Source organism: Xenopus laevis, chromosome 1L, assembly GCF_017654675.1.
Source record: "Xenopus laevis strain J_2021 chromosome 1L, Xenopus_laevis_v10.1, whole genome shotgun sequence".
NCBI lineage: Eukaryota > Metazoa > Chordata > Amphibia > Anura > Pipidae > Xenopus > Xenopus laevis.
Window position 1 is genome coordinate 9984922 of NC_054371.1, and position 144179 is coordinate 10129100.

General features: G+C 42.4%; 5 protein-coding genes across 6 annotated transcripts; 4 read left to right on the plus strand and 1 right to left on the minus strand.

The window, feature by feature from the left end:
- Positions 1-12797: 12797 nt before the first annotated feature.
- On the plus strand, positions 12798-15738 carry not.L (notochord homeobox L homeolog). Its single transcript, NM_001087722.1, is given in 4 exon segments — positions 12798-13849; positions 14398-14597; positions 14855-15022; positions 15025-15738. Coding segments are annotated over 3 exon segments (702 nt in total). The 5' UTR covers positions 12798-13515; the 3' UTR covers positions 15025-15738.
- Positions 15739-32815: 17077 nt separating this feature from the next.
- LOC108719446 lies at positions 32816-38162 on the plus strand. Its single transcript, XM_018268301.2, has 5 exons — positions 32816-32924; positions 34373-34468; positions 35462-36314; positions 36478-36652; positions 37722-38162. The coding sequence occupies exons 1-5, from the start codon at positions 32918-32920 to the stop codon at positions 37935-37937; spliced, it is 1347 nt and encodes a 448-aa protein (XP_018123790.1). The 5' UTR covers positions 32816-32917; the 3' UTR covers positions 37938-38162.
- Positions 38163-51375: 13213 nt separating this feature from the next.
- Positions 51376-55764, plus strand: MGC108497.L (uncharacterized protein mgc108497 L homeolog; the record flags this gene model as incomplete). The annotated part of the gene is given in 5 exon segments (NM_001114784.1): positions 51376-51463; positions 53362-53457; positions 53979-54831; positions 55065-55239; positions 55325-55764. Coding segments are annotated over 5 exon segments (1347 nt in total). The 3' UTR covers positions 55541-55764.
- Positions 55765-56393: 629 nt separating this feature from the next.
- alms1.L (ALMS1, centrosome and basal body associated protein L homeolog) lies at positions 56394-96815 on the minus strand. 2 transcript variants are annotated; one of them, XM_018227646.2, is made up of 19 exons: positions 96658-96815; positions 92304-92441; positions 87353-87536; positions 76723-76843; positions 73855-75856; positions 72810-72969; positions 70754-72589; positions 70270-70400; positions 63984-65289; positions 63049-63165; positions 62749-62919; positions 61226-62376; positions 60725-60833; positions 60102-60287; positions 59205-59455; positions 58658-58835; positions 57683-57746; positions 57325-57424; positions 56394-56746 (listed from the first exon to the last, which is right to left on the minus strand). In XM_018227646.2, the coding sequence occupies exons 1-19, from the start codon at positions 96712-96714 to the stop codon at positions 56702-56704; spliced, it is 8307 nt and encodes a 2768-aa protein (XP_018083135.1). In that variant the 5' UTR covers positions 96715-96815; the 3' UTR covers positions 56394-56701. The 2 variants fall into 2 exon arrangements, with proteins under 2 accessions (XP_018083135.1, XP_018083145.1); XM_018227656.2 differs by lacking the exons at positions 92304-92441; positions 96658-96815 and adding an exon at positions 91212-91485.
- Positions 96816-110730: 13915 nt separating this feature from the next.
- On the plus strand, positions 110731-113708 carry egr4.L (early growth response 4 L homeolog). The gene is made up of 2 exons (XM_018227634.2): positions 110731-111034; positions 111450-113708. The coding sequence occupies exons 1-2, from the start codon at positions 110887-110889 to the stop codon at positions 112760-112762; spliced, it is 1461 nt and encodes a 486-aa protein (XP_018083123.1). The 5' UTR covers positions 110731-110886; the 3' UTR covers positions 112763-113708.
- Positions 113709-144179: the final 30471 nt, after the last annotated feature.

Consider the following 144179-nt stretch of genomic DNA (forward strand, 5'->3'; position numbering starts at 1 on the left):
TCCGGGGAACACAAATCCAGCAGAACCATCCCCAAAGAGATCAGGCTTCCCCTTTGCCTGCAACTTGTGATCCCTTTGTGCATGCGTTGCCTGAGGGGAACAGAGTCTGGGAACCTGGGAGCGAAAGCTCTGTGCCTCATTAGCATCCCAATTAACTGGGCACAATACAGAGGCAGCAGCAGAGAGAGAGTAAAGGAAGCAGAGAAAGAAGGGAGAGATAATTAAAATGAACGGTAGGGATTATATCCCATCATGAATGTACTAATGCCAGATCAAGCAGGAGCGACCTTACATCTCCTAATTAATTTAACATTAAAGCTTTCGGTGCAATATCGCTTTATGGAATACCCAAAGTAAATAGCAGGGGAGCAGGGAGATGTCTCGGTGCAATTAGGAATAGTTTTAGGGCAGCATGTAATCAAGGGGTTAATCTACCAATGGGACCCCTTGCCAACCCAGTGTCATTGATATAAGTGAAGGGCTTTTTATATAACACTGAGCGGGGGAGTCTCAGCAACCTGAATCCTATATTAGTTTTCATGGTGACAGGTGGATTTTGTGCAGAAACCACTCACATCCATTGGCCAATTATTACATTTCACAGTTTTTTTCCATTAAATCCAAAGACATGGCACTAGGTTAGATTAGGGAGCTTCTCTGATGCCATGTCCCATGTGATATAAGCCTGACATGGGTAGAGTTGGTAAAATGATGCTTGATGCTACTCTTATTAATAGGGTAAAAAGCTAAAGATTTTAGAAGCCAGGTATTTCTTTCAAGAAAATGTTACATAGTTACATAGTTAGTTACATAGTTAAATTGGGTTGAAAAAAGACAAAGTCCATCAAGTTCAACCCCTCCAAATGAAAACCCAGCATCCATACACACACCCCTCCCTACTTTTAATTAAAATTCTATATACCCATACCTATATTAACTATAGAGTTTAGTATCACAATAGCCTTTAATATTATGTCTGTCCAAAAAATCATCCAAGCCATTCTTAAAGGCATTAACTGAATCAGCCATCACAACATCACCCGGCAGTGCATTCCCCAACCTCACTGTCCTCACTGTGATGAACCCTCTACGTTGCTTCAAATGAAAGTTCTTTTCTTCTAGTCTAAAGGGGAGGCCTCTGGTACGTGATTCTCTTTATGGGTAAAAAGGTCCCCTGCCATTTGTCTATAATGTCCTCTAATGTACTTGTAAAGTGTAATCATGTCCCCTCGCAAGCGCCTTTTTTCCAGAGAAAACAACCCCAACCTTGACAGTCTACCCTCATAATTTAAGTCTTCCGTCCCTCTAACCAGTTTAGTTGCACTTAGTCTCTGCACTCTCTCCAGCTCATTTATATCCCTCTTAAGGACTGGAGTCCAAAACTGCCCCCATACTCCAGATGAGGCCTCACCAGGGACCTATAAAGAGGCATAATTATGTTTTCATCCCTTGAGTTAATGCCCTTTTTTATGCAAGACAGAACTTTATTTGCTTTAGTAGCCACAGAATGACACTGCCCAGAATTAGACAACGTGTTATCTACAAAGACCCCTAGATCCTTTTCATTTAAGGAAACTCCCAACACATTGCCATTTAGTGTATAACTTGCATTTATATTATTTTTGCCAAAGTGCATAACCTTGCATTTATCAACATTGAACCTCATTTTCCAGTTTGCTGCCCAGTTTTCCAGTTTAGACAGATCACTTTGCAAAGTGGCAGCATCCTGCATGGAACCTATAGTTCTGCACAATTTAGTCTCATCTGCAAAAATAGAAACAGTACTTTCAATGCCCACCTCCAGGTCATTAATAAACAAGTTGAAAAGCAAGGGACCAAGTACAGAGCCCTGCGGTACTCCACTAACAACACTGGTCCAATTAGAAATGTTCCATTTACCACCACTCTTTGTAGTCTATCTTTTAGCCAGTTCGCTATCCAGGTACAAATACTATGTTCCAGGCCAACATTCCTTAATTTAACCAGTAACCTTTTGTGTGGCACTGTATCAAATGCTTTAGCAAAGTCTAAGTAAATCACATCCACTGCCATCCCAGAATCGAGGTCTCTACTTACATTCTCGTAAAAAGAAATTAAGTTAGTCTGGCAAGATCTATTACGCATAAAACCATGCTGGCACAAACTCATAGTATTATGATTTGCTATGAAGTCCAGTATCTTATCCTTTATTAACCCTTCGAAAAGCTTTCCTAATACTGACGTCAGACTAACTGGCCTATAGTTTTGAGGCTGAGAACGGGATCCTTTTTTGAATAGAGGCACCACATTAGCAATTCGCCAGTCTCTTGGCACAATACCAGATCTCAATGAATCCTGAAAAATTAAGTAAAGAGGTTTGGCAATCACAGAGCTAAGCTCGCTAATTACCCTGGGATGAATACCATCTGGCCCTGGACCTTTGTTAATCTTAACCTGTTCAAGTCTCTTTTGAATTTCTTCTTGTGTGAACCATGCATCATTAGTTGTATTACTAGAATTGGGAGTGTTAAGAAGGAAACCTTCACTTACTGGTTCTTCATTTGTGTAAACAGATGAAAAATACGAGTTCAGAATCTGCGCTTTTATTTTGTTTTCATCAACCAGCTGATCCCCCTCTGATAGTAAGGGTCCCACCCCTTCCTGCTTCATTTTTTTACTATTGACATATTTAAAAAATATGTCAATAGTAAACAACCCTACTAACATTCCTTTACTATTATTATCAGTTTATAGTGCTATCCCTTCCATTCTTCCACACAATCACTATGGCTGCAGGTAAAGCTATTGCCATACTGCCACTGACCCAATAATATTCAGCAACATACGAAAAGCGGGATACTGGGCACTCAGAAAAATTCCACAAGGGCCACCAAAAATAAAGTAAAAAATATAATGTTTAGTGTAGATTCATTAAAAAGGAACAATATCTTCATTGGCCCTATGCGTTTCATGCCCCCCCTCCCAGGGCACTTAATCATGGGGCCAATGCAGATATTGTTCCTTTTTTAATGAATTTACAATAAACATTATATTTTAACTTTATTTTTGGAGGAATTTTTCTGAGCTCCCGACACCCCTCTTTTTGTATGTTGCTGGTTTATCCGCTCCCTAAGCCGAGGGTCTGGGACTGGTGCACCTGGACCACCTATTCTACATGGTGACTGCTCAACATATTCTGTAAAATAATATTCAGGTCTCACAAAAAGAGCACTTTAACCTCCAAATGTCTAACATGACTAACCAAATATTTATATGATATTTATATGCTACAATCACATTATTCCTTTAGCTTCTCCTTTTCCCCAGACTGTAAAGCAATAATTAGGGATTTGGGAAAAGACCAGTGATCAAAACTGAGTTTGTGCAATGGAAATCTGAGGCTGGAAGGGGCAGACGGATATATATTTCCTTGTGCAAATATCTTCAAAGTTTAGGTTTTTAACGGACCCCTAAGATCACAGAGACACTGATGTTGCTTTAAGAGAAAAGTTTATTAGTGACATGTACAGTAAGTGGAGAAATGGAAGTCATTTCAAACCTGACCCTGGGGGAGTGCGGTTTTACACCCTTTTACTGGTGTGACATTGAGAATGGGGCCCCTACCCTGTGCCTAAGATTCTCCTAATAAAGACTTGAAATAGGTTTTGTTATTGCCTGGGCAGGATTTAAAGCTCCCTTCTGTAATATAATATAATGTAATAATGCTTCTTGTAATAAAAATAATCTCTTACAAGGTCAGTTTCAGAACTGAGGACAAAAAAGTTGTGTTTTTTAAGTTACTAGAGTTGGACTTTATAGGCACTACATGACTCAACAAACATAGAGGATTCTGGAGAATTCTTATCAAACTGCAAATAAATCCATTTTCTTTTTTTTTAATTTTTTATTTTAAATTTTCACAAAGAAAAACGGGGGAACAGAAAAAAAGATAGGGAACAGGGAAAGAAGTAGGTAAGTATTAGGGATGCACCGAATCCACTATTTTGGAATCTGCCAAACCCCCAAATCCTTTGCGAAAGATTTGGCCGAATACCGAACCGAATCAGAATCCTAATTTGCATATGCAAATTAGGGGTGGGAAGGGGAAAACATTTTTTACTTCCTTGTTTTTTTGGCAAAAAGTCATATGATTTCCCTCCCCGTCCTTAATTTGCATAAGCAAGTTTGGATTTGGTTCGGCTGGGCAGAAGGATTCGGCCGAATCCAAATCCTGCTGAAAAAGGCCAAATCCTGGCCGAATCCCTAACTGAATCCTGGATTCGGTGCATCGCTAGTAAGTATGCAACAATTAACAAAGACAATACAATTGGAGATATAAGATATAACCAACATCACATCTTAAGTATAAGTTAAATATCCCCTTTCGCTAGTCTCCCCAAATACAGTCAGTGTATTCAATATGATACGCCTACCAATTTATACTTAAGAAATTAAGAGTTTAATAATTCCATGAAATTTATCCAAGGGGACCATATTTCCCAAAATTGAATACTTTAATAATGCTTTATATAAGTAATTTCTTCCATTTGTTTAATATCCTCAACAGAGTAAAGCCACTCTACTATCGCTGGAGCCTCTGGTGACTTTTTGGACCATTGTTTTGGTATGAGCCATTTAGCCGCATTCATCATGTGCAAAGTAAGGGGATTGCAAATGACTTTGTCCTCCATAATTGAATAATTCAGTAGGATTTGCGCTTGATTATTAATATTGGTTTTTTTCTTTCCTTTACAGATGACAGTGACCCATGAAAATCAATGACTCCTCTCCTAATATTCCTCTAATTTGCTAAACATAACACTTGGTTTTTAGGCACAAACAACATTTATATTGATGACAGACCGGTTGAACAGGGCCCTGCTTATGAGAACAATAGGTGAGAAGATTCACATGTCTGTGTAATTCCCTATAGATCCGCACAGCCCGGCTCCTGCCCATCACTCTCCTTCCCAACACTCACACCAGGCAAAATATCATGAAATGATACAGAGAATATGCATTTGGGAGTGAAAGGCTTAGGCATGCAGTTCTTTATTTTCAGTTATTTCCCTTTAAACAGACAGTATTGTGCACAGTTTATTGTGTGGGAGCTGCCATACAGTTTTACTTTGAGTTAATGTCCCTTTTTTCAGGTTCCCTGGCACATTGTGAATAATCCATACAGTAATTCTGCCCACCTTATTGCATTGAAAGCCACTAAACACAGACCTCACTGTTCAAGCTGCAGATCTGAATGGGGCAAAGTGCGATGTGCAAAACATTTATTGCTTTGTGCCAATTTTTTGTAAATATGCCTTCCCTCTGTATTTGTACGAGTAGATGGAGCTACAATATTGTTATCTTCAAGGTAATGGCACACAGGATGACTTTGAAGCATTATGTTGCACAGAAATAGTTTAAATGAGAACCCGCTTCAAAGTCAAAGGGAATGAGACATCCGTCTAAAATAGAAAACAGGCTGTTGTGCTTGTCCAGAAATCCCCAAATCTATATCTGTCCTGTTGTACATTACATAGAAGAGTATTGATCCTGGGTCAGTGTATTGTGGTGACTCATCGCCTGGGTTTATTGGAGCAATCTCTATTTACTAACAACCTTTCATACAAATGAACCTGTTTTCCAAACACAGCACAAAGGGGCCCCTGAGCCCACTCCCCCGGGGCCATTGGCTCTCTATCAGGATACTGGGCCACTGCTCTCCCAAACCAATCACTGAATCCACACTTTACTGCACTCTCCAGACATTTAGGAGAAACCCTCCTCTTCTGCCATTGTCAGGCAAATATTGGGACCTGCCCTACTGGCTCTTTAACCCCCTGGGGTTCCCATTAGGTACAACCTGAAGGAAAGTCTCACCTGAGAAAGTGGCACAATGGGTGCAGGTACAAAGCCCCTGCTGGGAGGCACAAAGGCTCCGTATTGGGATGCATTTGTTTACTGCAGGGATAACATACAATAAATAACCTGGGCCTGGCGGAACACTGCCTCACATATTTATCCATAAACACTCACTCTGGGGGCTCTGGATTTACAAGCAAATTATATACGGAGAATGTTAGAAAGTAAACACTGCTAATGTCTGGGGCTGCGCTAATGGTTCCAGAGTTGGAAACTTACGTTGGCACATACCTGAGATATAAACAGTTGGAATTGTGGCCCAATATTGGTGGACACGTTTTGACCAATTTAAGGGCTCTTACTCATGAGCGTTTTTACCTGCACTCCCCTGCGTTCCGTTTTTCGGCGTTCAGCCGCAGGGGAGCGCAGGAATAGACGCATTTCATTATTTGAAATGGGGCTGTACTCACACAGGCACATGTAGGCGCCGAACGCAGGTTGAGACGCAACATGCTGCATTTTTCCTGCATTCAGCGCCCACATGCGCCTGTGTGAGTACAGCCCCATTGGAAAAAATCTAATGTGTCTATTCCTGCGCTCCCCTGCGGCTGAACGCCGAAAAACGGAACGCAGGGGAGCGCAGGTAAAAACGCTCATGAGTAAGAGCCCTTATGCTGCAGAATCTGTCTGAGACTGATGACATCCCCCAGCTGATTTGCTTATTAGGGTTCCACCCAATGGTCTGCTACTTCATTTGCATTGGACAGTATGGGGTGCAGGGATGTGTGACCTGAGAAGGTTGTTGTCAGGATGCAGGGAGTTGTAGTACAACAGCAGCCTCCACCAACTCTTGTTTAAGTTAAGCCTGAGGTGACTGGTAACTTTATTGGCCATCTTGACCCTCAGATTTGTGCTGTGATTTTCTCCCTCGCAGTAGGCTGATGTGATTGCTGTTCAGTTGCTATGGGCAACATCACTAGTGCAATTTAGCACCTATGTTAGTAAATGAGTCTTAAGCTGTGAAATCAATGGTAAATGTGCCAAAATATTCACATTGCCTATCTGCAGGCTCTAATTATAGGCAGATCTTCCACTGGTGTGATGCTCTCATGCACAGTGATATAGACACTCAGGGGCACATTTACTAAGGGTCAAATATCGAGAGTTTATAAACCCTCTAATTCGATTCAAATTAAAATCCTACGAATTCGAATATAAAATTCAAAAGGATTTACCGCAAATCCTACAATCGATCGATCGAACGATTCGAAAGATTTTAATGGATCGATCGAAGGGTTTTACGTCGATCAAAAAACCCTTAGAAAACTCACCTCGGTAGGTTTAAAGTGGCGAAGTATGTAGTCAAAGTTTTTTTTAAAGAGACAGTACTTCGACTATCGAATGGTCGAACGATTTTTACTTCAAATCGTTCCATTCGAAGTCGAAGGTCATAGTAGCCTATTCGATGGTCGAAGTACCCAAAACAATACTTTGAAATTCGAAGTTTTTTTACTTTGAATCCTTCACTTGAGCTTAGTAAATGTGCCCCTCAAACTCTGTTGCAGTTGGTCATTTTTTCATTTGTATTTCTGTTTGTAAAGCTGTATCTATTTAAGGGTGTAACTTGTCCTCCCAAGTCCCCACGTGTTCCTCTCCACAACTCCAGCAGCCTGGCGAGGGGTGGGAAGTGATTGTGGGTCCTTTCCTGCAAAAGTGGAGTTGCTTTGGTTGCTATGGTTTGTGATGCCTGGCAACTGAAAAGCAGATCCATTCTGAGACCGAATTGTTAGTGTTATAATTTAGTATTAATAGTAAATTAATATTCATATACATTTGTGAGCATCTTGGGAAATGATGGTAAACTCCCCCATCTGAAAGTTTGTGGGTACAGTCTCATTACAAGCAAGAACCAGGGGGGAAAAAAACATTCTCTGTATTATTTCATTTTACTTTTAGGGCTGGGACACACTGGGCGATTTGGGGAGATTTAGTCGCCTGGCGACTAATCACCGCGACTTTCCACGACCAATCTTCCCCGAATGCTTCCCCTCTCTCTGCGCCTGGCTAAAATGAAAAATCGCCTGCGCTAATCACACGCGGCGATTCGTTTTCCGAAGTCGCCCGAAGTTTCCTCGTGAGGCAACTTCGGGCGACTTCGGAAAACGAATCGCTGCGTGTGATTAGCGCAGGCGATTTTTCATTTTAGCCAGGCGCAGAGAGAGGGGAAGCATTCGGGGAGAAAAGTCGCTGCGATTAGTCGCCAGGCGACTAAATCTCCCCAAATCGCCCAGTGTGTCCCTACCCTTAAGGTGACTTCAAACACCTCAGTGATAACAGACAGAAAGGGTTAAATTAAGTTGAAATCCCCCTGTTGTTCCCCCCCAATCCCTGGCAGGACTGATATGTCTATGTGATTATTTGGGATTTAGTGGGACATCAAAGCCACAATAGACTCCTTGTCCTCTAAGCTCTTTACACAAACACTTACAAGGGGACAAGTTAAAAGGAAACGGATTTTTGTATTAATTGTGTCCCCTCTCATCTGCCAGAGCCAAAGACTGGCCCCCTACAGGCTGAACCCCCCCAGCTGAGAAAGGGTTAATCAGGATATATGTTGAGTCTAAGGGCTCTTACTGACGAGCGGTTGAAGCTGCGCTCCCTCCGTTTTTCTGCGTTCAGCCGCAGGGGAGCGCAGGAATAGACGCATTACGTTTTTTCCAATGGGGCTGTACTCACACAGGCGCGTGTAGGCGTCGAACGCAGGAAAAATGCAGCATGTTGTGTCTCAACCTGCGTTCGGCCCTTACACGCGCCTGTGTGAGTACAGCCCCATTGGGAAAAACGTAATGCGTCTATTCCTGCGCTCCCCTGCGGCTGAACACAGAAAAACGGAACGCAGGGGAGCGCAGCTTCAACCGTCATCAGTAAGAGCCCTAACGCTCATGGGGTATTTGTTGGGTGAAGTTCTTATTACCTGGATAGGATGGGGAACATTAGTATTAGGGCCCCCCTATCTCCTGTATCTGCTGACATGTACCCCCATCTGTCACTGAGCGTAATTATATGCATTTATTTATTTAGTGCCCCCCTGTGCACTGTTACTGTATTGTGCAATGGATTAATAAATATAGATATCGTTTTTCATCATTCGGATTTGCTTTTACGTATACAGGATCCACATGTTCTCTATCTGATTCCTGGGGCTGATGCTGAAATTGAGAAATGCAGAAATAAATACACAAAGCGCATCTGCCTCAGCTTTCATCTGTCTGACATTTAATTGTAAGCTGCGCTGGCCCTTTAACTGAGGATAATTATGGGAGAGATGAAGAAACAGAGGGTATTTGCCCCCCATCCCTGGATTTTCTGCTAATGAGAAGTGTTTGTGTTACATTGAGGGGCAACGGTGCAAGTGGGGGGGGGGATTCAGTTTCAGTTCAGTGACAAATGTTTATTCTTCTTTATGTGCAGCTGTGCCCCCACCTGAAACTGATTAACCCCCATTATTATCGTATCCTGCCCAGATGTGGCGACGACCATTTGCCCCTCTGTCACGTTCAACGTGGGATAATTACCCCCTAATCGGATACTCACAACTGATAGATCTTATATACATGAGCCCTGGGTCAGACTCACTTCCCCTTTAACAGGGACCCTAGAGTGACAATACAGCACGAGGGACACTGGGCACAGAGGATACAGGCAGGATTATTATTATTATTATTATATAGTGAATAAAGTACCCCCTCTTGTAAATTAAAAGGATATTATAAGTTACCAAGAAGTTTCAAAGGCCGAGAGTTTTTATACAGATCATGGAACTCCGAGGTAACTTCTAATATCCTCATATTTTACAACTGGGGGTACTTTATTTATTATAATACACACGTTTCAGTGAGTCATGTGACAGAAATGACATCAGAACTCACCGTTTATAACTGATGACATCAGAACTCACCGTTTATAACTGATGACATCAGAACTCACCGTTTATAAGGATATAAGATATTCATGGCTTTTGTGTATTATATATAGATGTATATTCCTATCTCAGGGACTGTATCATTCATCTTAGATACTGCCAATAAGCTCTGTCTCAATGAACACACAGACACATTGTATCAATCAGATTGGTGACAGCCATTTAGAGGAGTTACTTGGGGCAGATCCCTAAAGATTGAATAAAAAGGACAGTTATTGGGAGGGTCCATGTTTCAGATCCCCCTTCTCATCAGGGCCCCTGAATTAGCCCCGCCCCTCCCTGCTGCAAGTTTACTGAACCCTGCAGAGCCATTTCCTATGTCCCCCCTGTAACAAGGCAAATGTTAATGGGAGCCATTGATGGAGCCCTGCGAGTAGCTGTGAAATGTCTCAAGGCCCAAGAGAGAAAGAGAGAGAGAGAGGGGCACCCTGAGCCCAGTCCATAGAGGAGTCATTAACATCTATTAGATCTGTTTGAAGTGATTCCGCCCCATTGTATCCGGGGTCACACAATGACATCTGCTGGCTGGGGCCCCTCACTTTCATCTCCTTACAATGTGAATAAAGCAGCAAAGCTTTAATAAAGTCCCTCCCCTTCTCTTGGAGCCCCCCAATAACTCCTGACATTTATTGCCAACACCCATTGTAAAAGATTGGGGTCCCCTCTGATGTCACCTTCCTCATTTCCTATTTTTGTCTTGCTTCCAGGTGAGTTGGAGTTCTTAAAGGGCCAGTGTCTAATATGATAGGCTGGAGTTAATGTACCCCAAAACACAACATAGAATAATATTCCTAATCTATGGCAGCCCCCCAGACCACCCCCAGCTCCTATTAATGAGTAAGTTAATGGGTCACTTTGTATCCCATTAGTTGTGTGTACTTTGCTAATGTTTTCACTTAAAAAGCTGCAGAATTTCACTGGCTGGTAACCACTTGGCAAAACTCACACAGACCAGTGAGGGGACAGGGGGTCTCTGCGACAAGTGACACCCACCTGCAATGTTTTCTGTCCCCCCAGGCCCCGCCCACGTTTAACCCTTTAACAGCTGTGGTGTTGATCTGTTTGCAGGTGGACTGGGAAACCTTGAGCTGGAACTGCTGCTAAAATGCAAATAATAATAATACTTATAATAATAACAACAATAATATTAACAACAATAAAATAATACTTATTATAATAATATACTTATAATCATACATCTACTGTCCCAGCAAGGCATCTGCCCTTTAACATATCATTGTACTTACAGGATCCCTAGATATTACTCAAAGCAGTGACCATTTATACACTAAATAGATCAAGTTATTCCCCAACAGTGTTTGGTGATGAACCAGGAATAGACTAGAAAGATAAAATGAGAAGGTTGGTCATTGAAAATAACACCCAACATGTAATAAACAAAACATTGAATTGTCTACGAATATCAGTGTACAAAGCATCATTTGTGCTAATGCTAGGAACACTTTCCCTTTAACAGATATTTAACTCTTTGTACTTTCCACTGATTATGCCTAAGAACATATCATTACTTAATTAGACAGATTTGGATTTAAAAACGATTCATTTTTACAGATCCTGCTAAAAAAATAAAAATAAATGACAAACAATGGTATTTTGGCACAAGAGAAATCTGTAAATTAATCTCCATCAATGAAATAAATGTCATAAAGACAAGGAACCCCTTCCCACCAAAGAAATACATTATTTCCACGTGTTTTAAAAATAAACTGAGTGCCCATTAAATTATATTTGTTATACAACTGCAGCCAACGATTCGTCCAAAAAATACAATTTAAAGTTGATTTAATTTCGAAGAATTCGCTGCAAATGTTGATTGGGAGGTGGAATTGGGGGAATATTATATATTGTAATTAAAGGGTTACCCGAGAGGAGAAAGAGAGTGGCCATTGGTTAAATACAAATCCAATCTTCTTTTAACACTTTATATCCAATAATCCCTTTTTCTTGTTGGAGGATGAAAGATTTAGGGGAAGATTAAGAGTCAATTGTCTGGTGTGAAGTGGGGCCCAGTATCAGTGTGAAGCTTTTATTTAAATACACAATATATTTAATACACATTAAATATATTTCCATTAATTCGGGGCAGAGATGAAAATAAAGGGAACAAAGTTAATTGTAATTACATTGGCCTGAAACTTGGTTTCGATTCATCTTATGTTTAACACAATCACTGCCATTTATTGATAATCTACAGCCAAATAATATTATTACAGATGTAAAACACTTGAATCCTGTTGTGTCCAAAGCCTGTGAATAAAATGCAGATTTTTAGGTCGATATCCGCAGCCTTCGATTTATTTTAACGGGAAAAATGAAAATTGGAAGAATCAAATCCCCAAAAATCATCAGTTTCGTTTGAGTAAGTGATTAATAAAATTATGGTGGGTTTAAATGGCTACAAATCCAATTGGAGTCCAGGCCCTGAATTATTAATTCGTTTTGTTTGCTGGTGCTCCTAAAATGTCTATAAAATCCTATAAAATCAGTAAATAATCCAAATTATAGGCGGAAAATACGCAGTGAGTTGGATCGAAACAAACACTGAGTTTTTAGCTGGAATTACTGTGTATCGGGAGATTTAATTTATTAACTAATATTCCGTATTCTGTGAGTGTTTTGTATCTGACAAACGAACTAAAACCAACTTCCCAGTGGGAATGACGGAGCCCACAATTATCCAGACATTTATCATTAAAATAATTGCGTTTAATTGTTGGACAATTAGGAAACAAAGAAGCCGGGACATATGGTGGGGTCATTGGATTATCAGGGAAAGGATAATAATAATAATAATATCAGTGATCAGGTAAAAAAAACACATTTAATAATTACCTTCTGCCAAATATTGAATAATTACCCGTTTCCAAACAGAATTGGACACCGGCTCTGGATTTATATCACATTTATAGTAATTCTTCTATTAGCGGCGCAGGTTACATACGAGACAACGTGTGTTGGGAAAGTGCTGTCGACCCTAAAACTGGGTTGAAATGGCTGGAAATGAGAAATGGATTTGATTTCTAGTGGATCAGTTATTTGCTGGGTGTTGGATATTATTATTTATTACTATTGATATTATGTGGGTTAAGTGGGTGCCATAAGGTGATTGTTGTGTTTCTTTGATAACATTTGGGGGGTCTCATCTGTGGGTGCATAGTGATTGGGGTGCCTGTGTGGGTGCATAGTGATTGGGGTGCCTGTGTGGGTGCATAGTGATTGGGGTGCTTGTGTGGGTGCATAGTGATCAGGGTGCTTGTGTGGGTGCATAGTGATCAGGGTGCATAGTGATCAGGGTGCTGGTGTGGGTGCATAATGATCAGGGTGCTGGTGTGGGTGCATAGTGATCAGGGTGCTGGTGTGGGTGCATAGTGATCAGGGTGCCTGAATGGGTTACAGGAAGCCCTTCTGATTGGGAGGGGGGGTAACAACCATCATTTCCTCCCCCCCCCCTTGCAGGCAGAGTTCAGTTGTGTTTGCAGAGAGAGGGGAGGGGGCGTGGCCCAGCTCTGGGTTAATTTGCATACTAATAGGGGATTAGCATTTGTGAGCCCCCAGAGGCCCATATATATCCAGACTCCCAGCAAGAAGTCAGTCATTCTGCAGCCACAGGCAAAGCAACTCACCTGCTCCTTCCAGAGACACTTGGACTAATCTCCTGCACCCCCAGAGGAAACATGTTACACAGCCCTGTGTTCCCCGCATTTGGCCACCACCTGGCAGACTACCCAGCCATGCCCCTCGCCACGGACTTGCCCAGGACCCCAAAATCTTCCTTCAACATTGACTCCATCCTCTCCAGAACAGACAGACCTGCCTCCAAAGTCTCCATGGAGATGCCCAGCTGGCAGCCCCCTTCTCCCCCCTTCCACTACTCCTATGGCATGGTGCCCTACCCACCCATGTGGCTCATCAAACCCACAGTGGGCTACCCCAACATGGCACAAGCGCAGCCAATGAGGATGCCCAGGGGAGAATGTCTGTGCCCAGACCCTGCCTGTAAACACAGAGGTGAGTGATCCTATTCATTCTCTATATACTGATTCTCAGGTTATACCCGGACTAGAAATATCTATATCTGTAATTCTGTTATGAACTATGATTGTCAATAAAATAACAAAGTGCCTATAAGTAAGTGCCACAACAGGCACAAAATGCTTTAGGCCTTCACCTGTTTGTCCTAATAAATGGCTTGAATTTTTGACTATATTTTTGTTATCTAATTTTTTGGAGGAAAACTCACAACTTTGTTTGTCACTATGATTGTCAATATATTGGCTCCTGTAGTTCTCTCTCTATGGGGAATTCTAAATTTACATTTTTCTAAAATTTACAGTCTAAAAAAAGGCCCAAAAAGTGACAAATAAAGAATCTTAACAAATTCCCCAGCACTTCAGTTGAACTGAACAAGCCACTCGGGTGAAGAAAAACTCTAAGTGTCCAGTGCAATTCTACGAGATACTCTCTATTGAAAGTCTCAGCTTAGTTGTAAATAATATGCAATGAATAATGTTTGCTATTGCCCTGTACTTATACTGCCCCCTTGTGTCTCTCCCCAGGATTGTCCTACTCCCACTGCCCCAATGGTGCCTTGAACCCCCTCTCATGGAGGACAGGACCCTGCAAGTTAAAGAGGATCCGCACAGTGTTCACCCCAGAGCAGCTGGAGAGGCTGGAGAAGGAGTTTCTCAAACAGCAATACATGGTTGGCACTGAAAGGGTGGACCTGGCATCTACATTGAACCTCACAGAAACACAGGTGAGCGCAAGCTTCTGAGACAAACGTTACAATATATTGTGTGTAAGAAGTGGAATAGACGCTAATGTAGGAGAAATACTGGTCATGATTGGGTGCAGGGGCACAAAAAGTTGAATTTGTCCTGTAGCTGATGGCTCCTTCTGTGACCATTGGGGGGTTTCTGTGGGACAAACTAATAAGGGAAGACTTTAACCCATATTTGTGTGTTCTGGATCCTTTGAGCTGTAACTCAATCCCGTCTCCTTTATCTCCTGCAGGTGAAAGTCTGGTTCCAGAACCGACGCATCAAGTGGAGGAAGCAGAGTCTGGAGCAGAAGAAGGCCAAGTTGTCCCAATTTGGGGTGATCCTGGCCGACAGCTCAGATCACACTGATGACAGCAGAGAGACAGAGGAAGAGGAGGATGATGTAGATGTGGAACTGTAGGGTCTATTGAACATAGACTAGAACTTGCTAAGCATCATGGGTAGTTTCAGCAAAACCCCCCCAAAAAGAGCACTACAGTCAAGAAGATGGCATTGGACTAAGCCAAATACTTGGTGACTGAACATTCAAAAAAAACCTCTGACTTTCCATGGACAGTGAGGGTAGGGTTAATTCTTCATAAACGTCTCTTTAACCCATTACTGGGGCACCTTACACGGCACTGAGCCAGCACTTGGGTGTATTGGATTATGGACTGGAGAGATCAGGGAAGAGGATTGGGTGATGCTGCACGGACAATCCATAGGCGCTGTACCTTTAAACTGGGCTTTGGGAGAGTGGTGGCTATTGAGACTGGGGTGCCCCAGCCTGCCCTTGCAATCTCTTTGATCACATTTTGGGTGCTGCTGATAATCATCCAAGTTGAAAATCCAAATGTACTTTTTTTTTGCCTTAATATTTATAGTAACTGTGTTACTTCCACAGTCCTGATGCCTTGTACTGCGCCTCCCCCCCTGGCACTCAGTGGGCTAGTCCTCAGCCCTTCATGCTCCTGTGTGTATATACTATATATGTCATGCCATGGGGGTGTCTGCCAGCGCTCAGGATACTGATCATATGACTTTCTGTACATGAATGTATTATTTATACTGATGCTGTTTGTTACTTATTTATTGGATCTGATTTTTTATATAAAGATTTTTTTTTCTATTTTACATAAAATACACGTCTTGTGGTTTTTCTCACTTCTACTGTACACATGCACCCCCCCCCCCCCCACAATAACACTGGCTGTCCTGCTATACACACAAACAGCCCCCCAAAATCATTCCACTATTCTCATATCTCCCAGAATCCTTAGCCAGCCGGTGGCCAACAAAGAGGTCTGGGGCCCTAAACAAACGGCACTGGGCAAGTCACCAGGGTACAGCACAAAGCTGCCCAGCAGTGACCCCTAGTGGCCCAGACAGGCTATAAGAACACACGTTTAATTTAAGTTTACAGTTCTTAGTTTAAACTGGTTGTTAGGATAAGCAGTCAGTAGCAACCAGAAATACAGGCAAGGCTGAATGTTGTTATCATTTATATGGTGACAGGATAGATACACATGCCTATCATAGGGAGATGAAAGGGCCCAGATTCCTAGAGCTTACAATCTAAACAGTGAGCCAGATAAGATTAAAGGGGAATTTCATCCAAAAACTCCGCATTGCATAATGGACATGGTCGTATTAAGCAACTTTTTATAATTTAAGGGGTGGTTTACCTTTTAAGTTCCATTTTAGTATGTTCTAGAATGACGTTTCTAAGCAACTTCTTCATTATTTTTATACAATATTTTTTAATTATTTGCCTTTTTCTGACGCTTTCCACTCTTTCTAAAATAACAAATTCCATGTAAGGCTACAAATGTATTGTTATTGCTACTTTTTATTACTCATCTTTCTATTCAGGCCTCTCCTCCTCATATTCCAGTCTCTTATTCAAATCAGTGCATGGTTGCTAGGGAAATTTGGGCCCTAGCAACCAGATTGCTGAGATTGCAAACTGGAGAGCTGCTGAATAAAAAAGCTAAATAAATCAAAAATCACAAATAATAAAAACGAAAAACCAATTGCAAATTGTCTCAGCATGTCACTTTCTACATCATACTAACAGTTAATTTAAAGTGGAACAACCCCTTTAGCGTTATGTGTAAATGTAATTGCTACTGAAACCAGTGTCTGTCTGACTGTTAATATCCCCTGCACTGCTGCCTCTGACTCCTGAAACAGTGTTGTGGTTGCTAGGTGGAGAAGGGACTTCTGCTACATTGTTTCAGGAGTCAGAACCAGAGAGCAGAAATAGATAAACAGATTCTAAATTCAATATCAATAACATTTATAAATAAGTCTGAAATGGAATGAATGAATATATGGGGAAAGTTGCTGATCATTGTGCAAACAATGGTTTTTGGGTGGAGTTCCCCTTGCTCATTTAAATAACATCTAGGAATTGTCCCAATTTTTATTCAGCTCTGTTCCCTCTTTCTGTTTCTTCACCTTCATTTGGGCTTTAATGTCACTTGGGTTGGAACACTCAGAGGGAACTTTCAGATACATTTTACCTCTAGAGTTGGAACATCTCCAATGATCTAGTGCAGGGATCCCCAAACTTTTAAACCCATGAGCAACATTCACAAGTAAAAGGCGTTGGGGAGCAACACAAGCATGAAAAATGTTCTTGGGGTGCTAAATAAGGGCTGTGATTGGCCATTTAGTAGCATCTATGTGGATTGTCAACCTACATTGAGACTCTGTTTGGCAGTGCATTTGGTTTTTATACAGCCAAAACTTGCCTCCAAGCCTGGAATTCAAAAATAAGCACCTGCTTTGAGGCCACTGGGAGCAACATCCAAGGGGTTGGAGAGCAACATGTTACTCATGAGCTACCGGTTGGGGATCACTGCTCTAGTGTATTTCAGGCCAATAATGAGGTGCAATATGCGTGAATTCCCATGATGCTTTGGGCTGTCACTTCCCACCTCTGTCCTCTCTCAGGCCCCTCAGGTAGAGCTTTTGTTATTGAGAATGTTCCTCCCAGTGGGACCGAGGCCTAATTACTAACAATGAGAGTCATTAGCAAACCAATCAGCTTGTCATTCTCAATGTCTGGGGAGCTGGGACTTTGTGGATTCCATGTCTGGTTTGGATACACACATAGAGGCCTCAGTGCTTGAGTTATTGCTCCTCTCACTTACAAAAGGGACTCATGAAAACCCAGAGTAAACACCAAAACACTCATACGTAGCTCACAAACACCCTGAGGCGGGGAGAGAGAAGAGTATATATGTATATAAAAGCAACATATGCAGGCCCTGTGCATGGTGACAACTGTATAATAAATGTATAGTAACTGTATAATAAGTGTATAATAAGTGTATAATAAGTGTATAGTAACTGTATAATAACTGTATAATAAGTGTATAATAAGTGTATAGTAACTGTATAATAAGTGTATAATAAGTGTATAATAAGTGTATAATAGCTGTATAATAACTGTATAATAAGTGTATAATAACTGTATAATAGCTGTTTTGGCTGCAGTCACCCAGTGACCCACGGTGCCAAGTTTGGGAGCTCTGGCTTTATTACTGTGAGAATTACAGCTGTTTACATTTTCTCATTGAAGTCAATAGGGAAAATCTGATTGGTTGTTTGCGGCTCCGCTCACTTTTTTGGGTCCCCAAAATAGGACAGAAAAGTCACAACACCCCATTCCCGAATAAGCTGAACGGTTTGACACCTCATTCATGGGTCTGCGACAAACTAATTATTCGATAAATTCCCCATTATAAGTCAATGGGGCAAATTTGGGGACCTCTCCTGCCCCGGGGGTAAAACTTATACCCTCGTGTGGGGTATCATCTGACACAGGTCGCAAACCTCTTCAAATGTGGTAAATTTAACGTTTCTACAAGATTCCCTCTCTGCGCTAGAATCCGTCAAAAGTTGGCCTCAATGTTAATCTATGGGACTTTTCGGGGCGGTTAATTGCCCCCGCAAGGGGCAATTAACCACCCACCCCTTAGAAAAGTCATACCACCCCATTCCCGATTAAGCCGCACGATTTGACACCTCATTCATGGGTCTAGGACAAACGGTGCGGGACTAGTTACGCGCCAAACTTTCATACGGAAGAAGAATAAAAATACGTTTGCAAGATAACAGTAGTGATGCTTTGCTTCGCAAGCACCACTAATAAGTGTATAATAAGTGTATAATAAGTGTATAATAAGTGTATAATAAGTGTATAATAAGTGTATAATAAGTGTATAATACGTGTATAATAAGTGTATAATACGTGTATAATAAGTGTATGCTGTATAAAAAGCAAGTGCCATATCCACCTAGTGGCCAGGGAATTAACTGCACCCAGTCAATATAATTATCATTCTTTCAACACACACACCTTTATTCTGTATTTCCTATGTATTTTATATTTCCTACAGACACATCTGAACTGATATATTCTATATTCTATATTTCCTATATATCTTTTTTTTTCCTACAGACAGGTCTGAACTGATATATTCTATATTTGCCATGTATTTTATATTTCCTACAGACAGATCAGATCTAATATATTCTGTATTTCTTTTATCTTTTATATTTCCTCCCTACAGCCAGGTCTGAACTGATATATTCTGTATTTTGTATATACTTTAAATTTTCTTTCCTACAGACAGGTCTGAACTGGAATTAAAAATAGACCTGACATTTGAAGAACACAGAGAGGCCCAGACAGGCCCAATGAATAGTGAGTGTCTATGAGATGTTACAGCAGCATTTGGCTGAACCCACAGATTCTCAGTCTGGACCTGGATACAGACATCTGAATAGTCATGTGATACAAAGATATTTTGTTTCCTTTCTGAATATTAAACATGTGGTGGTTGTGTTTGCTCTGTCCTGACTCCTTATCCGCCCTGCTGCTCTATACAAATGTATGAAGCTCTCTCTATGCTGCACTCACACAATTACACACATAACGTTACACCAATAAGGATTCATCACTGGCTATTTCTTAATCAGCGACACTAATTTGCTAAAGGCGGCACATTGATTTCAGCAAGCAGTTTAATTAGATGAGAGAGTCTCTTGGAGGTCTATTGTAGAGCGTCGCTGCTTGTCTGAACAATTGGTGAGAGAAGTCACAGCTACTCACAATACACTATAGATATACACATATATTATATACACTATATACACACACTGTACTGCCCATAACAAGGGCCCATCCTGCCACACCCACACTGCTCACAGAGCTCCACCCCCTGCTGTGCAATATGACAGGACTGAGTATCAATAAATACCCCCCAGTCACTGTTATACCCCACGAAAAAAGCTCCGCTCATCTGCACTTTGTCACCCCCCCCAATAAAATCACTTCTTAATGTGAATGATAATTGCCCTTTAATATGTCACAATTCTGGGGGTCCTTCTGGAAGACTGTGGGGGGGAGAGACATAAATTCACTTCTCATATCTCCGCTTTGCTCTATAAATTGCACTGATCTGCCAGAGCTGTTGCCCAGGGCAAGAGCTTAATAAGTACAGACTTAGGGGCAGATGTATCAAGGGTTGAATTACGAGGGGTTAAATCCCTCGAAATTCGACATGGGGAATAGAATCGAATAGGGAATTCGGGTGAATTTACACGCTGGCGAATAGTCGAATGGGTGAATATTCGCCCGGCGAATAGTGGCACGATCAAATATTCGGTCGAAGGATTTTCATTCGATCGAATGATCGACCGAATGCCTTTTTATTCGATCAAAAACGTAGAAAACAAGCCTATGGGACTTTCCCGTAGGCTTTTAAAGCAATTCGGTAGGTTTAATCTAGTGAAGTAGGCAGTCGAATGATTTTTAAAAGAGACAGTACTTCGACTATCGAATGGGCGAATATTTGCCCTTGTTCTATTTGAATCATTCTACTCAGGCGAATTTATGCCAATTCGATAGTCGAGGAGCACAAAAAACGACTCGAAATTTGAGTTTTTTTCCGTCTATTCATTCACCCGAGCTTAGTGAATGTGCCCCATAGTGTCGGCAGATACAGAGAAGTGACGCGCACGTGGAGTGGGACTTCGGCCTTGAAGGGGTTGTTCACCTTTAAATTAACTGTTAGTATGATGAAGAGACTGATATTCTGAGACAATTAAATTTCAGTTATTTCGCTTTTTATGCAGCAGCTCTCCAGTTTATAATTTCAGCAATCATGTTGCCAGGGTTTAAATTCCCCTAGCAACCATGCATTGATTTGAATAAGAAATTGGAATATGAATAGGACAGCACCACAGGCTATGGAAAAAACCAAATGACAGAACCTAGAGCAATATTGTTAATATTTAGTGCAGTCAACAACGTGTTAGAACACTAATCTGTGTGTGTCTTGAACCATAGAGAGTCTATGCACAGACTTTTCATGGGTGTTTTAAAGTGCTGAAGTGATTTCTACAAGGTGCTATCTCCAAAATAAAATTATAATTAAGTCAAAGAAAGTGCTTTTAGTGCTGGATTCAACAGGTAAAAGGAATTATAATAAGGTGGAATGGTGTTTCAGTAAAACTCAGCATGTGGCTTCTCCGCTCTCTGGTGGGATTGGCAATTTACAAGATTCCTGATTTCAAAACAACATATCAGTATCAACTCCAGGGTATTCCTTTCTCTGTAAAGACATTTAAAATCAGCGACAGCGCCCCTAGTGTAATTTGCCTTTATTTTTTAAAAGGTTTTGAGCGCATATCAAACAATCCAGACTTATAGTAAAGATCATGGAGGTGAAACTGTGCAATACAAAGAGAAGGTCTCTGCCAGAGTCTCCCGTATGTTCCACCTTTATAGCCACTCACTGCTGAGACCACAAGTGATGTCACACCTGACGCGTTTCTCTGAGGTCAGCTTCTTCAGAGGTGATCTATTATTGTATATTGATCTGATGATTCAATGGAGGAACTGTGAAACAGATCGGCAAATTCTGAGGGTTTACTTTTCCTTTAAATCTTGCGAATATTTGTTGTTTTATGAATAGGAGAGGCCTGAATAAAAAGATGAGCAATAACAATGAATTTGAAGCCTTACAGGACATTTGTTTTTATGATGGGGTCAGTGACCCCCTTTTGAAAGCTGGAAAGAGTCAGAAGAAGAAGGCAAATCATTTAACATCTATAAAAACATGAAGACCGATTGCAAAGTTGCTTAGAATGAGCCATTCTATAACATACTGAAAGTTAACGTAAGGGTAAATCGCCCCTTTTAGTTGAACAGAAGCTGGATGACCTCTGTTGAAATAAGCCCAACTGGACACACACAGGCAGATGAAGACAATGTTTTGGGGTGCTTAGAGTTGTAGTACAACAACATCAGGAGGGGGCAAGTCAGACAAGTTTGAATTATATACAATGGAGTTTTCACAATCAGAATGTGCTGGGAGGTGTAGGATGTGCTTTTTTTCACTTGGTCTTTCCCTTTAGCTGCTGCCCCCTCCCTAATCTTACCTGCCCCTTTGCACTGGGGCACTAACGTCTTGTCATTGCCCTGCGCTCTAACGCCATTGTACCTTCTTTGGCCCCACAGTTTAATTGCTGGTGGAACTCAGGGACTGAGCGTAAAGCTAAGGGTGGCACCTATGGGCACAATAGTCTGTTGTACTGGGACAGGGCACAAGGCAATACATTATAATGGTAATAAATGGCACTGACGGGGCAGCCATAGTGGGGCAGAGGCAGTAAATCTATCAGACCCTGGTATTGGTGTAAAAAAACTTCTAACAATCCCACAGACATGCTGCTATAATTAAAACATATATTTTTATTTAAACATTATTAAAATATCAAACAATCCCTTCATGGAGCCTGACGCGCTTCACATAGGTGAGATTGCCTGACTAAGTGCCAGGTAAGCATGAAACGCATCAGCATGTCCGTGGGGTTGTTTAAAGGGATCCTGTCATCGGAAAACTTGTTTTTTTCAAAACACATCAGTTAATAGTGCTACTCCAGCAGAATTCTGCACTGAAATCCATTTCTTTTGTTTGGCTGCTGGGGGGGGGGGAAGGGAGGGGGCTGATATCACTCTATCTTACAGTACAGCAGTAAAGAGTGTTTGAAGTTTATCAGAGCACAAGTCACATGACTTGGGGCAGCTGGGAAATTGACAATATGTCTAGCCCCATGTCAGATTTCAAAATTGAATATAAAAAAATGTGTTTGCTCTTTTGAGAAATGGATTTCAGTGCAGAATTCTGCTGGAGTAGCACTATTAACTGATTCATTTTGGAAAAAAAAAAGTTCCCATGACAGTATCCCTTTAAAGGTTTTTCAGGCTATACCTCTATTTGGTCACTAATTATTTACTAATGTCTATTTTCAAGTAATTCAGTGATTGAATACATCCTGGTATTGGTGTAGCCCTGATCATGTACATTTTACACAGTCAGTATTTTATCCAGGCCTCACACGTTACTGTATTAAACGTACTGGGCCCAGAGGTAATAGTGAGTTTCTGACAGCAATTGTCCTGGTGAGAGAGCAAACACTCCACCTAGTGGAGGAGACAGGGCACTACAGGAGCAGTGTGTGTAGTAACTAAATGCACTTGGAGTTGTGCAGCCCCACATACACATCGTTGTGTTTGGCTACAGATTCCAACAACCTGCAGGGGGTACCAGCGACTGCACATCCCACCCTACTGCACCGGTTTCTGGCAGATTTGATGATACAGATTCCTTGTTAGTGAGCAGTTTATATAAGGGACATTGACTGTGGGACAGAACAGAGCTCCCTGCTCCTCTCTATTCTCTCTGCTTCTTGCTTTCTTCTACCAGTCATGTCTATGATACACAACACCGTTCTGCGAAGGGTTAAACTGAATATAGGGGTCTGACAATTTGATGAAAGGGAGTTGAGCATTTAGTAAAGGGTTACAGAAGAGGAGTGAGGACATGCCATTAAGGGAGAAGTTGAGGGGTGATCTAGATGATATGAGAGTGCGGTTATGAGATATCAGTACACAGGGACATTACACCACCCCCGCCATTGTTGTTTGCCAGTGCAGATAACAGATGGTTCCGTCTAAAAAGTATTTGGGGTTGTGATAAGCTCCTCTCTCCTGCCCCATCTCCGTTCCCCCCTCACTTCATTTACCCCCTAAATTGCCCCTATGTGTCCTGTACACCCCCTGCCCCTCTGCTACTGATATGTACCAATATGTACTTGTATATACTCCTATGTACTGATATATACTGATATATACTGATATGTACTCCTATGTACTGATATATACTCCTGTGTACTGATATATACTCCTATGTACTGATATATACTCCTATGTACTGATATATACTCCTATGTACTGATATATACTCCTATGTACTGATATATACTCCTATGTACTCATATATACTCATATGTACTCATATATACTCCTATGTACTGATATATACTCCTATGTACTGATATATACTCCTATGTACTGATATATACTCCTATGTACTGATATATACTCCTATGTACTGATATATAATCCTATGTACTGATATATACTCCTATGTACTCATATATACTCCTATGTACTGATATATACTGATATATACTCATATGTACTGATATATACTGATACTGTATGTACTCATATATACTCCTATGTACTGATATATACTGATATATACTGATATATACTCCTATGTACTGATATATACTGATATATACTGATATATACTCCTATGTACTGATATATACTGATATGTACTCATATATACTCCTATGTACTGATATATACTGATATATACTCCTATGTACCGATATATACTCCTATTTACTGATATATACTCACATATACTTATATGTACTCATATGTACTCATATATATGCCTATATACTGAAATATACTCATATATACTGATATATACTCACATATACTGATATGTACTCATATATACTCCTATGTACTCATATATACTCATATATACTCCTATGTACTGATATATACTCCTATGTACTGATATGTACTGATATATACTCATATATACTCATGAGTATATATATACTTATATGTACTCATATATACTCATATATACTCCTGTGTACTGATATATAATCATATTTACTGATATGTACTAATATATACTCATGTATACCGATATGTATCAATATGTACTCATATACACTCCTATATACTGATATATACTCATATATACAGCTATGTACTCATATATACTCATATATACTCCTATGTACTGATATATACTGATATATACTGATATGTACTGATATATACTGATATATACTCCTATGTACTGATATATACTCCTATGTACTGATATATACTCCTATGTACTGATATATACTCCTATGTACTGATATATACTCCTATGTACTGATATATAATCCTATGTACTGATATATACTCCTATGTACTGATATATACTCCTATGTACTGATATATAATCCTATGTACTGATATATACTCCTATGTACTCATATATACTCCTATGTACTGATATATACTGATATATACTCATATGTACTGATATATACTGATACTGTATGTACTCATATATACTCCTATGTACTGATATATACTCATATATACTCATATATACTCATATATACTCATATATACTGATGTACTGAGGACTCATAGAAAGAAGAGTCCCAGCCAGACTGGTGTATATGGTCACTAGGATTTGTTATATAAAGGGCCCATCAGATCCGGACTGACAATCTTTGGGTTCAGGCAAATGCCAAAGGGGCTGCTGTAAGTTGCCACAGACACTCACTATTTATTGGGCTGGGGGAGCTGTTTGCACCTCTGTGTACTTGAAAAGTCAGGGCCAATTTATACTCCCAGTCCAGACCTGAGGCCCATATCATTTCCGGTGCTTTATTCCCCCTTCTGGAGCCGTTTGGAACATTTCTCACTTCTGTGACTCACTGGAGTCTGATGGGGGGACATCAAGGACCCACCTGAGAACCTGATATCAAGGGCCCAACGACCGGAGTCCTAAGACCTTTGCTAAGCTCATGTTTGAGAAGTTCTTTGCTCAAATGAAACAGATGAATGTAGCCTGGGAGGCTTGAGACTATGGGAAACATTCAGTCCATAGAGACATCTCAGCAGTCTCAGTAGTGTATTCAGCTCTGCTGCTACTCTGGACACTGTACCTGCACCTGACTCCCGGGTGATGTCACAGCACGTGTATGATGTCACTTTTGCTGCACCAATCGATGGGCCGCTCACCTCTACTGCTGGATTCAGTTGGATCAGGGGTGCTGCACCAATGAGGTCAGTTAATAAACTGGTAACTTTAAGTGACAAATTTCTGTTTTTCAAACTAGGAACTTGGCTCCTCTAGGGCAGAGAGCACAATTGAGTAATCCCTCATAGACCTCCCTTTGGCTGGGATTTATCCTGAGTAGGAAAGCATCCGGCAGCAGGGGAATAGGTTTTGTCTCCCCCCATATAAGTGTCCATGGACTGTCCCCTTAAATCTGCTGCCCCAGGTACAGGCCCCTGAGAGAAAAGCTTGGACATGAGAAGGTGAGATTGCCCAGCAACTGTATAATGTCAGGCTTTGCTCAGTCCTTTCAGCCCAAGTTGTGTCCCTACCTGACCAGAGGAAAGAGAGCAGCCCAGGAGCTGTGTAATGTAAGTAGAGCAGACAAGTAGGGACAATTGAAGATCAGCTGGAAAATGTACAGAGGAGACTCAGGCAGGTTATATATAGACTTTAAAGGTTGAACTTGATCGATATGTGTCTTTTTTAAACTTAACTTACTATGTTACTGTGTTACTATGTTACTATGTTACTGTGTTACTATGTTACTATGTTACTATGTTACTATGCTACTATGCTACTATGCTTCTGTGTTACTGTGTTACTGTGTTACTATGTTACTATGTTACTATGCTACTATGCTTCTATGTTACTGTGTTACTATGTTACTGTGTTACTATGTTACTGTGTTACTATGTTACTATGTTACTATGTTACTATGTTACTGTGTTACTATGTTACTGTGTTACTATGCTACTATGCTACTATGCTACTGTGTTACTGTGTTACTATGTTACTATGTTACTATGCTACTATGCTTCTATGTTACTGTGTTACTATGGTACTGTGTTACTATCTTACTATGTTACTATGCTACTATGCTTCTATGTTACTGTGTTACTATGTTACTGTGTTACTATGGTACTGTGTTACTATCTTACTATGTTACTGTGTTACTATGCTACTATGTTACTATGCTACCATGTTACTATGTTACTATGTTACTGTGTTACTATGTTACTGTGTTACTATGTTACTGTGTTACTATGTTACTATGCTACTATGCTTCTATGTTACTGCGTTACTATGTTACTGTGTTATTATGGTACTGTGTTACTATCTTACTATGTTACCACGTTACTATGTTACGGTGTTACTATGCTGCTATGTTACTATGCTACCATGTTACTATGTTACTATGTTACTGTGTTACTATGTTACTGTGTTACTATGTTACTGTGTTACTATGCTACTATATTTCTATGTTAGTGTTACTATGTTACTGTGTTACTATGTTACTATCTTACCGTGTTACTGTGTTACTATGCTACTATGTTACTATGCTACTTGTTACTATGTTACTATGTTACTATGCTACTATGCTACTATGTTACTATGTTACTATGTTACCGTGTTATTATGTTACTCTGTTACTTTGTAATACTATGTTACTGTGGTACTCTGTTGCTATGCTACTATGTTACTATGTTACTGTGCTACTATGTAACTATGTTACTGTGTTACTATGTTACTGTATTACTATTTTACTATGTTACTATGTTACTCTACTACTATGTTACTATGCTACTATGTTACTATGTTACTATGTTACCGTGTTTACTTTTGCTGCACCAATCGATGGGCCCGCTCACCTCTACTGCTGGATTCAGTTGGATCAGGGGTGCTGCACCAATGAGGTGAGTTAATAAACTGGTAACTTTAAGTGACAAATTTCTGTTTTTCAAACTAGGAACTTGGCTCCTCTAGGGCAGAGAGCACAATTGAGTAATCCCTCATAGACCTCCCTTTGGCTGGGATTTATCCTGAGTAGGAAAGCATCCGGCAGCAGGGGAATAGGTTTTGTCTCCCCCAATATAAGTGTCCATGGACTGTCCCCTTAAATCTGCTGCCCCAGGTACAGGCCCTTGAGAGAAAAGCTTGGACATGAGACTATGTTACTATGTTACTGTGTTACTATGTTACTGTGTTACTATGCTACTATATTTCTATGTTAGTGTTACTATGTTACTGTGTTACTATGTTACTATCTTACCGTGTTACTGTGTTACTATGCTACTATGTTACTATGCTACTTGTTACTATGTTACTATGTTACTATGTTACTATGTTACTATGTTACCGTGTTATTATGTTACTCTGTTACTTTGTAATACTATGTTACTATGTTACTGTGGTACTCTGTTGCTATGCTACTATGTTACTATGTTACTGTGCTACTATGTTACTATGTTACTGTGTTACTATGTTACTGTATTACTATTTTACTGTTACTATGTTACTCTACTACTATGTTACTATGCTACTATGTTACTATGCTACTATGTTACTATGTTACTATGTTACCGTGTTATTATGTTACTCTGTTACTTTGTACTACTATGTTACTATGTTACTGTGGTACTCTGTTGCTATGTTACTGTGTTACTATGTTACTGTAGTACTATGTTACTGTATTACTATGTTACCATGTTACTATGATACTATATTACTCTGTTACTGTGTTACTATGTTACTATGTTACTGTGTTACTGTGTTACTCTGTTACTGTGTTAATATGTTACTATTTTACTATGTTACTGTGTTACTATGTTACTATGTTACTGGGTTACTATGTTACTGTATTACTATGTTACTGTGTTACTGTATTACTATGTTACTGTATTACTCTGTTACTATGTTACTGTACTACTATGTTACTATGTTACTGTATTACTATGTTATTATATTAATATGTTACTATGTTACTATGTTACTCTGTTACTATGTTACTATGTTACTATATTGATATGTTACTATCATACTATGTTACTCTGTTACTCTGTTAATGTGCTATTATGTTACTGTATAACTATGTTACTGTATTACTCTGTTACTATGTTACTGTACTACTATGTTACTATGCTACTATGTTACTATGTTACTGTATTACTATGTTATTATATTAATATGTTACTATGTTACTCTGTTACTATGTTACTATGTTACTATATAGATATGTTACTATATTGATATTTTACTATGATACTATGTTACTCTGTTACTCTGTTAATGTGTTATTATGTTACTGTGTTACTATGTTACTATGTTACTTTGTCCCTAGCACACACAGCACCCTCTATAGCATTTAGGTGCGACATTAACCATTTATTGCCTGCAAGTAGCTGACATATACAGGAGCGCAGTACAGTAAAAAGAGAATAAGTGAGAGGAGGGTGACATTGTGCAGGGGAGTCATTATTGCACCCAGCGCTCGTTATCTAATCAAGTCAAAGCATCTCTAGCAGCGCAGAGATAATGATATTGCTACAGCTCTGGCAGGGAAATATACACCATATAGAGAATAAATCTGACCACAAACAATAAACAAAACATGCAGATAATTCAGTTTATACCTGACAGGGACCATTTGGGCACTTTAGAGAATGGGGGTCGTTAGGTATAGTATAGTATAGTAACATACTGACAGTTTGGGCAAAGAAAAAGGGGCAGGAGTCTCAGGCGGGGGGTACATGTGAGTATATGGGATAATTTAAACACAATAGGGCAAAGGTTAGTAGATATCTTGTCTCTTGTATTGCCCATATAAAACAGCAACTAGTTGCAAAGTAGGAACCAAAATATATGTAAATAAGAGATATCAAGCAGCAACAATTAATGTATAATATAAAGTGCAATGAAATGTACAAAACAACCCAGAACTGCTTTTTAGGGGGTAGAAATAGGGGTATTGCCCCAGGCCCCATGCATTTTGAGGCCTTTATGGGTAGCAGGTAGGAAGAGTGCAGGACAGAAGGTATTGTAGGGCAAGACAGGGACAGTATGGGTAGATAGAGTCCATAGGGCATGATGGGGACAGTATGGGTAGATACAGTCAGTAAGACAATATGGGGACAGTATGGCTAGATAGAGTCAGTAGGGCAGATGGGGACAGTATGAGTAGATAGAGTCAGTAGGGAAAGATGGGGACAGTATGGGTACGTAGATAGAGTCAGTAAGGCAAGGTGGGAACAGTGTGGATAGGTAGAGCCAGTATGCCAAGATGGGGACAGTATGAGTAGAGAGAGGTATTAAGGCAAGACGGGGACAGTGTGCATAGATATTGGGCAAGATGGAGAAAGTATAGGTAGATACAGTCAGTAGGGCAAGATGGGGACAGTATATGCTGTCATATTGATTTTTCTTGTTTATGAGAAAATCAAATAAATATTTGGAAACACAAAAGATGGGGACAGTATGGGTAGACAGAGTCAGTAAGGCAAGACGGGGACAGTATTAGAGGGGAATTGTGGAAGCACTCAAGGCTAAATCAAAATATATTCAAATATAATGGAAGTGCTACTTACAATGCACTTCCCTGGGCCCCTGTCTCATAAATAATTCAGTATAAATGCAAGTGCATATGTTTACAAAACAGGGGTTTTTAGTTACCAAAGTTATGATCATAAAATTGAAAAGCCACCATACCACGTCAAGGTAAACCCCATATGGCGGTCCCTAACTTGCTTACTTTAAAAAGAGATACTTCTCTGCATAATAGCATTACCTGTGTTCAGTGTGTGTTGAGCATTGGTTTCAATTTGAAGGCTGAATCCTCCCCCGCCAGTGAAGGCTTTTAAGAGAGAGAGATTGCCCAAACCAACGCCCATATTAGACGGGGACAGTATGGGTAGATAGAGTCCATAGGGCATGATGGGGACAGTATGGGTAGATAGAGTCAGTAATGCAAGATGGAGACAGTATGGGTAGAAAGAGTCAGTAGGGCAAGATGGGGACAGTATGAGTAGATAGAGAACAAGAAAGTGATGAATTTCAGTCCAACGCAGTGGGTTGGACTGAAATTCATCACTGCGTTGGACTGAAATTCATCACTTTCTTGTTCTATTTGATTTTGGCTTCATTGGACGGAGGCTTAGTGATTGAACAGTCTGGTCGAATCCACTCTATTCTGAGTATGAGTAGATAGAGTCAGTAAGGCAAGGCAAGTAAGGGGACAGTATGGGTAGATAGAGAAATTAGGGCAAGACGGGAACAGTATGCATAAATAGAGGGCAAAACGGGGACAGTGTGACTAGATAGAGTCAGTAGGGTAAGATAGGGACAGTATGTGTAGATAGAGAATTTAGGGCAAGACGGGGACAGTATGACTAGATTAAGTCAGTAGGGCAAGATGAGGACAGTGTGACTAGATAGAGTCAGTAAGCCAAGATGGGGACAGTAGGGGTAGATAGAGGAATTAGGGCAAGACGGGGACAGTATGTGTAGTTACAGGGAAAGACGGGGAGTCGGGGACAGTATGGGTAGATAGAGACAGTAGGGCAAGATGGGGAAAGTATGGGTAGATAGAGTCAGTAGGGCAAGATTAGGACAGTATGGGTAGATAGAGATTTTAGCGCAAGATGGAGATGATGGAGACAGTAGTGACAGTTTGATTAAAGACAGTAAGGCAAAATGGTGACATTATGGTAAGATTTTGATAGAATGACAACATGGAGACAGCAGGAAAAATAGGACAAGGATGTACCAGTTGAGCTAGACGGTTGATTGTAGTAGAACAAGATAGAAACGTTAGGAGATACAAAGGCAGTAGACCAAGGTACTATTTCAGTTTTACCCAAAATTGGCACCAAGTTTCAATATTTGCCCTTTCTAAAAATTGCCATTACTTTATTATACCAGGAGCCTTCAGCTTTTGTCATATGTTCTGCTTGTTGTTCTGCTGGGGAGCAGGGCTGGAGAAATGGCCCCATTATGGAAATTATTGCTCCAGGTCTAGTTACTTATAGCAACCATTCAGCAGGCAGTGTTTCCTGGTCTACTCTGTGCTGTGCCTGTATTTTCCTGCTGTACAGAGCTGGGTACTTTCCCCCAAATCCTTTGCTCTCTATTGTCCTTATCTAGAACAAGGCACCATTCATGACTGTCTTTGCTGTGCCATGTGAAGGCCACCAGGGGGCCACAGACTGACACAGCACATACACTTCTCCCCTGATTTCTCACCTTCCAGGTTTTACACTTCATATTAGTGTTTTGAAGTCACAGGGCCCAACATTGTAGATTCCTGGGGTCCTGGAAAGCAGCATTTATTACTGTTCATGATGGAACTGGGAGCCCTAATGTTCTACTTGAAATGTACAAGTGTCTTCAGGCTGGTCTTTCCATGGACATCCAGAACAATTGCTGCTAAGATTCTGTCCATAGGAATGTAGTGATAAGACTGCTGAGAGGTTTGACTTTCAATGGCTTTGCAGCAATGTCATCTTTCGAGGATGCCAGTAGAGCGTTTTCTATGCTGTTTTTTCTCCTACCTGCTCCACCTAGTGGCAGAATGCAGTATTTGAGCTTTTCATAAATAAACTAATGGTAACACTAAAAGGTAAAGTCATGTGTAGGAGCCTTACAGCCCTGTACAGTATAATTCTCGGATCATTGTACAACAATGACAGCTGTGGAAATGAGTAATTGGCAGTTACTACAGATGCCCTGAACTACAACTCCCAGTATGGCTGTACAGTCTGAGGATTTAATTTGGTCATTCCTGTTCCTCTGCAGTTCAGCTGAACCCCTCAACCCAGGGCCCTGCCCAGATGAGCCCCTTGAACTGACTGCTAGGTGCCTTATCATGGGCAGATATACAGAGAGTGTAGCCAAAATGATGGCCACCTCATGCTGAAAGTCTCCCTGTTCCCCCCCGAGGAGAAGGTCAAAAGACAAGTTGGCTCTCAGGTATAAAAGAAAGTGAGGGGCTTTTAAGGGCCACATTGACCACATTGCCTTGGACACTCAGTGGCTGGGAAGGTGCCAATATAATGGAAACTATGGGGTAGTAATGCAAGTTTTGGGCACTTGTGTCCTTACATAGTTCTACTGTTCCTCATCATCATAATTGGTCAATCCCTTCCTGTGAATAGCAGATAAAGAGAAAGGGTAAGCAGATAAAAGGGCCCCCAGGACAGGGCTTTGTACTCAGTGGAAGGAAGAAGTCAAGGTGCCCCCCCCCCGAGCATCACTGTAAGAATCCCCTGCACAGGAGACTGAGGTGATTGGCTGCTCGCTTCACCATGGCAGGTAATGAAACATCAGTTGCTATTTCCGCACAGAGGTGTGTATGGGGGATACGTTGCTACATAAATGACTTATCTGGTATACAGTATATACAGTAACTGTTATATGTCTATGTATTTTAAAGGGGAAATTTACCTTAAAATTAACTTCCCGTATGATGCAGGTATTCTTAATTCATGGCAATTTGCCATTGGTCTAAACTTCTGGTTGCTAAGGCACCCATTACTGTACCCAGAAGACAGTGGGTTGAATGACAGATGATAGATCAGAGTTACTGATCAATAGAAAGATAAGTAATAACAATACACACCTAAGAGTTCACTAAAAATTATACATATGTATATTGTGTTAGGGCAGTACCATGATCATATCAACTGAGATACTTCTAGGTAATGATGTCCCTTCAGCTGTTCAGGGACAACCTCCAACTACTCGGCTGCTGGTGGATAAAAGGGATGTTGTTTGTTGAAGATTGGGCTTTTTATATAAATTGTAACTACTGTCACCATCTAGCCCTACTGTCTTTCTCTTGCCTTACTGCCTCCATCTTGTTCTACTGTCTCCATCTTTCCCTACTGTCTCCATCCTGTCCTACTGTCCTAATCTTGTCCTTCTGTCTCAATCTTGCCCTACTGTCTCTATCCCCTCCTATTGCCTTCATCTTGCCTTATTGCCTCCATCTTTCCCTACTGTCTCCACCCTGTCCTGCTGCCTCCATCTTGTCCTACTGTCTCAATCTTGATCTACTGTCTCCATCTTGCTCCACTGTCACCATTTCACCCTACCCTGTTGATCTTGTTCTGTTGTCTTACTTACCCACTTCATTAGCCATACTGTTTGTTTCTTTCTTGCCCTACTATCTCTATCCTGTCTTACTGTCTCCTTAATCTTGCTCTACTAGCTTCATCTTACTGTACTGTCTTTATCCTTCCCAACTATCTTCATCTTGCTCTATATCTCTCAATCTGTCCTACTGTCTCTATCTTGCCCTAATGTCACCATCTTGCCATACTTTCTCCATCTTCCCCTACAGTCTCAATTTTGTTCTACTGTCTCCATCTTGCCCTACAGTCTACATTTTGTCCTACTGTCTCCATCTTGTCACCCTTTTATCTTACTTATCATACCTTACTATTTTTTTACCCTGCCATAACATCGTATTGTATTTTGTCCTTCCTGCCCTCTCTCCATCATCTTCATTCTGTATTTTACCTTACTCTAACCATGCTTTACTGTATTCTTGTTCTCCTGTCATCTCATCCCACAGTCCCCATTCCCCCCTCCCCATTACTATCTTACCTCACCATCAGTCTTCTTATCTATCATCTCCATTTTGTCCTGCAGTAATATTACCTGGTTATTTGTGTGATTCCAACTCAATGACACAGGGTGACCTGAACCCGATAACAAACCCTCTAACAGTAAAGCTTTCTTCTACTTTGTTCCTCCAGGGAGCGCTCCTGCTATCCTAGGGTTCTGCTTTATTCTGTGCCTTGTGGGATCATGTTCTAGCAATGAAGAACTAGAGCAACGTTCAGACACATGCGGTAAGTCCAGTTACTTTTGGGGTTCTCTTTGCTCCTCCCATCTGTACTGCCAGTGACAACAAACTGCTCATTAGTAGTTATGAGAAACAACCACTGCAGCTCTTTGTTTATAGGTCAGTTCAGATGCCGACTGATTATAAACACCATGGGATCTTTTCTTAGCCTAATTCTGTCTCTACAAAACCCATAATGCTACTCAGAAGGAATCACTTTCATCTGGTACCTCAGAAATGGAGAAAGTGCTGATTATCTATTCTTCCTGCTCCAGGGCTGCTCTCCTTCCCATGATCAACCCCCCAATAAGAGAAACCAATTGCCTTTAACTGATTGTCTGTACCTTCTGCTCATGAGTTGTTCTCTGAATAGGGTCAGGGCCCTGGTGTAATTTTTATTATGGCAAATATCTTCTTGACGTTTTGGGGGATTTTGTTGTGGGGCTCAGTTACATCTGCTTACACTGGTCATCAGGAAGCAGAGAAATACCCAGTTATACTGCTCAGGTTGATCAAGAGGATTTACAAAAGAAATTATGTGAACATCTTTCTGGCCATGTCCCCATCCTCGAAAAACCCAACCTGTGTTGAGTTGACCGCCCTCCCACCCCCCAGATGGTTTCGCTGATGGTCAGCAGATGTGATGGTGTGGCTCAGGTATATTGATCAGTAAAAGGGAGTGTGGGGCGCTGTTCTAATTTACCTTGCTTATGAGAAGAACTTGACCCCACCCTTCCACATACTCATCAGTATCAGTAGGCTTCATCCTCATACCTACTTATTAACATAACTAGTCTCCACCCCCTCTAATTATTCTTCTTGGGCTTCCCTGTATATCCTAAGTACTTGGAGGGTGCTGGCTAGTTATATTGATAAGAGAGAGCAGTGACCATTTGGATTGAGGCTTGAGGTCCAGTAAGTCTGTCCAGAGGGGGGAAGGACAGTAGGAAAAAGTATGGGGCCCAGTGTTTAATGCCCAAATTGTGTGTTTGTTTTTCAGGGACCATTTTGTTTGCTGTGGGAAAACATTTCACTGCCAGAGCTGGGGCCCCACCCAGGTGTCGCTGGGATAGCTACGAATCAAGGGCCCGACGCCTCGGGAAACTGTACAACGTCAGGCTCATTGCGTTCAGTCCTAATAGAAGACTCTATGCTGTCCGGCGCGGACAACTCTATGTGGGCAACATGCGGTCTCGTAGAAACCAGAACTGGTTTAGATGTTCCAGACGGATTGGGAGACGTGGTTGGAACCAATTCAAATTTTTGTTCTTCCACCCCAATAGGCTCCTCTATGCAGTCACCTATAGCGGGCAGCTATATAGGGGCCGACCACCAACCAATCAGTGTCAGCCCTGGAGAAGGAGAATTGCTAGAAAAATCGGAAATCGTGGCTGGAACTATTTTGAAGCTCTGTTTTTTGACCCAAAGGGCATTCTGTACGCGGTTACCAGAGACGACCGCCTTGTCAAGAGATATCCACCCTCAGGGGCGAATGACAGATGGCTTTCCTCCAGTACCACAATTGGGAGAGGTGGTTGGCGCGTCCTTACCCACTTCATTGGCTTTAGCCCAGACGGATACCTGTGGGCCGTCAATAAGAGAAATGGGTATATATACAGAGGGAGGGCCCCACGGAGCCCATGTGAGAAATATATGAGGAAAGCTCGATGGCTGGGCAGGAGCTATAATATGTATAGATTACTGGCCTTCACCAGAGGTTACATTGTACAAAATGTCCAGAATTTCCAGTTCTTCCCAGAATCAGGGCAGATAGTGGAGCAGAGCACGGAACTGCTGAAGAAAGAAATCTATGACAACCAGAAGGGCATCGACCAGCTAAACCGCACATTCACGTGAGTAGCGTGCCAAGTCTATAGAAATGGTTTATCAGTGTGTTTCACCAACCCAAACATAGGCACTGCCAATCAGAGCAGAGATATCAGTCTGTGACCAATGGCATGAGTGTGTTGGGTAGATGGGCTCCAATAAACTCAGCCTGATCTCTTTCTATATTAGATTGGACCAAATCATGGAAGAGAAGAGCGAATTTCAGCTCAGTACTGAATTAGAACTTGGAGGAGACGCCACGTTTGCAGATGGGATCCCGTATATCCCAGCAGGAGGGAAGAAGGTTTCCATCAATAGGAGCTCCCCCCATTACTGGAACTTCACAGACACCAACGAGAGACAGGTACAGAGTTAATTAATGTGCATATAAAAGCTGCCGGGCCAGCTTGCTAAGGATGCTGGGGGTTGTACTTAAAGGGAAAAGACTCCTTATTAACATGAACTCATTCAGTTGGGCTTATGTAGAAAAGGTGCCGGAACAATGTCTGAATGTCCAGAAAGTCCAGAAATAATTATCTTTATTTTAGAGACCGAAAGGAAATCATGATGCTCATTAGAACTATTTCCCCACCTCCCCCTTAGGCTCATAGTGTCATGCAACCAGGGCAACCATCAGGGGGGGACAGGGGGGAGAGTTGTAGGGGGCCCTGAGGGTAAGGGGGGCCCAGTCACGCCACACTTACTTGATTAGCCAGGCCCCCCATCTTTCTGAGAGCTGCTGACTTCGGGAAGGCATGGACATTTAAGGGGCCCTGGCCTCCAATTTTCTCATATTTTCTAAATTTTCTCATAATGTGGGGCCCTGGCCATCAATTTTGGCCACCAATTTTTTTTTCTCATAATATTTTTTAATGGGGGGCCCTGGCCACAAATGTTTTTTATGGGGGGGCCTGACCACCAATATCTTTTTATTTTTTATTAACATGTGGGAACCCTAGCCACCAATATTTTTTTGTTTTTTTACTGTGTGGTGGGGGGCGGACCTGTGGGGTGGGGAGGGTGGACCTGTAAGTGGGGCCTGCGGTGGGTGCAGCCCAGGGGGCCCAGGAAATGTTGTCGTATGGGGCCCCTGCGATTTCTAATGGCGGTCCTGCATGCAACCCTGCCCCTGCCTTGTTCCAATGTGAAGTGGTGGATTCTGGGAACTCCCTTTCCTTTCCAAAGTGGGTGGAATCCATCACTATACTTTGCCTACAGTCCCCATACGAACCTACTGCCCCATGTTGCCCCACATCACATTTTTGCCATAATGTAAACTAGGGAATTGAGGTCTGTGCCTCCATTTCCCCCAAGATTCATTGTCAGCCCTTTTATTTAAAAAAAAACTGATTTAAATGTTTGTGACACCTATAAATGTGATTGGTCAACATTCAAGGTGCATATATAATTCCACACGTGCCTGTTTTTCCCAGATCACATTCTCCCTGCACAAAAGCTTCCCAATAAAAGCCGGAAAACAATTACAAGTTGTGGCCTCCGTCCAAAAAGCCACCGTAGAGGTGCCGTATCGCGCAGAAGTCATCAGCGACTGTGGCTCCGTGGCTACCATCGAGGGCACCTGGCAAGGTGTTACCTATTATAATCTGATGGTGGATCAGGAGGAGTACGACGGAGGATCCCACATGTGATTTCCAGGGTCCTGGGGTGAATTGGGGATCCCACAGGGGCGCCACTTTGTGTCCGTATCACATGCTGTTGATGGGATAAAGGGTCAGTCCAGTAGAAGCTGTGCAGCTATACACACTGGCAGCAGTCAGAGCAGATAATGTCTGAGCAATTGATTTCCAGCAGATAACGCTGACGCTATTCATTCTAAAGCAATATACACAATAAATAAATGCTTTGTTCTTCTGCAACGACTCAACGAGTGAAATGATTTGTGCCGTAATGAGACCTATAATAATCCATCTACTGGACCGGGTGCATGTCTGGTACTGGAGCTCCATTCAAGCTCTACATGGTCTCAATCAAGTCGTCAGCCCCAAATACTGGGGGGTTTGCAGCAGCAGCAATACAAAGGGACTTGGGGCAGAGGAAATTTAAAGCGATGAATTAGTTTGGGCCTTTCTTATGAGCTATGCTTTGTTTTATATTGGGTTGTCCCTTAAGCACATGCTTTATGATGGTCATTCCTACAAAACTGAGATTCTAAACCCCATTTAAATGTGCCCTATAGCTCATGATAATGGGTTGGATTTCAGTAATTTCACCCCAAATTACTAGAAAAGGAGAATCCTTTCTGTAGATCCCCCTCCCCCTGTGAGCTGCCACCAGTGTTCTAGTCCCGCCCACTGCATGAGTGACAGACCATCATTCCCTCCCCCTGTGAGCTGACACCCCTCTAAAAAATCTGACTCACTAATCTGACTCATTTATTGTGAGTATTATATTTCTGTATTACAACTGCGTATCAGCACAAGTACAGGTATGAACCATATTCACAGTAAATGTATTATTTAAAGGAGAACTAAATGGGGCTCATTTATAAACACTGGGAAAATTTGCTCCTGAGCAGTAACCCATAGCAACCAATGAGTGATTAGCTTTTTTTCAATCTGCTGCAGGGTGAACACTGAAAGCAATTATCTGATTGGTTGCTATGGGTTACTGCCTAGGAGCAAATTTGTCCAGTTTTACAAATGAGCCCCATTGTGTGCCAATGGCACCACTGAATCTTGAGTTGTCACTTTTGCATCATGGATATTACAATATAAATATATTTGTATATTATTGTGAGTGGGTCCCTAAGCTCAGTAAGTGACAGCAGCACAGAGCATGTGCAGTGAATCAGCAGAAAAGAAGATGGGGAGCTACTGGGGCATCTTTGGAGACACAGATCTTTACTGCTAAAGTGCTAAAGGGCTGTGGTTGCCTTGGGCTGCCAGGCAATTGTTGCATTTCTAATCTAATTTAGCTTTAGTTCTCCTTTACAGCAGAATCATTTACCATTTTTACACAAGAGAAGTGAACTAGAGTTTATGCAGGTGAGTATGTGTTAGTACAACATATCTCTACCATGGGCTCTGCTCTCAGCGTTATCCCTATATTATTGGGGGCGCACGAGCAAACTGAGCCTTCAGCCTTTAGGACTGATACTCCGTCTCCTCTTCTTCCTCTCACCTTTTCTTCACTTCTGGGAGCTGCTCATAAATCCCAGGAATAAACAGAAAATAAATACCAGACTGGTTCTCTCCCACTGCATGGACTCCATTATGGCTTCTCTTTAGAGCTCAGTATAATACAATTATTAACACTTGGTCCTTATGAGTTTAATGAATACTTAGATGTTCTTATGGCTGAACACAATGCAGGACACTGAGCAGAGAAGAAGGACAGGCAGGTGTGAGGGTGGGACAGCAGAGAGGCAGGAGAAAAGCAAATTAACATCAATTTTAAAATGTAGTTACACCCCCAACGCTCAGGAAAGCAACAGGGAAATATCTTTGCTCCAACCAAAACAAAATCCCAGCAACTGAATCCTCTGAGCAGCCAATTTTTTTCTATTCTGCCCTACAGGGACAATGGCTGTTTGGGAGGGGAAGAATTTCCATTTGCTGAACCAGTAGGGACAGACGTTCCCATGTAGCAATACCAACATAACATGTACAAGGCCTATGGGTTGGTTTAAAGAGAAGAGGAATATCACAGAGAGATAATGGGAGCTATACAGGCCAAAATCTGCCTCGATTAGGCTGGAGCTGGAGTTAATTGTATGTGCTGAAAATGATGATATAAATGGCATCGCTGAGACCTGGTGGCAGGGCCGCCATCAGAAATCATGAGGCCCTGTACCACAAAATACTATGGGGCTCCACCCACCCACCCTGGATCCACCCAGACCCCACTCAGCCACCACAGGCTCTGCCCAGGCCCCACCCACCACTGGATCCACCCATACCCAACCCAGCCCAGCTTCACGCAGACCCCAACCACCCACCACAGGCTCTGCCCAGGCCCCACCCACCCCTGGATCCACCCTAACCCCACCCACTCCAGCTCCACCCAGACCCCCAACCACCCACCACAGGCTCTGCCCAGGCGGCAGGCCCCACCCATCCCTAGATCCACCCTAACCCCACCCACCCCAGCTCCACCCAGACCCCCAACCACCCACCCACCACAGGTTCTACCCAGGCCCTACCCACCACTGGATCCACCCAGACCAGCTTCACGCAGACCCCAACCACCCCAGCTCCACCTAGACCCCAACCACCCACCACAAGCTCTGCCCAGGCCCCACCCACCACTGGATTCACCCAGACCCCACCCACCAACCACAGGCTATGGCCACACCCCGCCTACTGAAGCCTCTGGTTAGACCCCACCCACAGCACAGTAAAAAGGCTACACAGACAAGAAAACAGTAAAAACATTTTTGACCAAAGGATTATTAAACCTGTCAGCACATCTAGGTAGACTGAGCAGGTTCCTATTCTAACCTAAATTGCACTTAGTTGTAGAATTTGTCTGCATTTCTAACATACAAATAAGAGCCATTTAGTTCCATTCCTTAGTCAAAAAAAATCCACTGGTGACCATGGTCCCCTACATAAGTAATAAAACATTGGTATAGTTAGAAATGATATGTACCACATCCCTGCACTCTAGAGGGGCACTATCTCACCTATACCACTGACTTATATTCTCCAACAAGAAGAGAAAAGAGCCTGGGAAAGAGACCTGGATAGACCCCTAGACAAGCAGGAATGGCAAAAAATATGGGACTCCGTAGTTTATGCCTCAATCAACACCTCCCTAATTGAAGTGGGGTATAAGGTTTATTATGGTGGTACCTAGTACAAGTCAGGTTACACAAAATAAACATCTACTACAATCCTCAATGCTTCAGAGGCTGCGGAGACGAGGGACGGTGTATCACATATAGGGGCAATGTCCCAAAGTAAAAAGGTTTTGGACCAGGGTCTACAAAATAATATTTTTAGTCACTGGTATTAAGCTATGCAAATCACCAAACCAGGCCCTATTGAGGAGTAAAATCCTGAATACAAGTAAACATACCAGGACCCTTATCATCCGTATCTTTAGAGAAACTGAACTGATCATCACTAGTTCATGGGAATCCCCACTATTACCTATACAGCTACTTATTAACAAGCTAAACTGGAAGCATCTTAACTGATAAGCAAACAATATTTTAAAAAAATGGTCTCCAACTAAATAAATGGATTTGGGAAATGGCTAAGGGCCTGTGGGCAAACAGGAGCCAAATAGGATTTCTACCTGAGATCCCCACTCAATACAGTTTACAGAATGGGCAATATTTTTTGAACATGCTCCCCAACGGAGATAACCATAAATATGACTGCATAAAAGACTCTTCCCTTTCAAGGGATCCCTGTGACCTGGAGAAGAATTAAAGGAGGCACCATATTGTATTGAATTGTTTGATGGCTCAGATGTTTATGATTATTACGTTTGACTGTAAACTGGGGACTGGGGTAATGGGGTAATGGGGTTGCCAAGACAGAAAAAGCTAGTAGGTTTGTAAATATGCTGAATGACAACTTTTTATTCCAGCTCGTTCAAGAACCTACTAGGAATAACTCTCTTTTGGACCTTGTAATAACTAACAATACTGAACTCATCTCTAGCATTTGTGTGGATGAGGGGCATTTAGGGAATAGTGATCATAACATGGTCTCCTTTGAGAATCTGTTGCAGAAGCAATTCTATAAGGGACGAACTAAAACACAAAATTTCAGACGTGCCAACTGTGACAGTATAAGGGCATCTCATGTAAATGTTTTTATTGAGTTTTAACACCAAAACAAGTAGGAATTTAACAAAAATGCAAAGTTGTAAAATGAGGCATCTCCAAACTGGTTATGGAAACTCGAGATATAGAACAGGAATATAATAATGATAACAATTGGAGTGAAAAAGGGCATCTCTGCAACATATTAAGTGGGAAATGCTTTTCACAGGGTTAAACACAGAACAAAAATGGGAAGTCTTTAAAATGCTGCTTAATAAATATACTTGTCAGTATATTCCATAACCTTTTTGGTTAAGTGTTGGTGTTGAGGTGGGTGAGAAAAGACCTGCTTTTAAGGCTTTCAAGTTAGCTGGGACAGCCGAAACATATATAAGGTACAAGGAGGCCAATAAATCATGCAAAAAAGCTAAAATTAAGATGGAAACTGATATTGCAGCAAGGAGTAAACTTAATCCCAAATTATTTTTATATATGTAAAAAAATGAAGCAGGAAGGGGTGGGACCGTTAATAGTGTCAGTTGTTCGATGAGAACAGAGAAAAAGCAGAGATTCTGAACTGTTACTTTTCCTCTGTTTATCCAAATGAGGAATTAGGTAATAAAGGTTTCCTCATTAATAGTTCCAGTTCTAGTAATTGAACGGCTTATGCATTGGTCAAGCAAGAGGAAATTGTTTATCTTTACATGTTCTAGTCTCTTTTCAAAGGCCTGGGAACCAGATGGACTTTACAGAATTCATTGAGGTCTGGCATGGTGCTGAGAGACTGGAGAACTGCTAATGTGGTGCCGCTATTCAAAAAGGAATCTCAGACTCAAAACTATAGACCAATTAGTCTGATGTCAGTGGTAGGAAAGCTTTTCGAATGGCTATTAAGGGATAAGATACTGGACTTCATTGCACATCATAATACTATGAGTGTGTGCCAGCATGGTTTTATGTGTAATAGATCTCGCCAGACAAATTGAATTGCCTTTTGAGCAGGAACCTCGACTCTGGGATGGCAGTGGATATGATCTACGTGTACTTAGACTTTACTAAAGCATTTGCCACACAGATGGTTACTGGTTAAGTGTGGTAAATGGACCAGTGTTGTTAGTGGAGTACCGCAGGGCTCTGTACTAGGTCCCTTGCTTTTCAACTTGTTAATTAATGACCTGGAGGTGGCCATTAAAAGAACCATTTGTATTTTTGCTGATGAGACTAAATTGTGCAGAACTATAGGTTCCATGCAGGATGCTGCCACTTTGAGTCATTTGACTACATTGGGAAAACTGGGCTGCAAACTGGAAAATAATTCAATACCAAAAATTGTTCAACTGCACCTCCCACACCTAGCTGTACATTTTAGTGAAACAACATTTGGTATGCATAAGGGTTCAATCTTAAACTGAAAGAATGCCAACAAAAGAGAGCCCCATTTATTGGTGCACCCCCCATCATTTCTCAGGCTAAGGAATCAATTTATATTGATCTGCAAGAGATAACTTTGAGGAAACAAATTTTGTCAGTTGAACAGTGTTACCTTTTATTGTTGCTGCTTAAAAACTTATAAAGCCAGGTCTCTTGAGAGTAAGAGATAACCAGAGAAACGTTGTCGTAAGACATTTGCGATTGTAACGAATGACTTCCTTTAACCAACATCTGATAATTGTACATAGTCTGAGATATTTTGTAAACTGCAAAACCTGTATCTTATTCTAAGAAAATATCTTCTACATTGTCCACCTTAACTGGTTTGTTGAATCCTGTAGAGAAAAGGAAAGACATTTGTAAATGTTCTCCTTCCCGTCCCTGATTTGCATATGCAAATTCATTTTTGGTTTGGTATTCAGCTGAAACTTTCACAAAGGATTCAGGGGTTCGGCCAAATCCCAAATAGAGGATTTGGTGCATCCCTATTTAAAACCACTGGTCAACTTGTGAGGGTGGGATGGGTCAGGGTGCTGTTACTAGGTGGCTCTAGCATTTGAAATTGAGTCTGTCCTGTTCTGTAGATCTCCAACAGTATCTAGAAAAAGTCCTCTGAGAAGACCACCTCACTGCCCTGAGTATAATGGATAGTGATACACACTTTGATGCTGCCTTCGTGTTTGTGGATGATCTTAGGGAGTGTCTTTTGAGTATGGCAGTCAACTATCAACTATGCTCATAGCATACAGGATCCACCCTCCAATTGTGTTGACTTTAGCAGAATGAAAGGGGATTTCTTGTTGTTATGAGTAGTTGCAACATATCACCTCTCACTTCTCTAGATTTTTCTAAATAGGCGGATAAAGCTGATTCAGTGTATAAGGATAGATCTCCCTCATGTCCTCAGTCAATTTCAACTGGATCTGACTCATCAATTAAGATTTTTTGTTCTACCCTTAAGGAGAATGTGGAAACCACCTGGGGTTGAAGATGGGTCTGTTATGTGATCATTCTGATCATCTATTTGTCACAGAGGTTCTGTAAACTAAGCATCATCATATTTAGGACAAACTGATCTTGATAAACCAGCCCCTCTGATTAGTCTTAAGTTTATTGCCTTTAGCGCTGAACCGTATGATTTTAGAGTATTAGTAGCTGTTCCTTGTTCAAACTCATATGCTAAGACATCTAGTGCTGAGTGCAGTGAAATCTGTTTGAGTTATGTAAATGAGAGTATGTCTAAGTCTTACATTTTGCAATAAGAGAACTATATATAGTCAGGATATGATTCATAAAGCTTTAATAAAAATTAATGTAAGTCTCCCTAAGCTCCCGCTGTCTTCTTAGCGTTGCTCGTGGCACAGGTAATAGCTCTATGAAAGTCCTCGCCTTCAACTTTACTTCTAGTTTTTTAAAATGTGTTCTTGAGGACTTCACACCTCCTCTATCTTTATCATTGGTACCTATGTGTACCCCATAGGGGTACCCCTCCCAATAATCTGTCCACTAATTCCACCACATGCAGAACCCTAGCACCAGGCAAGCAGCAGACTGTTCTACCACATGCAGAACCCTAGCACCAGGCAAGCAGCAGACTGTTCCACCACATGCAGAACCCTAGCACCAGGCAAGCAGCAGACTGTTCCACCACATGCAGAACCCTAGCACCAGGCAAGCTGCAGACTGTTCCACCTCATGCAGAACCCTAGCGCCAGGCAAGCAGCAGACTGTTCTACCACATGCAGAACCCTAGCACCAGGCAAGCAGCAGACTGTTCCACCACATGCAGAACCCTAGCACCAGGCAAGCAGCAGACTGTTCTACCACATGCAGAACCCTAGCACCAGGCAAGCAGCAGACTGTTCTACCACATGCAGAACCCTAGCACCAGGCAAGCAGCAGACTGTTCCACCTCATGCAGAACCCTAGCACCAGGCAAGCAGCAGACTGTTACACCTCATGCAGAACCCTAGCACCAGGGAAGCAGCAGACTGTTCCACCACATGCAGAACCCTAGCACCAGGCAAGCAGCAGACTGTTCTACCACATGCAGAACCATAGCACCAGGCAAGCAGCAGACTGTTCAGCATGAAGGGTCCTTACAGCAGATTACCCTATTCACCTTTTTAATAATTGAATCCCCTATAACTAGAACCTGCCTTTCCCTTCTTGCACTCCCCCCCCCCCCCAACACCCACATTAGAGAGACACTGCCCCCAGGTGCTCTGAGAGTCAGTCTGCTCCATACATTCCAGGTCAGAGTTTTCCTCCCCAGTATCTTCAGCCATAATGGCAAATCTGTTGTTTTGGACAATCGTCCAGCCCCCCTACCCTTCTCTCCCCTACTTCCGATCGTAACTGTAACAAACCTTCCTCCCTCATTAGCCTCCATTGCCCCTTCTCCTCCCCCCACTACACTAGCCCCTGCCAGTCATTGCTCTGTGAGTCTCCTTTCCTCCCCCACGTTTGCCTCTGCAAGTTCCCCCCTTAGAGTCTGCAGTTCAGATTCCAAGATAAAAACCCATCTCTCACATGTAAATACTGCCTGGAACTGCTGCTCCAACACCACATACATGTGCCACACACTGAGTGATACCAGCAAACCCACTTGTACTCATATTTACACTGCTACTTACACTCTCCCAAATGCAATTCCTCACAAACACCTTTTTAGTTTTAAATGCCTTAACGCTGCGTAACACTTAATTCACGTGCAACACTAGATCACATGCAAAACTTGCTTTGTGGTCACAGACATTAGTTGGCAGTTTCCTCAGCCTCTCCTGTGTATCCTGAAAACAGTTCTGTGTGAACTCCAAAGGAACTTTCCTGCCTCAAATTAGGGGTTGGATTAGTCAGAACCTTTGACTCCCTCCCTTTGAATTTTTTTGGAGAGCATTTGGGAGAATAGATGGAGGGGAAAAGGCATAAAGGTTTGTTAAAGGGATACTGTCATGGGAAAACATGTTTTTTTCAAATTACATCAGTTAATAGTGCTGCTCCAGCAGAATTCTGCACTGAAATCCATTTCTCAAAAGAGCAAACAATTTTTTTTATATTCAATTTAGAAATCTGACACGGGGCTAGACATATTGTCAATTTCCCAGCTGCCTCCAGACATGTGACTTGTGCTCTGATAAACTTCAGTCACTCTTTACTGCTGTACTGCAAGTTGGAGTGAAATCACCCCCTCCCCCCCAACAGCCTAACAACAGAAGAATGGGAAGGTAACCAGATAGCAGCTCCCTAACACAAGATAACAGCTGCCTGGTAGATCTAAGAACAGCACTCAATAGTAAAATCCAGGTCCCACTGAGACATATTCAGTTACATTAAGTAGGAGAAATAACAGCCTGCCAGAAAGTAATTCCATCCTAAAGTGCAGGCACAAGTCACATGACTGGGGCAGCTGGGAAATTGACAAAATGTCTAGCCCCATGTCAGATTTCAAAATTGAATATAAAAAAATCTGTTTGCTCTTTTGAGAAATGGATTTCAGTGCAGAATTCTGCTGGAGCAGCACTATTAACTGATGTGTTTTGTAAAAAACATGTTTTTCCATGACAGGATCCCTTTAAGCCTGTCCATGGGAAGGAAAGTTCCAGGCTCGGTTGCTTTTAAGTATTAAGGGGGGCCTGGCCAATGCCACAAAGGGAGCAGAAGGCAACAGAAGCCACCAAAAGGAAATGAAACAACAAAAGAGAGACAAAGCCACTGAAAGAAGTGGAAAAGGAAAAGGAGCCAGAACAGCCTGAGAGCTGAAGCCACTGAAAAGAGCTGTGAATTAGTCTTCAGAGGATGAAGATTTAAAAGATCCTGTTCCAGTTCCTGTGACCTTTTCCTGATCTTTTCAGCCTTCAGAGGTTTCCAGGTATCTATTTGGGAGGCTCCTCCAGATGAACAAAGTATGTATATACTGATATATATGTGCAGATATGTTTGGAGGGGGTTAAACTTGAAGGAAGTTGATCTTTTTTCAACCCAAATTAACTGTGTAACTGCTGTTCAGTTGGATCCTAAAGACATGAAAGAGGAAGATGCCAATAACTGGTGGCACAGAACCTTGAACATGATACTGAAAGGCAATGGATGTCTCTAAGGCTGCAAGGGAGGTTTCTTAAATTCAGAGAGAGATGCGGTTGAAGGTGCACTAACACCATATTCAGAGGCAGAATGGGGAAGATGGAGCTGCTCAGCTGGATGGAGCTAGTTAATAGTAGTCCTAGAGTGATACATTTCCTGGGTCAATTACTACAGATGGTACCAATGTGAGAGATCATGGTGTAGACAACTGAGGCTTCTAAGCTGTACCAAAAAGCTTTGGCACAAATTGAACTGCTCCTCCTCTACTGACAGGACCAGCAGAAACTTCTGGACAATAAGAGCATTAAGTAAGGATCCCAGCTGTGGGCAGGATAAGATGGATGGATAACATGGAAGAGGACAGAAGATGGAGAAGGCTTGGACAGGCGAAAGTTCTTCATAGACTGTATCTGAATGTTGCTTGGAATAAAAATAAATAGATTAAATAACACAGAACTGGGTGGAATTCCCTTTTAAGATGATAACAAAGGGTAACAATGAGCAACAGGGGAAGAAAGAAGATTTATAGCAAAGGGCAATGGGTGAGTTACACTCATGGAGAGAGATTGGAAAGAGGCCTACTGGAGGATTTGTGAGGCTGCTTTTAAAGGTGAAAAATGTTGTGGCTTGAAAGTGGAGGGTGGAAAAAGTCACCAACAGCACATGCCATGGCTCACAGGGCATCATATTAGGCATCATACAGGGGCCCCCATGTGCTCAAAAGCCTCTCAACTGACCCATAGTGCCCACCCATCACATGGCACTGAGGATCCCCACAATTACAGATTCTGCAGAATTCACTACAATCTTGCACAAACCTACTGAACAACATGTGGCAGTGCTGGGACCCCCACTCACTCTTAGCTATAGGAACCATAATATGATTAATGTTAAATGTACAGGGGGTACACACGCACACCATGTGCACACCTCACAAAATAACATCAACATCACAATGGTCATGTTTGTGGCTTTGGCCCAGGCACACACAGCACCCTCTGTGGCTATTATGTGCGATTTTGTCTAACAGAACCCCCCAGTCACACATCCACTCAATTAGTGCAAGTAGCCAGCATATACGGGAGTGTAGTACAGTAAATAGAGAACGAGTGAGAGAAGGGTAGGATGCTGCAGGGGAATCGTTATTGCACCCAGCGCTCGTTATCTAATCAAGTCAAAGCATCACTAGCAGCGCAGAGAGACGGGCTGATAATGATATTGCTACAGCTCTGGCAGGGAAATATACACAATATAGAGAATAAATATCTGACCACAAACAATAAACAGAACATGCAGATCATTTTGGTTTGTACCTGACATCAGGCAATGATCTTTGGGGCACTGAATAAAAAGGGAACATTTAAATAAAAGGTACGTAGCCTATAGAATGGTACAAACCACTTGTATAATAAAGTTCTGGAAAACATGTGAGCACATGCGGTGATTCAAATGTAATGGAGCAAAAGTTATTAGATATCTTGTCCCTTGTTTTGCCCAATATAAGGCAGAAAGTAGGAACCAACATATTTGCAAATCTTTGCTGTATTGAAACCCCCATTCCTCACTCCACGGATAAAGCAGATATCAAGCAGCCACCATGAATATATAGATAAGGCACAATGGAATGCATCACACAATCTAGTCCTGCTTTTAGGGGGATACAAAAAGGGGCCCATGCACTGTGAGGCCTTTCAGAGTAGCAGATGTAGGTAGAAAGAGTGCAGGATAGAAGGTAGAGTAGGGCAAAAGGTGGACAGGGTAGATAGAGTCAGTAGAGCAAGATGAGGACAGTATGTGTAGATAGAGGTATTAAGGCAAGATGGGGACAGAATGGATAGATAGAGTCAGTGGGCAATGGGGACAGAATGGGTAGATCTAGGCCAAGAGACGAGAGGCAATAAAGGGCAGTACAAGGACAGTATGGTCAGATAGATGTATTAAGGAAATATGGGGACAGTATGGGTTGATAGAGTCAGTAGGGCAATATGGTGACAGTATGGGTAGATGGAGTCAGTAGGGCAAGACGGGGACAGTATGGGTAGATAGAGGTATTAGGGCAAGACATGGACAGTAATGATAGAAATAGGGATAAATGTGGACAGTAGGGGTAGATTGAGGTATTAGGACTAGATGGCGGTAGTATGTGTAGAGAGTCAGTCAACCTGGGCACAGTATGGGTAGATGTCAGTAGGGCAACGGGGACAGTATAGGTAGATAGCGGTATTAGGGCAAGACAGGGACAGTATGGGTAGATATAGGGCAAGTCTGGGACAGTATGGGTAGGTAAGGGTAATATGGCAAGATGGGGACAGTATAGGTAGAGGTATTAGGGCAAGATTGGGGCAGCATGGGTAGATAAAGGTATTAGGGCATGACAGGGACAATATGAAAAAAGTAGATACAGTAGGGCAAGATGAAGGCAGTGGAGACAATGGTGACAGTATGGTGAGATGCACACAGTAGGGAAGATGGAGACAATAAGAAAAGATAATGGCAGTAGGACAAGGAGGTGAAAGTTGGGCAAGATATTAACTGTATGGAAAGATGACAAAGCATGACTTGTGACAGTAGGAGAGACTGAGACGATAGGGAAGATATTGGTACTATTTCAATGTTGCCTAACCTGGGGCCCTCTAATACCGGAAACTCAAGGAACCCTGGTCTCTCGAACTTGAGTTGGTCCGGTGTGCAGTCTCAGGGATCAGCACCCTCAATTATTAGTGATAAAAAGATGAACCAGTACTCTGGACTCCATGCAAGCGGGATAAGCCCTGCTCGTTTATTCAAAGTAACATTTCGGGGTCGTGCCCCTTCGTCAGGGCTTGTCCCGCTTGCATGGAGTCCACAGTGCCGGTTCATCTTCTTTTTAGCCCTCTAATACCTGCAACACCCAATGCTCAGCAAGAGCTGCTATAGAAGTGATACATGTATATGATGTCCAAAATTTGCCCTTTCCCAGAATTGCTAATACTGCACTTTATAATTCCAGGGGCTTTACAGTCTTTGTTATCTGGGTCTCCTGGATATTTTAACATTGCATTGCTTTGCAGGGGCACAAGATTGGAGAAGCAGCCCCATTAGGGAAAGTTTGTTCCGTGTCTAGTAACCTATAGCAACCATTCAGCAGGCAGCGTTCCCTGGTCTACTGTTTGAAGAGAAACATCTGACTGGTTGCAATGGGTTATGATGACATCTGGAGTAAATTTGGTCTGATTATTACTTTCCTCCTTCCCCCAAGTCTGTTGGACTCTATTGGCCTTATTAAGGCACCAGACCCTACAATGTGAAGGCCACCAGGGGGGCACAGACCAAATTGTAATTACAAGGGTTTTGGAGCCCATACACTGCTCCCCTGATCTCTTACCTTCCAGGCAGGACAATAGCAATCTTCATCCCAGGGGAGGCAGGAGCTGCTAAGGTAAAGGTCTAGACTCACATTTGGGGTTTGAATCCAGAGAGCCACACAATGTACATTCCTGGGGCCCTGTACAAATCAAAGTTTAATACTGTGACATTTAATAATGTTCCCCGTGAATAGGGTCCATGTACTTGGCCTCCAGTTGCCCCCCAAGGAGAAGTTCAGGAGACAAGTTCACTCTGGGGTAAACCCTCTGTGAGGGACTTTTAAGACCATATTGTCTTGGACACTCAGTGGCTGGGAAAGTGCCATTATAACGGAACTTTAGGGGTAGTAATGCAATAATTTCAGGTTCTCACACAATTTTACTGTTACTCGCCCTGAGATTGGTCAATCCCTTCCTGTGAATAGCAGATAAAGAGAAAGTGTGAGCAGATAAAAGGCCCCCCAGGACAGGGTTTTGTACTTAGTGGAAGGAAGAAGTCAAGGTGTCACCCCTGAGCATCACTGTAAGAATCCCCAGCACAGGAGACTGAGGTGATTGGCTGCTCGCTTCACCATGCCTGGTAATGACATCACTTATTTGCCTTTGCTCTGTAACTAAGTTCCCTGGGGGATGGGGTGGTGGTATACAATTATATGTGTCTTAGAATTGTAAAGGGAAGTTCACCTTAAAATGAACTTCCAGCATAATGTAGATAATGTTTGTCCATGCCAATTTACCATTGGTTCTTAACTGTTTTTCTAATACCCTTTCTCTCAAATCAGAGATTTAACCCATTATCTGGTTTCTAGGGTGCCATTTACCTTATCAACCAGGCAGTAGGCTGAATAACAGAAAGGCGAATGGATAGAAAGATAATTAATAGCGTTATACTACTGAGTGCTCATGCACAGAGCAATTTCTGCGGAGTTTCTACGGAGTTTTTCCAAGACCAATTTATTTAGATTGTAAGCTAAGAGCTGTTCTACATTTCAAGATGAAAAGAGAAATAATTCATAACACAAAAAAAGAACAGCAGTAGCAAATTTACACAGTTATACTAAAGGAGTACTAAACAATCACTCAAAATTAAATGTACACATATACTCTGTTAGGGCACTCACATCCTCATTCAACTGAGATGATTGTAGGTATTGATGGACTCTCTGGTGTTCTTCAAAGCTCTCCTGTCCTAATGTCTTCTCTACATTCTTGATCCTGTTCTGCTGTCTCCACTTTGCCTTATGGTCTCAATCTTGCCCTACTGTTGCCATCTTGCCCTACTGTCTCCATTTTGTCCTACAATCATGGTCTCCATGTTGCACTACTGTCTCTATATTGCCCTACTCTCCATCCTGTCCTACTGTCTCCATCTTCACCTACTGTCTCCACCTTTCCTTACTCTCACCATCTTGCACTACAATCATCTTATCCTACTGTCACCACTGGGTCCACGGTTTCCAACTTACCAACTGTCTCGAACTTGCCCTACTGTCTCCATCTTGTCCTACTGTCTGTCTTTTTTTTCTCTATTTTGGCTTACTGTCTCCATCTTACCTTATTGTTTCCATCCTGTTAAAACTTTAACTTATGTGAATAATGCCTTACTGTCTTCAGGCTACTCTCTCAAAACTACTTTCTTCATCTTGTCTTACTACCTCCATCTTGCTTTACTCTCTACATCACAATTTTGCATAACTGTTTCCATCTTGTCCTACTTGCCTTACTGTGTCCTCCTTGCTAGTGTTCTAATCTTGCCTCACACTTGCCATCTTGAGGTACTGTCTCTATGTATGCTCCTCTCTCCTTGGTTTACTGTCTTCTCTTGTCTCCATCTTGTCACCGAGTTGTAATTTTACCCTACTTTTGTCATCTTTCTGTACCGTCACCATTTTACCTTACTTTTATTATGCTTGTCTTTAACTTGTCTTACTGTCTTCTCATTTAACCTTACTTTAACCACCCTTTCCCGTAATCTTGTTCTACTGTCATCTTCTCATTTAACCTTACTTTAATCATCCTTTCCCGTATTCATCTTGTTCTACTGTTGTCTTCTCATTTAACCTTACTTTAACCATCCTTTCCTGTATTCATCTTGTTCTACTGTCATCTTCTCATTTAACCTTACTTTAATCATCCTTTCCCGTATTCATCTTGTTCTACTGTTGTCTTCTCATTTAACCTTACTTTAACCATCCTTTCCTGTATTCATCTTGTTCTACTGTTGTCTTCTCATTTAACCTTACTTTAACCATCCTTTCCTGTATTCATCTTGTTCTACTGTTGTCTTCTCATTCCAATCTACAATTTGCCCTCCTGTCACATCTTACTCTACTGCCACCCTTCTTTTCCTATTATCTCCATCTTATCTTGCTTTTAGCTGTCTTGCCCTGATATACCTGCTGACCCCCCTGCCACCTACACCTGTTATTTCAACACTTAAAAGGGCACAAAAAGTAAATATTTAATTTTTTCCCCTAGGGAGCGCTCCGGTTATCATAGGGTTCTTCTTCGCTCTGTGCTTTGCGGGTTCGTGTTCTAGCAATGCAGAACTAGAGCAACGTTCAGAAACATGCGGTGAGTCTAGTTACTTTGGGGGTTCCCCCCCCATCTGCACTGCCAGTGACAGCAAACTGCTCATTAGTTGCTATAAGAGAGTAGACAAAGACTGCAACTCTTATTATATTGGTTGGTTCAGACCCAAGTTCATACTGTTTACAGTCTGATTTTAAACACCATTGGATCTACTCATGCCCCCCAATTCTGTCTAAACAAAACCTCAAAAATCCTTTAATACTAATTTCATCTGGGCTGTTGTCTTTCCTATTGTCAGACAGGAACTTTTCCCTGGGAAATTCAATATCCAGCTGTACTTACCCAGGCAGTGAGCTCTGATTCTCTGTACTGATTCTGGTATTTCTAGGAGGGTGCTGCTCAGTTTTATTGATAAGAGAGAGAGCAGGGCCTAGTCGGACTGAGGCCTGAGATCCATTAAGTGTGACCAGAGGGAGGAGGGACAGGATAAGACTGATAAAGTTGGAAAGAGTATGGAGCTCACGATTTGATGCTCAGACTTAAAAACTGTGTTTGCATTTCAGGTACCATTCTGTTTGCAGTGAAAAATGATTTCACTGCCATAGCTGGGGCCCCACCCAGATCCATCTCGGATAACTACCAGTGCAGGGCACGACAACTCGGCAAACTGTTCAAGGTCAGACTTATTGGGTTCAGTCCTAACAGGAGACTCTATGCTGTCCGAGGAGGACAACTCTACGTGGGCAACATGCGGTCTTGTGCAAACCATGACTGGTTTAGATCTTCCAAACGAATTGGGAGATGTGGTTGGAACCGATTCAAATTTTTGTTCTTCCACCCCAATGGGCTTCTCTATGCAGTCACCTATAGCGGGCAGCTATATAGGGGCCCACCACCGACCAATCAGTGTCAGCCCTGGAGGAGGAGAATTGCTAGAAAAATTGGAAATAGTGGCTGGAACTATTTTGAAGCTCTGTTTTTTGGCCCAAGGGGCATTCTGTACGCGGTTACCAGAGACGACCGCCTTGTTAGGAGACATCCACCGTCAGGGGCAAATGACAGATGGCTTGCCTCCAGTACCACAATTGGGAGAGGTGGTTGGCGCGTCCTTACCCACTTCATTGGCTTTAGCCCAGATGGAAACCTGTGGGCCGTCAATAAGAGAAATGGGTATATATACAGAGGGAGGGCCCCACAGAACCCATGTGTCAGTTATCTGGGTAATGCCAAACGGATGGGCAGCAGCTATAACAGGTACAGGCTGCTAGCCTTCACTAGAGGCTATATCATACAAAAAATCCAGAGTTTCCAGTTCTTCCCAGAATCAGGGCAAATAACGGTGCAGACCACGGAACTGTTGAAGAAAGAAATCTATGACAACCGGAAGGGCAGCGACCAGCTAAACAGCACATTCACGTGAGTAGCGTGCCAGATATTTAGTGTCCTTCCGTAATGACGATTAAGACCTGGCAGCCCATGTGCCTCTGGTGTTGTACCTATGCATTAAAATGACTATTTTTCTCATTTAGCTTTATTACTGTGCTTCCTCAGTATTACATGATTTTCTACAGCAAATGAGCCAACCATGATGAGTGTCAGTAGTGCACATGCTGTAATGTGTAGTTCAACCTGCTTTCTTTCTTTGTTAGATTGGATCAAACCATGGAAGAGAAGAGCGCGTTTAGGCTCAGCGATGGAGCAGAATTTGGGGGCGAAGCCGGGTTTACAGATGGAATCCCATATATCGCTACAGGAGGGGAGAAGGTATTCATCGATAACAAAGCCCCACATAACTGGAACTTCACAGACACCAATGAGAGACAGGTAAATGGTTAACAATGACATCTATAAACGTGATTGGTCAACATTCAAGGTGCTTGATAATTCCACACGTGCCTGTTTTTCCCAGATCACATTCTCCCTGCACAAAAGCTTCCCAATAAAAGCCGGAAAACAATTACAAGTTGTGGCCTCTGTCCAAAAAGCCACCGTAGAGGTGCCGTATCGCGCAGAAGTCATCAGCGACTGTGGCTCCGTGGCTACCATCGAGGGCACCTGGCAAGGTGTTACCTATTATAATCTGATGGTGGATCAGGAGGAGTACGACGGAGGATCCCACATGTGATTTCCAGGGTCCTGGGGTGAATTGGGGATCCCACAGGGGCGCAACTTTGTGTCCGTATCACATGCTGTTGATGGGATAAAGGGTCAGTCCAGTAGAAGCTGTGCAGCTATACACACTGGCAGCAGTCAGAGCAGATAATGTCTGAGCAATTGATTTCCAGCAGATAACGCTGACGCTATTCATTCTAAAGCAATATACACAATAAATAAATGCTTTGTTCTTCTGCAACGACTCAACGAGTGAAATGATTTGTGCCGTAATGAGACCTATAATAATCCATCTACTGGACCGGGTGCATGTCTGGTACTGGAGCTCCATTCAAGCTCTACATGGTCTCAATCAAGTCGTCAGCCCCAAATACTGGGGGGTTTGCAGCAGCAGCAGCAATACAAAGGGACTTGGGGCAGAGGAAATTTATAGAGATTAATTAGTTTGGGCCTTTCTTATGAGCTAGGCTTTGTTTTATATTGGGTTATCCTGCCACCAGTGTTCTAGTCCCACCCGCTGCATGAGTCACAGACTATCATTCACTCCCGTGAGCTGCTAGTGTTTTAGTCCCGCCCACTGCATGAGTCACAGACTCATTTCCTCCCCTGTGAGCTGCCATCAGTGTTTTAGTCTCGCCCACTGCATGAGTCACAGACTCATTCCCTGTCCCTGTGAGCTGCCACTAGAGTGTTCTAATCTCGCCCACTTCATGAGTGACAGACTATCATTCCCTCCCCCTGTGAGCTGCCATCAGAGTGTTCTAGTCCCGCCCACTGCATGAGTGACAGTCTATCATTCCCTCCCCGTGAGCTGCCATGAGATTGTTGCTAGTGTAACTGTAAGACAAAATGACTGAAAACAGGCAGAACCCATTAGAATTTATTGAGCAAATTACATTAATATTATTATATTAGCCGCGTTCAGTTGCTGTAGGTAGAAAACTAAAAAATAAATTACTTCTCCTCTTATAAATATATAGAAAATAAAGCTTATCACATCTATTTACACACAAAGTGAGTACAAACACAATTATAAACAGGGTGGAAAGTACATCCCATAAAATGTCAGGAACCAAGAGAAACACAACAGAGACAACACAACAGTGGGAGGAGTTTGTGATTTTTACTGGCCATAAGGGGAAGACAAAGGTCATTTGTAAGGCAGGTGCTTCCATCAGTTCCAGGGGGTTTTCCTTCCCAGCACATGGTTTGTGACTTTCTGTAAATGTAAAAAATGGATAAGGTGCCAACAATCAATCTGCTTTACACCAAACTCGCGGTGAAATTATTAGTATAGAGGAGTGCGGGCATGTTAATGCTGGGTGCCAGGCCTAGTACCCAGTGAGGGTATGATATCTATCCCATGAGCATGTTAATGCTGGGTGCCAGGCCTAGTACCCAGTGAGGGTATGATATCTATCCCATGAGCATTCTAATGCTGGGTGCCAGGCCTAGTACCCAGTGAGGATATGATATCTATCCCATGAGCATTCTAATGCTGGGTGCCAGGCCTAGTACCCAGTGAGGATATGATATCTATCCCATGAGCATTCTAATGCTGGGTGCCAGGCCTAGTACCCAGTGAGGATATGATATCTATCCCATGAGCATGTTAATGCTGGGTGCCAGGCCAGGAACCCAGTGAGGGTATGATATCTATCCCATGAGCATTCTAATGCTGGGTGCCAGGCCAGGCACCAGTGAGAGTACTGTATCTATGCTGCAGCAGTAGGATATCAATAAGAAGAAAGAGAATAAATACTGCAGAGTTAGGCATGAGGGATTCACAGAACAAACCTTCTGGAAGAGCTGAGCCTTCAGCCTATAGGACTGATACTCCCGTCTCCTCTTCTCTTCCTCTCGCCTTTTCTTCACTTCTGGGAGCTGCTCATAAATCCTGGGAATAAACACAGAGAATAAATACCAGACTCTCTCCCACTGCATGGACTCCATTATAGCTTCTCTTTAGAGCTCAGTATAATACAATTATTAACACTTGGTCCTTATGAGTTTAATGAATACTTAGATGTTCTTACGGCTGAACACAATGCAGGACACTGAGCAGAGAAAAAGTGTGGGACAGCAGAGAGACAGAGGATAAGAGCAGTAAGCAAATTAAAGGCAAAAATAAAATGTAATTAGGGAATGAGCTGACCTTTTGGCGTGCTGGACCATTTCCTTCTTAGGGATCATTCGGTTTTTCTGGTTTAATCTGTAGTCTACAGAGAATATTCATACTGAGCAGCCATAGAGTGTAACATAACAATAAAACAAATACAAACATACAAAACCTAAAGAACCCAAAAAAGCTAAACTTGTAATGTGCCATCTATTCAGTGTCTGTGCAGGTGAGAATTGAAGGCCCCTCAACACCCATAAAATCAACAGGTCCTATAAAGGGAGATATTCCAGCAACTGGATCCTCGGAGCAGCCATTTTTTTCTATTCTGCCCTACAGGGACAATGGCTGTTTGCAAGGGGAAGAATTTCCATTTGCTGAACCAGTAGGGACAGACGTTCCCATGTAGCAATACCAACATAACATGTACAAGGCCTATGGGTTGATTTAAAGAGAAGAGGAATATCACAAGAGAAGCTCCTGTATACAAACCATGAAATAAAGCTGAATGGAGGTGCAAAGTAGGGGCGGCTGTACCCCCAATACACTGAAAGGTGTAGTACATTAACAGTTGAAAAGTCATTAATTTATCAGACCTATTTTGTCTGGGACCCCATGCCACAGAATAATTATTCCTGAACAATGAATGTATTTTACAAAGGGAAAAAAAAACAGGCAGCTGTAAAGAAGCAAACACCAGCCCATTACTTAATGTACAGAGCACTAATTAGCTGTATTCGTTTCTTCAAAGTCAGGAAGAATAAGTTACAGAGCATGGAATCTCTGTACATTCAGCTCCTGGACTGTTCTCTTTCCCATGGTCAGAAAGGGGAATATGGATAGACTTGCTGGGGCTGCTCTATTTACCTTGGCACTAACTGGGGTGATAGGTTATTTAGAAATAAAGAGGCCACTAGTGAAACACACTGTACAAATGTGCCGTGACTTCTCCTATGAAATCGAATGACCCATTAGGATGAGGTTGATGTGTGACCCAACACTAAATCTCACCTTGCAGCTGCTGCTGCTGCGTCTCCCACTCCCCGGCTTTTGCTGGTTGGTTGAAAAGTTTCTCTCTTTCACTATGGAACACCGTCTGCAGTTTGCGCTCCTCCGAAAGAAGGTGCAAGCGCTTCACCCGCTCTCCGGAGCGGAATATGAAATCGGGTCGGTGAGTCTCCAGAGATTCCTGAATGGGACATTTGCAGTGAGCACTGTATCAATGAGTTAGTCATTTACATTGCACGTGTCTGTGTATAGAATGCAGAGCTTAATGCACGTTGTGACTAACCAATGTCACTACAATACCCAAGCCCAGAGAAAGGGTCCCCATCTCCCTATAACGCTAAACAGAATGAACCTGTATCAGTAACAGAACACACCAGGTTTCCCTTTGCTTTGCAATCATCTCAGGATGTGGGAAGCCACAAATCATCTGTAATAAACAATTTCATGTCCTATTTATTCTGGTGCTATTAACACAGCAGGGGGAGAGATCAGCATCCTGCAGTGAATCTCAATAAACAGAGACTGGGTTATTCCCGGTGCGAATTCTCACCTGCAGAGTAACTTTGGCAAATGGCCTTAGTGCCTTGTTCTCAGGGGGATCCAAGCGGGATCCATTCAGCTGACCGCCGACTCTTTTCAGGAACCGTTCCTCCGTGTTCTTCTCTCGCAGGGGTTCCCTCCAGGGTTTTGCATCGGTCACAGGCTCGTACCATCTTACACTGGGGGCTTTCTTGATGTCAGACCTATTTTCCTTTCTTGGGTCAGATTTCAAGTTCTCAGCTGGAACAAACCAACTCAGCCCTGCAGGAAAGTAGCAATCAAATACCCCGTGTTTACAAAGAAAAGGCTACAGAATTAAATGTAGGACTAAAAATAACCCAACAAATCCTCTGCCCTAACAAACTTGGTCAATATTTCTATTACAGAGACCATGTTAATATAACAGCAGCACTGTATCTTATGGGGGGTTGTTAATGTAACAGCGGATGAATAGTACAGTTTTCTGTGCCATGTGTAAAATTTATGTAAGAATGATTCCTAGTATAATAAATACAAGAAGCACTATATAAAGAGACATATCCTACAATATTGTGATTTCTTATATTTCCTTCTACCATTGCTTATTATGCTGCCACCAGAGGGCACTGTTTTACTAAAATTATATTACTAATAACACAGTTCCACCTACAGAGCAACATGAATGCAAACTGAATAAATATGGAATGTCTTCCTCTTTCTGGCTGTGGAATTGAACCCCAAGGCTGCCTGCCTTCAAGCAACTTTTTATACCAGCAAGAAGTAAAGCTCCTTAGTGACGAGGATGGGTGGAGATAAAACACATTAAGGGGAGATGCGTGCAGACATATTGGCTGTACAATAATCTATCATGAAAAGTAAAGCCATGATATTATAATCATATTAGGATGATCCTGAGTCAATAACAAACCTTGTGCTGTGCCCTGCCTGGTGCTCCCAACCCGCTTAGTAAAGACGTTGCTGCCCCAGGAACGCTCTTCCTTCTCGATGTGCCCCTGGGAGCGAGGTTCATGGGGATCCCATCTCGGCGATGGAAAAACTGTGCCAACATCCCTTGTCTTTCTCTTTGTAGCACTAGTCACAATTTCCAGATTTCCTGCAGGAAAGGAAAATGAGCCATACAGAAACACAAACACATAAAAGTGAATTACCGTATATACTCGAGTATAAGCCGAGTTTCCAGCCCCCAAAATATTCTGAAAAACTCTACCTCGGCTTATACTTGGGTCAAGGCAAAAACGGTCGCCGGCATCTAAGAATAGTTGCCAGCGTCCAAGAATAGTCTCCAAGATTATTCGCCGGCGTTCAAGAATGGTCGCCGGCATCCAAAAATGAGATGCCAGTACCTCCAATGGGAGCAGAAACCCTCAATTTTTTGATTGAAACTTGCCAGAAGCTGCTGCATTTCTCACCCTAGGCTTATACTCGAGTCAATAAGCTTTCCCAATTTTTGGAGGTAAAATTAGGTACCTCGGCTTATACTCGGGACGGCTTATACTCGAGTATATACGGTAGTGAGGAAAGAGAACTCACCTGCCTGGACACCTTTGTTCACGTATTTGTTGTTCCTTTTGTTTTTGAGGACTGGTCTTGGCTGCCAAGAGTTGTCAGAGGTGGAGACAGAAGATGCAGAGTCTGGGGTCTTAATAATAAAAAAAAAGCAAGCATAATGAGTAATCACCATTTTGCCAGGACAACAACAAGGCTCTGGTTCAGCATAACAGGGGCATGTGTGGAGAGGGGGTATTGAAAGGCTAGGAAACATAATTGACTGGAAGATAATGTTCTTTAAACAGATTTAGGTTGTACGAGAGGTGATATCCCATACAGTATTTCAGCATAAATATTCTGTGTCTCATCAGTGACCTGTACTTGGGAAGTTCTTACAGAATAATGAAACCCCAATAAATCCCAATACCATGTTTTATGACTATTAGTACCCTCCCCTTTTGTTTTCTGTATCTCCCTTGTTTATTTCAAAACTGAAAATAAAGAATATACAAAATACCAAATATTAGACAATGGAGCCTTTACCTTGTATACGTTTCTGTGAAGCTCCCCCGTGTCTGTTCTGGTGGCAGAATTCCTGCTGTGCTTGCCTGTGCTTTCTTCCGAGCGTCTCTTCTGATGGTCGATGGCGTTATACAAGCGTGAGAGCCGGGATGATGGAACGACTCTCTCAGGACCAAAGGCGTTTATAAGGCGCACAGTGTCTATGGTAGATACAGAGCTGGATACTGTGTTGAGAGTGGCTACAGAGCTGGATTCTGATGTCTGTGAAGTCACCTCGCTGCCTGTTTGTGTAGCTGTTTCTGTTTGGTAAGAAGCGCTGTCTGATTTGGCGCTTCGTAGCAGTGGGTAGAAGCCTGAGCCTACAGACGTCTCATCAGCTGAATTCGAATCCTCCATCTCATTCAGTGAATATCCTTCCCTTACACGGGGGTCCGTTCCTGAGAGCTTCATGTCATACCATCTTTCTCCTTTTTTGCCACTGCCCTCCCAGCTTCTCTCTTTCACACGGTTCTTGTTTTGCTCTAGGTCAGCAAGTGGTTCATCCTTTGCCGAGAGTAGAGAGTGGGAAGAGGAATTGTGAATGAGCCTGGCCAGGCGATCCAGCCTCTCCACCAGTGAAAGTTCGTGATTGCTCTTGGTTTCTGACTGCTCAAGCTTTTTCCTGTTTGTGTAACGAGCCCAGAGATCATCCAGGCTCTGCTCGGAGTCATCGCTCTGATTCACATTCGGCTGGGATTTGTGCAAGTGTTTATGGTCATAAGACTCTTGGGTCACAGACATGTAGCGGGCTCTAGTAAGGGAATGCTCACCATTATCAGTGACAGAACTGCCGTCCAGTGAATATAAAGAGACCTGCCCACGCTGTGGTCTCCGGCCAGTGACTTCTGGACTCTGAAAACTCTTGGTAAAAGGAGCAGAAATACTTTTAGCTTTTCTCAGCATAGAACTTTCAGCTGGACTGTTCATATCATATCGCTGTTCTCTGCTGAGATCTATTTCTGGCTTTAAGCTGAAGAATTCATTTTCCTCAGTCTGGCTTTCCCTCTGATGATCTAACCTGGAATTCAGTTCAAAACTCAAGTCTCTTTGTGTAAGAGCAGTAAAGGAATCCGTCTGATGCTCTGGATCTTGCTCCAGAGCATGTCGCATAGTCGGCCTTGTCGGTGAAGTCTCTATAAAATATAAGCAGCTGTTAGGAGCACTAAGCAATTAATGATTTGTTTCAACAATATGTTTAATTCAACAGTTGGGAATAAAACCTGGGCCCCAGGATTAGGGCAGCCTGTCTCTTCCATGTCGTTACCCAGGTACAGAGCCAGGTTAAGTATCAATATGGAGGTCCATGTACTCTGGGCAATGAATGATAAGCTAAATGCTGGGTAGCCACTGACTGTATCTGTATCCTACACAAGACACACTTAATTTGAGCAAAAGCCAGAAATTATAGTTGGTATTTTATAGGTACACACCATGCACAGATCTAATGGCACATAGAGGTACTGGACCCCAGAAATAATATAAGCTTTGTAAGAAGGTTTGCTCACCCAAAGCATTTGCCGTATGTGATGCTGTTCTTTGTTTCCAAGCCAGCTTGGGACTGGAGCCTTTGCTGTAGATGCCTTCTCTATGCAGCACCATTGCTGAATCTGACAGGCTGTCTGTGCCTGAGCCCAGCACTTCCGCTGGAAATTTGGGTGAAACTGCATCATTGGAGCCTAAAGGTAAACACAAAGTGAGCACTGCTTGAGAAATACAGACAGTATGGAAGCACGCAAAAAGCTTGCTTAAACATTCATTTCATATTGTCTCATGAGCTAAATAACAGGCAAAAAGCCTTGTTGTACCTGTGTGGGAGCTCTCTATGGTGCTGACAGGAGAGATCCTGGATAATCCATCAGTATAGGGAACATAGAACAACTCAGGGCTCCCGTGAGGTCTATACGGCACGAGCAAAGGTTGATCTACAGCAAAAAGAAAATAAGGCGTGATCATTCCAAAACCCTTAAATTCGAACAATATGATGGGAAAGAACAGAAAACAAACGTAAAGAGTAAAACACAGAGAAGGAATGTTCCACGCAAGTACTAATCTGTATCCTCCTACTGTACTGTCCACAGTTCAAAGGGATTCTATCGTGATTTTTATGATGTAGTTTTTATTTATAAATTACACTGCAAATAACTCTGCCATATAAAATTTAATTCCCAAACCCCAAAAGTGTATTTTAGTTGTAATATTGGTGTGTAGGTGCATCTCAGGTCATTTTTCCTGGTCATGTGCTTTCAGAAAGAGCCAGCACTTTAGGATGGAACTGCTTTCTGGCAGGCTGTTGTTGCTCCTACTCAATGTAACTGAATGTGTCTCAGTGGGACCTGGATTTTACTATTGAGTGTTGTTCTTAGATCTACCAGGCAGTTGTTATCTTGTGTTAGGGAGCTGCTATCTGGTTATCTTCCCATTGTACTGTTAGGCTGCTGGGGGGGGGTGATATCACTCCAACTTGCAGTACATCAGTAAAGAGTGACTGAAGTTTATCAGAGCAGAGTCACATGACTGGGGGCAGTTGGGAAACAAAATATGTCTAGCCCCATGTCAGATTTCAAAATTAAATATAAAAAAATCTGTTTGCTCTTTCGAGAAATGGATTTCAGTAGAGAATTCTGCTGGAGCAGCGCTAATAACTAATAACTGATGCTTTTCGCATGACAGTATCCCTTTAATTTTACAGAGTCTGTGGATTGCAAGAAATGTCTGTAACTGCACAGTGAGCCACACTTACCAGTCGCTGGGGAGAGCCGGGCAGAGTATGGCGGTTGCCTCTCTGGAGTCGTGCTGGCAGTTGCATCCGAAGACCTGGATATTATCTCCTTCTCTCTACTGTCAATAAAGATCTCTGCAGAGAAGGTTGTTTTAGCTGGGCTCTCTGTGGTTATCTGCGTTGTTGCATCATGTAAGGGAATGCGGCTGAACTGCACAGGTGCTGCACTCTCTGGTGTAGTGAGGGTGCTCGCAATCGGCCGAGTAGTGCAACTGCCGCCTGGCTTTGGGTGAAACTGTGGGGAAGAGAATTTTAGTTCTTCATCAGCATGTTCTTGTTTAATTAATGTCCCCTCCTTCCCTTGCAAGTTTGTAGCACATGATGCAGAGAGATCAGGTTCCTCTGCCTGGAGCTTGTCATTAGCCAAATCATTAACACACGCAGAGCTAGTGAGGAGCTTTGGCCCAAAGTGCAGTTCCTTGTAGTTCTCCCGTTTGGGGGAGATTTGAACGTGAACACAAGATATGGCTTTTTTAGCTGGGCTGGAAGCGGCTGAAATAAACGGCTCTGCAGAGGAACGGACTCTCTCTTCATTCCCCTCAGTATCTGATCTTTGTCCATCCGCTTGGACTGAATGGGAGCTCTGATCTATGGAAACAACCAGAGGAACATCATGGAGTCTTGGAGTGCTTGGAAGTGCAGGGCTGCTCTCATTATCAGTGCTTTGTCCATGATGAGCGCATTGTGATGAGTCAGGAGTGTGTTGATAATGTCTATGTTGCAGCTGGGGGACTGCTGTATTTTGTGCATCCAGCACAGGTGTGCAATTGTCTGGTACACAAAGAGACTTAGCTGCTGCACTGGGGATCAGTTTCTGAGGGTCAGTCCCAACGGGGGGTATTTCTGTGGGATACCCCCTTTCGGAACTGGAGGAAAGGGAAAGAGGGGAGCTACGTTTGCGTGAGGAAAATGTAATGGATGTTACAGGCTTGGAGAATTCCCAACTTGACTGTGGAGCCCCCTGCTGGCTCAATTCCCTCTGTGCAGCAGCCGCTTCTCTGGGACCCAAATCTGACAACTGCAGTAGCGGGGGAACACAGGGCTCTCCCAACCGCTGACACTCCTCATTCCCAGAGGTTTCACCATTCACTTTGTACAATGTTCCAGGCGTTGTAAGCGGCGCCAACGATTCAGGAGCTCCCTCCATCACTTCAGGCTGTGTTCTCTGATTGGACTGACTGAGGTCAGGTGATGGAGTCAGGTGTAAAAGAAAAGGTTCCGACTTCAGCCAGTGATCAGATGCCATCCCGTCAGCATGGAATGCATTCTGCAAGTACAAACAGTATTCACTCACATGGGGATAAAACTGCAAATACAGTAATGGTCAGTACAGTGTTTCTAGCCAGGACAATGGAACAACAACTATAACGTTTGCTGCAGTCTAACAACCAACAGCAAGAGGTTTGATTTAAAAAAACAGAGCAGTAATTGTTAATTGGTTGCTGTAGCCATGGGTTACTAGACCAGGAGCAAACTTAGCGCCTTATTACACAGACACCTTCATTTTTGAGTGTGTGTTTATTTAATCTCCTATGAGGACTATACCGGAAGCTAGAGAAATTGGATATTTCCCATATATATATGGGGGGGGGTATATTTAGAGTGTAAGGAGCTGAATGATTGTGGAGTGGTTCTGAGTACAAGGCAAGGTGTGAAAGTTTCCCCAGTAATGAGCCCTGCACATCGTACTTAGCAGCCTGAATAGCTGTTTAGTCTCCGCTGGTTTATCTTTAGACTCATACGGAAGCACAATTGTCTTGTTATTGTCGCTCCAGGCATTTCAGGGAAGCTTTGTGCTTCATGGAGGTTTCAGGTGCTATAAAAATACTCGGTTTTCAAGCCGCAGCATGATATGTGAATGCAAAAAAAAAAAAAAATCAATAAAGATAAGGATAAAAATAAAACTTCCGGCTCACAGTGCCAAGGCCAAGTATGTGCTGCTCTGTAGCTGAAGCTGCTGCTGCCTGAAATAGCCCATTGTTACTGAAATGCCATACCCTTAGCATGGAAACAACTAACTTTTACTGGTTACGCACCTCAGCACAGGAACGGCTGCCCTTGATTGGCTATTTACACACCACTGCTCAGGAACGGCTGCTCTTCATTGGTTATACAAACCCGCCACCTACTCAGGAAATTCTGCCCTTGATTTTACACTAGGGCTGATATTCATTGGTTATACACTTTCCCCTGCCCAGGAAAGGCTGCCCTTGATTGGTTATATACACACCCACTGCCCAAGAAAGGCTGCCCTTAAATAGTTATACACATTCCCCTGCCCAGGAAAGGCTGCCCTTGATTGGTTATACACATTCCCCTGCCCAGGAAAGGCTGCCCTTGATTGGTTTTACACATTCCCCTGCCCAGGAAAGGCTGCCCTTGATTGGTTATACACATTGCCCTAACCAGGAAAGACTGCCCTTGATTGGTTATATACACACCCACTGCCCAAGAAAGACTGCCCTTGATTAGTTATACACATTCCCCTGCCCAGGAAAGTCTGCCCTTGATTGGTTATACATATTGCCCTAACCAGGAAAGACTGCCCTTGATTGGTTATATACACACCCACTGCCCAGGAAAGACTGCCCTTGATTAGTTATACACATTCCCCAGCCCAGGAAAGTCTGCCCTTGATTGGTTATACATATTGCCCTAACCAGGAAAGACTGCCCTTGATTGGTTATATACACACCCACTGCCCAGGAAAGACTGCCCTTGATTAGTTATACACATTCCCCAGCCCAGGAAAGTCTGCCCTTGATTGGTTATACATATTGCCCTAACCAGGAAAGACTGCCCTTGATTGGTTATATACACACCCACTGCCCAGGAAAGACTGCCCTTGATTAGTTATACACATTGCCCTGCCCAGAAAAGACTGCCCTTGATTGGTTATACACAATCCCCTGCCCAGGAAAGACTGCCCTTGATTGGTTATACAAATTGCCCTGCCCAGGAAAGGCTGCCCTTGATTGGTTATACACATCCCCCTGCCCAGGAAAGGCTGCCTTAAAGTGGTTGTTCAATTTTAAATTAACTTTTAAGTATGCTGTAAACAGTGATATTCTGGGACAATTTGCAAATGGTTTTTATTTTTTATTATTTGTGGTTTTTGAGTTATTTAGCTTTTTATTCATTAGCTCTCCAGTTTGCAATTGGTTGCAAAATATGGTTGCTAGGGTCCATATTACCCAAGCAACCACGCACTGATCTGAATAAGAGACTGGAATATGAATAGGAGAGGCCTGGAAAGATGAGTAATAAAAAGTAGCAATAACAATACATTTGTAGCCTTACACAGCATTTGTTTTTCATTTGGGGTCAGTGACCCCCATTTGAAAGCTGGAAAGGGTCAGAAGAAGAAGGCAAATAATTAAAAAACTAAATAATGAAGACCAATGGCAAAGATACTTAGAATTGGCCATTCTATAATATACTGATAGTAAACTCAAAAGTGAAACACCTCTTTAATTGATTACTACACACATGCCCTGCCCATACACATCCACTGCCTATAAAAGACTGCTCTTGATTGGTTATACACATCCACTGCTCATAAAAGACTGCCCTTGATTGGTTATACACATCCACTGCTTATAAAAGACTGCCCTTGATTGGTTATACACATCCACTGCTTATAAAAGACTGCCCTTGATTGGTTATACACATCCATTGTCACTCACTCATTGCACACACACACACACGCTGCCTACAAAGATGACAGTTCACTACATCCCAGTGCTCAGCAAAGTAAATAACAATCCAGACATGGGCACATCACTGAAAACCACGGCTCTGCATGCAAGAAGTAAAGTGAAGGAGATTGCAGAGCAGGTTTAAGGCTTGAGGTACAAGGAGTTATAGTCTAACATCAAAAACGTAAGTCTCAGTGTTTGCCCCGGTCTAGTAACCCATAGCAACCAATCAGATGCCGGCTTTAAACCAGTAATGCTGATGCTAGTTTGTGACTAGACCTGTTTTCACACACAAGGAAGATGAAGAACACATCAAATACATGCAGAATAAAATGGGGCAGTTTTTAGGTTTAATATGAGCAGATTTTATTTGTTCATATATTTAAACCCTAACTGATAAATGAGGAACACTGTGCGAGATTCTGCAGCATCTCATTGTGATTCAATAAAAGATATTACAGGTATGGGATTGGTTATCCGGAAACCCGTTATACAAATTACGGAAATGCCGGCTCCCATAGACTCCATTATAATGAAAGAATCTGAATGTTTAAAAACGATTTCCTTTTTCTGTGTAATAATAAAACAGTCGCTTGTACTTGATCCCAACTAAGATATAATTAATCCTTATTGGAAGCAAAACCAGCCTATCGGGTTTATTTCATGTTTATATGATTTAATAGTAGATTTAAGGTATGAAGATCCAAATTATGGAAAGATCCGTAATTCAGAAAGCTCCAGGTATTTGCCTATTTTAATATAAAATCCCTGTTGCTTCGCACGGCTGCCCTTGGCTCTCACCAACTTACTGTGTAATAAGAAGGGTAAAAGGGACATTGTTGGTAACGAGCACATTCCTTAGATTATCCCAGTACAAGAGGGCCGGTCCCTGTGACATGTCCAGGCAGGAAAGTTTATCACATTAGAGTCAACTCCATTGTACTGAATTTTATTGAGCACAACACCATGCCAACAGCTCAGAAGGTAAACTCACCTCTCTTTGGCCCTTTGACAGCAGACTGTATTGGAGGAATGATAATACTGTTACCAGGATCAGCACACAAAGTAACATTTCCTTATTTAGAGGCTTAAGGTGACCATACACTATAAAGGTAAGGGCACACGCTAAGATTCGGGGAGATTTAGTCGCCTGGCGATAGCACTCGGAACGCTTCGTTTTCCGAAGTCGCCTCTAAACGTAACTTTAGGCGACTTTGGAATAACGAAGTGAATCGATTACCATCCCACGGGCAATTTACATTCTAGCCAACGGGAGGCACTTGTGGGAGATTAGTCGCCGGGCTGCTAATTTCCCCGAATCTGAGCGTGTGTCTCTGCCCTAAGCTCCACTCTATTGTCAAGGTCAACAAACAAGCAGATCATTCCCCGATATGCCCAGCAAAGCAGAGCAATAACGGGCCAAGCGATTGTATTACAACAATTGCAATGGGTGACAACAGGACAAATACCTTATTATCGAACGGATGCGTTCCTTGACCGCAAGGGACTCCCTATACACGGGCAGATAAGATGCCAATATCGGAAGCTTTAATCTGCCCATGTATGGCCAGCTTTGGGGGGGGCACAGCAATGGATGGAATGGATACAAATAATTACTACATGGCAGCACAGAAACCAGTGCAATTAGCATCAGAATTGAATAATCAGCAAACCTGTAGCATCAGCTTATATTACAGCCAGGGAAGCTCATTTTCTGCTGGATAATTAGTGACGAGCCCTAAGCTTAGCTTCTCAACAGCCAATCAGAGCCCACTGAGCATGTGAGTGTCACAGACACTTTCCAAGATGGTGACCCCCTGTGACAAGTTTGAAGTCCTGGATCATTGCTGCTATTGACAAGCTGAAACTTTAGCCTCGTGCAATAAGTTCACTATATAAAATAGGACATTTTTAGCGATATTAATTTTTAGGGTTTAGTTCTGCTTTAAGACTGGTCTCCAGCTACAGCACCCAGTATTACTTTTATACAAGATCTAAGCATTTCAGGTCAGTAACAGGGTTAAACACATATGCTACTAGAAATACAATTCATATAATGATATAGGTGGTGCGTGTAATCAATAGGAGCAAATTGACCCACTACCAGCGAGCTGCACCATGGTATAATCCAACCACAGAATATATTGCGGCATAACGACTTCGACTAAGGGAACAAGGGATGCCTGCTCTGGCCTGAAAGTGGTCAAGATGGCATATTGACTAAACGCCAAACGATACAAATTATCATTGTGCCCAATCAAATGAAATACTTATCCCTTCCTAAAAAACATAGTTAAGACGATCTCTGTTACTATAATCATTTTTTATAATCAAATTTTTGTATGGCTAGCTTTAGGGAGCACATGGAAATAATTCTTTTATTACCCTAAGAATATGGTAGCCCACTGCCTGCTGGAACATCAGGAGACCAAGGTAGAAGGTTCTCCAATATAAACACTGTTCCAGTTACAACAATCAATATCAAAGACAACATTCCCATCCCAATATGGTAACAGAGGAACAAATCTTGAAGGATTATCAACACTCACCTGCCCCAGCTGCGATTCCTTTGCCCCCTCCATTAACTCTCTCTTGATCTCTTCTATACGCCTCCTGTCCTCCTCATTCAGAATTGTCTCCGCAATGGAGGAACGATTGGCCAGTTTCAACTGCACAGAAGCTTTGGACATAAGAGAAACATTCTGATAAGGACACATGAAATGCACATAATCCAAAAGGCCAGTCATTTTCTGAATCCTTCCCTAACATTGTGGCCCAACACCAGTTGAAAATGGCCACCTGAATAGGGTTTTGCAAGACAGAATGTAGTTATTATGATATTTTTTTATATTCCCTGGTCAGCCTCATCCCACACACGATTATGGGGATTATGGGGAAGAGCAGCAAAGAAACAAAAGTACAGAAATACTAGATTCATGCTGGGCTAGTGCTTTAATCAATAAAAATAAGATAAAAGCCGTGTATCACAAGGGAACTATATTAGATCACTATATATGAATACGCAGCACTTACCGCGTGTTCTTGTCTCATTCCCATCAGTTCTGGTCCCTGTCCGTGTTTTGTTCATCAATGATGAATCTTTCTTTAGCAGACTTTTCACTCGCCCGGCCAGAGAGTCAGCGCTGCTGTCATCACTTTCTGTCACCTCCTCTTTTGCTCGTCCATAGGACAGAGCAGTCTTGGCTAAGGCTTTTTCCAAACCTCCTACGACACTTGTAACGTTTCGGAGAAGGCCTGAGGTGCCCTCAGTGGCTCCAGAACTGCCATTGTGTAAGGGAGGATACAATTGGCCCTTATTAACATTCATCACTTCACTAAAGCCTTCAGGCTCAGATCTCTCAAACAGTCTTTCTTGTTTTAACTGTGCAATGGGTTGGTTTTGGCCTTCTAATTTGTTTTCCAAATCTATGCTATCTTTAAATTGGTCAATGCTGGCTAGAGAATCATCCCAACCCACATTTACTGGGGAATCTTTGTCAGACTTAAGGCTGCTTCTTAGAGAGGTATCCCATGATATCTCTGGCACTCGACCATGTCCCAGGCTTGTAAACCTTGTATCCACTTCAGAGGGAGCTATGGAGTCATCTGATTTCAGCCACATTGATGAAGAAGAGCCAGGAATACCTTTAACCTGAGAAGACAGTGAGTAGCTATGACCCAACTCATCCAGACCAACAGTGTCAGCTTCTGCCAGCAGTTTCCGTATCTCCTTCAGAGTCTTTGCACCAACAAATGAATCATTTACACAATCCAAAGCTGGCTTCTGCACAGGAAAACCAGATATTGACTCAAAGTTGAATGAAACTGCAGACGCAGCCTTCTGCAAGGGAATCTGTGATACTGAGCAGAAAGAATCTGCTGAGGTTAGCTTCTGCAAAGGGATCCCAGATACAGACACCGATTCATACGAATCATCCAAGGCTAGCTTCTGCAAGGGAAACCCTGATACTGATGCTGAGCTGAAAGAATCTGCTGAGGCTGGCTTCTGCAACAGGATCCCCGATACGGACAAGGAGCCATATGCATCAGCCAAGGCTAGCTTCTGCAAAGGGATCCCAGATACAGACGCCATGCCAAATGAATCTTCCAAAGCTGACTTCTGCAATGGGTTACCAGATACTGAGCCAAATGAATCTGCTGAGGTTGGCTTCTGCAAAGGGATCCCAGTTATGGACACCGTGCCAAATGAATCTTCCAAAGCTGGCTTCTGCAAGGGGATCCCCGATACTGAGCCGATTGAATCTGCCGAGGTCGGCTTCTGCAAAGGGATCCCAGATACTGCCACCAAGCCATATGAATCATCCAAGGCTGGAATCTGCAAGGGGATTCCAGATACAGACGCTGAGCCAAATGAATCTGCAGAGGCTGGCTTCTGCAGCGGAGTCACAGATACTGGTGCCATGCCAAAGAAATCTGCAGCTTCAATGTCGGATGTATTGGAGACATGCCGATCTGGACTAATAGTTTTACATTCAAAGTGACCGATGAGCTGTTTAACCCTATTTAATGCCTCAGGGTTTTCCATGTCACCTTGGAGCTCCATGGATAAAGGTGGAGCTGCAGGGATTTCCACAGACTGAAACTCACTGGCCACTATTCCTGTTGCTACGTCCTTGGATTTCAGACCACACTGAAGAGTCTCATTGTCTTCTCCAAAGCGTGTGGTCATATCACACTGGCTAACTGGTCTATCCCCAGTTGATCTTGAGCTAAACTGGGAGAACATTTCCACGAAGAGAAGAGGGGAATCCTGGCCAGTATCTGAAGCCATGGGTATTGACACACTTGTTGTAGATGCAGTCGAATAGACACTGGATTGAGAGATGTCAGCTGCACTCTGAGAGCCTCCTAAACCAAACAAGTGCATTACAAATTATACTTTATAAAAACAAAAATAAACGTGAGTATCAAGCTCAGACAAAAGATGTAATAGAGTGAACAGACATTTAAGTTGTTGGGAAGTAAACACATGATTGGGCCTCAGCATTACAAGGCAGTATTGATAATCACTTCATGTCACCCACATGCCTAAAAAAACATTCAGGGACCGTAAGGGAGAGCAAATTACCTTCAGAAAAACGCATGCTTCTGTTCGGGGTGGCAGTCGACCCTTTTATTGTCCTCAGGTCAGAAGGTGAAAACTCGGGTTCCCTAATTGGTCCTTTTAGAGCAAAGGGCGTTAGTATGGTAGAGGGCGACTGGTCTATGCCAAGGTTGCGGAGATAAGTCTGTGAGATTCAGAAAACACACCATAAACAACTAACTTTTCAGCATAATTGACAGCCCTGGAGCAGAACTGATCATAACCTTTTTAAAAGAAGTTTTCATTTCAGGAATCACTGTATACCTCCCTGAAAAAGTAACTGCTTTGCTATGACAATGAAGGAGTATGTAGAATAGGAGCTAAACTCACAACAAAAACACTAGACTTTACATCATAAAAAATATTAGAGCACCATTTCTGGGTTAAAGGGATACTGTCATGGGAAAAAAAGCTGTTTTTTTTCTTCCAAAAAACATCAGTTAATAGTGCTGCTCCAGCAGAATTCTACACTGAAATCAGTTTCTCAAAAGAGCAAAGTTTTTCTATATTTAATTTGGAAATCTGACATGAGGCTAGACATACTGTCAGTTTCCCAGCTGCCCCCAGTCATGTGACGTGTGCTCTGATAAACTACAGTAACTCTTTACTGCTGTACTGCAAGTTGGAGTGATTTCACCCCCCTCCCTTCCCCCCCAGCAGCCTAACAACAGAACAATGGGAAGGTAACCAGATAGCAGCTCCCTAACACAAGATAACAACTGCCTGGTAGATATAAGAAAAACACTCTATTGTAAAATCCAGGTCCCACTGAGACACATTCAGTTACATTGAATAGAAGAAACAACAGCCTGCCAGAAAGCAGTTCCATCTTAAAGTGCTGACTACTTCTGAAAGCACATGACCAGGCAAAACGACCTGAGATGCACCTACACACCAATATTACAACTAAATACACTTGCTGGTTCAGGAATGAAATTTTATATTGTAGAGTTAATTATTTGCAGTGTAAACAGTGTCATTTAGAAATAGCAGAATCCCTTCAATTTCTTCAACAAGGAACAGTACCTACCGGTATCCTTTCTTCAATGTTGATCTCTTTCACTTCCTCTGGTGTTTTAACAGGCGGCGGCCAAAGAGGGACAAAATTGTCCAATTCTAAACTTGTCAGCGAATGCATCTGGTTTGTGCGACCACTTGAACCTGAGCTGGTTAAGAATTCATTATTGGAAGAAACATCACTGAAGCGATCCATTGCCACGAGGCTGCCGCCAACATCTCCTTTCGGCTGCTGTGTTTGAGAGGTGCTTTTTTGACCACTGCTTGCCTTTTCTGTAGCCTCTTTATAATCAACGGGCTGCTCCGGAGATGTGTAATCCAGAGGAACTACTTCATCAGAATGTGAACCAACTGTCTGCGCATCATGTGATTCAGCCAGCCTGTCGCTGCCCTCTGTCACTGGTGTGACCGATTTATCTTGTATATCAGTGTCTGCTCTTCCCATTGGAACAGAAGTACAAGACTGGGACCTAATAAGCTGAGGGTTGCCAGAAGCCTCAGTCTCTGTGGCGGTCAAATTATTCATAGACCCAGTTGCCCTAGACAAGGCAGAAAGCCGACTCTTTGGCAAAGCACTACCTGACTGCTTGGACAGAATGTGGTTTAAAGAGTCTGCCACTGCATTAAAGGCTTTCTTTTTAGGGGATATACCTGTCAAGCCACGGAGAACTAAGGCATCAAAGGACTGGTTGGTGTTCCAAGCCCCAACTTTTTCAATGTAGTTAAGACTTGGGAGTGACTGAATCCTGCGTCTGTCTGGGGAAAGGGATGTTTGAGAATCACTGCTCTCAGCATAACCACGGCTACTCTGCAAAGATTGTGGCTTTGTTGATACAGGTGCTGTAGGGGTGTTACTAGGGGGCTCCTCATTTAAAGACATGTTAGAGCCTGTAAGTTTGGCTTTAATTTGCATCAGTCTGCCAGTGAGCTGGTTTCTGCCAGTTTTCCCTGTAAATGTTCCGGGAGTGGACTGAGAGATGGGATAAGCCAGTCGCCCAATGAAGGAGCTGTCCACTGCTGTTGGGTTTACAATTGGTGAAATCTCCGAATCTTTGTGCCCCCTCTCAATGCTACAGCGTGAGGAAATAGTCATCTCATTCCTAGCGACGCTTGACAGCACTTCCACTACAGTGTCGTCTCTCCCGCTGTTTGGATCTGTGGAGGCTTCCGTCACAGAAGATATATCATGTGTGGCCCCCTTCTCATTCAGACCCTCACTTGATTTCAACAACATTCTCTCTTTGTACCGTTGCTGGATTTCAGTGCACAGTTGTTTGTGAAGATCTTTCCCCAGCACAGGTGGCGGCCCATTAGACAGGCGTACAGTTATTCCAGAAGGATGGGACCTATTCGTATTCGGATGTAGGCTTTCACCATCTTTTAAGGTTTCCATATTAAAATCTATTTCACTGGAATCTTGAAAGGTTTCACCTTCGAGTAGATATTGTTCTGATATTTTCCCTGAGCCGGCCAACCTTTGGGGCTGAGAATCACTGTAAATTTGCTCCCCTAAATGTAGATCCTGATGAGTATAACGAAATCCTGCCATTTTGTTTGAGATGTTCTCAGTAGAGCTACTTGTAGAAGATACCTCGCTGCTTCCCGATACTCCAACTTCCTTCTCTAGGAGCTCCAGCAACACAGGAGCTGGCACACTACTATCCAGAAAAGAACCATCTTCTTGGCTGAAAACCATGTCCAGATTCTGTAAGGGAGGAGCAGTTTGCTTATTATAGGCAGCTGCTTGCAAGCCTTCAGATTTTGTGCTCTCAGAAATAGTGTGAGACCACTGAACAAAATCGACATCCTCCAGGGAAGAAGGTAATGGGTGCTGCGATAGGTAGTGCAGGCTTGTGGAGTCATGGTCTCCCTCAGTGCTAAAAGGGAGAGGATTCTGGGTCTGTGTGACATCAGCGACATCCTCTGAAACCTCCTTGGCTGCCAGAGTTAGTGCATCGCTTATCAGCAGGAGCTTTGATGTTTGCCCAGGAAATTCAGATATATCAAGGGAACCACTGCAAACACAGGTAATATATATATTCAGCCACACAAGCAAAGCAATGATATATTCAGTACAAATCTACTTCCTACATTAACCATTAGTGCCAGTCAGCATAGATAAGTCCCTGACTTAACCACCAGTCTTTAGTTGATAAAGTAATAAGGTGGCCATACACAGAGAGATCCGTTTTCGAGTGTCACACTCTCTCTCTCCCCTTGAGGTGGGCAATATCGGCCGATCTGATCATCAGCCCTAGGGCCCATGACTGGATCATAATGAGCGGTCTGTGATCCAACGGGATTTTTACCCCTGCCCAATCGACATCTGCCTGACATCGGTCTGTCGGGAGCTTTTATCGGCCCCTGTCTGGCCACCTATATACTAGCTGGTAGTAGAGTCAGTTTAGAACTAAAGCTTTAACCAACTAGGGGTAGCAGGATACATAAGTGCAAAGGCACATGAGCATATAAAAGGGATAAGGCATAAAAACCTAAACTCCAACTAGGGGTAGTATTGGGAAAGTATTGGGAAAGCTTTAACTAACTAGGGGTAGTATTGGGAAATCTAAAGGGATAATATATATTTTTCGTATTGTTAAACTAATAATAAAGCTGCCAGAGACGCATTACTGTTAAAAGTCAAATATTAACCCATAGGACATGGTTTTTATTTAGTTTTTATATAGTGCAGAGAAATTTGAGCTCTTTAAATTGATATGAAAACAGGATACACAAGTGCAAGGGACACATGAGCATCTAAAAGGGATAAGGCATAAAAAAACTAAACTCTACATCTGTGTAACAAAGGGCAATCTATGTGTTAAGTTTTGACAATGATAACCGTTTCCTAAAAGGTTTATCTGCCGACACTGCTCCATACCTGAGAGGTGCAAATTCCAGTTCACTCTGCTGGTACAGGGTTTCATCAAAAAGCTTGTGCCCCTGAGTGGAGGTGGAAATCAGAAGTGGGAGACAAGGAGAAAGTTGGCTGTCCTGGGTCTCTGAGAACAGAAACATAAAATGGAAGAAGTTAACAACAGAATTCCTTTCCCTTCAAAACATATTATATTACTGTAAGAAATAATTCACGGGGGCGTGGCTATGTAGGGCGAGCGGGAAGACGTGTTCGGCTAGAGCTCTGTGTGGAACCCATCCTGATTGCATACCCTGCCACATCCTAGAGCTGCATCTCACCCTCCAGACCCTGGGGGATACTATCAGGACAGTCATATGAGTGCCCGCAGCCGCAACCGACGCTCAAGGTCCCTCCATACTGCCCCTAAACAACACCGCCGGGGCGAGGGCGACGCCATCTTGTCGAGGCCCGCGGCCTGCACCAGCACAGACACGCGCACAGGTATGTCTGATCCCTCCGGCACTGACCCGGAACGGCCGGCCGATATCTCCCCTGAATCCAGCATGCTGCTGGGGGCCATTAAAGAGTCCCAGACAGCGATATCGGCCAAGATGGATGATCTGCGTGTTGAGATCCAAACGGAGATCGCTCTGTTCCGGGCCGACTTGGCGAAAATTCGCAGCCGGGTGACGGAGACGGAACATCGCATCAGCGAGGCGGAGGACACGCTGCGCCAACAACAGCCGGCTATAGCGGAGCTGCAGCGCCAAGTCAAGCTTTTATCGCAGAGAGCAGAGGACGCTGAAAACAGAACGCGTCGCAACAACGTGCGCATCATAGGCCTGCCAGAAGGCTCCGAAGGCCTAAGCCCGGCTGACTTTATTGAACAACTGATTAAAGACCTCCTGGCACCGCTTGCCCTGTCTACGGCCTACACGGTGGAACGGGCCCATAGGATCCCAACGAGGCAAGTTCCAGGGGCTCCACCTAGGCCTTTCATCCTCCGTCTACTGAATTACCGCGACAGAGACGCCATCCTGCTGGCAGCGCGGAAGAAAGGGGAAGTTAAATACCTCAACGCTACTCTACAATTTTATCCCGACTTCTCTGCAGAAGTCCAACGGCAACGCCGCACGTTCCAGGATGTCAAGAAGCGGCTCCGTGACAAAGGCATCAAATACGGTATGCTGTACCCTAGCAGGCTCCGGGTCGTTGATGGCCAGCAGGTCCGATTTTTCACAGACCCTGAAGAAGTGGGGCTGTGGCTTGACAAGCGCTGAGACAGTTATCATGGTGGGGCACGGCAAAGTCCCTGGATGCAGGCATCGGCCTGGGCGGCCCTCGCCAGGCAATCCAAGCGCCTACGACACTTCTTTCCAGAAGGGTAAAATTGCTTATTTGGCTCTAGCCGTTCACTGTTATTAAGTTACGAACTACCTTTCCAGATAGTTACGGGGTGCCTCCCGCTTAGGCAGTCAGTTTAGGGTATCGGGACTCTTCGTGTTCCAGAAGGGTCAGGGTGGGGGGATTCTTGGTAGCAGCCAAGAACATTGGGACTCACAGGACACGGGATAATCTCGACTGTTTCGATACGTGTACCTGTAATATTTTATGTGCTTTGAAATGTCTATCACTGTCACTACATGTTTCTTCTTCTACTCTTTTCCCTTTCTTTTTCAATTCTCTTCTTTCTATGCTCTCTTGAGGGGGGACCGAACTCCAGGCAGGGGAATGGCACTGTGCGGCTCCAACCATATATTCATCACACACATGGCGGACCTACGGATCATTAGCTGGAACGTTAGGGGGTTAGGTGACAAATTGAAACGTACCCTTGTTTTTGATTTTGTCAAGAGGTATAAACCTGACGTACTCCTCTTGCAGGAGACCCACTTAACTGGGCAGAAAATTTTGGCACTAAAACGGGCATGGGTAGGCAGAACCTTTCAGTCCACATACTCGTCCTACTCAAGGGGGGTGGCTATCCTAGTGCACAAAAAACTTAACTTCCAGGTAAGGCAAGTCAAACAGGACCCCAACGGACGCTATGTCATAGTGCAAGCACAGATTAATGGGCTCCTCCTTACGTTAGCCTCCATTTATCTTCCCCCTGCAGCTGATGACCAGCTACTGACACTAATCACTACTTCCTTAGCGAGTTTCACCCCTGCTCCAACTCTGCTCTTTGGGGACTTCAATGCGGTGCTGCAACCGGCAACCGATACACTGACGGGTACTCACTATAGCAAGCTTCCCTTGGGCACCTGGGCCTGCACTAACAGCCTCACGGAGCTTTGGAGGTGGAAACACCCCCTAAAAAGAGAGTTTTCATGTTACTCGGCCTCTCATAAAACCCACTCCCGCATTGATTTGGTCTTTGCCCTACCTGAGTCCTTGCCGCTCATACAAGAGATAGAATACCTGCCGAGAGGCATATCGGACCATGCCCCGCTTACGCTAACACTTAGATTGCACCCTGATCCGCCCGATAGGATATGGAGGCTTCCCCCTCACTGGGTGGGACACACAACAGTGGAAGCCATAGTACACCCCGCAGTCTCTCACTACTGGCAAATAAACCCCCACACAGCAGATCTTTTCACTGTATGGGATGCCTTCAAGGCCACAACACGGGGAGCCTATATTTCGGGGATTAGCAAGGCCAAACAATCTCTTGCTCAAAAGATTGATTCACTAGAGGCAGAGACCGCCGAAAAAGAACAGGCTTACCTAGGGGACCCCACGGACGAGATGAGGAATGAGTGGCTCCAGGCAGCCCGTCTCCTTTCATTAGCCTCCATAGAACGTGCACAGGCACACATACTCAGACAGCAATACACGATTTTTGAGTCTGGGGACAAGGCGGGGAAACTCCTAGCAATGTTAGCCAGGGAAGACAGACCCACGGCCACGATCCCCCTTATCAGAGATGCCACTGACACCCTGGTCACGCACCCCCGCCGTGTCTTAGATGCCTTCAAACAGTTTTACCAGGATTTATATTCTGCCAAATCAGTGCAAACTGATGAGGACATTCTCACATATTTGGGAGCCGCTCAGCTGCCATACCTCTCTGACAACAGCCAGATACTCTTGGAAGCGCCCATAACACTTGAGGAGGTGGAAGAGGCAGTGAAAGCTTCCCCCACAGGCAAGGCCCCGGGCCCAGACGGGCTCCCAGCCGAGTTCTACAAACACCACTTACAATTGCTGGGACCCCACCTAACTGGTCTAATGAACGAAATAGCCAGCAGGGGTACCACACCTCTGTCCATGTCGCAGGCCTTCATATCCTTAATACCCAAAAAAGGGAAGGACGCACTTCAGTGCTCCGCTTATCGCCCGATATCCCTTATAAATTTTGACGCCAAATTGCTAGCTAAGATCCTGGCGAACAGGCTCAAGCCTTTTATGAAAGATCTAGTACACTCTGATCAGACTGGGTTCATACCCACTAGAGCTACTGATGTGAACATCAGGAGGCTCTTTACTCACCTCCAACTGCAACATGATAACATGGGTACTCGGGCGATAGCGGCTCTGGATGCGGAGAAGGCCTTCGACTCGGTCGAATGGCCCTTCCTCTGGCAGACCCTAAAGCGCTTCGGCTTTGGTCCCCGGTACCTCTGCTGGCTTCAGGCACTGTATAATTCTCCCACGGCCCAAATTAGAGCGAATAATATGCTATCCCCCACCTTTGCACTACAGAGGGGCACCAGGCAAGGCTGCCCGCTTTCACCCTTCCTGTTTTGCCTAGCTATGGAACCCTTGGCCGAGATAATCAGAAATAAGCCGGACATTGGCGGTTTAATTAGGGGTAACCTAGTGGAAAAAATTGCCCTTTACGCAGACGATTTACTTCTATTCCTAGACAGCCCCAACCGCTCCTTGACCAATCTCCTTAGTGTTATTGATGAGAACGGTAAGTTCTCGGGCTTGAAAGTGAACTGGGGAAAATCCACCCTATTCGCGATAGATGTTGAGGCCAAAAACCACCTACCCCCCGACTCCCCACTCCAATGGGTGGACAAATTCACATATCTTGGGATCCAGGTTACACGAGATGTCACTCAGTATAGGAAACTCAATATTGACCCCATCCTCACTGACATGAAAACTAAATTTTCACTTTGGGCTTCGCTTCCTCTTTCGCTGTATGGCAGACTCAACCTGGTCAAAATGAAATTTCTCCCTAAATTTTTGTATGTTTTCAGAAATACACCGATCTGCTTGCCTAAATGTTTTTTTTCTCATGTGGACTCACAACTCCGCTCTTTCATTTGGGACAACAAAAACCCGAGGATAAGCTTCTCCACTTTACAACGCTCAACTCAGGCAGGTGGCCTGGCATTGCCCAACCTATACCACTATTACTTGGCGGCAATTCTGGTGACAAGTAGATGGTGGTTTGAGTCAGACTGCTCGAACTCGGCAGTGACCCTGGAAGCTGCCGTTTTGGGGTCAAGGGAGGCCCTGCGGCTCTTGGTATACAGGGGAAGGGAGGCACACCCAATGGTCACCAGGTCCATGATCACCACTATCACAGCCTGGAAAGTCACACAATCTATTTTCACCCCCAAGGGCCTGACTGTGTACTCCCCTCATGCTCCACTATGGCGCAATGTGAATCTCCCTCTTATGCTGGACATCCCCGACTATCATATTTGGGCAACAGCCGGCCTGAGATTTGTGAAAGATTTGTTCCCCCAGGACCAATTCCTCAGTAGAGACCAACTGCAAACCTCGTTTCCAGTTACCCAGGCGGCATATTTTCGGAGCTGCCTACTCCATCATGCAGCAAAAAAGCAACTCGTTGGTCCTCTGACACTTATCCAAGCTTCCGAATTGGAAACCAAACTACAACTGCAGGATGTACCCAAACCTCTCTCCACTATCTACCAAACCATTCAATCATGGCAAGACAGACAGCAGCTCCGCACTTATGACAAATGGCTTTTAGACATAGTGGACTTAGATCCCGATAAGTGGTCGGAAATTCTCCGGTTACTGACTCAACCCTTGATTGCCAGCAGAGACAAGCTGATTCAGGTGAAATTCCTACATCGCTCCTACTTAACTCCTGAGCGCCTCCACCACATTACTCCCACCAGAGACGCCAATTGTACTCGAGGGTGTGGCCACCCGGGGACTTGGCTACATATGATATGGGCTTGCCCCAAACTAGTGACCTACTGGACACAATTAACCGCCTTTATATCTAAAATAATGGTCCTCGAGTTACCTCTGGACCCAGCACTGGCGCTCTTGGGTTTGACGAAGGGATTTGTTGACAAGGGTTCCGACAGAATATTGCTTCAATTGTTAATGTACTATGCACGTAAACAGATAATTTTGAAATGGAACAGGCCTGATCCTCCAACACTTGCTACCTGGAAAGAATTAGTTAATAAGGCACTGCCATGCTACAAAGCTGCCTATTTTGCTAGAGGCTGTATGGACAAGTTCATAGACATTTGGATGATCTGGGTGCTTAACCCTGCAACTAACAGCCCACATGTTTTTTGAGGTCTAGAATGTTGGCATTGTGTTATTGTGTATGATTACTCTGTACGTTCGACCCCCCCCTCCGCCCTCCTCTACTTTACTTTCCTTTTCTTCTACCTTTCCTTTCTCTTTTTCTTTTTTCCTTTTTTTTTTTTTTTTTTTTTTTTTTTTTTTCTGTGATTTGTATCTCTTCGTGTGGATGCATTGTTGTTAAAATCAATAAAAAGAAGTTTAAAAAAAAAAAAAGAAATAATTCACATATAATGATGCTTGGAATGAACTACTATGTGTGGCTGCAGCCAGTCAGCATGCTTGGGGCCAAATATTGCCCATAGAACTGTGGACAATAACACACACACTGGAACCGCACCCACACAACTGTGCACAATTACACACACACACTGGAAATGCACCCACAGAACTGTGCACAATTACACACACACTGGAACTGCACCCAATTACACACACACTGGAACTGCACCCACAGAACTGTGCACAATTACACACACACTGGAACTGCACCCACAGAACTGTGCACAATTACACACACACTGGAACTGCACCCAATTACACACACACTGGAACTGCACCCACAGAACTGTGCACAATTACACACACACTGGAACTGCACCCACAGAACTGTGCACAATTACACACACACTGGAACTGCACCCACAGAACTGTGCACAATAACACACACACTGGAACTGCACCCACAGACCTGTGCACAATTACACACACACTGGAACTGCACCCACAGACCTGTGCACAATTACACACACACTGGAACTGCACCCACAGACCTGTGCACAATTACACACACACTGGAACTGCACCCACAGAACTGTGCACAATTACACACACACTGGAACTGCACCCACAGAACTGTGCACAATTACACACACACTGGAACTGCACCCACAGACCTGTGCACAATTACACACACACTGGAACTGCACCCACAGACCTGTGCACAATTACACACACACTGGAGCTGCACCAACAGAACTGTGCACAATTACACACACACACTGGAACTGAACCCACAGTACTGTGCACAATTACACACACACACTGCAACTGCACCCATAGAACTGTGCACAATAACACACACACTGGAACTGCACCCATAGAACTGTGCACAATTACACACACACACTGGAACTGAACCCACAGTACTGTGCACAATTACACACACACACTGCAACTGCACCCATAGAACTGTGCACAATAACACACACACTGGAACTGCACCCATAGAACTGTGCACAATTACACACACACACTGCAACTGCACCCATAGAACTGTGCACAATAACACACACACTGGAACTGCACCCACAGAACTGTGCACAATTACACACACACACTGGAACTGAACCCACAGTACTGTGCACAATTACACACACACACTGCAACTGCACCCATAGAACTGTGCACAATAACACACACACTGGAACTGCACCCATAGAACTGTGCACAATAACACACACACTGGAACTGCACCCACAGAACTGTGCACAATAACACACACACTGGAACTGCACCCACAGAACTGTGCACAATTACACACACACTGGAACTGCACCCACAGAACTGTGCACAATTACACACACACTGGAACTGCACCCACAGAACTGTGCACAATTACACACACACACTGGAACTGAACCCACAGTACTGTGCACAATTACACACACACTGGAACTGCACCAACAGAACTGTGCACAATAACACACACACTGGAACTGCACCCATAGAACTGTGCACAATAACACACACACACTGGAACTGCACCCACAGAACTGTGCACAATAACACACACACACTGGAACTGCACCCACAGAACTGTGCTCAATTACACACACACTGGAACTGAACCCACAGTACTGTGCACAATAACACACACACACTCTCTCTCTCTAACTGCACACAGCTGTGATTAGTGTCTTACCTTGCTCCATACTTGCAATGGAGGTCAGTGGTGTTAAAATAAACATATATGAACTGGAAAAGAGGTCATGTAAACCCTCAAAATAAACAAATATAAAATTGCTCTGAAAAAAAAAAAACTCTACTGACGACTTTTGCAGTTTACATTATTATTTGTTCTCAATATTTTAGGCGTTTTCAACTGCCAGTGCAAGGAATTTCTAAAAACAGCATTACCTACTGGCTATTTTAGCTGTCTATAATTGGGAAATAAATTAAAGGGATGGTTTATCGTTCATTTAACTTTTAGTATGTTATAGATGGCCAATTCTAAGCAACTTTTCAATTCGTCGTCATTATTTATATTTTTTTACAGTTTTTGAATTATTTGTAGCATTCGTCTGACTCTTTCCAACTTTCAAATGAGGGTCGCTGACCTCATCTAAAAAAACAAATGCTCTGTAAGGCTACAAATGTATTGTTTTTGCTACTTTTTATTACTCATCTTTCTATGCAATCCCTCTCCTGTTTATATTCCAGTCTCTTATTCAAATCAGTGCATGGTTGCTAGGGTCATTTGTACCCTGGAAACCGGATTTTTGAAATTTCTCACTGCAGAGCTGCTGAATAAAAACCCACAAATGATAAATAATGAAAACTAACTGCATCATACTAAAAGTGAACTCAAAGGTGAACAACCCCTTTAGGTCTGGAAAAAGAAACCTATTTTGATGGGTAACTGCAAAAAAACGGAGGAGACTGAGTAAATGCATATAAACAAGGATGAGACTGGATAATTAGACTAAGTTAGTGAGGATGCTGGTTAACTAAATAAAAGCATTGAAAGAGACTGGGTAACAGGATAAAAGACTTGGAAGAGACTGGATACCCCACCCCACAGGGGCCTCCTGGGTGATGGACACTACCAAAAAATAAAATGTAGCCACAGTAAAAAAAGAAAAAAAAAACAGTGGGATTCATTTATCAACACTGGGCAAATTTGCCCATGGGCAGTAACCCATGACAACCAATCAAACGGCAGCATTCATTGTTCTACTTGCAGCTGGCTTTAAAAAGCTAATCACTGATTGGTTGCTATAGGTAACTGCCCATGGGCAAATTTGCCCAGTGTTGATAAATGAGCCCCAATGTCTTGTAGAAAGAACCAGTCCAATAATCTGCCTAATTACGCCAATCTCCACCCCTAAATTACCTGAGCTCACGCCCTACAAGCCCCGCCTCTTTCAACAGTGGGTCCCCTGCCCAGAGTACTCACAGTACCCCCTAATGGAAGCCCAGAGCATGACAGTTTCCTATAAGTGCCGGTTTATTGGAGTGACACGGCAAGTCTAATATGTACATTTCTACTGTATAACCCCACTGTAACATGAAATGTATATACAAAAAAAGATTATATAGGTAAATACTGCTGGATAACCGCTTTAGCTAGCATTGACACATATATACATAAATAATACATTTTACGTGGGAAGCTTTTTAGAGCATACTATGTTGTGTTAAAGTGACTTTCACAATGAAAACATCTATAATCTGGGCCTACTAGCATTAGCCTCATTTGACTCTCTCTATAGTACAGGTATGGGACCTGTTATCCAGGGGTTTCCATAATTTGGATCTTCATACCTTAAGTCTACTAGAAAATCATGTAAACATTAAATAAACCCAATAATCTGGTTTTGCTTCCAATAAGGATTAATTATATCTTAGTTGGGATCAAGTACAAGCTACTGTTTTATTATTACACAGAAAAAGGAAATCATTTTTTAGCATTTGGATTATTTCATTATAATGGAGTCGCTAATTCAGAGCTTTCTGGATAACGGATCCCATACTTGTATTTACCCATGAAGTTTTTGCTCTTGGGCTGCTCCCTTTCCAGTGGTCAGGGCATAGGTAGAGCTTTCTCCCAGCTGAAACAACGGACTGCTGTTTTCGAAGGAAAGAAGCCAATGACAAGCTGGGAATCCCCTATTTAAATGGGCTGCTGGAAATGGTAATATTATAAAAGATAATTTTCAGCATATATTGCCTTTGGAATGTTGCCTTATTCTTCAAGAGGTGTGATGCAAATTCCCCAGCCATTGGGCTACGTGAGGCACCCAGCAGCCATTCCTGGATCACACACAACCTTCACTTTATTAAAGGGATACTGTCATGGGAAAAAAATTTTTTTTCAAAATGAATCAGTTAATAGTGCTGCTCCAGCAGAATTCTGCACTGAAATCCATTTCTCTAAAGAGCAAACAGATTTTTTTATATTCAATTTTGAAATCTGACATGGGGCTAGACATATTGTCAATTTCCCAGCTGCCCCAAGTCATGTGACTTGTGCTCTAATAAACTTCAATCACTCTTTACTGCTGTACTGCAAGTTGGAGTGATATCACCCCCCCTCCCTTCCCCCGCCCCAGCAGCCAAACAAAAGAACAATGGGAAGTTAACCAGATAACAGCTCCCTAACACAAGATGACAGCTGTCTGTTAAGGTGGCCATAGACGCACAGATAATATCGTACAAAACGAATTTTCATCCGATATTCGTTGCGTGTATGGTGGAAAAAGAGCCGACCCATATCAGCAGAAGACTTGGATATCGGTCGGCTCGTCGATCGGGCTGGACGGAAAATTTTGATCGGGTGCCTTTGAAGGGACCCAAACATCGCCCATTGTTAGTGCTCAATCGTCAGATACAGGTAGAATTCTAATGTTTCTTCCCGTATATCTACCTGTATATCTGACGATTCAGCTCTACACATGTGTATTGAAACGAACGATCTTTCTTGGAAAGATCTTTTCCAAGAAAGATCGAAATTGTTACATCTATGGCCACCTTTCGATCTAAGAACAGCAGTCAATAGTAAAATCCCATGTCCCACTGAGACACATTCAGTTCCATTGAGAAGGAAAAACAGCAGCCTGCCAGAAAGCATTTCTCTCCTAAAGTGCAGGCACAAGTCACATGACTGGGGGCAGCTGGGAAATTGACAAAATGTCTAGCCCCATGTCTGATTTCAAAATTGAATATAAAAAAACCTGTTTGCTCTTTTGAGAAATGGATTTCAGTGCAGAATTCTGCTGGAGCAGCACTATTAACTGATCCATTTTGGAAAAATTTTTCCCATGACAGTATCCCTTTAATAAACAGAATCTGTTACAGTTCCGCAATGATGAACGGATTCCTGCTTTAGTTTCCTTACCAAACTGTAGTGAGTGCATGAGGCCCAGAGCTTGCCCCTTTGTCTCATCTGGTTCTGAATGTAATGTTCCTTCCTCTACCGTAGGGAACTCCGTCTGATTGGCGAAAGCCCCGGTCTCACTAAATGGCGGCATAAAGTTACTGGCATCCTCCTCAGCTGGCAGCTGGTACCAGGACTCCATACCCTGTAATTACACAAATGCCGCACTGTGAGTTGAATAAACAGATTTAGAGTGTGTTGTATAGTATAAAGCAAAGACATAATGCACACAATACAAAGTCTACAGTTATAATCGGACTGGCCAAAAGCTTACAATACATTTGCACATCATTAAAACCCTATATTTAATTGCAAACAGTACAAAGGCATCAAATGTTGAAATGTTATTAACCATTGCTCTGTGATGATAATAAGTATTGCTATTCTTACTTTTTATTGTTAGGGATTCTATGCAGGCCCTCAACTATTCATATTTCTCTTGTTCAAACCACTGCCTGGTTGCTAGGATAGATAAGACCCTAACAACCGGATAACTGCTGAACTAGCACACTGGAAATCTGCTGAACCAAAAGCTAAATAACCAACAAAACATGAAAATAAAGATAAAAAAATTGTCTTAACGTATCATGAGGAAAAAAAATCAATATCAGTATCAATACATATGTATCATATTAAAAGTTCATTTAAAGGTGAGCACCCCCTTTAACAAGTCTCTGTAACTGTTTGGGAGTGCAACAGCTGTAGGTGTGAAATACAGTCCCATTCTTGCCTGACATGCAGAGATTATGTTCTGTTGATGATGAAATCCCCAAATTATCTGCAATTTTACATTGAGGAACTTTGTTCTTAAAGGAGACTATACACTAAAACAATGCAGGTCTCTATAAAAAGATATTGCATAAAACAGCTCATATGTAAAACCCTGCTTCATGTTAAAAAACATTTTCATGATAATATACTTTTCTAGTAGTATGTGCCATTGGGTAATCATAAATAGAGAATCACCATTTTAAAAAATAAGGGCCGTCCCCTGAGATTTTAGGATTGATGGTACACACAAACAATCCATACATGTTAGGTCACATTAACAGACAGCGTTGTGTCTTTTGCTTCCACACTTCTTCCTGTTACAGTTAGAGCTGTAGTATTTCTGGTCAGGTGATCTCTTCCTGTTACAGTTAGAGCTGCAGTATTTCTGGTCAGGTGATCTCTTCCTGTTACAGTTAGAGCTGTAGTATTTCTGGTCAGGTGATCTCTTCCTGTTACAGTTAGAGCTGTAGTATTTCTGGTCAGGTGATCTCTTCCTGTTACAGTTAGAGCTGCAGTATTTCTGGTCAGGTGATCTCTTCCTATTACAGTTAGAGCTGCAGTATTTCTGGTCAGGTGATCTCTTCCTATTACAGTTAGAGCTGCAGTATTTCTGGTCAGGTGATCTCTTCCTGTTACAGTTAGAGCTGCAGTATTTCTGGTCAGCTGATCTCTTCCTGTTACAGTTAGAGCTGCAGTATTTCTGGTCAGGTGATCTCTTCCTATTACAGTTAGAGCTGCAGTATTTCTGGTCAGGTGATCTCTTCCTCCTGTTACAGTTAGAGCTACAGTATTTCTGGTCAGGTGATCTCTTCCTGTTACAGTTAGAGCTGCAGTATTTCTGGTCAGGGGATCTCTGAGGCAGCACAAAGACCATCACAAAATGGTGGTTCAAGGCAAGAGATGTAAAACAATATTTACTTAAATATAGATTCCAGTTTGGTAAGATTCTTTAATATGCCACTTAGTTGCTCGAGTATTCATTTTGGGGTTATAGTTTTCCTTTAAACTGTTGAATATTTGCCCCCCACCCTCCCAATCAGAGACCCTGCCTCTCCGGGATTCACTCGTTAGCTTTTTTTTTCTTTGCCCTTTCTCAACTTTTTTCAGATGTGTTGCTGGCATCAAATTCAAAACAAGCAGATATTTTTCAGAAGCCAATAAGAATTTTCAACTTTGACATCGGATATGCTGATTGTTGTACTTGCAAAGCTTCCTAAGCTATTTGGAAGTGGGGTTGTAGCTGCAGGCTGGTGGAGCAGCACTAAGAATAAAGAGGGAGCTTTATTGTTCCTTGGTGCAATGTCCCTGGCATGAGGGAAGCCATATTGCTAAGAGCTAGGCTGGGATGTTACTTGCCATGTTTGCGAAGATATAGTAAGGATCAGTGATTGAAGAGGGGTGGATAATAAACCTCTTTCTTACTATATTTTGGCAGATGCAGTAAACCTGCCCATACATAGGGAAATGGAGCTGTTGGACCTTGCCATCCCTTCTCATTGTAGTCGGACAGGGCAGAAAATCCAACCTGTCCAACAATACATTTCACTTGCCTCCCTCCTGCACCCAGAGCTGCCATCAGGGGGGGCACAACTGTACCAGGCCCGGTGCTTTAAGGGGAGCCAAACCACGCTGCACTTCCTGGATTAGCTGGGCCCCCCTTGAGTCGCCGAAAGCCGCTGATTGGATCCGAAGAAGAGTAAAAGCTGCTGAAAGTCGGCAAATAGACCCAAAGAAGAGGAGAATGAAAAAGACCTTTAAAGGTAAGTTCCACTGAACACCAATGGTCTTTTTTTAAATTGTTTTTAACTTTTATAGGGGACCCTTGAGACAATATTTATAGGGGTCCCTGGCCACCAATGTTTTTTTTTTTTTTAACTTGTAGGGCAAGGGTCCCCAACCTTTTTAACCCATGAGCCTCATTCATATGTAAAAAGAGTTGGTAAGCAACACAATTATTTAAAAAGTTCCTGTGTGCGCCAAATAAAGGATATGATTGGCTATTTGGTAGTCCTATGGCGATTGGCAGCCTACGGGACGTCCTGTTTGGCCAAAAATCTGTTTTTTTATGGAACAAAAACCTGGATTCAAAAATAAACACCTACTTTGGAGCCGCCAAGAGTAACATCCAAGGGGTTGGTGAAAAACATGTTGCTCGAGAGCCACTGGTTGGGGATCACTTTTGTAAGGCTCTTTATAACGTGTGGGGGAGTTTTCCATTTTTAGCGCTGATGTTTGTGTGGCCTTTTTACGGCCGTGTGGGTTAGGCGAGATCTGGTGTGGGGCTTGGGGGTTAGGGACCGAGAAAATTTTATTGTACGGGGACCTGTGATTTCTTATTGAGGCCCCTTGAAATCTGTTTATTCTGTCCACTGAGGAAAGAAGCAATCAGATCAACCAATCCAATTGCCCATCATCTGCTTGTGTGGGGCTAAGGACTGGACTCCTGAAGCCACTTATTTACACATACAGATACTATGTGTAATACAAGGGACAGACACACACATACCTGAGCAGAGGCCACGAACAAAAGAAGCCTACAGACACACGTTCAATCAGAGGGAAGTGAAAAAGAACAGAAATATCACAGAACCATGAACACTTGGAGTAAATGACTGCTGCCAGTGAAGTACAGTAAATCCCCAAATGTAAACGAGTAGTACGTCAGTGGGACCGACAGGCTACATAAGTAACGGCGGCTTCGGCGAAACGAACGCACGTCAGCCAGTCACAATTAAATTAATGACATTTTGCAAAACTAAAGAAACTTGGAGTGCTTTAACTCCTACATAAATACCTGCGCTGGGCAAAGAGAAACTGGAGGAAAAGTAGACAAATAAAAGTGTGTGGGGCCACAGTAATAGGATTAGACAAATGAGAACAGCACTGAGGCCTGAGTGCACTTCACTTGTGTTCCAGGTTTGATCTGATGTCAGTAACTTGCGTGAATTGTCAGATTATTGCTCCATTCGTATAAACCCTTTACACTGCCATTATGTAAACCTGTAAATGGAGAGCTTCGTTTTAATTGTCATTCTACCTTTCCACCCACCACATGAAATCTTTTAGCCTGTGGAAATGGGAAGTGTGAATCAATGTAGTGAAGGGGCCGGCAAGTAGCGGTGTCAGATTGGCAGCCTTGCGCTTTGTCTCTTTGCTCCGGGAGAGTGCCAGACAGCAGTCAGTGAGCTATATATATCGTCTCATTAGAGTGTCGGAGAACAGAAGGCTTCCTGGCCAGGCTTTTGTTCCCTGTGCTCATGACATAACCGTTTCAGCTGAAAAACACATTTCTATAATCAGCGGCTGCCTGTGTGTGAGAGAGAAAACGCTTTTCGCTGCCAGTTTCACAATATACACACAATATTACACACAGATACAAAAATAGTCTCATTAGGAAAAGATTCTCCGTGCCGCTTAACAATTAATTAATATGATTTTAGCCATGTATTTTTAAAATTGATTTCTTGCCTGTGATTTCCGGATGTTCATCTCAAAACTGTTTTTTTTTACCCATTTATTCAGAGTGGCGTCTGCTCTACCTCCAGCCTCTCCCCCGGGAGCCATCAATCTGCACAACTAAATGGATCCCTACTTCTAAAACTTCACTCCCCCCATAACAAGCAATCAAACATGATTATTGCTAAATGCATGATGAAGGTATAGATTTGCAATAAATGACACGGACCAGAAGCCCTCGAGCTCCAGGAGGAAAACACAAAACATCATCAATATGAACACACAAGGCTTCTGAATCGTTTCACTGCCCAGGCATACGAGTTTCATTTGTCATGTGACGGCAGTGACAACTTGCTCCACCAGGGGTCTTTGAGAAAGAGGGAGCTAAAGATTAGATAAGTGTTACCTGCTCTGATAGATATCTAGAAAAAACTTTTTTTTTTTTTTTAAAAAAGTGAACTACCCCTTTATTCATTGAAACATAACTCTTTGGTTTTGTGTTGGACTGCATGTTGGACTGCATGTTGGACTGCATGTTGGACTGCATGTTGGACTGCATGTTGGACTGCATGCTATAGTGTAAGCTATAGTATATGAATGAGTGGTAGGCAGTGCTGGTTGTTACTTATCTCTGTCAGTTACAGGAGTCACAGTGTGTATCAGATGACTTGATGGGGGTCCCTACCTTACTGGCAGACTGCCTGATGACTTCCCCCAGAGAGATGCCGCTGGCACTGGAGATTTGGGTTGCAGGACTGCTGCTCTGACTCACGTCTTCTTCCACGAGACAAAACCGTGAAACTGGAGGTGTGCTGGCAATCAGCTAAACAGAGAAACAGAAGCAAGATTAGCAAGAATAATGCATGCATGGCGAGAGAGAGAGAGAGAGAGAGAGAGAGAGAGAGAGAGAGAGAGAGAGAGAGAGAGAGAGAGAGAGATGACAGATAGATGACAGATAGATGACAGATAGATAGATAGATAGATAGATAGATAGATAGATAGATAGATAGATAGATGGATAGATAGATAGATCGATAAATGATAGATAGACAATAGATAGACAGATAGACAGACAATAGATAGATAAATAGATAGGCATATAGGCGGATGGATAGATAGATAGATAGATAGATAGATAGATAGATAGATAGATAGATAGATAGATAGATAGATAGATAGATAGATAGATAGATGGATGAGAAGTCATGATAAGGATTTCAATGGCAGAACAAAGACTGTAGGAAAATATATATTTAAGTACTGGAAGGATGAAGCTAACAACCACCAAGAACCATGAAAATAAGAGTGGCAACAGTGAGATACTTTAGCCGCAGAACAGATGGTTAAACCTGAGGCAGGTATCACAGTGAGACTCCTCTGGGCACAAGAAGGCGACAGAGAATTCCCCAGAGTCTCATTAGATGTTAACGATCATGATCAGAGGGAGAGGAAACCAACAGACAGAATATTCTGTATATTTGTATTTATACATATGGGAGGAGGAGGTGCCATATTGATTCCCTTAGACAGTACAGTATGAGGGTATAGCTTATTGTGTGCCCAGAACATTCCTTCTCTGTATATTTGTATTTATACATATGGGAGGAGGAGGTGCCATATTGATTCCCTTAGACAGTACAGTATGATGGTATAGCTTATTGTGTGCCCAGAACATTCCTTCTCTGTATATTTGTATTTATACATATGGGAGGAGGAGGTGCCATATTGATTCCCTTAGACAGTACAGTATGAGGATATAGCTTATTGTGTGCCCAGAACATTCCTTCTCTGTATATTTGTATTTATACATATGGGAGGAGGAGGTGCTATATTGATTCCCTTAGACAGTACAGTATGAGGATATAGCTTATTGTGTGCCCAGAACATTCCTTCTCTGTATATTTGTATTTATACATATGGGAGGAGGGAGGTGCCATATTGATTCCCTTAGACAGTACAGTATGAGGGTATAGCTTATTGTGTGCCCAGAACATTCCTTCTCTGTATATTTGTATTTATACATATGGGAGGAGGAGGTGCCATATTGATTCCCTTAGACAGTACAGTATGAGGGTATAGCTTATTGTGTGCCCAGAACATTCCTTCTCTGTATATTTGTATTTATACATATGGGAGGAGGAGGTGCCATATTGATTCCCTTAGACCAGTGATCCCCAACCAGTAGCTCGTGAGCAACATGTTGCTCTCCAACCCCTTGGATGTTGCTCTCAGTGGCCTCAAAGCAGGTGCTTATATATGAATGTCAGGCTTGGAGGCAAGTTTTGGTTGTATAAAAACCAGGTGCACTGCCAAATAGAGCCTCAAAGTAGGTTGACAATCCACAGAGGGGCTACCAAATGACCAATCACAACACTTATATGGCAGCCCAAGAATATTTTTCATGCTAGTGTTGCTCCCCAACTCCTTTTACTTCTCAATGTTGCTCACGGGTTGAAAAGGTTGGGGATCCCTGCCTTAGACAGTACAGTATGATGGTATAGCTTATTGTGTGCCCAGAACATTCCTTCTCTGTATATTTGTATTTATACATATGGGAGGAGGAGGTGCCATATTGATTCCCTTAGACAGTACAGTATGAGGGTATAGCTTATTGTGTGCCCAGAACATTCCTTCTCTGTATATTTGTATTTATACATATGGGAGGAGGAGGTGCCATATTGATTCCCTTAGACAGTACAGTATGAGGGTATAGCTTATTGTGTGCCCAGAACATTCCTTCTCTGTATATTTGTATTTATACATATGGGAGGAGGAGGTGCCATATTGATTCCCTTAGACAGTACAGTATGAGGGTATAGCTTATTGTGTGCCCAGAACATTCCTTCTCTGTATATTTGTATTTATACATATGGGAGGAGGAGGTGTCATATTGATTCCCTTAGACAGTACAGTATGAGGGTATAGTTTATTTGTGCCCAGAACATTCCTTCTCTGTATATTTGTATTTATACATATGGGAGGAGGAGGTGCCATATTGATTCCCTTAGACAGTACAGTATAAGGGTATAGCTTATTGTGTGCCCAGAACATTCCTTCTCTGTATATTTGTATTTATACATATGGGAGGAGGAGGTGCCATATTGATTCCCTTAGACAGTACAGTATGAGGGTATAGCTTATTGTGTGCCCAGAACATTCCTTCTCTATATATACAGAGACTAAAAAAATTGTGTATATATACCATGGAGGAGCACTCCCTAAACGTATATACAGTAGCAACCTGTCCGGGTGCAGGTAAATAAAATAACACAGTGCCGCACTCAATGAGTATACATTTTATTATGCTATGTTTAGCAGACCCCAGACATTCACATTTAGGGTTCTTTATCCTGGCACCTAACGATATATGGGAGATAATTGCTGAAAAGTGAACAAATTGTTATGGTGATTTTTTTATAAAAACCTTTAGGTTCAGCAAACGATGGCAGTTTTGGTATTCTGGAGTTGAATGAGGCCTTTACTCATTTTGGATCTGTTAACTTGTACAGTTTTTTTAATGTGGGAGTTTTTCATCTGTACAAGTCAGAAATCTCCATTAAAATCAGCTTTAAGAAGGGGTTGGATGGTGTTTAGCAAGTGAGGGAATACAGGGATATGGGAGATAGCTCATAGTACAAGTTGATCCAGGGACTGGTCCCATTGCCAAATATACAGGAAGGAATTTTTCCCTCTGAGGCAAATTGGAGAGGCTTCAGATGGGGTTTTTGCCTCTGGATCAACTGACAGTTAAGCAGGTTATATGTAGACTTAAAGGGATACTGACATGGGAAAACATGTTTTTTCCAAAACACATCAGTTAATAGTGCTGCTTCAGCAGAATTCTGCACTGAAATCCTATTCTCAAAAGAGCAAACAGATTTTTTTATATTCAATTTTGAAATCTGACATGGGGCTAGAGAGATTGTCAGTTTCCCAGCTGCCCCTGGTTATGTGACTTGCACCTGCACTTTACAATGGAACTGCTTTCTGGCAGGCTGTTGTTTCTCCTACTTAATGTAACTGAATGTGTCTCAGTGGGACCTGGATTTTACTATTGAGTGTTGTTCTTAGATCTACCAGGCAGCCGTTATCTTGTGTTAGGGAGCTGCTATCTGGTTACCTTCCCATTGTTCTGTTGTTAGGCTGCTGGGGGGGGGGGGAAGGAAGGGGGTGATATCACTCCAACTTGCAGTACAGCAGTAAAGAGTGATTGAAGAGCACAAGTCACATGACTGGGGAAACTGACAAATATGTCTAGCCCAATGTCAGATTTCAAGATTAAATATAAAAAAATCTGTTTGAGAAATTAATTTCAGTGCAGAATTCAGCTGGAAATTAATTTTGAAAATAATACATGTTTTCCCTTTAAGGTTGAACTTGATGAACGTGTGTCTTTTTTCAACCAAACTTACTATGTTACTATGTTACTATGTTATTATGTTATGTAAGTATACTGGGTACCAGTGTGGAGACACTTTATAGGCCTATATCCTGGTGCAGAAGCAGAATTAGACAAAAACCTCATATTTAGGCTGGTGCCCCAGGAGCTTACATGCTAGGGATAGAGAGAGACAGACAGACGGAGAGAGACAAAGAGACAGGCAGAGGGATAGAGACAGATATCTACATGATATATAGATAGAGACAGAGGGATATAGATATAGATATAATAGTTATACAGATAGACAGAGATATATATGACAGCTATACAGACAGACATGTGATAGAGCCAGTGTGTGAGAGAGTGTCAGTCCCCATTATTAGGACAGACACAGGGAGCAATAAGAGTGCAAGCTCTGCAGACACACACATATATACACACAGACAGACAGACACATACACACACACAGACACACAGATACATACAGACACACACACACATATACACACAGACACACACACACATATACACACAGACACACACACAGGGCCTGGGCCCGTCAGTAACAGGGAAGATATCACTACACACAGTGACAGACACCAGGAGTCAGTCAGTAACACAGAGTCCATATTATAGAGCGGCACATCCGGGTACTTACAGTAGCTCCGTCCGGTCCCTCCGGCTTCTCTGTTCCCCGAGCCGCCGCCTCCTCCATGCCCTGTCCAGCGCCTCACTCACCCCTCCAGCCCCGGCTCCGCCCCCTGACCGTTACTAGGGACGCGCCAGGAAGAGCGGGAACAGCTGAGGGAGCGGAAGCGCGCGAGGGGAGGCGGGAGACATCTGCTGGACACAAGTGGAAGTGCAACGCATCGGCGGTTCCATTGGGAGTAACAGTGACATCTATCGGAAGAGATGAGCATTGCAGGCGGCTATTCGGCCCGTGACGTTGGAGCGGCTTTAGCCTTAAGTCTCAGGGTCCAAGTTCAAGGCCCCGTGAAACGTAAACTCTTTGCCCGCGATATTTGTTTATGTCCAACCTTTGGCCTGTCCCTCTTACCTCTCAAATGTCTGATTCACCATTAAACTTACTTTTAGTATGTTATAATGTAATAGTATGGGCAATGTTAAGCAACCTTTCAATTGGTCTTCATTATTTCTTTTTATTATTATTTTTTCTATGATTTGCCTTCCTCTTCTGACTCTTTGTGACCCATCTAAAAACAAATACTTTTTATTACTCCTCTTTCTATTCAGGCCTCTCCTATTCATATTCCAGTCTCTTATTCAAATCAATACATGGTTGTTAGGGGAATTTGGACCGTAGCAACCAGATGGCTGAAATTACAAACTGGAGAGCTGCTGAATAAAAAGCTAAATAAGTCAAAAACCACAAATAATAAAAAATGAAAACCAATTGCAAATTGTCTCAGAATATCCCTCTCTACATCACACTAAGGGTTAATATAAAGGTATACAACCCCTTTAACAAATAAGACCATATGACTGAAACTTTCAGACATAATTCAAGGAATATGTTTGGCAACAAATACATATTCACCCCAAGTCTCAGGCTGAGCCCCAACTCCACCACTGAACCAGTTTCAAACCCTCCAGGGGAACTGGCACCTCCATGGGAACCAATGACATAAGAGCATATGTATCTTCCTGTGCTATAGGGTCTGTTCTGAGGTCCAATATTCAGCAGCAGCCTAAGTTATATGCAACAGAGACACCCAGCACCCTGGATAGCAGGGAGCACATTTATTTATATAAGATAATTTATTCTATTTAGCCCTTTTATTATCAGGAACACACTTATTATTATTTGAATACACTTTAGTATGATGTAGAGAGGGATAGTCTGAGACAATTTGCAGTTGCTTTTCATTTTTTATAATTTGTGGTTTTTGAGTTATTTAGCTTTTTATTCAGCAGCTCTGCAGTTTGCAATTTTAGCAGCCTGGTTGCTAGGGTCCAACTTACCCTAGCAACCATGCACTGATTGGAATAAGAGACTGGAGGCCTGAATAGAAAGACGAGTAATAAAAAGTAGCAGTAACAATAAATGTGTAGCCTTGCAGAGCATTTTGTTTTTAGATGGGGTCAGTGACCCCACGTTTGAAAGCTGGAAAGAGTCAAGAGGAAGAAGGCAAATAATTCAAAAACTATAAAAACTAAATAATGAAGACCAAATGAAAAGTTGCTTAGAATTGGCCATTCTATAACATACTAAAAGTTAACTGAAAGTTGAACACCCCCTTTAAATGATATGAGATACAAAACTGCACCTTGACTAGTGGGCACTAGCACCCTCACTTGACACAGTTGTATTAAAGCACCCTGAGTTATAGGGATCATTTCCAGCTTTATGGAAGAGTAAGAGCAGCACCCTAGGTTACAGGGAGGATTCTCCGTTTAATGTAATTATAGGGTGCAACATCCATTATATGGGGGGAAGATATGCAGCACTGTGAGTTATAGGGAGCACCTTCAGCAGAGGGATATTCAGCACCCGAGTCACATGCCTGGACTGAGATTCAAAATTGTCACTGGCATATTAAGTTCTGTACTACCCAAAGGCCCCAACAGCCCCAATGTAAAGCACCAGTCTACGGCAGCTTATAACAGCCCCATAATTCCAAATTGCCAGTCCAGGCTTTGATGTGTTATATGGAGCATCTCTGTTATATAGGGGAGGGACACTGAGCACCCTGAATCACAGGGAGCACCCCCTTAACTATCACCATTCCTACACCACTCCTTAATATGTTTAATTATGCTCCTAAATGTAGGAAATCTGAATAGAGGCAGTTACATTTCATCTACTGCAGAAAGGAGCAGAGGCCCAAGGGTTGGCATAGTCCTTTACCTGCCCTTTAAATTCCTCCCAGTGCCACTGCCTCAGTCAGTAATGCAGAGCTCCCATTGTGAGGCTAATTAAGCTGAATGAATATTTATTAACGATCTTCTCTTACAAACAAAAGACTATTATGGGGAAGACACATTTATTTAAAATCTCAGCAAATTGACAGTAATAAGTCTCAGAATATCTCTGCTTTTTGTTTCCTAATTTAAGTAATAACAGAAGAGAATGAAGTTAAGTGCAGAGAACTCCATTGTACGGCACATAATAGCTACGACTCCCGGCACCTCCTTCCATGCGTGTGTTTATAACTCCCTATAAGAGCAGAATAAAAGGAGAAAAGAGCGTATGACTCCCTAAGTATGTCACATTAGATTCTACGTAATTGCTTCTAGCGAATATGTGTTACGCACTCACCGCTGATGGCTGCCATTCCGATAGGCTGCTTACTTATTTATCTTATTTTCTCCAAATAACATAAATAGGATGAAAGGAAATGTGTTTTCAGATGTTTTTCTTTTTTTTTCATTTGAAAACTGTTGTTACAAAGAAAGTAAAAGAAATGGGAAACCAGTCTTAGCCATAAAGCAGGACAGGACTGCTGCTTACAATGGGGATCAGATAGGATCTGTGCAGCCACTGGGACAGAATGTTCTGTTATACAGATAGCTAGAATCTCAGCTGCCATAAAGCAGGACAGGACTGCTGCTTCCAATGGGGATCAGATAGGATCTGTGCAGCCACTGGGACAGAATGTTCTGTTATACAGATAGCTAGAATCTCAGCTGCCATAAAGCAGGACAGGACTGCTGCTTACAATGGGGATCAGATAGGATCTGTGCAACCACTGGGACAGAATGTTCTGTTATACAGATAGCTAGAATCTCAGCTGCCATAAAGCAGGACAGGACTGCTGCTTACAATGGGGATCAGATAGGATCTGTGCAGCCACTGGGACAGAATGTTCTGTTATACAGATAGCTAGAATCTCAGCTGCCATAAAGCAGGACAGGACTGCTGCTTCCAATGGGGATCAGATAGGATCTGTGCAGCCACTGGGACAGAATGTTCTGTTATACAGATAGCTAGAATCTCAGCTGCCATAAAGCAGGACAGGACTGCTGCTTACAATGGGGATCAGATAGGATCTGTGCAACCACTGGGACAGAATGTTCTGTTATACAGATAGCTAGAATCTCAGCTGCCATAAAGCAGGACAGGACTGCTGCTTACAATGGGGATCAGATAGGATCTGTGCAGCCACTGGGACAGAATGTTCTGTTATACAGATAGCTAGAATCTCAGCTGCCATAAAGCAGGACAGGACTGCTGCTTACAATGGGGATCAGATAGGATCTGTGCAGCCACTGGGACAGAATGTTCTGTTATACAGATAGCTAGAATCTCAGCTGCCATAAAGCAGGACAGGACTGCTGCTTACAATGGGGATCAGATAGGATCTGTGCAGCCACTGGGACAGAATGTTCTGTTATACAGATAGCTAGAATCTCAGCTGCCATAAAGCAGGACAGGACTGCTGCTTACAATGGGGATCAGATAGGATCTGTGCAGCCACTGGGACAGAATGTTCTGTTATACAGATAGCTAGAATCTCAGCTGCCATAAAGCAGGACAGGACTGCTGCTTACAATGGGGATCAGATAGGATCTGTGCAGCCACTGGGACAGAATGTTCTGTTATACAGATAGCTAGAATCTCAGCTGCCATAAAGCAGGGCAGGACTGCAGTAAGATGCCATAGACAGTCACTATTTATGGGCTTGTGGGGGCTGTTTGGGCCTCGGTGTAGTGGAAATACCAGGGCCTAGTTTAAATCCCAGTCGGGTCTGTGGCTTGATGTGTAGGTGTCGACCACTTGAAGGTAAACATGAATGACGGTGAATGCTGAATAGGCTAATGAGACAAATATCTAAATTTAGGGAGTTTTTTTAGCTTGGACTAAAACGACTGTTTGTGCCGTTCGGTTAGTCACCATGGCAACCACTCATCATTATCATCTGCCATCTGACAATTTTGATGAAAACAATGTGGAAGTTTTGCTTTTGCTCATTGTAGGGATTGGCTGCTGTATTCTCTTGCCTGGGTGCTCTGGTATGTGCCCGGCCCAGAGAGCTAGTGTGGGGCAGCAGCAAGGAGTCATTATAGGGTGCACATGAGGTACCTGGGTGCTGATGAGATCTCACAGGGAGAGGGTGACTCATCAGACAGGCTGTAGCCAACTGTGGGCAGTACATTTGTCTTTCTGGAAACAACAACATGTAAAGTACCAGGCTGAAGGCAACAGGAAGTAGAGGCTGATCTCAGGTTTAACCTCGGTGGTACCTCCACCTGACTGGGCCACACCCATGGCTCTAATTAAAGGGACAGCACCACATTGCTGCCTTTTACTGACTTCACTTAGTGTCATTTCACTTTCTATTGGGTCCCCAAATTATGCTGCACTGACAGCACTGATGCCTTTTTAAACTTAATTGACTTTGTTAATTCTGTCTTAGCCTGGGCTGTTTTCTATCCCACTCTCGAAGTTAAATGCCCAGCAAACAGAGAAGTAAGAAATATGCCACTCATATAAAGGGCAATTCTTGTGAGGGTATAGTCCTGATCCTAAAGGGACATATAAAATTCCTGCCATAAAGCAAAATGGGGCTTCAGTTGCTTTGCTAAAAGGTTGCGCAGCATTGACATAAATTGTTTTATAGCATCTTTAATTGCTGTCATCCTCTTACACTGCTATCTCCATTTTTCCCTTCTGTTTCCATCTGGCCCTACAGTCTCCATCTTGTCCTACTGTCTCCATCTTGTCCTACTGTCTCCATCTTGTCCTACTGTCTCCATCTTGTCCTACTGTCTCCATCTTGTCCTACTGTCTCCATCTTGCCCGACTGTCTCCATCTTGCCCTACTTTCTCCATCTTGCCCTACTGTCTCCATCTTGCCCTACTTTCTCCATCTTGCCCTACTATCTCCATCTTGCCCTACTTTCTCCATCTTGCCCTACTGTCTCCATCTTTTCCTACTGTCTTCATCTTGCCCTACTGTCTCCATCTTGCCCTACTTTCTCCATCTTCCCCTACTGTCTCCATCTTGCCCTACTTTCTCCATCTGGCCCTACTGTCTCCATCTTGCCCTACTTTCTCCATCTTGCCCTACTGTCTCCATCTTGCCCTACTTTCTCCATCTTGCCCTACTGTCTCCACCTTGCCCTACTTTCTCCATCTTGCCCTACTGTCTCCATCTTGCCCTACTTTCTCCATCTTGCCCTACTGTCTCCACCTTGCCCTACTTTCTCCATCTTGCCCTACTGTCTACATTTTGTCCTACTGTCTTCATCTTTCCCTACTGTCTCCATCTTTCCCTACTGTCTCCATCTTTCCCTACTGTCTCCATCTTGCCCTACTGTCTCCATCTTTCCCTACTGTCTCCATCTTGCCCTACTTTCTCCATCTTGCCCTACTGTCTCCAACCTGAACTACTGTCTCCATCTTCTTCCACTGTCTCCATCTTGTCCTACTGTCTCCATCTTGCCCTACTGTCTCCATCTTTTCCTACTGTCTTCATCTTGCCCTACTGTCTCCATCTTGCCCTACTTTCTCCATCTTGCCCAACTTTCTCCATCTTGCCCTACTGTCTCCATCTTGCCCTACTTTCTCCATCTTGCCCTACTGACTCCATCTTGCCCTACTTTCTCCATCTTGCCCTACTGCCTCCATCTTGCCCTACTTTCTCCATCTTGCCCTACTGTCTCCACCTTGCCCTAATTCTCCATCTTGCCCTACTGTCTACATTTTGTCCTACTGTCTTCATCTTGAGCTACTGTCTCCATCTTTCCCTACTGTCTCCATCTTTCCCTACTGTCTCCATCTTGCCCTACTGCCTCCATCTTTCCCTACTGTCTCCATCTTGCCCTACTTTCTCCATCTTGCCCTACTGTCTCCAACCTGAACTACTGTCTCCATCTTCTTCCACTGTCTCCATCTTGTCCAACTGTCTCCATCTTACCCTACTGTCTCCATCTTGTCCTACTGTCTCCATCTTGTTCTACTATCTCCATCTTGTACTACTTTCTCTATCTTGCCCAACTGTCTCCATCTTTTTCTCCTATACTAATATCCCTTGCTTCCTACACCCACTGACTCCTGTGTGTGCCACTAACACTACAGAAATCTTATGTAACATTATGAAAGAGCTGTGTATAATGGCAGGACCATCAGAGGTGGAGCAGGGATTCAGGGAGGCGGTTCCTGTACAGTAATTATGCAGGGGCCACGGCCGCGGGTATATTAATAGGCCAATTATTTTGAGGTGAGTTTAAGCACACAGCTAGAGACAGAAATTCTGCATTGTCATATGTAGCACATCTACACTGCCACCCATCACCTACACTGCACCTATTCATATCCCCATCGCTGCTTGGCAACACACATTAACCCCTTACCTGCCACCTCAAGATGGGAACCTGGTCAGTGAATGTGGAAACTATTAATTTTTTTTTCTGCTTTTTTAATCTACTTCCTCTACTCTAACTTCTCTATAAATGCCATGTCCACCAATCAGATTTCATTATGTTGCCAGATCTTTTCTGAACTCATAACTAAGGGGCCTATTTATCATGCTGAGTAAAAAGTGGGGTGAAGCATTACTGGTTATGTTGCCCCCCAGATTCGGCTGCGTTTTCCATACATGGGGATTTCAGAGGATTCTCTGCCTGTGCTTTTCTCTCTGAACACTTTCCAAAACCCATGACTTGTGTGAGTATTAATAACAGCTCTGATTCATTATTCAGCATCAGTTCTGGTTCCCCCCAAGCAGAAAAGCCTTGCTGAGCGAGGGGGGCTCTGACTAGTTCTTTGGCACAGACACTGTTAATACACAATGTGATTTCACTGTTGGCAGAGGGAGGGAGGCTGGACAGGAATCCCAACAAGTCCCAATCGGAAACCACTGCTCTAGGAATTTAAAGTAACAGTACGGTCATCAATAATGGACTAAATAAAAATGAATTGTTTTGTGTGAAGCTTCTGAATTACCTGCCTGATGTCTGAATTACCTACTTCTGTTTGATGATGCCAATATTTCCTTACACTCTGACAGGAGAAGAAGCATGGCAACTCCAAATTACATGTATAAGTAGAAATTCATGTCATGAACAAACACTTATGATCATAGTTATTTTTATCTATCCTGCAGGTTTAAATCCCCCTTAATTTTTTTTTTTATGTTTATATTTTATAAAACCAGACTTCCCACCCTCTCATATGTACTCTGTCTTCTGCTCACAAATTGAGACCTGCAGTTGCACTTCCTGTCTGCTGTATTATTTGCACTTCCTGTCTGCTGTATTATTTGCACTTCCTGTCTGCTGTATTATTTGCACTTCCTGTCTGCTGTATTTACTATGCTTCCTGTCGACTGTATGGACTTACTTCCTTTATGCTGTATTCACTGCACTCCCTGACTGTTGTATTAGTTGCACTTATCTCATTTACTGTATATATCATCTATGTATCTATCATCTATCTATTTATCCAGTGTCGGACAGGGATGCCAGGGGCCCACCAGAAAACCTAAGACCATGGGCCCACTTTGCAAACTCTTATTCCTCCTCTCCTCACTCAACCTTTATATTCTCCTAGTCTTTTATATCTACTTACCGTATTCTTCCATTGTTAAGCATTTTTTCCCCATAAATAAATAAATAGGGAATGACTATGAAATAGGCTAAATATTTAGAAGAAAAAGGGACCAACGACCTGGGCCCACCGGCAGTTTTCCTGGTATCCTGGTGGGCCAATCCAACACTGTATTTATCTCTCTATTTCTATGTCTGTCTCTCTATCTTATAGTTACATAGTTACATAGTTACATAGTTAAATCAGGTTGATAAAAGACAAAGTCCATCAAGTCCAACCCCTCCAAATGAAAACCCAGCCCCATACACACACCCCTCCCTACTGTCACATAAATGATATATCCCCATATCTATACTAACTATAGAGTTTAGTATCACAATAGCCTTTGTATTATGTCTGTCCAAGAAATCATCCAAGTCCCTCTTATAGTCATTAACTGAATCATCACCCGGCAGTGCATTCCCCAACCTCACTGTCCTCACTGTGATGAACCCCCTACTCTGTTCCTTTAAATGAAACTTCTTTTCTTCTAGTCTGAAGGGGAGGCCTCTGGAACGTGATTCTCTTTATGGGTAAAAAGGTTATCTACATCTATCTATCTATCTGTCTGTCTGTCTGTCTGTCTGTCTGTCTGTCTATCTATCATCTAGATATCTATATATATATATATATATATATACCTGTCTAATATCTCTCTCTCTCTCTCTCTCTCTCTCTCTCTCTCTCTCTCTCTTTATCTCTATCTATTATCTATCTATCTATCTATCTATATGTCTATATCTATATATACCTGTCTAATATCTGTCTATAATACACAAAAGCCATGAAATTCTTGTAAATTATATCCTTATAAATGGTGAGTAGTGATGTCATCAGTTATAAACGGTGAGTAGTGATGTCATTTCTGTCACATGACTCACTGAAACTTGTGTATTATAATAAATAAAGTACCCCCAGTTGCAAAATATGAGGATATTAGAAGTTACCTCGGAGTTCCATGACCTGTATAAAAACACTCGGCCTTTGGCCTCGTGTTTTTATATGGTCATGAAACTCCTCGGTAACTTATAATATCCTTATATTTTACAAGAGGGGGTACTTTATTCACTATATAATCTACCTCTCTCTCTCTCTCTCTCTCTCTCTCTATCTCTATCATCTAGATATCTATATCTATATATATACCTGTCTAATATTTGTCTCTCTCTCTCTCTCTCTCTCTCTCTCTCTCTCTCTCTATCTATCTATCTATCATCTATCTATCTCTAGACACAGTTTAGACAGTTAGTTACAGTCAGAAAGTTTATCCCCCCACCCCAAACCTGTGAGTAATGGGATGATGTTGATGGATGAATAAGTCTTATTTCTATATTGCAGCTGCCTATTCTGAGCTGTTTAATTAACTGTCTCACCTCTTGCTCATTCATCTCTGCACAGATCTATCTATTGTGTAACTGATAAAAGCTCTGCTGCACACTGCCTGTATAACTAAATCATAGGCACAACCACAAGGGGGCGCACAGCTGTCAGGATGCTTTATATTCTATGGTGTGGGACCCCATTATTTATACAAGCAGCTGTTATTGACATACATGTTATTATATGTGTATTGTACCCATTAGTGCACAAACGTGTCACTTGTCATTGCAATAAGATTCCCACTGAAAGCTCACTCCACTCTGGCAGCAATAATATCCCCATTCTTACACCACCATCAGTAGTGCTCTGTTATATTCTGGTCAAATTTTGTGTATTAATATATTCAGCGGATTTGCTTCCTCTGTTTCGCCTAAGCTTTCTTACCATTTTCACTCTGATAGCTAAATCAACCACAGACATCACCAGGCAGCAGTGCTGTAATTCTATAAGAGCCTTGTGAGACAATGATCTCAATAGAGACTGAGCATTGTTTGTGTGAATGTGATAGGGACCTTAGATTGTAAGGGGGGACCGAGGAGAATAATGAACAATTCTGTACAATCAATATATAATAGTGATGTATAAATCTGGTTGCTATTGTCCAAATTCCCCTAGCAACCATGCGCTAATTTGAATAAGAGACTGGAATATGAATAAGATAGGCTTGGAGAGAAAGATGAGTAATAACAATAACAATATATTGGTAGCCTTACAGAGAATTTGTTTTTAGATGGAGGTCACGCAGATAATTATAAAACAATAAAAAAAAATGAAGGCCAATTAAAAAGTTGTTTAGAATTAGCCATTCTATAACATATTTAAAGTTAACTTAAAGGTGAACCACCCCTTTAATATAGAGATTCCCTTTTACTAATGATTCCTATTTTGTAAGCACAATTCAGCAGGAACAGCCCCATCAGTTGGTTCATTGCTGTACAGACACAGCATAAAATTTTGCCAACATGGGTATTCCTATGTATTAAACACGGTTCAGCAGAAACAAAGTGTCCATTTATTTAAAATCCACTATACGTGTATTTATGTATATATCTATGTGACAGTTAGAAATATTGCAGTTGTAATAGATTGGGTGATTTTGTTTTTGTCTCTTCACTCTATTGATGAATCCCATCATTATCCCCCATCCATCTTCCCAGCTCTCCCTCAAAGTCCCCCTCCCACCCCAGCCAGTCATGTACCAGAGTGACAGGGTTAAACTTTAACTCCTCTCCTTCCTATCCATCTCCAGCCCATCTTGCCCCAATCCCTGTTCTGAAGGCCCATGCAGAGACGGAGGCATTGAGGACTCTCTCTGGGTTAATATTTAACTCATATACAGTAATGGGCTAAAATTCCTCCATATTCCCTGTGTTCTACACCCCAGTGACAGGGACACTCATTAATCAGCTTCTCCTCAATAAGGAGGAAATGGTTTTGTGGCTGAAATATGGGAAACATGTGAGAAACTGTCAGGGCTATAGAAGGTGGAACAGTCACAATCTGTTACGTAGATGCCCTGCCTTGCACTTTATTCTCTCCTATGCTCTCTACACAAGTACAACATATACAACTCATTCTACAGTTCAGTGTACACATAAATTATTTGTGAGTTCCCTATGTCAGCCTACAAAGCACTGGCCTATTGAGTGTAGCAAGTAAAGCATTACCACATCTACTGCTGCTTTAATAATGTATTGCTTCTTTTACAGCCTTTGGGGTTATTTCTGCCTTGGTGATTGGGTAAAACCGCACCATTGCTATTGTATTCAGTACAGGTGTTATATTAGCATTATTAACATACATAGGCTGTTCATAGAACATCTGAACATGTGCCTTTTGGATGTTGTTAAACTGCAACTTTCAGAATCAGCTGATTGGATATACACACACACCAATGATTCACTGACTGACTACATACACACCAACCATTTTATCCTGTCTTAATGAGCAATTAAAGAAATGGCCTACTGAGTGAAGCAAGAGGGATCAACCATGAAGCCTGTTGGCTAATAACAGTACAGTGGTGAATTTGTGCTTTATTGTGTTACTGGTCTGGTGTCTCTTCTGTTTCTCACCAGAGACAGTCATGAGATCAATATAGAAAGTCTCTGACCCTTTATCTGTTGTTGAACTACAAAACCCAGAACCCGTTTGGATGAATGCTCCAAGGTGCAGGTGCATTTATTAAAAATAAAAACAATTAAAATATATAGCACCAAGGATTCCTTCAGATGCTACACATGCCCTAAACCTGCAACTGTATCTCCCCAACTAACCCAGGGCAAGTGTGTTCAGAGCCCTATTGTCACAGACAGGGGGGATAACTCTGCACACCATTGCCCATAGCCAAACATTGGGGCTAATAGCCGTAATAGCTGTGACTGCAGCAGCCTACACTGAGCCATGTGGGGATTCACGTTACCAAGGCTACAAGTGCACTGGAAACACATGACAGGAGGTGGGTCCCCTTTCCATGTTCCTGCCCCCAAAATATTCTCTGGTCCCTAATAAGCCAAACCCAACTCCATTAGACACAGTCATTATGACTCTCATTAGTCTTATCCACCCCTTCCAGGCCACAGTGTTAAGCACCCAGACATCCAGTGACCAAGTTGTTCAGCAGGTAATTAACCCTTATCTGCCAGAGGTTTATCTACAAGGGATTGTAATGTGCCACTGCTGCCTCTCCTGTAATGGGCTTATTAGGGGGTTATGACTTGGAACTGGAGCCAAACACAGAGTCAGGGGTCAGAGTAAAGGTGGCCATACATACACGGAGAGATCCGCTCATTTGGCGATGTCGCCAAACAAGCGAATCCCCAATATTGGGCTGATCTTAACGAATGGGAATGGGGGTCGGATCATTGGACCACATCAACGGACAGATGCGGCCGCGATCCGACTGGATTTTTTGTCCCATCCGATCGAGATCTGGCCGACTTTCAGCCAGATCTCGATCGGGGAAGCCCGTCGGGGAGCCCTATACACGGGCCAATAAGCTGCCGACTTGGTCTGGAGAGAGAGAGAGAGAGAGAGAGAGAGAGAAAGAAAGAAAGAGAGAGAGAGAGAGAACATGATTAGTAAACCCTGTGTAACAATGTGACAGTCCTGCTCCTGATACAATGTATAGTATACAGATATACACACAGAGAGAAAATGATTAGTAAACCCTGTGTAACAATGTGACAGTCCTGCTCCTGATACAATGTATAGTATACAGATATACACACAGAGAGAAAATGATTAGTAAACCCTGTGTAACAATGTGACAGTCCTGCTGCTGATACAATGTATAGTATACAGATATACACACAGAGAGAAAATGATTAGTAAACCCTGTGTAACAATGTGACAGTCCTGCTCCTGATACAATGTATAGTATACACATATACACACAGAGAGAAAATGATTAGTAAACCCTGTGTAACAATGTAACAGTCCTGCTGCTGATACAATGTATAGTATACAGATATACACACAGAGAGAAAGTGATTAGTAAACCCTGTGTAACAATGTGACAGTCCTGCTCCTGATACAATGTATAGTATACAGATATACACACAGAGAGAAAATGATTAGTAAACCCTGTGTAACAATGTAACAGTCCTGCTGCTGATACAAGGTATAGTATACAGATATACACACACAGAGAAAATGATTAGTAAACCCTGTGTAACAATGTAACAGTCCTGCTGCTGATACAATGTATAGTATACAGATATACACACAGAGAGAAAATGATTAGTAAACCCTGTGTAACAATGTAACAGTCCTGCTGCTGATACAATGTATAGTATACAGATATACACAAAGAGAGAAAATGATTAGTAAACCCTGTGTAACAATGTGACAGTCCTGCTCCTGATACAATGTATAGTATACCGATATACACACAGAGAGAAAATGATTAGTAAACCCTGTGTAACAATGTAACAGTCCTGCTCCTGATACAATGTATAGTATATAGATATACACACAGAGAGAAAATGATTAGTAAACCCTGTGTAACAATGTAACAGTCCTGCTGCTGATACAATGTATAGTATACAGATATACACACAGAGAGAAAATGATTAGTAAACCCTGTGTAACAATGTGACAGTCCTGCTCCTGATACAATGTATAGTATACAGATATACACACAGAGAGAAAATGATTAGTAAACCCTGTTTAACAATGTAACAGTCCTGCTCCTGATACAATGTATAGTATATAGATATACACACAGAGAGAAAATGATTAGTAAACCCTGTGTAACAATGTGACAGTCCTGCTCCTGATACAATGGGACAGCTAATGACTCTAATTAAACAGCTGAAAGCAGCAATAAGGCAGCAGTGTATATAAACGACTGCAATAACAAACCTAATAATGTGCAGTGTTGGGGGGGGTGATGGAACATGCCAAGTAGACAGGGGAGATGCTCACTCCCACTATGCAAAGCAATATCCCTTATATGATAATTAGGTTTTTTGGACTCACTGATCCCTAGAAAGGTGAGCTGAGAGCACATCATTTAAAGGGTTAATGGTGCCAACTGCTTCATGTTATTCCTCTCCCCAGACTCTGAGAAATCACAACTTTCTTGGCTCTGCATTTATTTAAAGCTGTTTTCAAGCAAACCCAATAACAAGACGAAAGGAGCGAGAGAGGCGTCACAATAAGAGATTTCCTTTTTGGGTGTCCCCAGGCTACATCCTGTGTCCATATATGGGCATTTACATCACGCCGCATCACTGGAGACTCCTGAAATGGAGAGATCCCAGGCGGCGGAAGATCAGAGGCAGCTCCAGCTGAATATAAAAGGGGCTGTGCATGGAGCATGGACACAATCGCACCGACACTGAGACGAGCAGCAGCAGCAATCGCAGCCCCATAGACACACGCTTCCCATTAGCCCTTCTATAAGGAACCAGTGTCCCCCCAGCAGCAGCAGCAGCTCACTACTCAATAACGATGGACCTCTCCTGCCAGGACTCGCTCTACCCCAAATACCAGGGGGACTCCGAGCTGAAAGAGGAAGGGGTGCAAAGCACAGACCCTGGAGCCCCCCAGCAGCTCCATGAAAGGAAACAGGAGCAGACAATTGGACCACTCAGCTCAGGTAAGGACCCTCTGGATTTAACATTTATTAACTGTGCAGCTTTATTGTAAATGAGCAGATAGGACGAGTACAGGTTGCAATGGATGCTGTGAGGCTGCCATTAGTATTAACCCATTATATGATAGAAATGGTGCCTCAGACATGCTTCCTGCAGCAGGGACTCTGGGAGTTGTAGTCAATCAAGCTCAAGGGTAATATATTGACATTAATGTACCTCGCATTCGGTTTGAGTAAAATGAGGTGTAAATGGCTTCTGTTGGGGGTTCCTGGTGGCAGTTTTTTGTCAAGGCTGCGGAAATGACATTTAGGGGGCAGTTAAGGAGGCTTTGGTTAATGGCACCTTTTGGAGGTTGGAAACAGTTGTGAATAGCCACAAGTAAACTTGTAAATGACCGGGATCTCGTTTCGTTTTTAGGTGACTTCGCTGACAACGGTGAGACGTCCGATTACTTCTTCCTCAGCAGTCAGCCCTCTCCACCATTACCGCTCAATTATTCGGGCAGCTTCTTCATCGAGACCAACCCAGAGCATTCGCAGGACCAAGAAACTCTCTTCAGCATCATGTCTGGAATTCTGGGAATCTCCCCCTTCTCTGCTCCTCAGCAGCTAAACAGACAGGAGTCCCTTTACTCCGTCCCTGAGGCCATTCAGAACCATATGGACCTTTACTCCAACTCTCAACCCAACCTGAGCATCTCTGTGCAGCAGCCCTACCAGAACCAACTCTACTCTGCCTTCAGCAGCACCGAGGATATTCACCAGGTCCCCAGTTCCCCTAGTCTGGGAAGCTCTTGCTCTTCCCAGTGCTTTTTTGACTCCAAACTGGTCCCAAACAAACACGAACTGGACTTTTCCCCAATATCTCCCTCTATGGATTCCTTCGGCTCCCAGTGCCCTCGGTGGGAGGCTCAGAATGGCCAGAGCTTTGCCACCAGCTCATTCCAGTTGGACTCTTTCCACCAGTCCAATAACCCTCAGTCAGTCTTTCACCCACTGGAATCCAAGGTTGAGAATATGCTCTCTGCCTGCTGCCAGCCTCATGCCACGGAAATATCAGAAGATTCTGCACATTTTAGCAGCATGGACTTTACCTGCCAGTCGGACAGTTATCAGACCTCCCATCTAGATTTCAGTGAAACCAATATGGACTTAAAACCTCAACTCTTGGGGGATCTCAAATACCAGTTTGGCCATCAGGTGGCAACACCTGGACCAACCAACCAAGAGGAGCTCATCCACCACTCTTCTCCTCCTCTCATCTCCACCAACTTTTTGGGTCATTCCCCTACTGAGGGAAACATGCTGCCCAGTCATGCCGGGGAACCCTCTGTAGAGCCAAGGAAAAAATACCGGAGAAACAAGTTCCCAGCCAAATGCTTTCGCCCAAAACCTCACGAGAAAGCCTTTGCGTGCCCAGTTGAGAGCTGTATTAGGAGCTTTGCGCGTTCTGATGAGCTCAACAGGCACTTGAGGATCCACACTGGCCACAAACCCTTCCAGTGCAGGATTTGCCTGAGGAATTTCAGTCGCAGCGACCATCTCACCACCCACATCCGCACTCACACCGGGGAAAAACCCTTCTCCTGCGATTTGTGCGGCAGAAGGTTTGCCAGGAGCGACGAAAAGAAGCGACATGGAAAGGTCCACATGAAGCAGAAGGCCAGGACTGAGGAGAAGCTGAAAGGTCTTGGCTTCTACACTGTGGGCTTATCCTTTGGGACCCTGTGAAGCAACCCAACCGGGGTCACCTCTGGTTACACCTTTTCCTTGGGGGACATCTCCCCCTGCAATTGGTCTACACGCTAGCCCCTTGTTCTTTGGAAGGAGCTGGTTTGATTTGTGGCTCGGCTGTTACCTGCATGGCTCAATCTCATGTCTATTTGCCATAGGCAACTCTGTCAGCTTCATTTATTGTACAGAGAAATGTTGAGTTTCAGCACCAACCAGCTGGAGTTGAGGAGTTTCAGCACCACGCCCTGTGGACAGCTCCTGCCTGAGCCGAAGCGTCAAAGTGGGAAACGCGAGACCGTGTTATTTATGTACAGTTCCTGCGCTATTTACATACACTTGTAGCGCTATTTACATACACTTGTAGCGCTATTTACACGCACTTTCTGTTCCACTTGCAGCGCTATTTACAAGCTGTTCCACACACACAGTTACACTTATTATAGCGTTTCTATTCTCAGCCTGCTGGGGAGGTGAATGAAAGAATAAGAAGAGGACCTTGAACGTCAGATATTTGTACATATAAATAGTCTCATCGCTAAGTGAAGCTTTTGTGCTACACACGGACTCCATGTTGTCAGGCACTTTTAGTGAGCTAGTCTCCAGTGTATTATTCTCTGCTGCTATTTGTACAGAAATCACAAGAAGAACAACTGAATGAAACATTTATTTTTTCCCCATTGCTGGGAGTCTTGACTGACTTATTGGTACCACACACAGTGAGTGCTTTTCATATATAAATATATATATATTAGCCCAAGCAAGGGCTGTGGCGACTTGACTGTCTTCTCCTTTTTACAGACTGGATTCTGGAATTTTTGTACTGTATGTCAGCTTTCGTTGTTGATTTGTATTTATGATTTTATTTTGTACAAAGAAGCTGGTTCAAATAGATGACATAGTGTTTTATTTTTACAGATAAATAAAGTTGCTTCTGCTCTGCAAATCCATGTGAGTCGTTTCAATACTGTTGCTGGGTCAGTGTGAGTGTGTGTCATTGGGCTGTTGCTTGGTACCCTAGTGGGGAACTTTGGGCTGACTGATACTCTATTATTATTATTATTATTAACATGTATTTATATAGCGCCAACATATATGCAGAGCTGTACTGTATAGTACCTGTGCCTGTAAGTCTGGGATGTGCAATACAAGTCACATTGGTGCCATAGTTGGGTCAGTCAGTGTAATTCATGGGATGATTGGTGCCATAGTTGGGTCAGTGTGTAAAGGTGGCCATACATGGAGAGATCCGCTCGTTTGGCGATGTCGCCAAACGAGCGGATCTCCCTCCAATATGCCCACCTTGAGGTGGGCAATATCGGGCTGATCCGATCTTGGGCCCTAGGGCCCAACGATCGGATCCTAGCGAATGCGAACGGGCGGTCGGATCACGGGACCGCATCAACGAACAGATGCGGCCGCGATCTGACGGGATTTTTAGTCCCATCCGATCGGGGAAGCCCGTCGGGGGCCCCCATACACGGGCCAATAAGCTGACAACTTGGTCTGTCGGCAGCATTTATCGGCCCGTGTATGGCCACTTTAATAAGTCATGGGAAGATTGATGTGTATAGGTGGCCATACACTATAAGATCTGCTCGTTTGTCAAGGTCGCCAAATGAGCGGATCTTAACCCGATATGCCCACTAACGGCTGGGCAATATCGGATGAATCCAAACGTTCGGCTTGACGATCAGATTACAATACTACGAATGGGCTTGTACGAAAAATCAAACTTGACCGAGCGATATCTGGGTGATTTTTGGACAGAAAAGCTGCCGATTCGGTCTAAAGGACCGATATTGGCAGCTTTAATTTGCCCATGTTTGGCCACCTTAACTCATGGGATGATTGGTACCATAGTTGGGTCAGTGTGTCAGTCATGGGATGATTCATATTCTAGCTGGGTCAGTGTATAAATTCGAGGTGATGAATACTAAACCTGATGTAGGATTTTTTGGGGCTGACTGATACTGTAATTGGGTCAGTTAGGTGTCAAAGCAGTATCTTTCGCCATCTGTTTATTGCTAATTGCCAATCAATCTATCTCTATCCAAATATATTATAAATAAACTATAAATCAAGATAATTTGGTTGATGGCAAATAAAGGTACATGACCTATAATACAGCTAATTCCAACACCTACAGGGAAAAATACGTATATTTCTCATGCCCTGACACAATTAGGATCATAAGATCAAAGGAATCAATGCTTAATGAATAATAACAGCACATTATGTCCCAATGCATCCAGAATGGAAAGTGCTCTACGCTAATTATCATACTAATTCCTAAAGTCTTTTCATGCTTGGTGTTGGCCCAGCCCTTTGCTTTGCAAAAGAAGAATCTGTATGGTACACACCTACTAGTGGAAGACGTTACTAGGTATCCCCACCCCCTCTGTTTAGATCTGGAAGTCTGTGCCCCATCACTTTTATCTACTGTGCCTAGAAGGTACCAGATCACAAGTCTCTATTTCAGGGGCCCACACAAGGGCCCACACAAGGGATACTATCATCACAGGAAAGTCAAGAGACATTAGAAAATGGTATAGCAACAAGTTCATGAACTTGGGTTCATGAAAGCGAGGAGGGCTCCTGGGATTTGTATCGAAATTGCCACATTTAGAAGATTCCCATAGACATCATCTGGGGTCAATTTTTGATTGTTTTGATACCTGGGCTGGAGTATTTACTCATGCTTGAGGGGAGTATAAATAGGAGTATAATTCTTTATATACTAAATAATCTGGTCAGTGGCAAAAATAGCTCTGGTCTTATTCACTGTAAACATACGGGACGTTGCTTGTAGGACATAAGTACAGCTATAGGAGTGTCTCACCACTACAACTATTTAACATTGACGCACAAAAAGAATGCAAATGGCTTTTGATTTTAATGAACAACTCTGAAAGGAAGAGGAATTGGCCTAGAGGTTATAAGATCTGTCTTTGATGTTGGATCTCATGCTAATGGCCCTTGTTCCCTGTGGAAACTCACTGGGATCCTGCACGTCACTTCATCTCCTGGCTTCCCAGCTTGCTTGGATAGGACTAGGTCTTGAGGTCCCCCATAAAACCAACAGAAATAATTTCCCCTAAATCAAATTGAATTGATTAAAAGTGCTTGTTATACAAAGGATATACCCCTTACACCCTATACTATACTATATACAGTATTTATCAATCCTGCCACCTCAATGAGTAACAGCCATCTGATGCTGGAGAACAGTAGCTGCTGGAGGGCCTACCCTTGGCCAGATAAGGGGTCTGCATTTCTGCAAAGTAGGGAGTATCATACAACTCCTCTTACCCATGCAGGGTTCAGAAATTTTACAAAGAGACTGAATATTGAGAGAAGAACCAATAACCGCAATCATTTCAGTTGAAGGAAGTTAAAGGCAAAACTAACAAGACCATAGCACTTAGAACACCTAGGATAATGTAAGCTGTCCCCTTACACTGTTACCCCTTCCCTCTGGAGCAATAACCCACAACAACCAATAAGATGTTTGCTTATTGGTTGACCAGTAAATGCTACCTGCTGATTGGTTGCTATAAGTTACTGCTCCTGGGCAGTTCCTTTTATTGCATAACCCCATTAGTGAATTAGAATTTGTCTAATGGAAGAGAATGCAATTCTTAGCAACTTCCCAATATATATTCATTACACATATTAATGTTATTTGCAAATGTAATTGCTATGGAAAGGAGTTTGTTGCAATTTTCTGCACTGATGGTTGTGACTGATCATTAAACAATCTTGCAGTAGTCAGAGCTCCTCCCCACAATGCTTTGGACAATTCTCCTTCTTTACACATCTGTTAAACTGATAAAATGGAAGGCATTGATGTTATACACGCACTCAGATTCAACGTCAAAGTGTAAGTAGTGCTGGGCTGAGAAAGCATCTCAAGGCCATTAATTCCTAGCCACACTCTATGAATGATCCTGTTGCTCTTTCAGTAAAGCACAGAGCACTATTGTGCCACTATGGAATGAAATGTTGCCAATGCTTTTCAATTAAACAAACTCCATGCAGAAACAGCTGATTTCCTATATTTCCTATACTGTAGGAGCTTCTGAGCAGCTCATTTTATACTGTAGGTTCCCCCATGTCTGTATTAAATCAGGTTAGACAAAGCCTTAAACACAGGTAAGCTGGAAACCATTATCCCGAGTGCTGCTGCTAAAGTGCTCCGAGCCAGGAATCATGATTGCTAATCTCTAGATAAGTACAAACCGTCCAATCAGAGGCCCTCTCTGCGGCTGCCTTGTACTGTGTATAAGGGGACTAATTGTTACACTTTGCATTTGCCTACCTATTGCTGATGTCATAGCCTATTGCTGCTGCAGAATGATCTGCGTGTAATAATGAGCGGTCTGTGATCTTACTAATTCCATATTCCCAGAATATTACTGTTTGTGCTCCTTAAAGGGACAGGAGCCCTGCCAGTGCAGGCGCCAGTGTAATAAAGGGGCGCCAGTGGAATAAAGGCCATTGTTATTCATATTGAAAGGTAGTAAATAAAATAAATGATGGTTCACAGGTTGCTATGTTTTTGTATATCAGAACCACCATTAAAAATAGAGGGTCCGGTGTCAAGCTGGGGGGAAGACCAACTATGAAACCATAGGAGCTGGGCCCACTTACATTATCCTCCTTTATTCATTCCTCCATCTCTGTTATAATTTTATCTTGTATACTTTACTTGGAACCTTTCTTGCCCCCACACTTCTCTTCTCCTGTTGCTTTACCTTCTTCTTATCCCCTTTTCCATTCTTCCCAGTTTATCTTCACTCTCCCCCCATCCTCACTTCTCTCCCCTTCTCTATTTCTCATCTCCTCTCTATTTGTCTCTTTGATCATTAATCTCATTTTAATTATCCCTTCTTCTGTCTCTCATCCACTCGCCTTTCCTTTTCAATACTCCGAACTATTTGGCCCATTCTTTCCCTCACAATACTCCCAATTTAGGTGAGACTGTCAAGAACCTCAAAACCAATAAAGATGAAGGGCTTACTAGAAAGTAGATTGAGCAGATTGGGGTGTATCTGGCATAGTTTGGCTTGGCCGGGGCCAATCAGGGCTGTGACCTTTATTGTCCCACTAGCTCATATTCAAATGTTAAATGTCATATATAAAAGTGTTGTACTTCCTCTCTTTTCCCCGTCAATCCATTTAAAGCAGGAGTGCCCATACTATACCAATGCGAGGTCTACTTTTTAGTGGTACTGTCCCATTATGATCTACATCCATAAAAACATTGTTAGCATTCTGTTCCATGGAAAAAATGTAATGTAATAAATATCTGAATGAAAAGAATAAAACAGGAGGGTGGTATAGACAAGCTGTTTGTTGACAGTGTCTTGAGATCTACTGATCACCAGTTAAAGGTCTACTGGTAGATCCCGATCTACATTTTGGGCACCCCACTTCCTCTTTTGGAACCTCACTTTCTGTGCTGAAAATCATTTTAGCACATTTTTGACTGCGGCAATAAATTGAAAGCAATATATATTTTACATGTTAACATTGCAGAAGAGGAATTAATAGGGGGGATCCAAGGGCAGCCCATAAATGGGTAGTTTTCATTACTGTTTCGGGTGAATGAGCCGGACTATGATGCAACAAAGTTATTACAATGCAAGAATCATTTCCCTAAAAAGACATTTCTTTGCACTTCTGACTCTGCTTTAGTGAATGACCCCCTGCTGGGTCTCAGAGCTGCTTCCCTGTGGTGCGATGATTGTATTGGGCTGCAGGACTTTACATAACATTATCACCTCTCTAGTTCTAGCAGCACAAATATCTTCTGGCAAGGAGAACTTTCACATCAGGACCTTCAGCTGTGGCCATACACAAATACAAATGGTTGGCAAGGTCACTAAATCAGCAGATCTTTGCCTAGTTCGGCCACTCATGAGCAGGATTAAACCAGGTAGATGTTATCAGCCAGTATATTGGCAGCTTTATTTAAATAAACCAGATTAATAAACCTGCTCGATCTGGCCAGATATCTGTCAAGCAGATCAGAAGGGGCCCATGTAGGGACACATTTACTGGTTGCACACATTCGGTTGCCACAGATACACATGATGGCTGCCGCATTGTCTATTTCTAGAGGATTCTTTCTCTTTATTTAAAGTGTGTTTGGTTGTTACCACTTTACAGTGCATTATAAAAAGCGACATATTCCTGCGGCTGCTCACGTGCATTTTACTAAGCCCAGCAGCCCCGGCCATAGGTACTTTAAAGGGATACTGTCATGGGAAAAAACATTTTTTCAAAATGAATCAGTTAATAGTGCTGCTCCAGCAGAATTCTGCACTGAAATCCATTTCTCAAAAGAGCAAACAGATTTTTTTATATTCAATTTTGAAATCTGACATGGGGCTAGACATATTATCAATTTCCCAGCTGCCCCAAGTCATGTGACTTGTGCTCTGATAAACTTCAATCACTCTTTACTGCAAGTTGGAGTTATATCACCCCCTATCTTTTCCCCCAGCAGCCAAACAACAGAACAATGGGAAGGTAACCAGATAACAGCTCCCTAACACAAGATAACAGCTGCCTGGTAGATCTAAGAACAACACTCAATAGTAAAAACCCATGTCTCACTGAGACACATGCCAGAAAGCATTTCTCTCCTAAAGTGCAGGCACAAGTCACATGACCAGGGGCAGCTGGGAAATTGACAAAATGTCTAGCCCCATGTCAGATTTCAAAATTGAATATAAATAAATCTGTTTGCTCTTTTGAGAAATGGATTTCAGTGCAGAATTCTGCTGGAGCAGCACTATTAACTGATTCATTTTGAAAAAAATTTTTTTCCCATGACAGTATCCGTTTAAGCTTTATTCTGTATTTACTCCACTGTACCAGGAAACAGCTGCCACCTACAGTATATGTATATGACCTATATTCCTGTATTGTACTGTGTAAGGGAAGAAAGAGGTAGGGCATCTCCTATCAACATGTGTAAACACAAATATTCAGATAAGGATAGTATTTCCCTTTAACCCTTTAACAGTTCAGCATTGTATTTCTTACTATTTGTAACCCTCATTCCCAGAACAAGACACATACGTATAAATATTCCAATCCTGGATAATGCCAGATCTAATTACCAGCCTGCTGCTTATTAAACATATTATACTCCCACTAAACTTTTTTTATTTCCAAGAAAAATGTTTCTCTCACCTGTCAGTGTTACTGAAGTTAGTAATATCTACAATTTTAGTGGAATCCATGGGAACAAATACCACAGTCATCTCTGAGTAATACCATATTACTATCTTGCCCTAATTTTGCCATCTCATTTTACTGTCTTCATCTTTCCATGCAGTCATCATCCTGTCCTACTGGCTTCACCTTCCTTACTGTCTCCTTTTTGCCCTACTGTTTTCATCTTGCCCAGCTGTCGCCATCTTGTAACACTGTCACTGTCTTGCCCTACTGTTGCAATCCTGCCCTACTATTAAATTCTTGTGTTACTGTCTCTATCCTTTCCTACTGTCTCCATCTTTCTTTACTGTCTCCATCTTGTCCTACTGTCTTCATCTTGCCCTACTGTCTTTATCTTGCCCTACTGTCTGCATCTTGCCCTACCGTCTCCATCTTGCCCTACTTTATCCATCTTGTCCTACTGTCTCCGTCTTGCCCTACTTTATCCATCTTGTCCTACTATCTGCATCTTGCCCTACTGTCTCTATCTTGCCCTACTGTCTCCATCTTGTCCTACTGTCTCTGTCTTGCCCTACTTTCTCCATCTTGTCCTACTGTCTCTGTCTTGTCCTACTGTCTGCATCTTGCCCTACTGTCTCCATCTTGTCCTTCTGTCTCCATCTTGCGCTACTTTCTCCATCTTGTCCTACTGTCTCCATCTTGCCCTACTGTCTCCATCCTGCCCTACTGTTTCCATCTTCCCTACTGTCTCCATCTTGCCCTGCTGTCTCCATCCTGTCCTACTGTCTCCATCTTCCCTACTGTCTCCATCTTGCCCCACCATCTCCATCTTTTTCTAAACTCAAAATCTTGCCATATTTTGTCCATCTTGGATTACCTTCTCCTCCGTATGCTACTGTCAGAATTTTTCCCTAATGACTATTTTGTTCTACTGCTTCCATCTTGATCAGCTATACTTGGTAGTCTTCCCCATTCTTCCTACCTATAACTACTGCTCTCAAACAATGTTTTGTAAACAACATTCTGGGAGTCCCAGATGGACAAAAGGAGTAATTGGTTAAGGGAGACTTCCCATGTCTAATAAATTTATCTCCATCTTGCAAAACTGTCACTATCTATGCCTTTATCCTGCACTAGTATCTGGATCTTGCACTACTGACTTCACTGTCTCCATCTTGTACCCACTTTCATCATTTTGCCCTATTGTCATCATCTTGCTCTGAGGCTAGAGGAGGTAACATGTTTGGGGGAAGTAGGGTAGCAGGGAAGGATTTGGAGTAGGAGAGAAGTTCAATAAAAGACAATCTAACAGAGTCTTCATATTAACAAGTGATTTAAATCCAGGGACACGGGCAATAGCAGAGCTAAAATCAAATCACCATGACAACACGAGAAAATAGTGAAAAGGGGGAGTTTTATTGCTCTGTCAGTTAACTTGTGCTTGGCTGAAGTCATATTCCCTTCACCGTGCTGATACCCCGGGACACTGCTACTGCTTCTGCCAGTGACATAATATAAGGTAACAATCACCTCTTTATTACTGAATTACCTAGCACACGAAGGGCTGTCAATACTAACTTCAGCCATGAATTCATGCAAAAATTGCATTTTGGCAAATTAAATAATTTTCTTCTTCTATTTCTGAAAAGTTGAGTTCAGCACAAAATATTTTTTTATATTTTTTCCTGTTAAGATTTTCCTTAAGGCTTTTTCTCTTCTATGTATTTACCTAAGTTGCGGTGGCCCAAACCGTTACAGACCATGAGTAAAGGTACAGTTCCCAAAAGTGAAATGTATGGGAATGCAAAATATCTCAGGCAGAATAGATTGTTATATATAACAAACAAGGGAAAGTTGTGCTCACCACTAGTTTTTAAAACCATTAGGCGGGGGTGCAATGAGGCTGTGACCACAAAATACATATATTCAAATACAAGAGTCCTCTGCACTCAACCCATTATCAATATATTTAAGACAGAGACATTTTGTGCTACTGCTACTGAAAAATGCCTTACCCTTTAAACAAAACAGGGATTGTTTGTCCATATATTGCAATATATTTAAGCTGAACAACTACGTCACACTCATCCCATATCTGGCCAGTCCTACGCTTAATTTCATCTGATTCATTAAGAATTCAATTGCTTAATTATACATTTTACAAAGGGACTAAGTTTTACCTGTAACTTACTCGCTGCTTTCAAAGTAAAACTCCCAAACTTGGCTGCCCTTTTATTAGACACCAGTGGGATCACCTGACTATAGTTGGGAAGGGTGGGAGCTACAACATAGAGCTGGTCACTGCTCCTGTATAACTATAACAAACAAGGGAAAGTTGTGCTCACCACTAATTTTTAAAACCATTAGGCGGGGGTGCAATGAGGCTGTGACCACAAAATACATATAGACAAATACTGTACATTTTCTGTCTTAAATATATTGATAATGGGTTGAGTGCAGAGGAATCTTGTATTTGTCTAGATTGTTATATGTGTTGATGCAAGAATCTTTTTTTTACAAATAATTGTTTTTCTTTGCTGTGGCAACAAGGGGTAAAATGTGGGAAAATAATTTTAATGAACTTTAGTATATCAGCCTCTATGTAACCCTTATACTTCCATTACATACATACATAGCATACATTGTTCAAGTGAAAATCCACTGGAAAACAGGCCAAGGATGCTTCTGTGCCTCAGAGCTGACTGATGGTACATTGTATTTAGCTGCCAAGGCCTCTATTGGTAGCTGGCACTAGTCTTTATCGTGTCTCAGCAAAGACTAAGAGAAATTCTGAATATAGACTGTGCTGTGTCAGAGAGAAATCTCAGCATAAGTATTCCCCTGTACTAAGCACAATTCAGCCGGAACAGTCCCCTAAGTTTGCTCATAGTCTGTACAGAGAGATCCCATAAAACTATATCAGCATAGGTATTCCCCTGTACTAAGCACAATTCAGCAGGAACAGTCTCCTAAGTTTGCTCATAGTCTGTACAGAGAGATCCCATAAAACTATGGCAGCATAGGTATTCCCCTGTACTAAGCACAATTCAGCAGGAACAGTCCCCTAAATTTGCACATTGTCTGTACTGAGAGATCCCATAAAACTATGGCAGCATGGGCATTCCCCTGTACTAAGCACAATTCAGCAGGAACAGTCCCCTAAGTTTGCTCATAGTCTGTACAGAGAGATCCCATAAAACTATGGCAGCATAGATATTCCCCTGTACTAAGCACAATTCAGCAGGAACAGCCCCTACGTTTGCTCATAGTCTGCACGGAGAGATCCAATTAAGTATTTTGTATATAGTAGGTATTCCCCTGTAATAAACACAATATTTCAGGAACAACTTAAAAAATGAAACACATGCTGTACAGAAGGATACCATAGGTATCCAGTGGTGTAAAGTAAAGTTGCTTCCAGCAGGAACACAATGGTTGCACTGAGGGAGCTCAGGGAACATCGAATGTCTAAAATGTCAAATGGAGGCCTGAGCCTGTTTTCTTGTTTTGACACTCTGTGGCTGAATAAATGGGCAAAGCACCATTGCAATTGGGCTTCTATATTGGCTAAGTTTGTATATGGTGGAAGCTCAGCAATTTCTATAGACTGGAGCACCCACATTGCTCATTTACAGAATGCATAAAGGGGAAGTCAATAGTCCTTGTAAAACTATATAATTTGGTGGAGAATCAGAAATGAGCATCATGTGCAGTTAAAAGGCTTCAGCATATGGAATCATTTGCAGTGTGAAGTAATGCTCGGCTAGCTGCGACACCCACTTTTTCACAGAAACAGCCTTACATTCTGTGTGGGTTTCATTTCATAATACGCATTAATAAATGTCAATTAATAATGTTCTATGGAAGCCATGCCAAATTCACAGAACATATCTGGTGCCATATAATAATGTAACAGCAGCAAAGTCATAATATTTCTCTAAAGCTTTACGGTGTCCAGTCCTGAGACTGGGGAGAGCACAGTGAGCCCATGTACTAATAGTGGGAGGAGCTGGGAATATTCTGGTGCCTCTGATTGGAGCATTGTCACCCCTTGCACTTATAGTGGAATGAACAGGTGATATTCTGGTGTCTGTAATTGAGGGGAGTCATGTTCTAATAATAGGTGGCACTAGAAAGTACAGTGACCCCCATGTTTTTAAAGGAACAGTAACACCAAAAACTGAAAGTGTATCAAACTAATTCAAATATAATTGACTGTTGCTCTGCAGTGGTATAACTGGTGTGTTTGCTTCAAAAAGACTACTATAGTTTATATAAACAAGCTGCTGTGTAGCCATGGGGGCAGTAATTCAAGCACAGGATACACAGTAGATAACAGATAAGTACTACTAAAGTTTATATAAACAAGCTGCTGTGTAGCCATGGGGGCAGCCATTCAAGCACAGGATACACAGTAGATAACAGATAAGTACTACTATAGTTTATATAAACAAGCTGCTGTGTAGCCATGGGGGCAGCCATTCAAGCACAGGATACACAGTAGATAACAGATAAGTACTACTATAGTTTATATAAACAAGCTGCTGTGCATGCATGTGAATTACTTTTCAAACTTTCATTTTTGGTGTTAATACTGTTCCTTAAAAGCAAAGGTGTTGGGAATATTCAGGTGTTTGTAACTGGAATGGGGGGAAGTATGTCTTTAGTTTATAATACTGTAGATTTTTCTCTAGTTTTTTTTTATACATGGTTAGTATTGTGTAAATAATTGGTGAATATATATAGTACAAACCATTAATGTGAGTTTGGAATCTAGAAAGAGATTTCTAACTGTAGACCAGACACAATTACCATTTCCTCCTTATTGAGGAGAAGCTGATTAATGAGTGTCCCTGTCACTGGGGTGTAGAACACAGGGAATATGGAGGAATTTTAGCCCATTACAGTATATGAGTTAAATATTAATCCAGAGAGAGCCCTCAATGCCTCAGTCTCTGCATGGGCCTTCAGAACAGGGATTGGGGCAAGATGGGCTGGAGATGGATAGGAAGGAGAGGAGTTAAAGTTTAACCCTGTCACTCTGGTACATGACTGGGGGGTGGGAGGGGCGGCTGTGAGGGAGATCTGGGAAGATGGATGGGGGATAATGATGGGATTCATCAATAGAGTGAAGAGACTATTTTACTATATTTTTTAAATACTATCCTTTCCCATGGTGTTTCAAAAATATGATCCCCATGATTGCACTTTGCCAGTTTAGCAAGTTATATTTGTTTTTGAGATATTTAATTAGAACAGTACACAACCTTTCACTCGCTGCTAGGGCTTTCCAGTTATGCCCTCCTATCATTTGGTAGGACTTCATTGTCTTGCTACCGGGTGGCAGATACTGTATATCTAAAATGTATTTCTATGAAAGGAAAATGTTTGCCTTTAGTTATAAAGTGAGTGCAAGAATACCCCAGCCCTCCCTACTTCCTGCTCAGCCTCTCCATCTGCAATTACCGACTGTTGTGTCAACCTACATACAATTCCTACATCACATACCTTGGTGTTACTCTGCAGTAGAGCGTTGTGGATCATGAAAGCTGGAGAAGGTTAGAAACTAAAAAAAATGCTGAAAATTTGTTTTGTAGAAGAAATTGCAGCAGAATGATTAATAAAATTTTGTTTCTGTACAGCTATGATGATTTCAGGAGACCTTAAAAAAAAGCCCTGAAATTCCTAATTTGTTTTAAATTATAATTGTACTAAGCCAGTACTTTCTTTCTGCCTCCTGTTCTGAACCACAAGCAAGTGTGGAGCTACCACAACCATTTAGCACATTGGTATCTGATTAGTGTCAATTCCACAGATTTTGATGCTTCAGGTGCAACTGCACTGGTGTAAAATGCTGCGTTCTTAATGAAAAAGAAAATAGATGCAACTATGCCTTTGTAACTAGTGTTCTAATATTCACATTAATTCTACACTTTACACTTAAAGCATTGAGAAAGTGGCCCCGACAGTAGCTGATGTCAAACAGTTGTGTAAGGTGCCAGTCTCTGACCAAGTGATACACTGAATTAACCCTGTAAACACTAGATACTGGAAAGATTCACTGGCACTCAAAGGCTGATACAAGCAGGGAGAAGCCCTTACTTGCATGTTTATTTGCAGATAAGGCAACATTTTGGGGATGTACCCCTTCGTCCAGCAAGTGGTACATCTCCGAAACGTTGCCTTATCTGCAAATAAACACACAAGGGTTTTGTCCCTGCTTACACCAACCTTTGAGTATTAGTGAATCTTTCTGGAATCATCCTATTTGGAGGGTGCAGATCCCTCCATCACCGTGCATCAGGCGTCCATTATAGAAGGCCAGGGTGTGTGAGTGGTACCTTCTATCCTGAACACTAGATACTGCCCTTCCCACTCCCAGATGGACGCACAGGCTTGTGGTGCTGTCTGTATTTATATCCCTGTGAATTGATTGTGTCTGGGGATGTTAAATATTTACTGTGTCAGGGGAAGACAGACAAGTGAGGAGAGAACAGTTTGTTCCTCCTGGGAGTTAAACATTTGCCATGTCAGTGACATTCCCAGAGACATTGCAGTGAGTGAGTCCTGCTAATTAAGGAACAAGGCCCAGATCCACACACACACACACACACCAGTCCTATCCACGAAAACCTCAATCCATCAGTGCTTGTGGGTGTAAAACTTGTATAACATATGCAGTGCTGTACATGCTGCCAGGAAATCTCACATACACTATAAAAAGTGCTAATGGCAGTTACAAGCCCATTTGAATGTATAGGATATAAAAAAACAAGGCAGGGAAGTTCATGAGCAAAGAGCTTACATTCTAACTGGACAAAGGAATTCTTACAGAGTAGAGCGGGAGTCAACTTAGCGTGAATTCTTTAAGAGCTAGACAAAAAGGGATCCCTAGGTCTCCAGAGCTCTCAGAGTAATGGCACTATATATATATATATATATATATATATATATATATATATATATATATATATATATATATATATATATATATATATATATATTGAAAAGAGGGTCAGCACACTCTGTATGATTAAGGTGAAAAAAAGTGTTGATTTATTCACACATCATCCGAAGTTTCGGTCCCACATGGGGACCTTTCTCAAGGTACAGTGTTATTGCACTGTATCCTTGAGAAAGGTCCCCATGTGGGACCGAAACGTCGGATGATGTGTGAATAAATCAACACTTTTTTTCACCTTAATCATACAGAGTGTGCTGACCCTCTTTTCAATACTGCTACAAACTTGGTCTGCACCTCTGGCTTCGTCTATGACCGAGTGCAGGCACTGTCTGACATTATATATATATAAATATATATATATATATATATATATATATAATAATATATATATATATATATATATATATTGAAGAACGTCCAGCCTTGTATATGATTGACTTTCCCAGTATATTACAAAACAGGAAACATCTGTGGGATAAGGTGTTGCATTATGGGATGTAGCCTGAAATCTTTGTTGCAGAAGAACTATTGTCTTGTCGTTGAAACTTGGTTTTAAAAATGCGGGCAACTAATCTTCCCGTGTGCCACTACCCTCAGAGGTTACTGGGAAATGTGGTTCATCAGCAGCTGGGTGTTGGACCTCCTACATTTATTTTTCCAGTGTCCCAGGTGCCTTACATCTTTGCAGTTTGAGTTGGTGCATATATTCAGGGCCGCCATCAGGGGGGGACAGGGGGGACAAGCGTACCGGGCCCGGGCATGAAGGGGGGCCCGGCAGCGCTGCATTTTTTTGAAGATCCGGGCCCCCCTTACGAGCGCCCGAGCCGTACGTCTTGCCTCTTCAGTGCCGAATGCGGAAGTGCCGAAAAGCCGAAGCCGATGCGACGAAAAGACCCGAAGTCACGGAAAAAGCCGAAGTCCCGAAGTCACGAAGCGCCGAAAAGACCCGAAGTCACGAAAACAGCCGAAGCCGAAGTCCTGAAGCGGTGAAAAGACCCGAAGTCACGAAAGGAGGCGAAGTTGAAGTACTGAAGCCATGAGTTCAATTCTACTGAACACCAGTTTGTGTTTTTTTTTTTTTTTAATCCCCTGGCCACCAATGTATTATTTTAATATTCTATAGGCCCCTGCCACCAATCTTTTTTTTAAAACTTTTGTTTTTGGGGCCCCAATTTTTTTTTTAACTCGTAAGGGGCCCCTTGCCACCATTGTTTTTTTTTGGGTTTTTTTTTTAAAAAAAAATATTAATTTTCTTTTTGGTGGCCCCAAATTTTTTTAACTTGTAAGGGGGCCCCTGCCACCAGTTTTTTTTTTTTTTCAAAAAAAAATTATTTTTTTTTAAAATTTTTTTTGGGGCCCCAATTTGTTTTTAACTTGTAAGGGGGCCCCTGCCACCATTTTTTTTTTTTTTTCAAAAAAAATTTTTTTCTCCAAATTTTTTTTTTGGGGCCCCAATTTGTTTTTAACTTATAAGGGGGCCCCTGCCGCCAATGTTTTTTTTTTTTCAAAAAAAAATTAATTTTTTTTCAAATTTTTTTTTGGGGCCCCAATTTGTTTTTAACTTAGAAGGGGGCCCCTGCCACCAATGTTTGTTTATTTTTTAGTTTTTTTTACATTTTTTTTTGTTGGGGCCCCAAGTTTTTTTTAACAGGGGGCCCCTGCCACCAATGTTTTTAAAAAAAAAAAAATTTTAATTTTTTTTTTTTTGGGGCCCCAATTTTTTTTATAAGGGGGCCCTGACCATCAATAGCTTTTTACAACTTGTGTGGGGGGGGGGTTACTTTTTTAGCGCTGATGTCTGTGTGGTCTTTTAACTGCGATGTGGGCGGGATATGGGGCGGAGCTTGGTCGTCAGTGTGGGCGGGGCCCAGGGGGCCCCAAAAATTTTGTTGTACGGGGCCCCGTGATTTCTAATGGCGGCCCTGCATATATTAGTTATTTAAATCACAGCTACAGAACCCGGGTGGAGGCCCCATGCCAGGGTGCAGGCTATGTGGCCGGAATGGGAGTTTGAGGGATTGTGGGAGGTAGAGGGTGCATTTTCACAGATGCTGCACACTAGCCTTCTCTATGTAACTCCTCATCAGGTTGGGCATACCATTGTGCTGACCTGCAGCCATGGCGGCCATTCATTGACTGAACCTGAGAATTTATTTGCCAATTAACTCATTTCTACCACTAGACGTGTACATTTTTACTTAATGTTGTTTATGTTCTGTCTTATTTAAATACACACAGGCAGAATCCTAGCTATAGGGAACAGGACCTATAAACAGACGTCTTTCTGTCATAGAGGCCTAGTATTTCAGACTGTAAGGGTAGAATGTGAGCAGCTCTGTGTCATCCAATCATTTCACTCCCTGTCACCATGATGATCAATTATTTCACTTCCTGAGTGCAGTTGTACCATGTGACACATACAAACAGAGGCCTGTGACTATTAGTTGGTATGAGACATTCCTTAAATGTAAGTGTGTTTTGCCTTCACTGAATAAATTGGAACATTCTGAAGTCAAATTGACATATAAATATCAGTATGTCTTTTTCCCTGAACCACCATTTTGTGATGTTCTGTGGGCCAGATCACATGACAGGAAATACTTTAGCCCCTACCTGTAACAGGAAGTAGCGTGAGGGTAAACAGCAAAACTCTGCCTGTTCATTGGCTTATGGAACCTAGCATGTATGCGTGTCCTTGGTTTGTGTGTGAGTACAGTGCCTCATATGCTTGTAAATATGACTTTGTATGAGAACGTCACTACAGCTAATTGTTTTCCGCCATCAACGACTGATACGTTATGTCTCTGTGGCACATTCCAGTCAGAAGAACTTATTTTATGTTGTATCTGTGGTGAATAATGTACATAAAACACACATACACATAATTAGCACTGTGTGGAGTCATATAACTGTCGACTATTACCAATATCACTGGGATATTGTACCAGACTGAGACCCTCTATTTCCTTTATTTCAGCCACAAAACCATTTCCTCCTTATTGAGGAGAAGCTGATTAATGAGTGTCCCTGTCACTGGGGTGTAGAACACAGGGAATATGGAGGAATTTTAGCCCATTACTGTATATGAGTTAAATATTAACCCAGAGAGAGCCCTCAATGCCTCAGTCTCTGCATGGGCCTTCAGAACAGGGATTGGGGCAAGATGGGCTGGAGATGGATAGGAAGGAGAGGAGTTAAAGTTTAACCCTGTCACTCTGGTACATGACTGGCTGGGGTGGGAGGGGCGGCTGTGAGGGAGAGCTGGGAAGATGGATGGGGGATAATGATGGGATTCATCAACAGGAGATATAGGAAGAGCTATTTGGCAAAAGTGTTACCCCTAAACAAAGTGCGCTTAACACTCCCAGATGTATCTTTGATGCTGTTCATACACTTATAGTTCTGAAATAGTATTGAAAATGTTTGGTGGTGAACCCCCATATAATACAACAGTATATTACGAGTGCTCACTGCTGGGGTCACCTGTAAGATCCCCAGAATTAGAGCAAAGTAACAGGAGGCCACTCAGTAAAGTTTTTTCTATATGTATAGTGCATAATATAACCCAACACATTTTGACCCCCTAAAAAGTGAGGGTCTTTGTCAGGGGCCTGCATTGGTTATATTATGCAATATTAATACAAATTATGTTTGTGCTCTGCTATTACTGTGCTCTTACACTGAGGGTAGCCATACACGGGCAGATTAAAGCTGCCGATATTGCTCCTTTAGACCGATTCAGCAGCTTATCTGCCCATGTAGGGGGCAATCTAACAGTCTCCCTGAACAATATCAGGCCAGAAAACGTCCAGTTTATCGATTGGGAAGGTTTGATTTTTTTTGTCGATCTGGGACCGAATCGACTAGTTGATGTGGTCCCATTTCCTTAGTAGTAATATGCCTTCGGTGGGTATATCGGGTTAAGATTTATTCTTTTTTTGTTCTCAGTTCAGAATCAACCAAAACACTGATTCAGTCTCTCATCATCTTCCGCCTTGATTACTGCAACTTACTCCTCACAGGTATCCCAACAAGTCGACTTTCACAACTCCAATCTGTTCTAAATGCGTCCGCTAGACTTATTCATCTATCTCGCCGCTCAACATCAGCTGCTCCCATATGTATGTCCCTTCACTGGCTCCCAATCTCCTCTAGAATTATATTCAAATTACTAACGCTCACATTTAAGGTCCTTAATAATGAAACCCCTCCCTTTATTTAATCTTTGATCTCCAAATACTCTCCTTCATGCAACCTCCACTCTGTTTCTGATCTTTGCCTCGCTTCTCCTCTCATCACTTCTGCCCATTCTCGTCTACAAGACTTCTGCTTTTCTCTGGAACTCTCTGCCTCCAGCTGTCTCCTTCTTTACAAACTTTCAAACGCTCCTTAAAGCCCCACCTGTTTAAAGAAGCTTATTCAATGAACCTTAATTAATCAATCATTGCTGTATCATAAATCACAAAATTGTTTCTAAAATCCTAATGTCTTAATTGTATCCTAACCTTTAGTTTGTAGGGCCCTCTAATCCTATTGTACTCTGTAACCCTTGTTTGTTATCCACCATGTATTCCCTGTTTGTTATAACAAAGGTAAAGCACTGCGTATCTTGTAGGCGCTATATAAATAAATAATGATGATGATAGCCTAAACAGTCTGCACCTGCACAGTTTGCACCTTTTTTGCACTTTGTAAATGTGTAACCTCGACCAGTGGGGAAAATATTGATAGCCCTGTTTATGCAGTAATTGACATGAATAATGTCTGCTGCTTTTAATAGCAATTACATTTATAATGAACTTTCAAACCAATGAAAACATGTAATAATTCCATACCACCAACTGCAGAATTGCATTTTTTTATTATAGTTTTTGGGTTGAGATCTCCTTTAAAGTCATGCCTGTGCCCCCTATTTTTGCTGTGCCACCAACTGAACAGTACAGGCCCTGGTATATGTTGGGAAATAAATGTAGAACAGTGGGGATGGTATATGGCATTCTGTAGGAAAGTGCAGGGATGGCAGGGTATAGTGCACACAGCTGTGCATAGCGTGAGTATTCCGTGTAAGAACAAGATTAATTAGTGCATAAGAGGCTGTGCTCTAAGCCACACAATACACACCGTGCAGTTACACACCCACCCGCTGGGGGCTTAGAGCTATAAATATCTGCAGGTTTATTTTATTCTTTTTCACTCACTCTAAACCAACTTTCCTGATCTGAAGCAGTACTGGCATTTGATTTATATTGAGTAATGCAGCAATGTCACCCCCACCCGTGTACAGTACCAGTACTGGGCTATATGAGATTTATCTATATATATCTCTATGGGTCACACTCTTCAGATCTGGGGTCTTAATTATGGTTAACACCTTAATGTCCCAGGCACTACTGTTGTTATTAATGTATATACATTGTTTGACATTGTAGATGACCAACTGCAACTCTCAGCATCCCCCACAAGTTTTACTGGTTTAGTGATTCCAGTAGCTGTGTTTCAACAACAGCTGGAGAGCCACATGCTGAACACCCTACCAATGTACTGTTATATAAAAACATTTTTTTGCTGTACATTCAGGGTTACCATTACCCCAAAGTTTCTATATATCTGTAACCTTGTTATGAGCTAAGGGGGCCCAGCCTGAAGGCCAGTTAGGGGGAGATTTGGGGTGAGTGATTATTTGTACCCTGGGTACCCCTGGAACTATAGCAGGGTGACTGTTACCCCAATGTTTCTATATATCTGTAACCTTGTTATGAGCTTAGGGGGCCCAACCTGAAGGCCAGTTAGGGTGAGATTTGGGGTGAGTGATTATTTGTGCCCTGGGTACCCCTGGAACTATAGCAGGGTGACTGTTACCCCAATGTTTCTATATATCTGTAACCTTGTTATGAGCTAAGGGGGCCCAGTCTGAAGGTCAGTTAGGGGGAGATTTGGGGTGAGTGCTTATTTGTACCCTGGGTACCCCTGGAACTATAGCAGGGTGACACCCCAATGTTTCTATATATCTGTAACCTTGTTATGAGCTAAGGGGGCCCAGTCTGAAGGTCAGTTAGGGGGAGATTTGGGGTGAGTGATTATTTGTACCCTGGGTACCCCTGGAACTATAGCAGGGTGACTTTTACCCCAATGTTTCTATATATCTGTAACCTTGTTATGAGCTAAGGGGGCCCAGTCTGAAATCCAGTTATGGTGGTAATTGGGGTGAGTGTTTATTTGCATCCTGGGTGCCCATGGATTTGTAATTATCTAGTTAACAATATCCAATATGGCAAACTAAAGGAAATTAGAACTTTGTCAAGTCATGAAATCATATCCTATTCTGTAAATAGCACTAGACATGTTGGACACAAAGACCATTTCCTCCTTATTGAGGAGAAGCTGATTAATGAGTGTCCCTGTCACTGGGGTGTAGAACACAGGGAATATGGAGGAATTTTAGCCCATTACTGTATATGAGTTAAATATTAACCCAGAGAGAGCCCTCAATGCCTCAGTCTCTGCATGGGCCTTCAGAACAGGGATTGGGGCAAGATGGGCTGGAGATGGATAGGAAGGAGAGGAGTTAAAGTTTAACCCTGTCACTCTGGTACATGACTGGCTGGGGTGGGAGGGAAACTCTGAGGGTCAGGGTCTGTTAAGATGGATGTGGGATAATTATACATCAATAGAAAATGTAGGAAGAAATAAAATCTGTCTCTGTTTGATTTGCCCCAAAGTGCTGTGTTGGTATGTTAAATTAATAATCATTATTCATTATGACATATTCCTCATATTAGACAATGCTCACATATCTGTATTAAAGTAAAATAATGTTAATTATGAAATTAAAGGGGAAGTAAACATATATTGTAGAGCAAGTGATCTAAAAGGAAGTTTGTAATTGGCTTGCAATTCTTTTCTTGTTGTATTTTCTTGTTGTCTTTGTGACAGAATAACCAGATAACAGCCCAGTAGCCTTGAACTGACTGCTGTTTAGCACTTCTTCTGTTTATCATCCAGCTATTAAGATATAAAGACAACTCTCAGTGCCTATGGACAGTCTGCAGTGAATTTATTTTCTGGTCCTGTATTAAACATCTGGAAATGCTTCACATTTTCACCCCATTAGCCATAATACATGACAAGCATTTGCATCCAGTGTGTAAATGGGGGTGATTTAGAGGTGTGTGACCCTTTTCTCTCTCATGTGCTACATTAGCTGGGACAGTAGGTCTAAATTGTCCCATGCAGCAATCCATAGTAATGCTATTTGATTTGTTTAGACCAGGTAGAATGGCATATGAATTGTCAATTGCTTCTGTGTCCCTATCTGGCTGTATATCTGTCCCAAACACAAGATTAATGACATCTGGCCGGCTGGGGGTGTTAATTATTGGCCCTGTCAGACGGAGATACTCTAATGTGGAGGAAGGTGAAGTTGAATGCCATAGACAGAGAATGCTTTCCTACTGCACCAGATGCAGAGCAGGAATTAAATACACACTTTGCTCCTGTGAAAACATTGCTTGTGTATTATTTGGAGAGTGTCTCCTCTGTGTAATTCAGACTGATGCCATAGTTGTATGGGATCTCTCTGTAACTAACTTAGGGACTGTTCCTGCTGAATTGTGCTTAGTACAGGGAATACCTATGCTGCCATAGTTTTATGGGATCTCTCTGTAGAAACTTTGAGCAAACTTAGGGGGCTGTTCCTGCTGAATTGTGCTTAGTACAGGGGAATACCTATGCTGCCATAGTTTTATGGGATCTCTCTGTACAGACTATGAGCAAACTTAGGGACTGTTCCTGCTGAATTGTGCTTAGTACAGGGAATACCTACAGTATGCTGCCATAGTTTTATGGGATCTCTCTGTACAGACTATGAGGAAACTTAGGGACGGTTCCTGCTGAATTGTGCTTAGTACAGGGAAATACCTATGCTGCCATAGTTTTATGGGATCTCTCTGTACAGACTATGAGCAAACTTAGGGACTGTTCCTGCTGAATTGTGCTTAGTACAGGGAATACCTATGCTGCCATAGTTTTATGGGATCTCTCTGTACAGACTATGAGGAAACTTAGGGACGGTTCCTGCTGAATTGTGCTTAGTACAGGGAAATACCTATGCTGCCATAGTTTTATGGGATCTCTCTGTACAGACTATGAGCAAACTTAGGGGACTGTTCCTGCTGAATTGTGCTTAGTACAGGGAATACCTATGCTGCCATAGTTTTATGGGATCTCTCTGTACAGACTACGAGCAAACTTAGGGGCTGTTCCTGCTGAATTGTGCTTAGTACAGATACTAGAGTTGTTATCTCTCTGTACAGGCTAGATTGCTCATTTGGCAAGTTTGTCAAATGAGAGATCTAGGCACAATTTAGCCTTCCACATTGTAGGTCAAATTGGGTTGATGTGGTTGTTGGTCCTAGGGTCAATAATCACATTATCTAATGGGATGTGGGTAGATATGTTGGACAAGGATGGGATTTTCAAACCTGCTGGATTAATATTTAGCCAATTTTTGGCCAGATATCAGTGAGGCTGTCCAATTGGTATGCCCCATACAGAGACAGACAAGCTGCCGACTTGAAGGGGCAAATGGGCAGCTTATATCTGGTTGTGTTTGGGGCACCTTTAAGTATCTCTCCCTGCTTCCAGCAGTACCGTTTAAACTGAGTGATTCAGCCTCCTGAACACATTGCTAAAGCAAATATATCTGCATGTTCTGTCAGTGTCCCTTTAACAGACAAACAAGATAAATATGGAGCAATTACGGGATAATATAATTAAGCCATATGTACCGCAGGGAGAAATTAATTTGAGTTGAGACATATGGTGCGGCTGTGTGCTAAAGAATTGCTCCAGTTTCTCCTTCACACAGAAGCATCTTAGTGACTTATTTATCTGTAGTATATTTCTTTGTACTGCAGAAATAACATGAACAAAGTGAAACAAGGCACACAGCCGCACAATATGTACATTTAGGGGATCCCCACCCCAACATAATGTCGTACCAAGCAAATCAACTATATATTAATATGTTCAATGGTTTAAATTAAATTGTTATTGAATCAGTATCTGTCTGGCTGTTTATATTCTCTGCACTCTTGCCTCTCACTCCAGAACCAATGTAGCAGAATATTCCTTTAGGCTTTGAGATGATTGTATAGACCTACAAGTTGTTCAGATGTCTCCTTTACACCAAACATACTGAAATAACTCCTTATTGAGGAGAAGCTGATTAATGAGTGTCCCTGTCACTGGGGTGTAGAACACAGGGAATATGGAGGAATTTTAGCCCATTGCAGTATATGAGTTAAATATTAACCCAGAGAGAGCCCTCAATGCCTCAGTCTCTGCATGGGCCTTCAGAACAGGGATTGGGGCAAGATGGGCTGGAGATGGATAGGAAGGAGAGGAGTTAAAGTTTAACCCTGTCACTCTGGTACATGACTGGCTGGGGTGGGAGGGGGACTTTGAGGGAGAGCTGGGAAGATGGATGGGGGATAATGATGGGATTCATCAATAGAACTGAGAGACATGTAAGTGCAGCAATAGCAATCGCTTTAATTCATGTATGTAAATGAGCACTATAATGCCAGAATGTTCTGTTATACAGATAGCTAGAATCTCAGCTGCCATAAAGCAGGACAGGACTGCTGCTTACAATGGGGATCAGATAGGATCTGTGCAGCCATTGGGACAGAATGTTCTGTTATACAGATAGCTAGAATCTCAGCTGCCATAAAGCAGGACAGGACTGCTGCTTACAATGGGGATCAGATAGGATCTGTGCAGCCATTGGGACAGAATGTTCTGTTATACAGATAGCTAGAATCTCAGCTGCCATAAAGCAGGACAGGACTGCTGCTTACAATGGGGATCAGATAGGATCTTTGCAGCCACAGGGACAGAATGCTCTGTTATACAGATAGCCAGAATGTCAGCCATAAAGCAGGGCGGGGCTGCTGCTTACAACAGATAGGATCTTTGCAGCCACTGGGGCAGAATACTCATTTATAAAGATTGCTAAGATCTCAGCTGGCCGGGTGCAAGTTTTGCCCAAGGAGCTGTAGTTACCACACTGGAGAAAATTTAGGGTTGGCAGAATGAGATACACCTGGAGCTGTACTGACCTTAAAATGTCTTTTTATAGAAAGCTACCACATACTCAAAGCCTTCCCTTTATCTATAGATCCTGTGCATCTAGATGGTGTGAGCTGTAGTTAAACAACATGTGAGGGTTACATATCCATGAGCTAGAGTCTAAGGACAGAGAGATGGACCTATGACCAGGCAATGAAGGGGTGGCAGATCAGAGAGAACTGTAACACTGCTGGACTCATTTGTGTTAAAAAAAAGGCCCAGCATGAATGATGCAAACGACCCATTGTTATGTGAGTGTAAGTGATTGTGTGCTGGGCAGCTATTCATTGTTAACCCTAACACAGCTGCTTTTTGTCCAACACATGGGCCATGACAATGGGGGGAATGCTGGTCCTCTCCTGGAGTCTCACTGTAAAATTGTGTATAGTTTAAGGCCATTTACATGCGTTACACGAGGTGCTACCAAAGGGTTACAAAGCCTAATACATGTGGACATATACAGAAACCAACCCATCTCTGTCTGACTATCAGGGACTAACCAGGTGTTACCTGCACAGGCTCAGAGAGAGGCCGGGGGAAACCTTAGCACCAAAAAATAGTGACATGGGAACGGAAAATAAAATGGGATTAGGGTAGGAAATGTGATTCACCTAGAAAATGTAAGTTCAGAGAAAAATACATTTATTTGGGGTTCGTGAGACCTGCCAATGTTAATTTGTTATGTATTACATATAGGAATGCCCTGAATCGAGGATTAGGTTCGGGAGTCGACCGGGATTCTGTTTTTCCAGCAGGATTTGAATTCAGACAAATCCTTGTGACTGGCCAAACCGAATCCAAAAATGCATATGTAAATTAGGGGCAAGTAGAATTCAGATTCAGTTCGGTATTCTGCCAATACAACAGGAGTGCCTATTATGTTCTGTATATGATACACAGGGGAGTGTATATTATGTACTGTATATGATACACAGGGGAGTGTATATAATGTACTGTATATGATACACAGGGGAGTGTATATAATGTACTGTATATGATACACAGGGGAGTGTATATTATGTACTGTATATTATACACAGGGGAGTGTATATAATGTACTGTATATGATACACAGGGGAGTGTATATAATGTACTGTATATGATACACAGGGGAGTGTATATTATGTACTGTATATGATACACAGGGGAGTGTATATTATGTACTGTATATGATACACAGGGGAGTGTATATTATGTACTGTATATGATACACAGGGGAGTGTATAGTATGTACTGTATATGATACACAGGGGAGTGTATATAATGTACTGTATATGATACACAGGGGAGTGTATATAATGTACTGTATATGATACACAGGGGAGTGTATATTATGTACTGTATATGATACACAGGGAGTGTATATTATGTACTGTATATGATACACAGGGGAGTGTATATTATGTACTGTATATGAATACACAGGGGAGTGTATATTATGTACTGTATATGATACACAGGGGAGTGTATATAATGTACTGTATATGATACACAGGGGAGTGTATATTATGTACTGTATATGATACACAGGGGAGTGTATATTATGTACTGTATATGATACACAGGGGAGTGTATATTATGTACTGTATATGATACACAGGGAGTGTATAGTATGTACTGTATATGATACACAGGGGAGTGTATAGTATGTACTGTATATGATACACAGGGAGTGTATATAATGTACTGTATATGATACACAGGGGAGTGTATAGTATGTACTGTATATGATACACAGGGGAGTGTATAGTATGTACTGTATATGATACACAGGGGAGTGTATATTATGTACTGTATATGATACACAGGGGAGTGTATATTATGTACTGTATATGATACACAGGGGAGTGTATAGTATGTACTGTATATGATACACAGGGGAGTGTATAGTATGTACTGTATATGATACACAGGGGAGTGTATAGTATGTACTGTATATGATACACAGGGGAGTGTATATTATGTACTGTATATGATACACAGGGGAGTGTATATAATGTACTGTTTATGATACACAGGGGAGTGTATAGTATGTACTGTATATGATACACAGGGGAGTGTATAGTATGTACTGTATATGATACACAGGGGAGTGTATAGTATGTATATGATACACAGGGGAGTGTATATATGTATGTATATGATACACAGGGGAGTGTATAGTTGTACTGTATATGATACAACAGGGGAGTGTATATATGACTGTATATGATACACAGGGGAGTGATATAGTATGTACTGTATATGATACACAGGGGAGTGTATATAATGTACTGTATATGATACACAGGGGAGTGTATAGTATGTACTGTATATGATACACAGGGAGTGTATAGTATTACTGTATATGATACACAGGGGAGTGTATAGTATGTACTGTATATGATACACAGGGGAGTGTATAGTATGTACTGTATATGATACACAGGGGAGTGTATAGTATGTACTGTATATGATTCACGGGGGAGTGTATATGTACTGTATATGATACACAGGGGAGTGTATATGTACTGTATATGATACACAGGGGAGTGTAAAGTATGTACTGTATATGATACACAGGGGAGTGTATAGTATGTACTGTATATGATACACAGGGGAGTGTATATTATGTACTGTATATGATACACAGGGGAGTGTATATTATGTACTGTATATGATACACAGGGGAGTGTATAGTATGTACTGTATATGATACACAGGGGAGTGATTATAATGTACTGTATATGATACACAGGGGAGTGTATAGTATGTACTCTGTATATGATACACAGGGGAGTGTATATTATGTACTGTATATGATACACAGGGGAGTGTATAGTATGTACTGTATATGATACACAGGGGAGTGTATAGTATGTACTGTATATGATACACAGGGGGAGTGTATATTATGTACTGTATATGATACACAGGGGAGTGTATAGTATGTACTGTATATGATACACAGGGGAGTGTATATTATGTACTGTATATGATACACAGGGGAGTGTATAGTATGTACTGTATATGATACACAGGGGAGTGTATATTATGTACTGTATATGATACATAGGGGAGTGTATAGTATGTACTGTATATGATACACAGGGGAGTGTATATTATGTACTGTATATGATACACAGGGGAGTGTATAGTATGTACTGTATATGATACACAGGGGAGTGTATATTATGTACTGTATATGATACACAGGGGAGTGTATAGTATGTACTGTATATGATACACAAGGGGAGTGTATAGTATGTACTGTATATGATACACAGGGGAGTGTATAGTATGTACTGGTATATGATACACAGGGGAGTGTATATTATGTACTGTATATGATACACAGGGGAGTGTATATTATGTTCTGTATATGATACACAGGGAGTGTATAGTATGTACTGTATATGATACACAGGGAGTGTATATTATGTACTGTATATGATACACAGGGGAGTGTATATAATGTACTGTTTATGATACACAGGGGAGTGTATAGTATGTACTGTTATATGATACACAGGGGAGTGTATAGTATGTACTGTATATGATACACAGGGGAGTGTATAGTATGTACTGTATATGATACACAGGGGAGTGTATAGTATGTACTGTATATGATACCACAGGGGAGTGTATAGTATGTACTGTATATGATACACAGGGGAGTGTTATTATTGTACTGTATATGATACACAGGGGAGTGTATATTATGTTCTGTATATGATACACAGGGGAGTGTATAGTATGTACTGTATATGATACACAGGGGAGTGTATATTATGTACTGTATATGATTACACAGGGGAGTGTATATATGTTCTGTATATGATACACAGGGGAGTGTATAGTATGTACTGTATATGATACACAGGGGAGTGTATATTATGTACTGTATATGATACACAGGGGAGTGTATATAATGTACTGTTTATGATACACAGGGGAGTGTATAGTATGTACTGTATATGATACACAGGGGAGTGTATAGTATGTACTGTATATGATACACAGGGGAGTGTATATAATGTACTGTATATGATACACAGGGGAGTGTATAGTATGTACTGTATATGATACACAGGGGAGTGTATAGTATGTACTGTATATGATACACAGGGGAGTGTATATTAATGTACTTGTATATGATACACAGGGGAGTGTATAGTATGTACTGTATATGATACACAGGGGAGTGTATATTATGTACTGTATATGATACATAGGGGAGTGTATAGTATGTACTGTATATGATACACAGGGGAGTGTATACGTATGTACTGTATATGATACACAGGGGAGTGTATATTATGTACTGTATATGATACACAGGGGAGTGTATAGTATGTACTGTATATGATACACAGGGGAGTGTATATTATGTACTGTATATGATACACAGGGGAGTGTATATAATGTACTGTATATGATACACAGGGGAGTGTATAGTATGTACTGTATATGATACACAGGGGAGTGTATAGTATGTACTGTATATGATACACAGGGGAGTGTATAGTATGTACTGTATATGATACACAGGGGAAGTGTATAGTATGTACTGTATATGATACACAGGTGAGTGTAAGTATGTACTGTATATGATACACCAGGGGAGTGTATAGTATGGATACACAGGTGAGTGTATAGTATGTACTGTATATGATACACAGGGGAGTGTATAGTATGTACTGTATATGATACACAGGGGAGTGTTATAGTATGTACTGTATATGATACACAGGGGAGTGTATATTATGTACTGTATATGATACACAGGGGAGTGTATATTATGTACTGTATATGATACACAGGGGAGTGTATATTATGTACTGTATATGATACACAGGGGAGTGTATATTATGTACTGTATATGATACACAGGGGAGTGTATATTATGTACTGTATATGATACACAGGGGAGTGTATATTATGTACTGTATATGATATAGAGTTGGGGGGTTGAGGGCAGTTTATTGGGAGGGGAAGTGCTTATGATACATAAAGACCAAACTGAAGGTGCAACAATAAAAAGGAATAAAGGACAAATAATCAAGACTCCATCTGACAAATTGTTTTTGCTTCAGGCTCCCACAACCCGACCATCAGGAGGAGCTGATACAGTTAAAAAGTAGATTTAATTACAGAAAAAACATCTCAAAGATTTAGTCTAGGCTTCTCCTTAACTGCATCAACTCCTCTGCCATGGTCCTGTTTGTGGGAGCCCGTGTTCCTTTTGGGGGTCAGACGAGTCGACATATAAGCTAAATTCTGTCAGTGATATTCTTGGAGTTGAAGTTCAACAACAACTAAAGAAGTACAAGTCCTTCAGTTTTCTAAATGTCATCTTCTCTGATCCTAATAGTGAATACAAACACCTTCTTTAGGTTCGATGGTCCTTTTGAGAGATTCCTCCTGAAGGGGGCACTCTGATCTCTCCCACCAGTTGCTTGGGGAATTCTATTTGAAATATTCCAAAAAAATACAATGATCCCACCAGTTGCTTGGGGGTCTGCTGCTAAGGCACAATAAGACTGATCCCCAAGACCACCTGGGGTTCCGACTGTAACTGGCAGCTATTGAGGACAGCAGGGTATGTAAATCACTAGGAGTGTGGTTAACCATTAAACTCTGGGGAGATTGCTGGGCTCAACTCTGGGGAGATAGCTGGGCTCCCAGGATAGGGACATCTAGGTTGGTGTTGGCATTGAAATATCAGGGAGATGAATTAGGGTTAATCATTAACCATGTCATACTGAGATCAGAAGAGAATGCCTGTGCTCACCATTAACCAAACAGCGCCACCTAGTGCTGTTTAACCAGACTGCCATTCATTGGAACACCCAAAATATTTGAACTATTGTTGCAAAGTTTTATACAACGTATAACTCAAACCCCTTTTCAGTCAGTTACAGCAAGATTTGGGGCGAGTGTTTATTTCTGCCCTGGGTACAGGGTGACTGTTACCCCAATTTTTCTATATATCTGTAACCTTGTTATGAGCTAAGGGGACCCAGTCTGAAGGTCAGTTAGGGGGGATTTGGGGTGAGTGCTTATTTGTACCCTGGGTACCCCTGGAACTATAGCAGGGTGACTGTTACCCCAATGTTTCTATATATCTGTAACCTTGTTATGAGCTAAGGGGGCCCAGTCTGAAGGTCAGTTAGGGGGAGATTTGGGGTGAGTGCTTATTTGTACCCTGGGTACCCCTGGAACTATAGCAGGGTGACACCCCAATGTTTCTATATATCTGTAACCTTGTTATGAGCTAAGGGGGCCCAGTCTGAAGGTCAGTTAGGGGGAGATTTGGGGTGAGTGTTTATTTGTGCCCTGGGTACCCCTGGAACTATAGCAGGGTGACTGTTACCCCAATGTTTCTATATATCTGTAACCTTGTTATGAGCTAAGGGGGCCCAGTCTGAAGGTCAGTTAGGGGGAGATTTGGGGTGAGTGCTTATTTGTACCCTGGGTACCCCTAGAACTATAGCAGGGTGACACCCCAATGTTTCTATATATCTGTAACCTTGTTATGAGCTAAGGGAGCCCAGTCTGAAGGTCAGTTAGGGGGAGATTTGGGGTAGGGAAGCACCGAATCCAGGATTCGGTTCGGGATTAGGCCTTTTTCAGCAGGATTCGGCCGAATCCTTCTTTTGGGCCGAACCAAATCCGATTTCTAATTTGCATATGCAAATTAGGGGCAGAGAGGGAAATCACGTGAAATCACGTGACTTTTTGTCACAAAACAAGGAAGTACATTTTTCCCCTTCTGAACAATAATTTGCATATGCAAATTAGGATTCGGTTCGGTATTCGGCGAATCTTTCATGATGGATTCGGGGGTTCGGCCGAATCCAAAATAGTGGATTCAGTGCATCCCTAATTTGGGGTGAGTGTTTATTTCTGCCCTGGGTACAGGGTGACTGTTACCCCAATGTTTCTATATATCTGTAACCTTGTTAGGATCTAAGGGGGCTCAGTCTGAAGGTCAGTTGGGGGAGATTTTGGGTGAGTGATTATTTGTGCCCTGGGTACCCCTGGAACTATAGCAGGGTTACACCCCAATGTTTCTAAATATCTGTAACCTTGTTATGAGCTAAGGGGGCCCAGTCTGAAGGTCAGTTAGGGGGAGATTTGGGGTGAGTG

What these genes read in the sequence shown, in the direction of transcription:
- LOC108719446 (XM_018268301.2), top strand. An exon ending in CAGCTAAACCGCACATTCAC is followed by an intron (nt 36,315 to 36,477) that starts GTGAGTAGCGTG and finishes TTTCTATATTAG; the next exon opens with ATTGGACCAAATCATGGAAG. An exon ending in CAGACACCAACGAGAGACAG is followed by an intron (nt 36,653 to 37,721) that starts GTACAGAGTTAA and finishes TGTTTTTCCCAG; the next exon opens with ATCACATTCTCCCTGCACAA.
- alms1.L (XM_018227646.2), bottom strand. Translation starts at nt 96,714, where the DNA reads ATGGAGGAGGCGGCGGCTCGGGGAACAGAGAAGCCGGAGGGACCGGAC. An exon ending in AAGCATGCGTTTTTCTGAAG is followed by an intron (nt 72,590 to 72,809) that starts GTAATTTGCTCT and finishes TGTTTGGTTTAG; the next exon opens with GAGGCTCTCAGAGTGCAGCT. An exon ending in AGGCTCAGCTCTTCCAGAAG is followed by an intron (nt 56,747 to 57,324) that starts GTTTGTTCTGTG and finishes TTACATTTACAG; the next exon opens with AAAGTCACAAACCATGTGCT.
- egr4.L (XM_018227634.2), top strand. Translation starts at nt 110,887, where the DNA reads ATGGACCTCTCCTGCCAGGACTCGCTCTACCCCAAATACCAGGGGGAC. An exon ending in AATTGGACCACTCAGCTCAG is followed by an intron (nt 111,035 to 111,449) that starts GTAAGGACCCTC and finishes TTTCGTTTTTAG; the next exon opens with GTGACTTCGCTGACAACGGT.